The sequence below is a fragment of the Mustela putorius genome, unplaced genomic scaffold, assembly GCF_011764305.1.
Source record: "Mustela putorius furo isolate JIRA1106 unplaced genomic scaffold, ASM1176430v1.1 tig00537295_pilon_pilon_pilon, whole genome shotgun sequence".
NCBI lineage: Eukaryota > Metazoa > Chordata > Mammalia > Carnivora > Mustelidae > Mustela > Mustela putorius.
This window is the reverse complement of record NW_025422433.1, coordinates 3,178-139,860: the sequence shown is the minus strand read 5'-3', so window position 1 is coordinate 139,860 and position 136,683 is coordinate 3,178. Positions and strand designations below refer to the sequence as shown.

Below are 136,683 nucleotides of genomic sequence, written 5' to 3'. Positions count from 1 at the left end.
TTCACAAATGCACGTACCCATCAAGGCAGTACACACACACAATGGAACATTCCTCAGCCACGAAAAAGGAGACCTTGCCACTTGCCACAACAGGGAAGAACCTAGAGGTATCACGCTAACTGAAGTAAGTCAGACAGAGAAAGGATTTCACGTACATGTGGTAGAAAGAAACCAAACACACAAAGAAACAGAAACATACTCATAAATGCGGAGAACAAACCAGCATTTGGCATGAGGAGGGAGGTGCAGGGTGGGCACAACAGAGAAGGGGCTGGGGAGGCACAGACCTCCGGGGTTACAGTACGGATGTCCCCGGGACGGAAAGTCCAGCACAGGGAGCACCGTGAGGACTGATGTCACAACAGTGCGATGACAGACGGTAACCGTACTTGCGATGGCGAGCACGGCGCGATGGGTAGAATCCGGACAAAGGAAACGGTATTTACATGTGTGTGTGAGTCCATGAATGCCCTTCAGCCATCTGAGGGAAGGAAACCCTGCCATCTGCCGCAGCAAGGCTGGTCTTGAGGGCATGGCGCTGAGCCAGTTCCAGGTGAGGACAGACGTGGTGTGCTCCCTGTCTCTGTGGAGCTAACAACATGGCACTCACAGAGACGCAGGCAGTGGTCGACCGGCTGGGAGAAGTGGGGACCCGCTGGTCAGAAGGCACATGCTTCCCGTTAGAGCACGGATCTGTGCGCATGGGGACTACAGTTAACAACACCGACCCTATACTTGGAAGTGACTGCACGCATAGATGGCTGGTGTCCTTACCAAAACAACAGCAAAATGGTAATTACGTGGGGTGAAGGATGTGTTTACTGATCTCACCGTAGTAGACATCTCACAACACGTAGGCGCATCAAATCATCATGCTGTGCGCCATAAACCTTCGCGATGTTCCACGTCATTATCTCTCAGTAAAGCTGGGGGAGGAAAAGGTGCAGGCCTCCAGGGGCCGGGCAGACAAGAGGTAATAGGGAGCAGCGGGACGGTAGCCACGGTCTCCAAAGGCATTTACATTGCCATTATTTTTAAAATCACCAAGCCAGTCAAGAAAAACCTGTCTAAAAGGTGAATTCTGGGGGTGCCTGGGGGCTCAGTCGGTTACGGGCCCAACTCTCGACCAGTTCTGTTCCTTTTAGCGTTTGTTCTTCTCGGACAGGCAACACCTGGGGAGAGAACACTCCTGGACCCCTTGTCGCCTTGATACGCAGAAGCCGCAGGTTAAGGCACCCACCACGCCCCGGGCGGCAGGAACAGCTGTCTGCCGCTGTCGGCGAGGGGCGTGCGGAAGCCTTCCCGCCGCAGGCCTGCGGGAGGGGCATCTCTGCAGCGGGGGGGGGGGGGTGCTCCTGGGCACCCTGGGGCGTGAGGCCCCGGACAGGGCGCAAGGTGCGGCCCGACGGCGCAGGGTGCAGCCCGACGGCGCGCGGGGCCGGCAGCTCCGCCGGGTCCTGGGGCCTGTCTTCCGGGGAATGAGCTCCGCTTCCGCTTCTCGGTGGACCGGCCCAGGGGTGAACTGAGGCCGCGGAGGGCCTGGGGCGGGGGGAGGCAGCGACGGGCGGCACGGTCTGCGCGCGGTACTCAGACCCGCACAGACGCGGAGGGGCTGCGGCCTCGCGCCCGCCCCGCTGCTCTTCCCCCGCGCGCCGTTCCGCGCCCGCCCCCGGGCTGCGCCCCCACCCCGTTCAGTCTCGCCTCCACCCCTCCCGCTCCGTCCCGCGCTCAGCAGCGCTTTCTGGCGGGATTTCCGCGGCTTTGCTCCGGTCTCCTGCCCTGCCCCAAAGATGCAGAACGACTACTCCTGCGTCACCAAGCCCCGCCTCTCAGCTCCCCGGTGCCCTCCTACTGCGGGCCTCGCGGGCTGGGAAAACCACCCTCCAGCGTTGCCCCTAGGGACGGTTTCCCTAAACCCAGCAGCTCGGAGAGCGCAGGCCTGGCGGAGGGGGGACCCGCCGAGGAGAACAGCGCGTAGAGGGGCAGGGGGGCTGGTGGACGGGTGCGGCCCGTGGGGGGGGGGGCGGAGGGTGCGGCCGTGGGGGGGGCGGAGGGGTGCAGCGCGTCGGGGGCGCGGGGGCGGCGTGTGAACCAATGAGCGCGGCGTCGCGGGGCGGGGGCCGGGCGGGGGCCGTGAAGACTCGCAGAAGGGACGCGGGTGTGCCCGGGCACCGCCGGGAAGGAGGAGCGGGGGCGCCCAGCGCTCCGCCCCATACTCGGCTCCTGACTGGGCGGCGGTGCGCGCTCGCGGGTAAAGTGCGCCCTGAGAGCCGAGGCCTCCGTGTCCCACTCTCTCCTTTTTCGCTATTAGCCGAGGCAGCACTTTCGCCCGGCGAGGGGGCCCGAGAAGAGTAAACCCTGGCCTAGCCCATCCCTAACCCGACCAGGCGGCTTCCTCACACCCTCCTCCATCTCCCCCAGCCCCTCACCAGCCGCAGAGTGAGGGGTGTGCCATAACCGGGAGACAGCGAGGCCCCAGTCCTACGTGTCCAGCAGAGCCTGCAACCACCGCTGCCGTCGGGTCGGGGCACGGCCCCTCTAGTGGGGGCAGACTAAGACTCCAACCCAAATAACAGTCCACGCATCCCTGTCTTGGCGGGGCTCCGCTGGAAAACTACCCGCGTTCAGCAAGTCTGAGCCTCGACACCTCTTACGTCCGCCCCGAATCTTGCTTTACATGTGAGAATCAGGGACCCCAGGAGAGGGGAAGGAGGAGGGGACCCCTTCACCCGTGAGGCGCCCCCGCTCTGCACCCACACAGCAGCACGTGGTGAGATTAGGGCTCAATTACAAGGAGGCTACGACATCTCTGGGGACAAGGAGGGCGTGGCTGGAAAGAGAAAGCCTGGGTCCGGCAGCACCCGGCGTGGAGATGGGAGGTAGGGGGCTGGACAGCCTGACCCGGGGCTTCCCCTTCCTCCTCACCTTCCCGCAGCCCCCAGGACTCTGGAAGAGGCCTCGGCCCACCCGGACCTCGTCATTTTCCCGGGTCTGAAGACATTAGCTCTGGACGCCCCTCCTCCGGGCGGCTCGGACGCACCCACCGATCCAGCGCGTGCGCGGGGCGGTATGGTGCGCGGGGTGCCCTAAGCCTCTCCGCAGGCTCCACGCCTGGGAGGCGGAGCTCCGCGGGGCCTGGGGAGGGACCTGGCTGGCGGGCTTGGCCTCGAGCTGAGTGTGGGCGAGGAGCCCGGCGGGCCGCAGGGCTGGGCGCCCGCCAGGACCGCGCTCGGGGGTGTGCCCTGGTGCGTCGTCGAGGATCCCGAGTGCGGGATGTGGCCTTCCACGACCCCCACCAGCAACCGCCGCTACAGCGTCCACGCCTCCTGCCCTCTGCAGCTGCCTGTTTCACGTCGCTCGGACGGTCCTGACCTGGAACTGTTCCTTTGCCTTCCTCTCTGCCTCCGCCCCGTTGTCCCCTCAGTTTGGGTTGTGCTGACGCTGGCATCCTTGAAGCGAGGCGTCCAGGACCCCTTGAAAAATGTTACCTCTAAGTGCTACCTAGGCCAGGCGCGAAGTCTCTGACCCCGCCCTAAATGTCCCTTCTTGCCTCGGTCTCCTTCTCCCCACCACGCCTGTGTCCGCCAGGACGCGCGAAACACGGGAACAGACTCCGCACCCGGCTGTTCATTGCCGCACAATGTGCGATAGGACAGACCAGACCGGACACAGAGCCAGCAGGCTGTGATGGAAACACTGCATCGGGAAGGACCTAGCTGCGTCCTGTGGCCGCGCAGACACAGAGGAGGCACAGCAGCACGGGGCCACCCCACTCTCCTCCCTCCTCCGTCACCCCTTTTCCCCAGGCCCCCAGCGGGCACTGGATGTAGCCTTGGCCCATCTGGATCTCATCCTTCCTGAGGATCTGAAGAACCTCCCCTTGGACAGTAGTTCTCCAAGAGACTCAACCAGGTCTGCCCCTCGCCTCCATTTTGCAGATGAGGAGTATAGGAGGTCCTCCAGGATCTATTAACTTAACAAGGGGGGGGGGGCACAGCAAGGTGGGAACAGACACCTCAGAGAAATGTAAAATACATATTTGTCTACTTACTTACAGTTTTATAAGCGGAAGTGTAAACAAAAGGCTAACCAAAACAGTGACCTCTGGGGAGAGGAAAACCAGGGGGTAGAGACGGAATTGGTCTTTTCTGTGTGCGCCCTGTCTTGTAGCTTTGAGTTTGGAAACATGTAATGTTTTACATCATTACAAAGTAAAATGAAACAAGACAAATCGAACCTGTGTATGTAACTGGTAACTTAAACACCCAGAGAGGCATTACTTAAAAGTGCCTTTAAAATGCAGTAGGGGAGGGGCGCCTGGGTGGCGCAGTGGGTTAAGCAGCTGCCTTCGGCTCAGGTCATGATCTCAGGGTCCTGGGATCGAGCCCCCCCCATGGGGCTCTCCGGTCAGCGGGGAGCCTGCTTCCCTTCCTTTCTCTCTGCCTGCCTCTCCATCTACTTGTGGTTTCTCTCTGTCAAATAAATAAATAAAATCTCTAAAAAAAAATGCAGTAGGGGAAAAAAAATTAAAAAATAAAATGCAGTAGGGGTGCCTGGGCGGCTGGGAGGGTTAAGGGCCTGGCTTCAGTTCAAGTCTTGATATCAGGGTCCTGGGACTGAGCCCTCCTCAGCAGGAAGTCTGCTAGACCCTCCCCTCTGCCCTTCCCCAATCCCACCGCCCCTCCCCCTGCTCATGCTCTCTCAATCTCTCAAATGAATAAAATCTTCAAAAACAAATAATTAGAATTAGTGAGATATATTGAAAGAGAATTGCAAATAAAACATTTTTTTCATTTGTCATCCTGGTAATAAAAAACAACATTGGTGGGTCCCTGGGTGGCTTAACGACTTGGTTTAACGACTGCCTTCAGCTAAGGTCATGATCGTGGAGCCCTGGGACCGAGTCCGGCCCGGGGCTTGCTGCTCGCCGGGGAGCTTGCCTCTCCCTCGCATCCTCCCTCCTCTCGTGCTCCTTCTCTCTCAAATAAATAAATAAAATCTTAAAAATAAAAAAAAAAAAGTCTTGAGTCCATGATCACCGCTGAAGGGGGTATTGGAGAGTTCACCATAGAATTGTTTGTCATTTTGCTTAAGAAAACAGCTGACACGTTTAAAAAAGTGAAAACATTCTCCAAGTGTGGTCTCCCAAGTGTGGTCAATATTTGGAAGTGAACCCGACTCCAAACCCGGACATTCTCCCGCAGGAAGGATTCCGAGTCTCACCTGAGACTGGTTCCACCCGGAGTGGGGGTGCGTGTCGTTCCCCACTCACAAACAAACCCGCCTGCTCCTTCTACTTCCTCATACTCGGAAACCGAAATCAATCTCAGGTCCGGTTCCCCAGGAACCCTCACCGCCACCCACAGCAAAAATCTCCATTGATCGAGCCGCCCCGCGCCGCCCCGGGGAGGCGCCGGCCGGCCGCGCGCCTAGGTGGAGCCCCCCTGGGCAGCAGGTCCGCGGGGGCGGGGGTGCGGTGGCCCGCGGTTGGTAGGCCGCGGCCGTGGGGGGTCCTGCAGAGGTAGGTGGTGCTCCGCGGAGGTGGGGGGGGCGTCCCGCGACGGTCGGGGTTCCCGCGAAGGTGGGTGTCCTGCGGGGTTGGGGAGCCCCAAGGAGGTGGGGGACCGGGGGTAGGGGTGGGGCTCCCGCGGAGGTGGGGGGGGGGGGTCCCGGCGGCGGCGGGACCTGCGTGCAGAGCCGCCGGAGCGCGCGCAGACCCCGGAGCGGGTCGGCTGGGCAGGCTCCCCTCGCCGCGCGCCAGGCCTCGCCCATGACGTCAGCGCCCTCTCCTGCCCATAGGGACGTAGGTGAGGACTGGGAACACGCACCCCTGTGCACGCTCATTCAGAATCGTGCCCCTCTTGTTGACCTTGCTGTTTCACGACCCAGGCCATCCTGGACGGTCCCCCCCGTCCTAACCCCTGACACTCGGCGCAGACTCTAGAACGGGGTGGTTGACTCATTCACTAAACTGAAGCCAACCCCCAGAGTCTCTTTGCCGCAAAGGACTGATGTCTTGGAAATCTCACTCAAATTTTGTGGACCAGCTTCAGCCCACCTCCTCCAGGACGCCTCCCCCAGGCAGGCTTCCTGGGTGTTCCTGTCGGGAGGGTGCACACTCCCAAAGACGTTGCCCAAAGATGTTACGGGGCGTCCGCACTGACCACACTGTGCGCAGCCAGAGACAGAAGCAGGATTGACTGCCGCGGTTCACTTCCCACCGCCCTCCGGAGCTCCAGGCTGAGGGAGGGGGTTTCAGTCTGAGGGAGGGGAGGGTCTTCCACCGGGTGGGCCCAGAGCTCTGACCATTCCCTCAGACATCCCCGAGCACCCCCCCCCCCACTAGGTTGCTTTTCGGAAGCTGACGGAGCTGTAGAGGGTCCCAGCCAACCCGCAGAGGATGGCCAGGAGGTCAGCGGGTCAGGGGGACCAAGGCCTGGATGTCCCTCCTCGGTCCAGGGTAGTTCCTGCTAACAACCTGTGGACAGACCTCGGCCCTCTCCTACACAGTTTCCTCAATTCCACACCCCAGATAGGACACCAATGCCATCTTGAAGACAGAAGATCCCCCTACAATGCATGACAGAACGGCTGAAAGGGACAGTCCCTGCTTCCACCGCGCTGCATCCGCCTCGAACCCCAGCAGCCACTCTCGCGGAGAAATGCATGTCGCAAGCCCTGGAGCTCCTGCGCCCTCCGGAGGGCCTGGCAGCAGACCCTCCCTTGCGTCCTCTGCTTGCTGGTGCTTGCTGGTAGTTCGGGGGCTTCTCCCCACGCATGTGCCCCAGCGGTCTACACCTGCAGCTTCAGGGGGCCTGCTCCTGTGTCCGTGTGTCCAGGGTTGTCTCTTCTCCAGAGCCCAGCTGCACTGCACTCGTGTCCAGTCCCCCGGAGCCCTTGCTCGGGAAGGCCCTACTGCTAAACGGGGACACAGTCGGAGCCGCCGGAAGTCAGGACCTCCGCACAGCTTTCCAGCACACACAATTCGGTCTGTGACTCCTCCTGCCACCCTCTGGAGAGTGTCCTATGAACAGGAGGGAGATGATGGCCTTGGAAAGAGGGCCAAAGCCAAGATCTGGGATGACAAAGCATGGGGACAGGACAGAGGATGCCTTCCCCAAGAGGAGCCAGGGATGGAGGCCGGTATGAGGGGACTAGAGGGAGGGCAGGCAGGGTCTTCAAACACTGGAAGAGGAAGCAGCATCCTGGGGGTCCACCCAGCACCCCGGGGCTGAAGGGCCCTCTCCGGGGAGGGAGGGAGAGTGAGCAAGAGCTCCCCAGGCTTGGGGAAGCACCGAGAAAACTGGGGTAAGTGTGACGGAGGGACCAAGTCTGAGCCCCTTTCCCCATCATTCAGGGGTGAGGAGGGGGTGTGGCAAGGCATGTTCCTGATGATGGTTCAAGTTCATCTGGTCCTCTTGTGCCCCACCCCACCCCCAGATCTGGGCCATCGCACTGCCCTGTCTGGGTCTTGTCCTGGGGCTCCAAGCTGGGAGGGGGGTGCCTGCCGCGGGGCTCCACACTGCCCCCCCCAGACACCTGGCCCAGGCCACCATCCCACCATTGCCTGGAGCAGGCCCTCTGCCCTCATCTGTACCAGCCTCACCCCAGGCCCAATCCCTCCTCTGTGAGTCAAGCCAAGGTCACACCGTCCCCCACATCTTCTGACAGAGAGATCAAAGGGCTTTCTGGAGACCACACACAGACCCATCACCATTGGATTAGAACGGCCCTGTCAGCTGTTCCTGTTTTTCCATGTCTCCATCCATCAGTCCATCTTGTGATTTTACTCATTCTAAAGTGAGCCGCAGACAAACGTTGTTTTAAACCTCTTTTTTTAAAAAGATTTTATTTATTTATTTGACATAGAGAAATCACAAGTAGATAGAGAGGCAGGCAGAGAGAGTGGGGGAAGCAGGCTCCCCGCTGAGCAGAGAGCCCGATGCAGGGCTGGATCCCAGGACCCTGGGATCATGACATGAGCCAAAGGCAGAGGCTTAACCCACTGAGCCACCCAGGCGCCCCTCCAATGATCTTTTAAAAGATAATCTGCACCACATCAAAAACGAATGTACTATATGTTGGCTAACTAAACATTCTAAAAAATTTTTAAAAATAAAATGTTCAAGGGGCACCTGGGTGGCTCAGTGGGTTAAGCCTCTGCCTTTGGCTCAGGTCATGGATTGAGCCCCATGTCAAGCTCTCTGCTCAGCGGGGAGCCTGCTTCCCCCTCTCTCTGCCTGCCTCTCTGCCTACTTGTGATCTCTGTCAAATAAATAAATAAAATCTTAAAAAAAAAATAAAATGTTCAAGCTTTTTCCGATAAACAGCAAATGTTGTCAACGACAAGAAGAATAAAAAGAAGGTCATGGGCCAGGGTCTTTCGACAGATAGATGCTCCGGGCTCCTTTTTGCTGAAGTGTAAAGACTCGGAGAGCCTCTGCAGGTGCCCCAGCCCGGCCCCTCCCCCAGCCAGCTTCCTGTTTTTTCTCCCCGAAGATGCAAGGCTGTGAGTGGCCCCTCTCCCCATGCTGTGCGCTCTCCCCAGCCAGCTCTGGTCCCTTCTCATGGGACTGTCCCCACTCCAGACATCCTACTAGTGTTCCTGAGCATCCTCGTGAGCTGCCCCCAGGCCAGGCCTCAACCACCATGTACTTCCGTGACTCACAACCACCTGTTTCATGTGTCTTCCCACTCTGGTCCCCAACGGACAGCTTCCCCAAAAATCAGGGATCCCACTTCATTTGCCGATTGTCCTTGGCACCTGCGACAGGCTGGCGTGTGTGCGTGGCCAATAAATATTTGTTGGATGAATCCACAACTGGTTCCGGGCCTCCTGCCGGCTCCCCGGCCTTGGTGCCATCTGTGCCCACACAGCCTGGGTCCAGGGCCTCAGCGTGGGTCCAGCGGGTCTGAAGGAAGGCAAGAACAGTGCAGGCCCGGCAGCAGGAGCGAGTGGGCACCGCAGGGAACGGTGCAAGAGAGCCGCAAAAGATCAGTTCAGGGCTAGCCCCAAGACAGGGAGCTTTATTTTGAGTTAAAAGTAATCAAAATGCAGCAGATGCCAGAAAAACTGTCTTCCAGGTCCTCCCTGCCTAAGTTTCCGTTGGAAAGGAAAGGCTGTGCCTGGAAGAAAGCTGTTCACAGAGGCTCCCCTTGACCTAAGAAACGCACCTGCTTAATGGGCCACCTTTGTTTTCACCTTCCTGCCAGAGGCCCTCTTCCCCTTTGCAGCCTCAGACCCTCCCCTCTCCGTGGGGCTAGAAGCCCCCTGTGGTCTCATTGCCTTTGGGATTTCCAGGTCTGCACGGAGCCCCCATGCCTTAGCTGTTACCTTTGGTTTTCTCCTGTTAATCTGTCTCCTGTCGCTTCAGTTCTTAGTCCGGCCGGTGGGACCTTGACGGTGAGAGGAAGGTCCCTGGCGGGGTTACAGGGTTTGGGCGTGCCTAGGCTTTGTCAGACCAGCTTCTGGTCGGCAGAGGCTGCTCTTCCGTTCTGGGGGCGGGGGGAGCTGGGAAAAGGATGAATAAGGGGTTGAGGCGTGTGTCTGCGTAGATACCAGTTCCGTGTAAACACCTTCTCCAATAGAGCAACTCTCAGGTTAACCTTAACCTCCCGGTGCCCAACCCCCAGCGGCCATACAGTCCCGGGTCTCCCTGGGGCTTTCAGCCCTCGTGGTCACCACCCCCTCAGTCACGGCAGGGGCGGTGACCCTGGGCAGTGGGGAAGCTGCCTTGGGTGGCCTCGGCCGCAAGCCCTCCCTCTGGGCTTCTGGCCTGCGGTCCTGGCCGGGCTGTTTCTGTTTGTCACCCTCCCCGGTATCACAGCCTCCCAGGGACTCCAGAGCTACTCATTTGAGCCCCCGAGGAAAACCTATTAGATACGAATTCTTTGTTGGCTTTGTGACAGTGACCTCTGACTGGACAGGTTCAGCTCCCTGGACCCCAAGGGCCTTGTTGTCTCTGCTCCCTGCCTTTTGGGGTGATGACCTCACCCCTGCCATCAGTTTCTGGGATCCAGTGACTCACCGCAGATCCCCGGCACCTGAATTCCCCGGGGATGCTTTCTAAGGACATGGGGCCATGACCTTTCCTCCTCAGCCCAGAGCTTCTGTCCTCGAGTGCCCTCCTGCACCCACGGCCCCTGCCCCTGCCTCCAAATCCGTCTTCCCACCCCCGGACCGCACAGTCCCGCTGCCAGAGGCGGCTTCCCCCCCATCGCAGTTTCTCGCCTCAGCCCGTCTCCCTGTCTGCTTGTCTGGGTTCTGCCTGCTGGGCTCACCTGCAGACCTCAGACCAGTTACGAACGTCTCTGGGCTTCAGGCTGGGCATCTGTCAAGCGTGGGTGGTGGTCATTACCTCTCACTGTGGTCCCGCAGGGGAGCTCTCTGTTTTTGTTTGTTTGCTGCTGAGTAACTAGCACGTGCATCCGCTGGTGAGGAATGTAAAAGGGACAGGCAGAATGAACGTCCCGAGCCCTAATCTGACGGCCCCCCCCAGGACATCTGTGCGTGTTCACACAGCTCTTTATGCACACGCGCAACTACATGTGTGCAAATGGGTATGTGTACGTGTTTGCGAAACTGCTGTGACATGAGGGGGCTGGTGAAGGGGTCTGTGGCTACCAAACAAAGCTGACCAGCAGGCGGGCCTAAGGGTGCGAGTGCGCAGTAGTGGTAATGTTTGCGACGGAGGCCAACACCACCGGCAAGTCTTCGAAGAAGAGGCGGAGGCCGGGCTGGAGCTGCGCGTGCTTCTCCTCCACCTGCCTCACTGCCTGTCTACGAGCGCGTGTGTAGAACTGACGGCAATCCTGAAAAATAACCGCGGCTCTGAGTTCCCTCCTTCCCCACCAGCTGCCCACTCCCTCGGCAGACCAGGTGCCCACATGGACCCCTCCTCCTCTCCTTACCTAGGACGGGCCGTGGGCTCCCTCTGCCTCCTGCCCCTCTCACCCCTGCAGCCGGGACCACCTGTGGAACCAGTTCAGTCAGAGAGTGTCTCTTCCCACTTACAAGCTCTCTGAGCCTCGCTGCCCCCCGGAGCAGGGTTGGCTTGAAGTCCTAAGAACGGCCAGCCCCAGGGAGGACCCCCGGGTCCCCACCACACCTGGGATCCCCCAGCTCCAGCCCCAGGCAGGACCCTGCCGCCCCCAGCACAACCGGGATCCCCAGGCAGGGCTCCACCACCGTCCCCCGCCCCCCCGCACCTGGGACTCCCGACGGCTGAGTCCCCAGGCTGCCCAGCGGCCCGTCACTCTGCAGACACACCTTGCTCCGTTTTCCTCAGACGAAACCCTCACTGTGTGTGGGTTTCTTTAATGTGGATCAGAACTCACAGCACAAAATAATTCTGCAATTGCTTCTTCTTTTAAACATAGGTCTCAGATGGGGCGCCTGGGTGGCTCAGTGGGTTGGGCCTCTGCCTTAGGCTCGGGTCATGATCTTGGGGTCCTGGGATCGAGCCCTGCATGGGGCTCTCTGCTCAGCAGGGAGCCTGCCCCCCCCCCGCCCGCCTCTCTGCCTACTTGTGATCTCTGTCAAATAAATAAATAAATAATCTTTAAAAAAAAAATTGGGTCTCAGAGATTTTTCATGTCAACCCAAATAGATCTTCTTCGCTCTTTTTTTTTTTTCTTCGTTCTTTGAAACTGCTACGGGAACTAAACTCCATACTGTCTGTAAGAGCATTTGCCTGGCACCTGGCACCTGGGAACGCTCCACGTTTGCTTCACTTCAGTGCCTACCACTCCAACACAATGGGGAAACACGCGGGACACTTCTCAGCAGGTGACAGGTTCAGTGTCCCCCATCCCGGCATAGATGACACACTCAGGGTCCCTGTCCCCCAGCCAGTGGTAGAGGACATGCTTGGTGCCCCGTCCCCCATCCCACATGACATGCCTGCAGTCCTTGTCCCCTGTCCAGCGGTAGAGGACACACTGGTGTCCCTGTCCTCCATCCTACCATAGGTGACACACTTGGTGTCTCTGTCCCTGGCCAGCAGTAGAGGGCATGCTCGGTGTCCTTGTCCCCCGTCCCACATAGGTGACACATCTGGTGTCTTTGTCCCGTGTCCAGCAGTAGAGGACACTCCTGGTGTCCCTGTCCCCATCCCACATAGATGACATGCCCAGTGTCCTTGTCTGCCACCCAGCAGAACTCCCCCACGCTCCCCAAAGCCCTGCCATGCACAGGAGAAGTAGCTCCTTCCTTCAAGACCAGACGGGTCACTTCCCGAGTCAAAGCTGCCCTCCCCCAGAACTGAGCCCTCCGCCCTCTGGGTCCCCTCCCTGTGCCGTCCCTGTGCTCACGTCACCCCTGTCAGAGGCTCGGCTGGTCCTAACACGGTCAGTGCTCAGCACACCACGAGGAACAGCCAAACTGCCCCATGTACGTGTGTCGGACAAAACCTTAACTGCCCACAGACGGACCCTCTCTTCCACCTCCCATGTTACCAACAGAGGCAGCAGCAGGCGTGGTGTGAGCGCAGAACATCCAGGCTCTGGGTCACGTCCCGCCACCTCTCTGGGCCTCAGTTTCTTACTCCAAAATTCCTACTTCATAGGAATGAAAAATCAAAATGTACGAAGGTGCACAAAAAATGTAACGAGTATCGGGGCACCTGGGGGGCTCAGGTCATCATCTCAGGACCCTGGGATCTCTAGAGCCACGTGCCCTGCTCAGCGGGGAGTCTGCTTCTTCCTCTGCCCCTGCCCCCCCCCCCTCAAATCAATAAATAAAGTCTTCTTGAAGACTGTGGCAAGTATTCCTAGACCCCTAGACCGTCTGCAACCCGCCCGGACACCACCTTTTCCCAAGCCCTTGCTCCTGCGCGAGGCCTCACTGTACTCGCAGCCGCGCTCCTAGCTGCCCCCAGCCCCCACCCCGTCCAGAGGTCCGGAGGTGTCCCAGAGCCCCCCCCCCAGCGCGGTGGGCCCTGTCCTCCCCCGGTCCTCGACAGTGTCCACTTCTCTGCACCCCCATCTCTCAGGGCGGCACAGCCCCGGGTTCAAGCGCGCCCGCAGGTGCTCAGAGACCCCAGGGAGGAGGCGCGGGGGCCGGGGCTCACGGGGCGGGGCTGGGGTGGCAGGACCGCGTGCGGCCGTGGGGGCGCCGCCCAGGCTCGGGCGGAAGTCGCAGGGAGAGGCTCCCGGCTCATCGGCTCATCGTTGGGCCGGATGCCAGCAGCATGCCAGTGATGTTTGGGCGACAGGTCACCGGGGAAGAGGAAGGGCCGGAGACGCTTGCGGGCTCCTCTCAGCTCCCTCCAGCGCAGGAGGCTTTTCTAGGTCAATCTCTGCTGTGCCTTCACGGGCTGCCTGCTCTGCCCAGCTTCCTTTCATGTTCCTGTCTGGGTTTCTCTGACTCACAGTCCTTGCCCCCGACTGTCTTTGTGCCTCGGTGGCCCTGAGGGGAGTGGGGCGGGGTGGGGGGGGGCACAAAGCACTGGCATCCCCGCCCAACTCTGCCCCTGCAGCCTCTGACCCGGACAAGCAGGCCAGGCCCAGCCTCTCCCTGTCACCAGGCTGTGCACTGTTCACCAGGCTGTGCACTGTTCCGGACTGCTGAGTGAAAGGCAGAAGATCCACGAAGGGGCTCTGACGATGGCCGGTCGCTACACACACAGGAACACAAGATCAGTGCTCGCTGGGGGCCCGGGCTCCCCTGGGGCTGTACAGTTCCCGGAGCCGCAGGGTGAGGGACCGTCGCAGTGTCGGAGTGTCGGAGTGTGTGTGGGACAGGCCCTCCGTCCCCACCAACCCACCCCTCATCTTACCCTCCCTCCCTGGAGCCCCTGCTTTGCTCACATCCCAGGGCCAGCCCGGCGGGCAGCAGGCCTTCAGTTCCCCGTGGTCCGGCGTCCCACAGCCCCCTCTCCTTGCCGCCTGCGTCCCGCAGCAGGCCCCCCACCATGGACCAGAGCCTCCGGTGGAACCAGAGCCCTCCGGTCCCTGCAGACCCCGCCCCGCCCACTCCGCTGCCCCCTCCCAGGGCTCTTGACGCCGGCCCTCCTCCTCCGTCGGACCACTCAGGGGACAGGCGACGACAGCGGCCTTCCCCTGCTTCACGTCCCGGCTCAGGTGTCACCTGCTGACATGCTCGCACTGACCGACCTACCCCATGCTCCAGCTCCGGCATGTCCACGGACCCTGCCATCTGCTCCCATTTTACGTCTCTGTCCCCCCAGGACAATGTGATTCCCACGGGGGCGGATTCCTGTCTGCTTCCCCCTCCTCAGGGCCGCCAGCTCCCAGCAGAGTGTCCAGCACATAGCAGGGGCCTCGGCGTGTCTGCTGAGTAAATGCATATGAACATCTCCTCTGGCCACCCAACAAGTCTTTGACACAAGTATACATGTTCCCACTCTGTAGTCACAAAGCCAACAAGAGTTGAGTCAAACCTTGGAAACCCTGAGTAGGGTGTGCGTTCCTTCATTCTGGGCAGGTTCTTACCTGGTTTAGTCCCCTGGCACAAGGATGTACAATGAGGTTCCCGCTTGCTGCTCCCTCCTCCAGCCTCAGCCCTCCCTGGGACCAGGGGGGAGTGGTGGTTCCCCGGTCCTCTGGGAGACTGCAGACCAGCCACCATGCGAGTCCAGTCCGCACACCGCACCCCCACATGGCTGAGTTCCGACCGCAGGAAACGGGACAAGGACAGCGCCACGGGAGGGTAAGCCTGGCAGAGACGCAACCGAGGAGGCAGGGAGAGAAGGAGCCAGCAGGTGAGCGCCAGGGCAGGGGGTGGCCCACCAAGAGGCCGAGACTGCTGTCCTGCTGAGGGGGTGTCACATTGTCCTTACCTCCTCCCCTGTGGTCCCAGACCAACACCCAGTGTTCCTCAAGGGCTTTGCAGGAGCCCTGTCCATTCTGGGAGCTCGGACTCACCCTGGATGTCTGCCTCTGCCCAGGGACCCTGTGGGTGGCCTCCCATCTACAAAATGGACCTGGAGCCAGCCTGCTCCTCTCCAGCTCGACCGGCTGTCATCGCCTGTCCCCTGACCCATGGCAGCAGAGCCTGCCTGAGTCTGGGGGACGCCCCTGGGCCATGCTGCTTCTCACTGGAGACCCTGTGTGACCCGGTCTCTGCTGACTCCCCCGACCTCCTGCTCACCATGCCCCAGCTGCTGTACATCGGCCCAAACTCTTCCTTTCTTGTGAGTCAATGCTGTTCCCTCTGACTGGAATGCCCTTCCCTCCCTGCTGCGCCTGATAAATATTCATTAAACGTGGCCTCCCCAGAGAGCCCTTCCTCAAGGCCCCCGTCCATACTAGGGCCCAGCGCTGGACCCTTGTGGGGTGGCCAGCCTCAGCAAATAAAAACACAAGACAGCTCCTTAAATCTGAATCCCGGACAGAGAATGAACCGTCTTTTGCAAGGATATTCCCCATATGACATTTGGGGGATACTTATACTTACTGTTTATCTGAACCTCAGGTTTGACTGAGTGTCCTGTGTTTTATCTGAGGAGCCTACACTGTGGTCGGCTTCATTCCCTGCTCGCTGGAGAGGCTGGAGACAAGAGGAACCTCTCCTTCTCAGCTACGGTTCTACAGGGTAGAATTCATACGAGATCCGAGAGGCGAGGCCCTCTTCCCACCCCGGGAGGGGTCTGTGGGAGCGATGGCTCCGATGACGGCCCTTGAGGCAGAGGGTCGGGTTAGAAGCTCATGCGTTCTCACCGTCCAGGCCTCACAGTGATGCTTATATCACCATTCCCTGCAGGAAATCCTCACTGCCTGTGCCCTGAGGGCGGAGTCTGCCTCCCCCTTGGGGCCTGGGGCTTTGGTTCCCAGCAAACCCCCCCCCCCACCATCCACTGCCCTGGTTGGATAGGCCGGGGACCAGTCTGTGTCCTCGCTGCCGCGGGCTGTGGCCGAGGGTCTCAGCGCTGGCGTGCCTGGGCATCACCGTCTGCGGCTGCTGCTCCCGGTCAGACAGGGCCTCCGTCCGCTCACACACGAGGGCGCAGCGCGCCGGCCTTAACTGTGGCTGTGCAAGGGACTAGAAGCAGCCCGCGGCTGCTTGGGGACGAGGACCAGGAGGGTGGCCCCACGCCCAGGCGCGCTCCCAGGACCAGCTCGGTCCCCCGCGGACCTCAGTTTTCCATCTGTCATGTGAAGATTCCGGCTCCACCACATGGTGTGAATGTCCCTCTCACCTCTCACGTTCTGCAAAGCCGCGGTTCTCGAATGTGGTGGTGCGAGTGGGACCAGCACCCAGCGAGCTGCGTCCGGCGCGCTGCCCAGGGTAACAGAGGCTCGCTCTGGAAGGCTCGCTCTCCCTGACGGGCCGGTGCCCACGGACACGGGTGTTCTCCTGGTGCGTGCGCAGGCAGAGGAGGACCCGGCTTGCCGCAGAGAAGGGGGCGAGGGCTGCTGGGGCCGAGCGGGGGTCTGGCCGCCCTGACCGGGCCACGGAAGCCAGTGCCTGGCCCGCTTGGTACCCGGCCACCTCACAGGGGACGACGGTCCTCGTCCCTCTTCAGCAAGATCCGCTCCCCACGCTGGGGGGCTGGGGGAGGAAGCTCTGCTCAAACCTCCCCTCCTCTGAGAAGCGTTTGCTAACCCTGTAAAGGCGGTGCGCCCCTCCTCCGCTTCATTCCCTTCATATTAGCCACTTCACCGCTGCGGAGCACTTACGCATCTGTAATTACCTTGTCCAGGTCCCTGTTTACTTGCTTATGGTTAGTCTTTCCTGGCAGAGTCTAATTTGCTGGCTTGGTCACCACCAGCTCCTACCGCAGGGCTCAGCATGGGAGACACTCAGGGAGTGGGCACGGGGCGAACGGGGCTCCCGGAGGAGCTGGTGGGACAGGAGGGGAAGGACAGAGAGTGTGGGCACGGCGACCCGAGGGGGCGGTGGGGGGCGTGGACAGCACACAGGAGCTGAAGGAGGAGCGCCACCTGCGTGGCAGCGTACAGGGAGAGGGAGCACGGACGCTCCCAGCAGGACAGGACAGAGAAAGTCAGTCTCCAGAGAGAGGGAGCAGTGTTTCAGGGAAGGAGGCAGTGGGTCTGAAACCCAGCCCTGGTCCTGCCTCGGACCAGCAGTGGGAGCCAAGCACAGCCCTCACGCCGCGACTCCCGAAGCCGGGCCTTGGCTCTGGGCAGGTGGACGGTCTGGTGAATCTGGTCGCATCTCCGTCCTCCGGGGAAGCTGTGGACCCGAGCAGCAGGGGCTGCCCCAAGGAAGGCTGCCTGCACTGACAGGTCACCACTGTGTGAAAACACAGCACAGGCAGCAGTCTTATTTTGAAGAAAAATGAGTCTTTAGAGAAGCAGCCAAGGTTGAAGACCATCTTTGGGAAGGGGGCATGGGGAGTGGAAGCCGAGAAAGGAGCATGGTCTCTTTCACTCACGCCTCTTCTCCCCGGAGCTTCCTTTTCCCACGTCCAGGTCTCTCCCCAAAGATGCTTCACATTTTTTGTGCAGGCTCTTCCATCTCTTTCCCACTTCATTTACAAGTCACCTCCTCCAGGAAGCCTTCCCGAAATCATTTGCACTCTTTCTCCAATCTGTCAACATAATCCTCAACCCACTCTTCCCCACTCAACGAGCCTTTAAGACGCGGAAATGACAGACCTCGGGCGATGGTGGGCGCACCTGTGTGCATGACCACACTCCCTAATTCAGTCGTGGTGGATTCTGGACCTGCCTTGTCACACTCCCTAAGGGCAAAGACCATGCCTGCCCTGTCCCCCAGTCTCTCAAACATCTCTTTGTTCCTATCTCTCCCCCTCGAAGGCTCCTGAAGACTTGTGGACTCTGAAAGGACGGGGGGTCACTGAAGCGGCGGAGAGACAGACTGAAGGAGAAACACAAACAGAAGCAGGAGGAGGAGGAAAGAGCCCAGCCCTGGGCCGAGGCCGCACGCCCAGCACGCCCCCGTCTGTGCCGGGGTAGGCACTCCCCCAGCACCCAGCACCCCGGGGAGACCTCCTGAAGGGCTGGGGACAGGTGTACAGGAGAAACCTGCATCGGCCTGGCGCCAGTGGAGGCAGGATCCAGGCCCGGCCAGCCAAGCCCACACACAGGCAGTCACCTCCCCCCCACCCCGCTCTCTGGGACAGGAGGAGCCCCAAGTGGGGATGAGAAGGTCAGGGGCAGAGTTGTTAGGGCTTCTGGTGGGGGGGGGGGGTGAAGGCCTTGAGAAGGGGACATTTGCTGGCCGTGTCCACCCCTCCTGTTCCCCGCTGTACTCCGTGTCCTGCAGTAAGTGCCACAGAAAGGCTGCCGGAAGCTGTGACACGTGTTTGTAGCAGGGGGTGAGGGGGACGACCAGACCATGGGCCCAAGCCAGGCTGAAGGCTGTGTCCCACACAGGAGTGTCCCCTGCCCCACTCTGGCCTCTGCCAATGAGGAAGGACTGTGACTGGGGAGGGCAAGAAGCCTGGGCACATTTGAAAGTCTAAGCAGGGGCGCCTGGGTGGCTCAGTGGGTTAAGCCGCTGCCTTCGGCTCAGGTCATGATCTCAGGGTCCTGGGATCGAGTCCCGCATCGGGCTCTCTGCTCAGCAGGGAGCCTGCTTCCCTCTCTCTTTCTCTCTCTCTGCCTGCCTCTCCGTCTACTTGTGATTTCTCTCTGTCAAATAAATAAATAAAATCTTTAAAAAAAAAAAAGAAAGAAAGTCTAAGCAGAGTCTGTCAGAAGAGCCTCTCTCCCTGCCCAAGGGGTGGCGGGCAGTTCAGCGACCGGGCACGTGTTCACCGAGACCTGCCGTGTGCAAGGCACTGTTCTACGTTCAGGCCAGCAATGGGAAGCCAGGTTCCTGTTCCCACAAAACTACCTACTGGTAGATAGAAACAGCTCAAAACATAGAAACAGATCATTTCAGATGGTGAGAAAATCCACGAAGAGAGTAAATCCGGGTAAAGAGATAGTGAGTGTCTTTGAGAAAAACTACTGGAGATACAGTACTGAAAGACGTCCTCTGGTGGCTATGCCCCATCTGAGCTGAGCCCTGAAGGACGAGACGGACCCAGTTACGCCCAGCTCTGGAGCCAGAGGGGCTCCCCAGAAGCAGCCACAAGAGCAAAGGCCCGGCTGTGACATCAGCCTTCTATGCTCAAGCACCAAAAACAGAAGACGTCCCAGTGAGCCCAGTGAGATGGGGAGGGCAGGTTCACTTGCCCCGCGGGTGAACACTGGAACCTGGAAAGCTTTTAAAACTCCCGATGCTGGGGTACCTGCATCGGCGTGGCGCCAGCGGAGGCAGGATCCAGGCACGGCAAGCCAAGCCCACACAATGGCTCAATGGGTTGAAGCCTCTGCCTTTGGCTCAGGTCATGATCCCGGAGTCCTGGGATGGAGCCCCATGTCAAGCCCCATATCGGGCTCTCTGCTCAGCGGGGAGGCTGCTTCCCCAACCCCCCACCCTGCCTGCCTCTCTGTCTACTTGTGATCTGTCTGTCAAATAAATAAATAAAATCTTTAAAACAAAAACAAAACAACTCCCGATGCCTCACACATCCCGAGATTCTGTTTCTTTGATCTGAAGTGTGTCCTGGACACGGGGAGTTGAAAAGTTCCCCAGACCATGCTACTGCACGGCCCAGCACAGGTACCACAGCAAGGCCCGGGGACCCCCGACAATGTGGGTATCCGCAGATGCCTGGAGGCCTTCCCCCAATGCTCCAGGCCCGATCTATAAAGGACCCAACGTATAACAGGACTTGAGTTGGGGACGGAACCAAGAAAACGAAGCAATCCAAAGGAAGAGAAACAAAGAGAAGGGACCAGGGAAATACAGAAAACGTGATGAAGCAGACGGCCCCAAAGGATGAGAGATGGAGGGAAAAGGGAAAGCACTCGGATTCCTTTGCAGCTTGTGGCTACAGCATGATCACAGACTCGTGTCTGAACTCTGAAGTCTAAGATGGGTCCCACTGTGCTGAAGTCAAGATGTGGGCAGGCCTGGGCTCCTCCTGGAAAACCCTGCCTTCCTCCTCCGGCTTCTGGAGACCACCCACTCCCTGTGCTCATGGCCCCTCCCTCAGCCCTCCAAGCCCACGGGGGGACTGAGGACCTACCGCACTTCTCTCCCCTGCTGTCCTCCCCTTCAGGGGTGCTTGTGATCACGCTGGACCCACTTGGATAATCTCATGATTCCAGACTCAGCAGATCAGCAGCCCAAATGCCATGGGCAAGCTTTATTCCTCTCTGCCCTGAGAAGGAACGCAGTCACAGGTTCCAGGAATTAAGACGTGGACGTCTTTGGGGGACCGGGACTCTGGCTAGCACAACATGAAAGCCATTTAGCCCATAGGTTTGGGTCATGTTTGCTGTGTTTTGCTTGTGTAGCTGTGGGTTTTATGAGCGCTGGGCCGGGAGGTTCGTTCTGGGATAAGGATACACGGGTTTATTTGTGTTGGGTTATCAGGGTGTCCAATTTGAGTGTCTCCCCAGTAAGTATGGAGCGGAGGGAAGGACCAGGATGCCTGAGGGCCGCCTGATCTTTATTGTGTTTTATCTTTATGACGTTTATCTCCAAGCGGCTGCCCCATAAAGGCTTACTGCTGCCGGACTGTTGTTCTCATTGACAAGAAAGCTAATGACAGGCTGTCTCTTTGCGTGTTTTCTTTAAGTACGTCTCTCTGTCCCTGAGTAATACTGGCTGTCCGTCCCAGTGACATTCAGCGTGCACAGGAGTATCTGGGCATATCCGTGGCGCCGGCACAGTGTGAGTGCCTCTGTCCGTAAGCGTGGGCGCCGTGGGGAATGTGCACGGGCGCGTTTGCTCAGCGGCGCCTGCGATCACAGTCGTGGGCATCTGGATGTTTACTTCTTCACAAGGCCTCCAGGGGATCCTCACAGAGAGGCCTAGCGTGAGGCGGGCCTGGCCAGGAACTAGGGAGAGGGTCGAGATGGAGGTGAGGGCCGGGAAAACACCGAGAAAGCATCTGGAATGGAAGAGGCAGAGGGCGGAGTCACAGCAAGGGCACAGATCAGATCTGGTCTGGCTGCACTCCTGCTTACTCCCTTGCTGTGGGAGCTTGGCCACGCCAGCTCTCCCCACGGCTGTTTACCAAGAGATTTGAAATAGATAACCCCTGGGTACGTCCCAAAGACGGGGAGAGAGAGACCCGTGGAAATGGAAACATACACCAGGAAAAATGGGAAGAAAGAACTAGAGAGACATAGGAAGAGAGTCCTAAGAGCCGCGCTGGGAGCCAGCCAGAGGCAGGAGTGTGGGCGCCTGCTCCCCACCCTTTACCCCAAAGCTTCAGACTGTTCCTAAGCCCTTAATAGGGAAGGCAGGAAGACGGAGAGAGCCGCCTGGATGACAGCACACACCAACATGAGGCCTGCGGAGCCCCAGGAGCCAGGATCCCGGCGTCCGCCCCCGGCCCCCAGATGTAGGTGTGCCGGCCACCTGTTATGACTCACACCCTGGCGATGCGGGCACCCATGCCAACAGCGAGACTGGGCCCCTTGCCCACCCGCACAGCACAGGCCCGGGGGAAGGGGAGATTCAGGCCCCGGGAGGGATGACGAGGGGCTGCCCTCCCCACCGGGCGCCGCCTTGCCCCAGGAGCGCCCCCTCCCGACCACCCCCTGGCCTGGAGGGCCCACGAGTCCTTTCCTCCCGCCCTCCTCCCCCAAACCCTGCCCGGGAAGCCGGAGAACCAGATGAGCTGTTACGCAAGGCCTGTTTACCCGCCGCGGGGGCCTCCTCCTCCCTATAAAACCCGACGCGGCGGGGAGCGCGGCGGAGCTCGAGCCTGCTGGAAGGCAGCGAGGCTGTCCCTGGAGGGCGTCAGGGCAGCGTCCAAAAGTTCATGCGCCGGCCGGAGAGAGGGTCCCCCAATCCGCCAGCAGCAGGCGTGGTTCGCCGAGCGCGCGCTGGGAGGCGGCCGCGGGGGTCGCGGAAGGGTGGGCGCCCGGACGCGCGCTCCCCATGGAGGCGCCCGAGCTGGGCCCGGGGCTGGTGGAGCGTCTGGAGCAGCTGGCGACGTGCCCGCTGTGCGGGGGCCCCTTCGAGGACCCGGTGCTGCTGGCGTGCGAGCACAGCTTCTGCCGCGCGTGCCTGGCCCGCTGCTGGGGCGCCCCGCCGGCCGCAGGCGCCCCGGCGCCCCCCACCGCCTGCCCCTGCTGCGGCCAGCCGTGTCCCCGCCGCAGCCTGAGGTCCAACGTGCGGCTGGCGGTGGAGGTGCGCATCAGCCGGGGGCTGCGGGAGAAGCTGGCTGAGCCCGGGGCCCGCGCGGGGAGGCGCAGAGGGGGCCGCATCCCCACCATGGGCTGCCTGGATCCGCACGGAGAGGTAAGGCAGGGTCGCGCGTCGCGGATCCGCGGCGGCTGCTGGAAGTCCGAGACCGGGCTTTCCGGGGGCGGGGCCCTCATGGAAGTTTAGGCAAAGAATGGATCTGAGACAAGCAAAGAACGAGGGGTCGCGGGCCTGACCCCAAACCCCTGTAGTGCCGTGAGAGTTTCCAGGAAGGACAAGGGGAAGGAGCCTGACACTGTACCCAGAGGTCGGAGGGCTGGACGGCACGCAGGGCCTCCGGAGCCCTCGGCAGAGCGCGGGAGCTGCGGGGGACGCGGAGGGACGCCGCTGCGCGCGGGGGAGGTGGGGACCCGGAGAGAGTCCCGGAGGGCGCGGGGCCTGCGCGGGGCCTGCGCGCCCAGCGGGGTCAGAACCAGCGAGCGCAGAGCGAGAACCAGCCGGAGTGCAGGGCCAGGGAAGGAGGGTCTGTCAGGAGGGCGCGAGGGAGGGAAAGCAGATCCAAACACCCCGGGAGCGCAGAGGGGTCAGCCGCGGGCTCGGCCCGAGCCGCGCCGGGCGTCCTCCGCGCCTCCCAGGGCCCCTGGCGGGGGCGGCGACCGCTGGAGGCCTGGCGCACGCGCCGCGGGGACCTCTGGCTCCTGCCCCTCATCCCATCCCGCCCCCCGCCGCGCCCCTCTTCAACCAGCCCCATTCCCTTGCCCGGCCCCCCAGGCGTCCCGGATTCCTGAGCTGCTTCTTCCCAGCAGCCTAGCCGGTCTCGGGTGTTGCTTGCACACTTTGAAGTCTACACAGACCTAATTAGTCCAGGTGTAATTGGCATAATTAGGCAAATTGCCTTAACTCTCTTCCCTTCGGCACCACCCCGGTCTGCTCCAGTCATCCCCAAGGGACCCTGACACGGGCAGGTGGACGCTGGTATTTGGGGGGCGGAGCATGCGCTGCTCCTCCTGGTTCCCACGGTATCCTGCAGATCCGCAGGACGTCTGGGACACATCCAAGTCCAGCTGCCTCTTTGGCCAGTGTGACGGACACAACGCAAAGGGCCCAATAAACGCCCCCGGGCTTTTATGGCAACAGGGGAAGCAGCTTTGTTAGAAGGCTTTTATGTACCAACTCTTAGCCCCAGGCTCTGGGTGTTTGGTCTGTCTGATGGATTGATGGACAGGAGGACACCCTCTGGAAGGTAGACAGGGCAGGGGACCACGGAGAGAGACAGAATGAGGCTGAGGGAGGCATCAGCAAAGGTAATGACTCTGGGAGCTAAGTGGGGGCAGAAAAAAGGCCTGGGCCGGGCTGGGGAAGGGAAAGGGGGGCCTTGAGGAGGGGGAGGGAGCAGTAGATGACGATGGGCAGGAAGGATGGGCCGTGAGAGGGGACAGAGAGGCAGCGAGATCACTTTGAGAGGTGACAGGGAGCTCACCGACGGAGATCCAGCTGCCTGGGGGAGGGGAAGAGGGCCAGGGGTCCTGAGGACAAAGCCCAGGGCTCACATCGTGTTTTCTTCTGCCCATGCCAGGATATAAGGAAGACATGGAGAAGGTGAGTTCCGTCTTACCGCCCCTTCCTTTCCACTACGGGCCACCACGTCCATCACCTTTTCCATGGGCTCACAGCCCCACTCACGGACAGGTTTCTTGCTCCGGGGAGTGAGTGGGGTGAGGGGAGGGCAGCCGACGGCAGAGGGCGTCACCTGATTGCCTGACCTTTCTCCCTCATCTGTGCAGACTCGATGCCCCAAGACCCAAGTCATCTAACTCAGATGATGACCTCCCCGAAGATTACCCGGTGGTGAAAAACATGCTCCACAGACTGACGGGTGAGGAGGGCAAAGGGACCGCACCGAGGGACGGTGTGTCTCGGGCTTGCTTCCTTTTCTCTCTCAAACCTGCTCAGGTCTTCTCTGACGTCTGTATTAGTGTCCTAGGGCCGCTTAGCAGAGCACCACATACCGAGTGGCTTAGACATCAGAAACTTGCTGTCGTGGTTTTGGGAGGAGAAGTTGGCAGGACTGCTTCCTTCGAAGGCAGGAGGGTGAATCTGTTCCCTGCCTCCCTCCTAGCATCTGGGAGCCTCAGGGGTTCGGTGGCCCGAAGACGGCCTTCTTCCTGTGTCTTCTTTACATGGTTTCTCCCGGTACTCATTAGTCTCTGGGTCCAAATTCCCTCTTCTTATAAAGACTGCAGTCATATTGGACTATGGCCTCCCCTAATGCCCTCATTTTAACTTAATTTCCTCTGTAAAGACCCTATTTCCAACGAAATTCACATCGTGAAGTGCTGGGAGACTGCAGCACACCTTCCGGGGGGCACACGACTGGGCACATAACGGTGTCCTCAGTGCCCACAGCCCAGCGCCCTACTCTCCCAACAAACAAAGCACCAGCCACTTCTGCCCTGTCCCATTACTCCTCTCCAGGAGACTTCCCATCTCTCTGAAGCTCCTGGGGAGTGCCCTCTCTGCCCACTACCAGAGCTGCCCTCTGCCTTTTCTCAGCTGCCAGAGGGGCGCCTGACTGGCTCCATCTGTGGAGCCTGTGACTCTTGATCACAGGGCTGTGAGTTCAAGCCCCATGCTGGATGTCGGGATGATTTAAACATAAAATGTTAAAAGTCAACAAAAAAACCTGCCAAAGATACTCCACCATCTTGATCACCCACCGTCTCCCCCAACCCCGATTGCTTCTAGCACCCCCAATTCAGAAACCTTACCTCAAACGCAAACCCCACACACAGCCGCGAATACTCGGGTCCCTCTGGCTCTCACCGCTGTCCCTCTCTCTCTGTCCCATCTTCTGAAAGCAGCAAGCTGGTCCGTTCCCACCTGCCCTTGGGGTCCCAGTGTCTGTCTGTCCTTCCCTTGCCAGCCACCTTCCCCACCCGGCAGACCCAGCTCCAGGCCCACCCCGGACAGAGCAGAGGGAGGTACCAGTCCTTAGGCTTCCCTGCAAGCTGGACTGGCTCAGCTTCTCCCCACCCCACACACAAAGGAGAGGCAAGCTTTCCTTCCGCCTTTGCACCCTACCCACCCCCCACGCTCACCACAATCCTTGTCCAAACCCAGATCAACACAAGCAGAGCGTGGGTGCAGGCTGAGAGCTGCCCGCGCCCTCCCTTTTCTAGACCTTGCCCCACTTAGGCTTCTGTGGCCTCGGGCGCTGCCGCGAGGCCTCCGGGGTACCCTCTGCCGCACACCGCCTGATCCTCCCGCCTCGGAGTCGGAAAGCCCCTCAAGCCCTCCTTTCCTGCCTGTCCCCACACAGCCGACCTGACCCTGGACCCTGGCACCGCCCACCGCCGCCTGCTCATCTCGGCGGACCGCCGCAGCGTCCGACTGGCCCCCCCAGGGACACCCGCGCCCCCCGACGGCCCCGCGCGCTTCGATCAGCTCCCCGCGGTGCTGGGCGCACAGGGCTTTGGGGCCGGCCGGCACTGCTGGGAGGTGGAGACTGCCGAGGCGGCCTCTGGCCCGGACTCCTCCGGGGAGGATGAGGACGACAACGAGAGCCGCTACGCCGTGGGGGCGGCCGGAGAGTCCGTGCGTCGCAAGGGCCGCGTGGGGCTGTGCCCCGCGGGGGCGGTGTGGGCCGTGGAGGGCCGCGGCGGCCGCCTGTGGGCCCTCACGGCTCCCGAGCCCACTCCGCTGGGCGGCGCCGGGCCCCCGCCGCGCCGCATCCGCGTGGACTTGGACTGGGAACGTGGCCGCGTGGCCTTCTACGACGGCCGCTCGCTGGACCTGCTCTTCGCCTTCCAGGCGCCCGGGCCCCTGGGGGAGCGTGTCTTCCCGCTGCTCTGCACTCGCGATGCCCGCGCCCCGCTCCGCATCGTGCCGGCCGAAGGCTGAGACCCACCCACACCCGCCGCCAGCGGCCTCGTAGGCGCCAGCCAGGCCGTCCGCGCTCATCCACACAGCCTCAGTGTCCACATCCACACCCAGGGCCGAGTTCGGACGCGGTGGCACCGCCACCTCGGGCTCCTTCCTGCCTCACCTCTCCCGTCCGGCCTTATGCTCGTCCACACCCGGACGCTGCGGCAGGACGGACGCAAAGGGCCTTACTGCCTGCTCAGGCCTCTCCCCGTCTGGAGGAAACGCACAGTCCTTCTCCACAGCTCGAAGCCTCAGGCCTCCCTGACCTGTCCAATCTGAGCTCCCTCTTCAAGACTCTGGCCTGGGTCCCAGGGCCTCCTAGGATGCTTACTAAGCTTTCTGAGCAGGGGGCAGGCCGCCCTACTCCATGAGGCCTGCTTTCCATGCTCACAGCCTTTCCCCCTTTGGAACCTCCCCGAGACTCCCCCTGTAAGGAACCAGTGGTGCTATCGCTCTCTCCTCTACTGGGAATGGCCTGGACACCCAAGCTGCTCCTCATCTACGGCTTCACATCTTTCTCCGTATGTATAAATGGGCCCATATTTAACACGTTTTGTGATGCTGGGTTATTTATTTTGTGCATCTGTGGCAATAAATGAGATCTCAGTGGTGGTATGTTTTTGACTCATCTTTGCAACTGTGCATGGCAAGAAGCCGCGAAAATGATGCCAAGATCCCAGTAAGGAGTGGGGAGGGCTGAGAGCTGGACATCTGGGCTGGCAGGAACATCAAAGCCTAGGAAGGAAGGGGTAAGAGTGTAGTATAGGGGACATATCCCCATCTCTTTGCTCCCTCTCTTTTCCTTCCTCTCCTAGGGACCCAGGGCCCTAACACTATGCTGGGTCTGTCTCTGAAGCCAGAAGACAGAGGAGACAGTGGGCTCTAAGTGACCAGTCTTCAGGATGGCTTTGTTGGAAATCCTGTATCCTATGAGAAGGGTGAGGAGAGGCCACCACTGTTTCCTTTCCCATGTCCCATTAACAGGGAGAAAGCAAAGACCCCTTTCCCAACTCCTCCGGAGGGCAGGAGAAGGGAAGGGCTGGAGCTCCCTGAGAGCCCTGAGGTCTCCCACGAGGCCTCCCATCCCACAAGCAAGGACTAGAAGTTCCAATTATATAAGTCCATTCCTGGAAGCGCTCAGAGCCAGGGTTAACAGGCACAGCTGGGACAAGACTGCCCCCAATCTGACTGGGACCCCTGGCAGTGAAAGCTAGGGCTGCTGAAAACCCAAGTTAAGTGCTTGGGACTCAAGGGGAGAATGCAAGGGGCCAAGCTAACTGCATCCCAGGACAGACAGTTTGGCAGTGAGAACAAGGGCGACAGACCGGGACCTAGGCGCCTGGATCCCTGGAGAACAGAGGATGAGTACTGGGAGGAGAAATGAGTGCTGGGGGAACCCAGAAGTCTGGGTTCTGGAGCAGCAGCAAGTCAGAATTCCAGGATCTCTGCCTACCCTCCTCTCCCCCTTCCCTCCCTCAGGCAGAGGAGAGAGGAGGAGGGGCTGGAGGAGGGACCAAACCATGGGTTTAGTCCCCAGGTAGCCACATGAATACATTCAGGGCCAGACAGACACAGGAATGGTGGGGGACAGAGGAATTTAGTGCTGCATTGGCCCTGGAGGGGGCTGGGAGGGGTCAGGAGGCTGGGGAGGGGTGCTGGGGCTCGGTCCTGGGGTTGCACGACGCCGTCCTTTGCGGTGGCCCCGTACACAGTGTGTATGACCACAGCCCTCCTCTTCCTCCTCATCGCTCTCCGTGGAGCTCTCGCCAAAGGCCCGAGGCTTCTCGTAAATACAGCAGCCTGGATTTGGAAGGAGGAGCCCGGTAAAAAAGGAGCAGAAGTTAGGACGGATGCACAGTCGCTTCCACTCCCATGGATCTCAGTAAAAACTCCTACTCCCACCATTGGCTCCTTCTCCCTTCCAGGATCCCGCGTCCCCAGGCCCACCCCTGGGGCCGAGGCGCCCAAACCCCGGTCCTTTCTGCCAGGAACCCACCGCTCCACTTCTCCCGGCTCTGACACCTCCTGCCTTCAGGCCTCGGCCTATTCCCACCTCGCTCCCTCTACTTGAACCTCGTCTCCCTGAAGCCAGGAACAGGACCGCAGGCTGCGCCAGAGCACGGTGGCTGCTGGTGGCCGACGATCACTCACATTTTGATGAGCGGCGGCCCATGTGTTCGTTGTCCACAGTGTCACTCGTCCACTCTACCTTTTTCTCTGGCTTCCGTTTCCGAAGCTTGATGGTCAGGCTCCGGTTCTCCTGGAAGGTGAAGAGGGACGGGCATACCTATCTAGCTCCCCGAGGCTGATCTTCCCCACTCCCTCCCTGGGGGCTCCTCTCCTCCAGGCCCCAGGGCAAGCAGGGGCACAGACATGGCAGCAGAGGAGCTGCATGCTGGGAGGGGACAGAACACTACAGGCCTTTGCCCTCCAGGAATCCCTGGGGATTCGAACGTTCTCCATGACTGCTCGGATACAGAGAAGACACAATTTGGAACCTATGGAAGGTCCCAGCAACTCTTCAAAAGAAAACATAACCCTCCCTGTTTCTCTGTCTTCCTCCCCAAATCATCCCTGGTGGGACATTATTCACTCAGTCCCCCATACCCGCGCTTTGATCTCCTTTTTCCCAGACCTCTCTCAAGCCTGCGACCCCCTTCCTGCCCACCTACTCCCTAGCACCCTGGCATCTCTATCATTTAAACGCCCTTAACCCAGGGGCTCTGAAGCCCAAGACACCTCTGCCCTTTGAAAGCAACTTAACCTGTTTTTTGCAAAAATGCTACTCCTTTCTCTATTTTCATCTGTTCTGATTTCTCACAATACTATCTCCACCTCCTCCGTCTGGTTCGCTCATTTCTTCTGTTTCCCTTTAGAGTCACCCGTTCAACAAATACTTATTGACAAGTGTGCTTCTGGGCAAACTGCCCCCCAGCGGGCCTCCAGCCGTGCTTTCTCACAGAACCTTCATGGTCCCCAGGCACCTCCCTCGCTCCTCAGCCCCCTACGTCCTATCCTTGGGTCTCCCCACCACCCCGGGCAGCATCCCCCACCCCCGCAACCGCACTCGGACCCTGCTCCGTGTCCCCACCCTGGGCAGCATCACCCACATTCCACTCGGACCCTACTCTATGTCGTCTGCCCGGGCAGCATCGGCTGCATCCCCACTCGGACCCTGCTCCATGTCCCTTCTCTGACTCCCTATTCCCTGTCCCCACCCCGGGAGGCCTCCCCCGCACCCCCGTCGGACCCTGCTCCGTGTCCCCACCCCAGACGGCCTCCCCCGCACCCCCGGTCGGACCCTGCTCCGTGTCCCCACCGCGGGCGGCCTCCCCCGCACCCAGGTCGGACCCTGCTCCGTGTCCCCACCCCGGGCGGCCTCCCCCGCACCCCGGTCGGACCCTGCTCCGTGTGCCCACCGCGGGCAGCATCTCCCGCACCCCGGTCGGACCCTGCTCCGTGTCCCCACCCCGGACGGCCTCCCCCGCACCCCGGTCGGACCCTGCTCCGTGTCCCCACCCCGGGCGGCCTCCCCCGCACCCCGGTCGGACCCTGCTCCGTGTCCCCACCGCGGGCGGCCTCCCCCGCACCCCGGTCGGACCCTGCTCCGTGTCCCCACCGCGGGCGGCCTCCCCCGCACCCCGGTCGGACCCTGCTCCGTGTCCCCACCCCGGGCGGCCTCCCCCGTACCCCCGTCGGACCCTGCTCCGTGTCCCCACCGCGGGCGGCCTCCCCCGCACCCCCGTCGGACCCTGCTCCGTGTCCCCACCGCGGGCGGCCTCCCCCGTACCCCGGTCGGACCCTGCTCCGTGTCCCCACCGCGGGCGGCCTCCCCCGCACCCCCGTCGGACCCTGCTCCGTGTCCCCACCCGCGGGCGGCCTCCCCCGTACCCCCGTCGGACCCTGCTCCGTGTCCCCACCGCGGGCCTCCCTCCCCCGCACCCCCGTCGGACCCTGCTCCGTGTCCCCACCCGCGGGCGGCCTCCCCCGCACCCCCGTCGGACCCTGCTCCGTGTCCCCACCCCGGACGGCCTCCCCCGCACCCGCACTCCGACCCTGTTCCTCGCCGCCGGGCCGGCCTCCTGCACCATGCCGGCCACTGCGCAAGTCCCGCACACCGCGCACGTCTCCCGACCCCAGGGGTCAGCCCGCTCCGCCCCGAGCCCCGCCGCTCCCGCCCGGCCTCTCCCGAGGACCCCAGGAGCGCCGCCCCCCGCCTTTCTCACGGGCTCGGTTGTCACGGTAACCGTTGTCTCAGTGACGGTCTCACTCAGCCCGGCCCCTGCCTCGGCCATGGCTCAGGCTGAGGAGAGGGAGGAGGGGAGGAAGGGGGAGGAGACGCCCTTCCCTTTCTCTGGTCTCTGGGGTCTAAGACAATCGGGGTCGGGTTCGGAGTAGCAGCCAGGATCCTCCGCCTTCGTTTCGACCCCCTCCTCCCGGGCCTTCGCCTCCCCGCCCCAGGGGATAACCTGTCCAACCCCACTTCCGGCTCTCTGCTTCCGGGTGTGACGCACTCTGGAGGTCCCCTTTTCCCTTCCGGGCACTAAAGGCGCCTAAGCGCACGCGTCGCCAGAGTAGTTCCGCCGTCACGTGACGGTGCGCAGGCGCCGCAAGAGGCAGCCCCAGAGTTGACGGAAGCGGCCCTGAGCGCCGGCAACAGGCGCACGCGCAGCGGAGGCGCTGCGGGGGGGGCGGTCCGGAGGGGCTGTGGGCGGGGCGCGGCACGTGGGCGGGGCTGCAGGGCGTGGCGGGGCGCGCGGAGGGTGCACCGCGCCCCGCCGCTGAGGCCCACGCAGCGCCTGCCTGGGGTTCGCGGCCTCTCGTGGGAATGGGGCTCCGACCGCAGCGGCAGGTGCACGCGCCTGCTCCGGGGACGGCTCCGGTCCCGCGGGGGTCTGCGGGCGCCGGGGCGGTGCAGGTGGCGCCTTCTGCTCGGGCTGTCCGCAGAGCGCGCCCAGGAGCCCCGCCCGGTCGGCTGCGGCCTGGCGGGCGGGACGCGGCACGGCCCGCTCCGTCGGCGGGGGCGGGACGGGGATCCGGGACCGCCGGCACTGCCGTCCCGCAGGAGCACCTGCCAGTGTCCCAGAGGCAAGGAGGGTGGGTGCCGGGGGCCGGCAGAGCGCAGCGGCTGCGAGGCGGCTGGGCGGGGCCGCGTGCGGTGCGGTGCGGGGCCGGGGCCGGCTGGACGCGCGCTGGACACACGCGCCGCTGCGCCCCGGATTTCGGACCCCAAATCCAGCGGCCGCAGAGCCCCGCCGGCCCACGCGTCCCGGTGGCCGGGGCACACCCGCACGGTGAGTCCGAGCTCTGAGCGTGTCAGGGGCATCGCAGCGAAGCAAGGAACGCGACACCAGCTCCCGGCGGGCATCCGGGACGGTTATTGGGCCCCGACTCCCGAGTGTTTCCCTTCCAGGGTTTGGACAGACTGATAAAGATACACCTCGGCATGTACAGTAAAACCCATTAAAAAAACACGTATCTCTCTGAAGTGGGATTCCTTGTATTTTTTACTCGCCCCCCATCTTTCTACACATGAATCTATCACAACGAATATATATTACATTTATCTCAACAGCAATAAAAAATTTTTCCAAAATGTCCAACTGTAGTAAGCACATACTGGTATTCCTTAGTATCACATTTTTTGTTGTCTAAGCTCACATCAAACAGATCTGGTTAAATTACTTGTTTAATCTCCCACTATCCAGATTCCTACATTTTGTTTCTCTAAACTCAAGAACCAAATAGATTTAGTGGTGGAATACTTAAAATTACTTTTTCTATTAGTCTCATTCCTGCCTCCATTTTTTATACTTTTTTTCTTTTACCTTCTCATATACTAATTTATATATATTTTTTGTAGCTGATATACTTATTGAAAGAACAGATATATCTATAAATTCATTTAAATTCCTTTTGGAACAAGACAGATTATAAATAATATACATATGTCTGGCATATACAGAAAAATAGAACTTTGATAAGAAACTCAACTAGAGTAGGTGTACTCTAGGGACAATGGTAATCCCCACATGATAACTTCCTTCTATGGGAGCAAAACATTGCAACTAGGATGAACAAAGGATCTTAAGAACCCAATATCCGTCACCATCCGAGGGAGAATTGTTGCGTTGCCTGGAAAAAAATCAAGAGTCTTCCTTCTCCTGGAACCTACAGAAAAAGAAAGGACTCATTATATTTTAATAAGCATAGAGGTCCTAGCCGTGTAAGAGAAGACATTCATTTGAAGAATCAAGGAGGGAGTTTTATTTAAGACATTGTGGAAGACTAGCTCCCCTCAACAATCCTTCATATTCAGACAACTAAAAATGCCGTATTAAAAATGTATCTAATGAACCATAATGAAATACCACCTCACCCCAGTCAGAATGGCTAAAATCAACAAGTCAGGAAACGACAGATGTTGGCGAGGATGCAGAGAAAGGGGAACCCTCCTACACTGTTGGTGGGAATGCAAGCTGGTGCAGCCACTCTGGAAAACAGTATGGAGGTTGAAAAAAGTTGAAAATAGAGCTACCCTACGACCCAGCAATCGCACTTCTGGGTATCTACCCTAAAGATACAAATGTAGGGATCTGAAGGGACACATGTACCTGAATGTTTATAGCAGCAATGTCCACAATAGCCAAACTGCGGAAGGAGCTGAGATGTCCTTCAACAGAGGAATGGATAAAGACGATGTAGTTCATACATACAGTGGAATAGTACATTGCCATCAGAAAGGATGAACACCCACCGCATCAGACACGGATGGGACTGGAGGGGATTGTGCTGAGTGAAATAAGTCAAGCAGAGACACACAAATACCACATAATTTCATTCATATGTGAAATATAAGAAACAAAACATGAAGATATGGGAAGGGAAGGAAAAACAGAACGAGATGAAAACAAAGAGGCACACAAACCATAAGAGACTCTTAACTATGGAAACAAACTGAGGGCTGCTGGAGGGGGGGGTGGGGGGATGGGGGAACTGGGTGATGGACATTAAGGAGGGCATGTGAGGTAATCAGGACTGGTCAATGACTTGATGAATCACTGAGCTGTGTGAAACTAAAAATAGACTATACGTTCATTAATTGCATTTAAATAAAAAGTGAAAATATATATATGCATTCCAAAATATATCTAATGAAATATAAAGTATATGCAAATGATATCTTAGGACACAAAGAGCCACGTGCCATTAGACAAAGAATGAAAAAAGAAAAGGGATAAACTGGACCTCATAAAAATTAAAAACTTCTGTTCATTTAAAAAAAAAAAAAAAAAGGCTGGACACCTGGGTAGCCCAGCGGGTTAAGCTGCCTAATCTTGATTTCAGCTCAGGTCATGTTCTCGGGGTCGTGAGACGGTCAGGCTCCATGCTCAGCAGGGAGAGATCTCTCTCCCGTCTGCACCCTGCCCACCCCCACTCTCTCAAATAAATAAATCTTAAAAAAACAAACAAACAGAACTATTCAGTGTAGAGATTACACACAGACATACATAACTCAACCAATAATGACTAAGGAAGTAAATAAGTAAAAAGAAAAAAAGCACCATGAGTCAGTTACCAGGAACAACAAATAGCAGCATCAGACCCACAACTATGGGTATCAGAATTATTAGACACAGGGGCGCCTGGGTGGCTCAGTGGGTTGAAGCCTCTGCTTTCGGTTCGGGTCATGATCCCAGGGTCCTGGGATGGAGCCCCACATAGGGCTCTCTGCTCAGCGGGGAGCCTGCTTCCTCCTCTCTCTCTCTGCCTGCCTCTCTGCCTACTTGTGATCTGTCTGTCAAATAAATAAATAAAATCTTTAAAAAAAAAAAAAGAATTATTAGACACAGAATATAAATACTCTTATTTAATATACTTGAATGTAATACATATTTTAAGAATAAAAGGAAGAGGGTGCCTGAGTGGCTCGGTAGGTTAAGCATCTGACTCTTTTAAATATATATATTTTATTTGACAGACAGAGATCACAAGTAGGCAGAGAGGCAGGCAGAGAGAGAGGGAAGCAGGCTCCCCGCTGAGCAGAGAGCCCGATGTGGGGCCCGATCCCAGGACCCTGAGATCATGACCTGAGTCAAAGGCAGAGGCTTAACCCACTGAGCCACCCAGGTGCCCCTGCATCTGACTCTTGATCTCAGCTCAGGTCTCAGGGTCCTCAGTAGGTGCCATGTGGAGCCTACTTAAAAAATAAATAAATAAAAGGATAAATTTATTTATTTACTTTTAAGATTTTATTTATTTGAGAGAGAACGAGTGGGGAGAGGGACAGAGAAAAAGGACAAGGCTCCCTGCTGAGCAGGAGCCCGAGGAGGGGCTGGGTCCCAGGACCCCCGATCAGGACCTGCTGAAGGCAGACGCTTAACTGACTGAGCCCCCCAGGTGCCCCAAGACAAAGCGTTCTTGGACCCATCCAAGGACCGGAGCTGCCCGGTTCTTGGAGTGACATGTGATCACTGCTCAGGAGAGAAGGGCTACCGTGACCGGTGCTTCCGAACACCACCTGCTGACCCCGGGGCAGTACTGGCCCTCGGTAGGCTCTCATTTCCTCTGAAGCACGTTACAAGGCTATAAGCAGATGAAGAAGTGTTCATTTTACAGGCCCCAGAGCTCCCTGTTGGCTGGACTGTGGAGACGGATGGGGCCAACGGAAATACCCGTTTCTTGGTCAGTGGAGACGCTGCGGGAACTGCAGCTCACCGAGGGCGTGGGGCGGGGAGGGTGCGCACCTGCAGCGGGTACAGGTGTAGAAGACCGTCTGCCCCTCGTCCGCGGAGCGCATCTGCCGGGTGTGGTAGGCCATTCCCTCGTGGCCACATCGAGGGCAGCGCCGGTCAACCTGGCCGGGAACCGGCGCGAGGACGGGTGTCAGCGCGCACGCCCCGTCCCGTCCCGTCCCGTCCCGTCCCGTCCGCACGCGGCCGCCCGCGGGTCACACCCCACCCGCCGCTTCCCGCCGGCCGTCACCGCTGCAGGTCCCGCCGCCGTCCCGACCGGGTCATCCGCTCACCACGGGTCCCTGGAACTCAGGCCCTTCCTCCGCCGGCGCAGGCGCGGCCGTCCCCGGCTTGTTGAACACGACGCAGCTGCTCACCGCCCTGCCCTCGAAGTCTGCGCGGGCGGCAAGCAGGGCTGTGGGCACCGCGCCGCCCGCCCCGCCGCCCCCGCGACCCCGCCGCCCGCCCCCGCCGGGACCCCGCCGTCCCCGCCGCCCGCCACCCCCGCCGCGACCCCGCCGCGACCCCGCCGCCGCTCACCTCGCACCGGGACGCGGAAGGCGCAGCGAACACAGGTGACCGTGTCCTGCGCCCCGGGCAGCGGCAGGACGGAGCCGCAGTCCGGACAGAAGTCCAGGTCCGACTGGAACCTGGAGCCGGAGCGCGCGCCGTCCATGCCGTACCGGACGCGGCGGGACGGACAGCGGCCCCTCCGCCGGACCGAGCGAGCCGCCGCAGCGCGAGCCCCGCTGCCCGCACGCGCGGGGCTCCGAGTCCGGACCCGCAGGCCGCGTGCGGTCCTCCAGAGCAGACGAGCGCGCCGGCTCCGCGCGGGGCGGGCCAGAGCGTCCGCCGCGCCGGCTCGCCATTGGCCGTGACGTCACAGTCCGTCGCCGTGCGCCGCGGAGCCCGCCGGGCCGGCCGCGAGGACGGTAAGGGGCGCGCGGCCTCGGGGCGGCCCCTCCGGGAGGAGTCCTCTGCTGGACGTCAGTGCTCGCTCAGCCGCGGGGGCGCTGGCCCTGGGAATCCCGCGGCCCTTTCCGGCTGCCGCAGCGGGGCCTCCGAGGCCGGGCAGGGGCTCTCCGCCGCCTCTCGGGGCCCCCGGTGCTCCGGGGACCGGGTCCATCGGGGCCTCCTCCGGGGAGGAAGCGGGGCGGGCGGAGGTGGAGGACGGGCCGGGCCTGGGGCTCCACTCCCGGGTCGAGGACAGGGCGGGCCGGCCGGCGTCCGTCGGGGGCAGCCGCGGTGCATCTCCCGGGACCCGGCCGGCCTTCGGCCCGCGGCCCGCCGGGTCGCCCGGCTCTGGCGCAGCCGTCGGTGAACGCTGGTCGTTCGGCGTCGCGCGGACACGTGGGGTTTCCCTAAGCCCGAGGGCCGGCACGCTCAGAAAACCACGCTGTGGCGTTCGTCGGGGACCGACAACTGGGCAGACCCCGTCCCGGGTGTCCCGGTTCCGTGCCGGCCCCGCAGCGCCGCCGACCGGGCAGCTGCGCGGAGCCGTCCGTGCCCCTCCTCGAAGGCCAGCTGTGGCCTCTGCCGGGGGAGGCCCCGCCGGGACGGACCGGCCGGACGGGTGGGGCTGGAGCGGCCCGCGAGCTCCCGAGAAGCCCCGTGACTCCCCCCGCCGGGCGCCGCTGGGTCTGTGCGGCCCAGGGAGGTCGGCTCCTCGGCCCGAGGCGGGCAGGCTGCACCCTGTGAGTCCCCCGTGAGAACGGAAGCTGAGACGCGCTGGGCCGCGCTAACTTTCCGTCTTCGGTTGGACGGCGGCCGGGCCTGCCCGCCCTGGTTGAATACGGCCCTGATGGGCCGCGCGCCGCGAGGCTCAGCCGCCTCCCAGCGCAAACTCGGTCCGGCTGTCTTTATTAAGCTGGGGCTGGGGCTGAGAACTTGGGAAACGTTAGGGGACCCTAAGGAGACCAAATGGCGAGGATGCAGTGAGAGTACACGGCTGGACCCGTGCGGGAGCCCAGGGCAGGCCTGTGAAGAGAAACCTGTGCCTCGGGACTGAATGGCAAAGGTTGCAGCAAAAAGACGGATACAGGGACGCCCGGGTGGCTCCGCTGGTTGGACGACCGCCTTCCGCTCAGGTCCAGAGTCCCGGGATCGAGTCCCGCGTGGGGCTCCCAGAGTCCCGGGATCGAGTCCCGCGTGGGGCTCCCAGCTCCACGGGGAGTCTGCTTCTCCCTCTGACCCTCTCCTCGCTCATGCTCTCTCTCACTGTCTCTCTCTCAAGTAAATAAATAAAATCTTAAAAAAAAACAAAAGATGGGTACAGTGTTATGGGGAATGTAGCAGAGAGAGATGCTCAAATTTGTGATAAGGGTAATCAGCAAATCGGGAACTTTGGGAACTTGGGTCAGTACTCTCATGTTCAGTACTGTGCTAGGCTCTGCATACTGAGAAAAGTAAGATGGCTGCGCTTTTTAAATATGAAAATAGATTCACATAGAGAAATGAGAATGTGCCTAAGAAGTCTGTGAGGTCCAATATTTCGTATCAGATTCATTCTAATACATTTGTAGATGTAAAATTTTTTTTCTTAAAGATTTTGTTTATTTGACAGATCACAAGTAGGCAGAGAGGCAGGCAGAGACAGAGGCTCCCCACGGAGCAGAGAGCCCGATGTGGGGCTCAATCCCAGGACCCTGGGATCATGACCTGAGCCGAAGGCAGAGGCTTAACCCACTGAGCCACCCAGGCGCCCCTGTAGTTGTAAATTTTAAGTTACACCCTTTCAGACTCTACATTTCAGTGTCAACATTTTAAAGGTGATAGAGGAATACAGGTATACCAGTGTAAACCCTGATTATTTTCCAGTGAGTTTTTGAGGTAATGGTTAAAAAAAGTTTTCAGAAGAAGACAGAAATCGTTGTTACAGAGACTGTTTCAGAAAGACTTGATAGAGAGTCAGGAGCTTGACTTGTGGAGGGGAATTAGCTGCCATTTCCTGAGAACTTCCCACATGTCAAGCGTTGTGGCAGGTGCTTTCATCTAATGTGTGTTTGTTCTTTATTACCCTGGGCAGCAGACTTTTGTTTTCTGTGTCCATTTTATAGATGAGGGAGCTGACTGACACTGTTGTCTGCCCAGAGTCCACACCTCAGAGGCAGTTCGATTAGGATTCAGATGTAGCCCTGTCAGGCTTCAAAGCCCATGCTCTTTGCCATAAACAGTACAAAAGGCCCAGGGATGAAATGCCAGGCATCCCCAGTGGCTTCAACACGACCTCACAGTAAACTCAGATTAGACCAGGGATGACACATAAAAAGTTGGCAGGCTTCACTTGTGTTGCCATCAGCCTGGCCCATAAAAAAGGGGGCGTAGCCACAAATTCCCACCCTAAGGTGCTGAGCAGGGAACAGTTTCACAGTGGATTTACGATGAAGGATAAGTGGCAGTATAAGGCAGGGAAGCAGAGGGGCGGGTGATCACATAATCTCAGAACCAAACATTGGAAGGCAGAGATGCTGTATGTGCTGATAGAGGCGGAGAGGGCCAGGGCCAAGAAGCTGCAGAGAGAGGAGGGACCGAGAGCTCTGGACTCTGGAAGTCTCTCGGAAGACAGAGGAGGCCAGGAGACAGAGCAGTCCAGCCCAGCCGAGCTTGCCCAGCGCCACACCCAGGAGTCTGCGTCTTCCCTCTCCCAGGCCCAGATTCCCGATTCCGAATGGTTCCCCTTGAGTCCACGGGAGATGTGCGAGCCTACTTTCTGTGAAAGGATTAGATGCTGTTGTTAAATTCCCCGGAGGAGGAGATCCTCACAGCAGGATCTCTCTTCCCGAGGGGACATACCCCTGGCGTTGACCAAAACAGTTGCTTACCCTGGTTCAGTCGGTATGTGAGTAGATAGTTTCTGACACCTCCCGCACTCTGATCTACCTCTGTTTTCTCTGTCTTCCAGTCTGGCCTGGGCGAAAACCTCTACAGACCCTAGGATTGCTGTAGGTCAGCAGTCCCCACTGGAGAAAAAAATCTTGGTAAATAATCTTCACGTTGTACAGTTTGGAGTTACTAGGAGAAGGGGCCTTAGGCTTCAAATCCTGCTCAGGTGACCCCTCCCCAGAGGGTGTCTACCCTGGCACATGTGTTTAGCTATATCCATACTTGCAAAACAGAGTATTATGTTCAAAATGCCCAATACTCTCTTTTTTAAAAAGTAGTTACTGATGTCGGTGGTGGGTGATTCAACTCTGAGAGCTCAGAGTTTCGCCTGGGGTGATGGGAATAAAGATCACAATTGTTAAACACCAAAGTAAACAAGAGACTGCAAATCTTCTCAGTGTCACTGATGAGGTGCAGCTCCTGTTTAAATGTGTTTAAAAAGACGGTCACCTTATAAAATTCTGTGCCTCACTTTGACAGAATCTGGGTGGCGTGCATACAGCAGCGGCAAGACAGCTGATAACTCGGAAGTACCACGAGGAATATGAAACATTGTGCAGGGAGCAAGCTCTTTCTCTTGACCACTGGCTGGCCAAAGCGGAGTCTTATTATAATAAGAGAATAATGGACATGATGAAGGAGCAAGGGACAGGCCATGAAGCCAAGACGAGATTGGAGGGGAAGACGACCCACAGGCTCGAGAGACCAAAGCAGTATTACTTGGTTCCGGAGAGAGAGGTGAAACACATAGAAAGGCACATTCAGAGAGTGGGTCGGGTCAGAGAGTCTAAGAACAAACCAGGTAAACAATTACCACGGCCCCCTAGTGAGACAACGTTCCCCAAAATTGTGCCCGAAGAGCATGGTGTCCTGAGTGCCCAGAGAAGAAAGCAGGTAAGCGAGAGGGAACAGACGCAAATCGAAGGTCACCAGGAACGCATGCTTCGGGGGAGAGCGCTCACGGAGCAAAGGCGCAAGGAGAGAGTCTTGAGGAAAACCCAGAGCCAGCTGCCGACACGAGAGCGAGAGCGGCGCGGGAGGGCAGGGAGAGAGATGAAAGAGCTTGAAAGTGTGACTGCGTACCCCCTCTTCCAGCCTCGCGGTAGAAGCCGGATTAAAGTGAATATCCTCATGGAAAAGAATAGAGAAGAAGTGCCTGCCGTCATAAAACCACATCAAAGAAAATTCTTGACCATGCCACCCTTTCTGAGAAGCCAGATAGGAAAAATGAAAGACTAGTAGAGTTTCAGTGCTTTGAGAATAAAACCCCGTGTCTTAAGTGAACTCTTGTTTTTAGTACTAGTTCCCAACCGTCCCCGGAGTGTCTGCATCAGATACGGAAGTTTCGGATAGCTCTGGGCTAAAAACTCCGTTCTCTCGTGTTCCTGCACCTGGCGAATCCTTGACGTCGGGTGTCACCAGCCCGAATGCGGTTGAGCAATGACACTGAGGAAGGAACTGGGATCCGCCGCTGCGCAGGCCCTGCGCCCAGCCCACTGCGGCTGTCTTGAGGTTGCCGTAGGTCAGTCGGTGGTCTTTCAGTTCCTGTTTGTACGTTTCTCGGGGCTACTGACCGGGTCTTCCACGTCTGGCTTGTGCCCTACAGTTCGGTCTGTGTGAGGGGCTTTGAGAGCCTCCTGTGGGCCAGGTTTTGTGAGTGAATCAGAGGTCCCGGCCCTTGACTGGGCCACAAGTAATGGCATAGATAGCCCCAAACACTGCGTGTGCTCAGGGTTAGGATGGAGGCCTGTGCGGTGCTGTGCCAAGGAGGGGCCCCGAGCCCCGCCCGGCAGAGCCAGGAGGGCAGACACAGGACACACAGCCCATGTAAGCAGTGTCTTCCCAAGGTCTGGGTCCGCTCAGATGCAAACTGGACTCACCCTCCCAAGCATATGTCCCCCAACCCTCACTGATGACTCAGAAGACAAACGTGTGCACTGCGAGAATTTTCATCCCAAGCAGAATGAGATTTACGGATTTCCTTTCATTTCCAGTTCATTTTCTTACCATATAGCAAAACTTTGGGAAGGTAGGGGTGAGCGTTGGTGCACAGAGAATGAGTGAGGACTGCCCCAAGAGCATTCTCCGTCAGTTGTGGTCCCCACCCCCATCCCCATCCCCAGACCAGCAGTTCACTTGCTGGACATCGGCAGTGTGCCGCGGAGCGTTCCTGGGTGACGGGGCTCTTCTGTGCTCGCCCTCCACTCGCTGTGCTTCCTGCAGACTGTGTCTCTGGCCTTCCGTCTCCGTGTCCCGTGGGAGATCCTCTGCCCTGCACGGTTGTATCGCCCGAGCGCAAGGGGCAGGGGATGTGGAAACCCAAATCCGCGGGGCGAGGATAAGTCCCACATAACCGGGAGGCCCGTGACTCTTCCTCTCAGGGTCCTGAGTTCAAGTGCTGCACTGGGTGTGGATACAACTTAAGTGGTTGTTTACCACGAGGATTTTCAGTGCTGGACACATTAGTGAGGTCAGCTGCCCCCTCTTTCTCCTCCAAATCTAGTAGAAAAGCAACTGCTGATTGCAAGGCAGTTTCCCAGCTCATACAGCTATGGAGTAAAAGTCGGCTTTTGACTCAGTTCAGCTAACCTGACTCCATCATCTCTGCCTGACACACAGTTCACCCTTTATCTCCCGGACCCTGTATGAGCAGCACCGTAATTACCCCAAGCCAAGCACCCTTAAAGCCTGAGTCACACTTGACGCTTTTCTTTTGTCTTGTATTCTTTTAAGATTTTATTTACTTGAGAGAGAGCGAGCACAAGCAGGGGGAGCGGCGGAGGGAGAGGGAGAAACAGGCTCTCCGCCGGGCAGGGAGCCCGGTGTGGGACTCCCCCCGCAGGCCCCTGGGACCACGCACTGAGCCGAAGGTCAGGTGAGCCCGGAGCTTGTGCGGTTCTCACGGCGCTGTGGTGGCGCCCCGGCCTGTTGAAAGCACGAAGAATGTTTGCTGACTGCGGGGAGCAGAGCAGCGTCCAGGAGAGCCCGGCCCCAGAGTGCAAACTCAGCTGGTTCTAACCACTTCTTACCTCCCGGGTGCACAGTCAGCCTTTCTTGTATTTGAGTGGAGGCACTGATACATCTTTGTTTACTTGTTTTCTGATACCCCTCAGTAAAATTCATGACTTGATGCATCCCCTTTCTAGAACTTTCTCTGGTGCCTTCCTGTCAAGGCACCTGGCAGCAGCATAAACTAAAGTGTCATTCAGGTCTGAATAAAGGGTTCCCGGAGGAGGAGGTCAGGGAGCGAAGGTCTGCAGGGACGCTAGGTGAGGCGGCGGTGAGCTTTCTCTGTTACCTGCTGATGGAGAGTAGGTTGTCAGCCCTGAGCACGCTGGGACTTAGCCCCACAGAGTGTAGAGTTGTGGGGTTTGTTCAGGCCCGAGCATGGCCACATAGCAGCCGGTGTGGGTCTAGAACGGAGACAACAAAACTTTCCTCACCAGTTGTTCCAGTGGATAAATGAGAGGCTTTGTAGCATAGAAGGCTGTGATATCACGAAATGTCCTTCTACTGGTTTTCTTCCCCTACTGAGCTAAGAAGTGGAGTTTGTAGAAGGTGAAAATGGATCAGGAAATGCCACAAAGTATAAAGCCCCTGGTACCGAAGGTGTGAGACTGTAGCTCTCATCCAGCCAGAACCGTTCAAACAAGTCGCCAGAAAATGGGCTGGAGCCTAAAATAATCTTTAGGGCTATATTGGGAAAGGTCTCTGACGGTGACCAGCCCTGCCTGGTGGAGTGTGTGGCTGACCGCCAGCCCGTGCAGCCCCGTCCACAGCACCCCACGCCGCTGGCCTTGGGGGTGACCCCCACAGATTGATGATCACTCGACCCTGCTCTCACGCAGAGCACAGGCCTCCCTACCCGCGCTCTGAAGGAAGAGTGTTCCTGTGGAACCTAGCGTGAGCCCACGGACATCCGCCAAAGCCCGACCCATTTCCCAAACGCACCTGCCGCCCCATGCCGTTTCTGCGCCAGCTCACACAACTACCTGCTTTTCGTAACACAAGGACGTCTGCAGAGGGTTTTCGCTCTTACGAGAGAAGCCCCAGCCATGGTAACAGGTCTTCTGTACGCGTGCAGTGGGCTGACGCAAACTCTCCGAAAGCAGGGACATGAGGCCGCCGGGTGCAGTCAAATCGTGAGGCGGCAGCCTTGGGTAGCCGCACTGAACGGCTTAAGTTTGTAACTTAACTTCCAAGTTCGTAAGCAGTTGCCGAGAGAGGACAGTCGTGAATCTCGGTCTCCTTAAGTATTTGGGCAGGTTTAACGCAGGCAGCAAGCTGGGTGGCTGGCTTTCTCTTTGATCATGTTTTTACAGTGGTAAGTTCTGTCCCAAACGAGCCCTGCCTCAAACCATCACGCGGATTGATAAGGTGTAGCTCGAGAAGGTAAGAAAGCTGGGAAACCTGGGAGGAGCACGCCGGCTGGTAGTGTTTCCTCGGAGCGTTCCCACGTGAATGTAGCAGAAACTCCCAGGCACTAAGGTACAAGGGAGAATACACAGATACTGAGGGAAGGAGTTTCCTTCCTGTGGGTAGCAGGAGGCCAGGTCATCTGTTTAGAGGGAAGACAAGTCTTGAGGACTGGGTTCCAACTGGACCAGGGATCTGGAATTTCTTGTACAGACTCCAGGCAAGAGTCGGCCCCACAGGGATAATGTTGATCATAGGGATGAAAGCACAGGGAGGCCAGTCGAGGGTATCGGGATAGCACTGTGCGGGACAGCGCAGCTACCCCTGCGCTGAGCGCCGCGCCGCCTGCCGGGCGTGGGGTTGGTTGTCAGGTGACCGCTGTGCCCTGAGACTACTGGAATGTCACGGGGCAGCTACGCTCACGTTTAAAAAAATAATGTTGCCAAGTGTGATATGTTGAAATGTAGCAACGTCATGGTCACATGTCTTGTTTGCAGGCCTTAGAAACTTGCTTAGGTGAGTATCAAGAAAAAAAGAAAACCAGTAGAAAGTATCTGAAAACACTTTATGTAGTGGGCCTCACAGGGGCTCGGGACCAAGGCAGTAAGGACGCCCTCCACACTCTCGTCTCCTTGTCGGCTCGCTCCCGCTCCCTCTTTGCTCTCATAGTGGGGAGGGGCACCGCTCCTGTGCCAACTCTCCACCCAACGGCTTCAGCTGCAAGAGTTGGCTGCTGTTGAGCTGCAAGTGTCCTCCAGTTTCTCCCGGCTAACCACGCGACCGTGCTATTCCTTTGCACTCCTTCCAAGCCAGATCTCCTAGGAGGTCTGTAGAAGCTGCCTGCCTTCTGGCCCCAGTGCCCATCAGGCCCCCCAGGCCCCCTTCACCCGGTTGTCAGCTCCCCGCAGCTAAATCCAAAGGACTCTACGGGTAGAACGGAGCAAGGCAGAACCTGACAGGCACGTGGCGCATGGGCAGCATCAAAGAGACCTGGACAGCTGGAGGGTAGGAATCCGGTCCCTGGAAAACAGAAGAGCAAGGACATCAGTAGCCCTGACGGACAGGGAACCGAGGGAGCCCATTCAAGGAACTGCAGCAGGGCACCGAGGGTACAAAAGAAGCAAACAGAACACTCAGGATAAAAGACTGGGCCAGGAGTTTTGAAAGATGCACAAAACTGGCCTGCTGACTTGGGTTTCACTAGGGATGGGCAGCCACCAACCGAGAGTGAAGAAAAGCCCAAAATAGAAGCAGGAGACAGAGCAGACAATTACTATATCCCTCATGCTGAGTCAGGTATGTGAAACAGGACTTTGAACTCATTAAAGCATGTCTGATAGTATCTTTAACCATGAAAGTTGAAATGCTTGGAAATGGAGCCTCGGGATGTACAGTTTACAAGACTGGTGCGTGGTTTTATGTAGATCTAATTATACAGCCTTCCCCTGGATTAGCCTCACAAATTAGAGTAAGGATGAACGCCGTGGCAGCGTAGGCTTTCTAAAATTCACCTGCTACCTACTGTCAGTTCAAATAGTGAATCATCTGTACCTCATCTGTCATAAATCATATTTTTGTTCGTAAGCTCCTAGCAGAGGAGAAGGGTGGTTGTGTAGAGGGAGAAAATAAGACATATTAAGTGTCTGCCATGCATCAGATACAATTAACTTCTTCTTTGTGTCATCAGTACGTCTTGATTCCAGGGCAATCAGTATATCCTGACTCAGTAGAGAATGAACTGTCTAAAGCTTCCCATATAGACAGAACATTTTGTTGAGAGGAATAAGCAATTTAGCCAATAATTTCCTCAAACTTTCTGTGATGTGCATGTCACATACCCAGATATTCTTTTCTGTTTATATCTATCTTTTTTTTTTTTTTTTTTTTTAAAGATTTTATTTATTTACTTAACAGAGAGAGAGATCATAAGTAGGCAGAGAGGCAGGCAGAGAGAGAGGAAGGGAAGCAGGCTCCATGCTGAGCAGAGAGCCCGATGTGGGGCTTGATCCCAGGACCCTGAGATCATGACCTGAGCCGAAGGCAGAAGCTTTAACCCACTGAGCCACCCAGGCGCCCCTATATCTATCTTTTGTAGATGTAAAGTCGTGTTCTATAAATTGGGGGTCTAGCTCTTTTTCTTGCCCAAGGTCTCTTTCTGGCAAGCGAATGCCCACCCCCTCCCCTTAGAGAATTGGTAGCCTCCGAGTCACAGCCAACCACAGCACGCTCTCTTCTGGGCACAGTGATGGACATCAGTGTAGCTGGTGGTTGGCATGGGCGTGTCCCATGACACCAATCAGAATCCTTCCCGTTTCAACAGCAGGGACAAGAACCTTTTTACAAAATACACAGAAAGCCATTACATACCCGGCTTTGGGCTGCATGGGACGTGGGACTTAGTGGGCAGTGTCCTTAATCAGGTGGTCATTCCCCTTATAATCTAGGACCAAGTACATCTGGGAATCCAGGCAGCTGCGGCCGAATTAAGTTCGACTTTCTTACCACCGCCCCCCTCCCATTTTGGCTGGATGGCTCCCAACAGGAGGTACCAGTCAGGCCAGCCTGGGGGTATTATTAGCTTATTAGGGAAAAGAAAGAAACACTATGTCCAGGAATTTCCAAAATAGGTCCATATGACCTGCTATCCCGATCATTAGGAGGTAGCCAAGAGATGATCCTTCGGCGGGGGGCTGGGGGGGTAGCATCCAAGGGCGGCCAGGCTGTCTCACAAAGGTGTGTGGGCTGTTCAGTCTCTGAATGGTGGTAGGAAGCATGAAAGATCCAGTAATTACCTTGACTGTCAGCCCATTGTTGAGAGGCTTTGCAACGGAAGCCATGCCCCGTCGTCAGACCACAACGGTCTAGAAAGCCAGAAGCGCCGCACAGGTTAGTTTCCAGGGCCACTGTGCTATTGCAGGGGTTGGCTGATTGGACCAGGATAGCCGCACTGCGCCCTCAAAGTGTCAGCACTCACAGGTCCTAGAGAGGGTGGGAGGTCCCATGCATCGTCCACCCGAGCAGGGGTGCCCGGGGCCCCTTGCTATGGGGCTTCCCTCCCTGTACGACAAGCAGGTTGGGAGTCCAGATCAGAGACCGAGCCCTTCCTCGTGTGCCTGTCTGTGGTGGTGAACGTCCTGCCCAAAGCAGGCTCCCTCAGCAGACGGGCTCCCGTCTGGCTTGGCGGAGAGCAGGCTGCTCCGAGGCATCCACCCAAGGGACAGACGGCAGGTCAGCAGCTGGATTTATTTCCACAGTTCACAGCTCCAGAGAGAGGTGTCTGTGCAGCCTAGTTTTCCAAGTGGAGACCAAACAGCTGGGACAGCCCAGGAGGCCATAAAATGACAGGAAGGTTGATCAAGGGGAGGGCTGGGGAGAGCCCTGAAAACTGCCCTGGGCTCTGCCCAGCGAGGAGCATGGCAGCCTCCATTTTTGGTTCTGAACAGCGGCCTCTGGGACTCGTGTTGGCTTGGGCCTGAGACAGCACTCAGCCTGCTGGCCCACAGTGATCCAGGACCAGGGCCCGGGGAGCCTGGCTGAACCAGCCGCTCTGCTCCAGATGGCAAAGTGGGGGTTAACACCGTCCCCAAAGGGACAGCTGCCACTTCTTCCTGTGAACAGAGATGCCGGGGCCAGCTGCATCCTTAAGGTTGCCCTTTCCATGTCACAAAGTTGGCTCCCCCAACTTTGTGAGACGTGGAGTCCAAGCTGACCCGCCCTCCTCTGTGGCTGTGCGGCCAGAATGTCCAAAGGCTTCGTTGGGTCAGGAGCCCAGGAACAAGCTAAAGCTGCTTTCCAAAGACACCCCGCAACCGTTTCAGGAAGGTGCTGGGTCTAGAACCGAGGGTGCCAGCGAGCTCAGGCTGCCTCCCTCCGTCAGCGGCTCTCACCAGCAAAACCGGCCACTGCAGCCACTTGCAGCTGCTGCTTTGGAACTGCCGGAGATGCCCCAGGGGAAACCTCAAACCAGCCCATACGTGGAGGGCAAGGAGAGACTCAAGAGAAAGGCAGACCATTCCTGATGGGTACGTGGCAGTTTTAATAAGCAAGGAAGCTCACGTATTACCCTTGTTGTGGGTGCCCATGAGACAGGTGTCTGCTCCTGCCCACCACAATCCTAAAAGTTTATGGAGAGGCCTTGACTGGGTTGAGTTAGGTGTTCAATCCAGAGGGTCTCCACAACAGCTTACTCTCTCAAGACCGTGTCCTTGAAACACCTCTCACTGTGGAAATGGTGGGTGCAGTGTACACTCCAAGGACAGGGAGGGAGAGAGGAGGACCTCCAGGGGCCTGCTCTCGGGTCAGCGGGTGGTCACGTCCTCTAGATGAGCTCCTCCAACGGTAGCCCCCGTGACCGAGTGCTTGCCACAGCCCGGCACACTGGTACAATGGAGCAGGCGTCTTCCATTCTGTAGCCTCTGAACGAGAAAGACTTGGGGCAACGGTTCCGATTCACAAAATACTTTCATCGGAGCACCTGGGTGGCTCTGTTTGTTGGGTGTCTGCCTTTGGCTCAGGTCATGATCTCAGAGCGCTGGGATCGAGTCCTGCATCGGGCACTCCACTCATGGAGCCTGCTTCTCCCTCGGCCTGCTGCTCCCCCCGCTCGTGCTCTCTCCCTCTCTGCCAAATGGATAAATCAAGTCTTAATGAAAGACAAGGAAGGAAGGAAAGAGGAAGGGAGAGAGGAAGTACTCTGTAAACACGGCTCCCATTACATCCTCAGATGACTGCCAAAGTGGTGCCCTGGTTGTTGCTGAGTTCCAGACCTGGAGTGGGAAGGCTCCGCATCCCAGGGGCTGTTTCCTTCTTGCACAGACAGAATAACAAGTCTCCACATAAGGCATGTTTGCAAACCTATTTTGTAAATTGTAAAACCCCATGCCATTGTGGAACATAAAGGGTGATCATAACACAAAGTGGAATGTGGGGGCGTCCTGAGCTGCGAGCGAATGCCTGCCGGGCTCTGGAGCCAGTGGGCGGGAGAGAATTCTTGAGACGTCATCGTGCAAAAAAAGTGATTTCATTAAAGCCCGGGGACAGGACCCGTGGGCAGAAAGAGCTGCACTGGGACAGGGGCCCATCACATATTTTCAAGTTGGGAGGGGCCAGGGACAGCCACAGGCCTCCAAGGTGATTCTGAAGCAAGTTTTCCAGGACTCTGAGGGAGCTAGCTATTGTTGGGAAAGGGCGCTTATTCCTGTTTAGTGAAAACTCCATCCTGAGACCCTTTAGATGTATATCAGGGTCCACAGGCTTGGGGGATGAGGGCTGCCATACATTTTGGGGGCAGAGACAAAGGAACTTACCAAAGGAACTTCCGTATAAAGTAGACTCACAGGATCCTGGGGTCGGGCTAAGGCTGCCTTTTACCCTTAGCGAAATGTCCCAGCGGAAGTTCCCTTGACTGCTTCAAGGTCAGGTCACCGGGCCACCCGGCTGTAGGCAGTAAGGAAACTTAGCTTTTTTTTCTTTTGTTTCTCACATCAACTGCAAATTACATGGAAAACAATGAACGTGATACCCATTGGACTGATTAAAATCAATGTACGTGGCCGAGCCTGGGCGCCAGGGTGGCTCATTGGGGAAGCTGCTGCCTTCGGCTCAGTCGTGACCCAGGGTCCCAGGACGGAGCCCCACGTCGGGCTCCTGCTCAGGGAGGTCTGCGTCGGCCTCCGCCTGCTGCTCCGCCAGCGTGTGCGCTCTGCTCCCCACCCCGTGTCAAATAAATTAAAAAAAAAAAAAAAATCACTGAGCCAGGTTGAACTGAGTGAGGGTAAGGGGCCGGGCCCTCCCCGCGCTCCCTTACCTGCAGCATTTCGGTCAAGGGGTGGAATCTCCCCCCTGCCTTCGCTTTCTAAGATGCTGTGTGCCTCCACCTCCCCTCTGGGTCTTGTTTTGGCTCTAGATGCTGTGGTTGGAGGTGGTGAGTTTTAATCGGAGGTAATCCTCTTTTTTCAAGAACAAATCCAGATCCCGGCGCTAGGTGGGACCTGCGGTTGCTACGGGTAGGAGGGTGGGCTGCTGAGGGGCGGGGCTCTCTTCCTTTCTGACTGCTGGGACCGAACTCTCTTGACCTTGGTAGGTCTACAGCCGTGGCTGGGCCCCCGGGCAGGGAGCGCGACGGTGAAACCTCGACGGTGAAACCGGGCTGGGAGAGCGGGGCTGCTGCCGGCGCTGGGCCCGTGGGCACTGCCCTCCCACCCCACAGTCCCTGTCCTCAGTGCGCCGCGGGTGAGTGGGGCAGCGGGGTGTCGAGCTTGCAGGGACGGAGGCAAACGCAGGGTGTTGGTCCCGCACTCCCCAAGCCTGAAGCAGGCCGGCGGGCATTGAACTGGGGGAAAACCTGGGTGTCCGGGGTGTGGCCCGGGGCACCCACCTCTCTGGCTACCGTGGGGGGCCTCTGGCCGGTGTTGAGAAAGCGGGGATCCCAGAGGAGACGCTTCGGGGCCAAGGGGCTTCAGGCCTCCGCAGCCCCGGCCCGATGGATGGGAACCCCTCGGCCCCAGCCCGCGGGAGTGAACCGTCTCCGCGACGGTGCACAGTTCTGCTCCGGCCTGCCCGCGGGAGGCCTCACTGGCCCAGCCGGAGGGCCCCTGACGCCGGCAGTGGGAGCCCGGGCTGCTGGCTGCTCCGCAAAGCCTGGCAGGGGCGTTGGGGCTCTTGGTCCCAGGACTGCTGTGCGGAGCTGCGGACAGTGGATTTGGGTCCCAGACACGAGGACGGGAAGATGGCGACAGGCTCCCTCGGGGCATTCGCATTTGGGAAGGGCGGGTCCCCGGGGCCACCACCTTCCCCGCTGAGGGGTGTGGGTGTGCCGAGTGCGCTGGGAGGTTCCAGGAGCCTGCGGCAGTAGCACTTCCGTCCCCAGACCAGACGGTGACTTAACAATCTGGACCGGGGCATTTCCTGAGCACCCCAGCAATGCTGTGTGGGGGACCGGCAGGCCGCAGGGTAGGGGATGGTCCCCACCCGACATCTCGCACAGCGGCTGGGTTGTGCCTCCTCTTCAGCAATCCAGCTAACGCCATTGTCTAGTGCCCCTCTCTGTTTCACCACCAGTCCAGGGAGAGTGAAAAAAAAAGGCCAGTGGGTTTTCTGAGCTGTTCAAGGGACTGCACCTTGAGAAGGAGACGTGAGGTGAGAGCTGTCCCCCAAGGAGATGGGGTTCGGCCGGAGCTCCCCGAGTGGCCCCAGTGCGGGGCTCACCGGAGCCTCGGTGTTCTCTGTGGGCTGCTTATCCTGTCAGTCTTCCCGAGGACCTTTCTGATTCCTTCACAGAAGCGCGTGTGAAAGTCCGTAGAATCCCATGATGTTCGGCACTAGATGGGGTCTAGAGATTTGTCCTTTCCCGTTGTCTTGTAAGACGCGGTCAAAATGATGCAGCTTGCACGAGGCGGTTTGCACTGTCTGCAGAATTCCGCACGGCTGCCCGAGGGAGTGCCGGGGACACGGCCGTCCTGTCCTCAGGGGGAGAGCCTAGGCTTTGACACTGACTCTGCTGTGGACGAGCTTCTCGGCGTCTCCGCACTTGAAGTGCCACGAAGTGGGGTCAGTTACTCCGACCTCCCGGGCCGTGCCGGCACACAGCAGGGCCTCCGCTGTTCTTGGTGTCCCTGACCCGCTGAGGGAGCCCTGCCGCTCTCTCTTCCTGCTGGTGACGCATTTTGTTTCTCTCTGACCTCAGGTTGGGAGCGGTGGGCACCGGCCAGAGGCTGAGGCAGGGCGGGCAGAAGGCACCTGTCTTCATAGCCCCACACCAGCTGCGGAGCCCCGGTGACGAGTCCCTGAACCCTGTAGCCTGCCCTTTGAGGGACCAGAGGGTGACCGCAGAACCCAACCAGGAAGAGCAGGTATATCCATCCCGGGAAGCCATGCCAAACTTCCCCGAGGCCTCTGCATGGCCTCTCCATCTGCACAGTGACCAGGACCCAGAGAGCCCCAGGAGGGGGTCCCCTCAGCCCTGGGGGCCAGGCGGGCCGTGGACAACGCTGGAAGCAGACAGCGCGGAGGAGAAGCTGCCCCTGCGGGTGGCGGAGCAGGCGGAGCGGGCAGCCGCAGCCAGAGCGTGCTGGTGGGAGCCGTGGCTGCAGGTGAGCAGAGCCGGCCAGAGCGAGTGCGGACCGGCTGCCAGCCTCCGGAGCTCCGGAGCTCCGTCCTCTGACCTCGGTCTGGCCCGTGGTCACACGGGGTTTCAGCCGTTTCCAGGCTGAACAGCCCCCTGCGAGCAGAGGTGGCCTAGGCTTTTCTCGGCCCCCGCCTCCACCCCACCCTGCAGCCCTCCGTGGAGTGGCCCCCTTACTCGTGCACACACCCCCTCACTTGTCTTCCTTCCTCTCCTTTTGGAGATCACATCCCTGGCTTTGTGCCTGTCCTTTCCTGTTCCTTCCTTCCTTCCGCCGTTTATTGTTCAGTCGGTTCTGTAAACCCTGTGCTTGGATAACTCGAGTCCCCCCTGCTCTCCCAGGAGCCGGTCACCTTTGACGATGTGGCTGTGAACTTCACGCAGGAAGAGTGGGTGTGTCTAGACACCAGTCAGAGGCTCCTGTACCAGAACGTCATGGCCGAGACCTTCAGAAACCTGCTGTCCGTGGGTAAGAGGCTGGGGTTCCCTCAGCATGCCCCCTGCCCAGGACACCCCCCAGGACCCTGGGACGGCCAGCTTCCCTGAGCAGGTAGATTGGCTCACAGCTTGCTTTCCTGACCCTGGACCTCCTCTGCCTTCCAGCTGTGAAGGACCTAGGTCACTAAGCTCAGGGTAAGAAGAAAAGAGATGTAAGCCCGCACAAAGGCAAAGATGATACTCGGCACGTGAGGGTACATTGAAATTGTAGCTCTTCACGCAGCAGTGCTCACTGCACTGCTCGCGGCCGGGAGCCAGGGACTCCGTTAGGAGGGTGCCTCCTTGCTCCCAAGTGTCCCACGTTAAGTCCTTAAAACAAGGCTGTGGGAGAAGTTAGCCAAGCCTGGGATCTCACTCTCTGTCCCCTTCCCGCTCCCGTCAGAATCTTTCTGTCTACCCCAGATCTGGTCATCAAGCTTGAGCAAGAAGAAAAGCAGTGGAGAGCCGAGCTCCCGCTCCGTCCCCCAAGTGGAGAAGGCCTCCCTTCCGGTAAGCATGGCCAAGGAGGAGGGCAGGTGAGGGTCCAGGCCAGGCCCTGGGCGGGTAGAAGGCTGCCTCGGAGCCCCGGGGCCGAGCACGTCCTCGCCCAACCTGCATCCTTCACACCGGGCCCCACTCGGAGCCACAGGAGGGCTTGAGACCCTGTGCTCGCGTCCCTTGGCCCTGTGGGCATGTGTAACTGTTCAGGACAAGCCGATGTCTGCAACCGCAGGGATCGGGGTGCCTCTAGGTTGCCTGTGTCCCCTTCAGGAGAACAGAGGAGGAAGGGACATGAGCTTATGCTGAGCCCCAGTTGAGACCTGTTCCTGAGCTGGGACAGGAGGAGAGAGGTTTCTGGTAGGGCTGACCACGGGCACCACTTCCCGTTCTAGCTGCGTGATTTAAGGCACTGCCCTTCCCTTGGGTGTCCCCATTTGTACGACGTAGGAGGGCCCCTGTGGGTGTCATGGGAGCGGGAGATACTGCAAGTGAGAGGAAATGGATTTCAAGAAATGGGGTTATAGGCCAAAGTTGTCATCTCCGCTCCCGCTGAAAGACTTTCACATTAAATGTTGATTCACTTTTAACTGGGAAACACGGAGGTCTGTCCTGCCTGCCGCCGGTGAGGTGCTCTAGGGAGAGCCAGCGTGTTGGGGGCGGTGCAGGAGGGCGCTGGGGGGATGGGGCTGATGGGGCCAGTCCCTGTCCCTCCTCCACCGCAGGCAGTGGGAAGAAGGCACTCGAGGAAGAGACGCAGAGGCCGCCGGACGACAAGGAGGCCCTGGCCTGTGGAGGGACAGGCCCAGCCTCTGTGGCCCCGGCGCCCACACTTAGGACCCCTGCGCTGCCCGCGCCCCAGGCCGGGCCGCCCTTCCTGTGCCCGCCGTGTGGCCGGAGTTTCAGCAAGCGCGCCAGCCTGCTCAGCCACCCGTGCGTGCACAGTCCCCACGCGACCAGCAGGTGCGGCCAGTGTGGGAAGGGCTTCCAAAACCCAAGGGAGCTCGGCTACCACAGGCGCACACACCTCGGGGACAGGCCCTTCTGCTGCCCACTCTGCGACAAGACCTACTGCGACGCGTCAGGGCTGAGTCGCCACCGCCGCGTCCACCTGGGCTACCGGCCCCACTCCTGCCCCTGCTGTGGGAAGTGCTTCCGGGATCGGTCCGAGCTCAGACGCCACCAGAAGACACACCAGAACCAGGATCGGGTGGCCGGAGACCAGAAGCCCATCGGGACCGTCCCAGGCGCCGGAGCTCAGGAGCGCACCGACGGGAGCCAGGGGTCCAGCCAGAAGCTTGTGGCCGTGACTCAAGCCCTGGCGGCCAGGGCCCGAGAAGCCACCACTGGAACCCAGGGTCCTGTGGCCAGGACGCAGCCAGGGACTGATGGGAAGCCTGTGACCACTGTGAGACTGTGGGCAGCAGCCCCAGGACCTGGGACCAGGATGCACACGCCCAGCCCGAGAGCCCCCTGCCTGGACCCCAGGCCCCACGGCCCCCCAGCGAAGCCCTCAAGACTCAAGGTGTTCTCTTGCCTCCATTGTCCTTTGACTTTCGGCAAGAAAGCGTGTCTCTCCAGCCACCAGCAGGCCCATGTCTCAGGGCAGCCCCGCAGCTGCTTCCGCTGTGGCAAGTCCTTTAGCTCATCGTTGGCGCTGGTCAGACACCAGCAGACACACTGGAGGCAGAAGACCTACCGCTGCCCAGTGTGTGATGTCTGCTTTGGGGACAGGGACAGCCTCCTGGGTCACTGGGGGGACTCCAAAAGCCAGGACCTGTGTCTGGGCAACCTTCAGGTGTGCTGGGCCATCCTGGGCCAGTGGCTTAGCTTCTTTCATGATGCCCCCCCTTTGTCAGGGAAGGAGATGGACCTGCCCCGGGACTCAGGCTCCCGGGAGAGGGTGAGAAGGGCGGGGGGGGGGACGCCGGAGAGGGGAGAGCAGGTGAGCCCAGGCCTCGCTAACCGAGGTCCCCTTCGTGCTTGCTTCTGCTGATGCGCTGGCAGGGTCAGGGGCCCCCGCAGGAGGAGGGGGGAGGGGTGACCAGGGAAATGCTGAAAAGACGACATGAGAAGTGGAAACTCCTGTACGTTAATTAGCACCTGCCATTTTCTTTGTGTCTGATCGACCGTCAAGTGGTAATTGTTGAGAAGACAGTGGCGGCTGTGGTAGGGCTAAGAGGGGAGCGGAAGGAGGTGGGGGGGTCGGGGGTCCCATCCCTGCAACTGGGGAGTCCAGCCGGTGTTCGGATGCGGCCCTTGCTGCTGCCCGCGGGGCGGGGAGGGGGCAGGGGAGGGGGCTCCAGGGTTCTCGCTCCCCCTGCTCCTCCCCGGCAGCCTCCACACCCCTCAGCTCTGCCCCTCAGGATGGACGCTGGGGAAGAAACAACCCCCATGGGCGATGTTGGCGGACAGGAATCGGCGGCAGGGAGGCGGCTGGTCTCAGTCCTGCCTGCGTTCCTGAGCAGCACAGGTGTCGTCGGTCCGAGAGAGGAATGCCTGCTTGGCCGCAGCAGATGGCGAGTGGCCGGGGTGGGCAGCCCGACGGGGGCGGGGGGGGGGGGGGGGAGGTAGACGGGAGAAGAGGACGCAGCCTTCCTGGAAATGCAGACTGGATGTCCCTGTGGCGGGGAGGCCAGTGAGAGTGCGGCGGGTGGAGGCCACACCCTGGGAGCCCGTGCCAGGGCCACCAGGCTGCCCTCCAGGCTGGCCAGGATGCAGCATCGCTCAGAAGGGGTTTCCTGGAAGGAGGAGGAAACACCGTGACGAATCTGTGTTTACCAAGCCTTGATCCGCCGAGAGGAACGGCCCCCAGGAATCCCCTGGCCTCGAGGCCCTCCGCAACCCCTCTGGCTGGCCGGAGGGAAGGCCCTGCAGGCGGCAGCCGTGAGGGATGGCCACCCCGACCCACACCTCTCCTCCCTGCCTGCCTGGGGTTCCCTTCTCAGCTTATAAAGGGAGAAGAAAACTTACTTAGCTCCTCAAGAAACTGCCCTGGAAAAAAAGAAAAATCCATGACTGGTGGAAGATGACCCGCCCCTCCCCACACAGCACCCCCCCCCCCGCCCCTGCTCTGTAGCGGCCCCACACCACTGAGAGCCCGCCCCCCCCACCACACCTGCAAGTCTCCGGTGCAGCCAGTTGTAGCAGATGACCAAGGCCAGCAGGGGTCCGAGCACTGGCACCAGCACAAACAGGGTTATCTTCCAGCAGGGCACCCTCAGGAAGTGGGGGTCTGAGCATGACCACAGAACAAACTGGGTTAGAGGTTGTCCCCTGCCCCCTCCCCCCAGTCCGCGTATTGTTGGGCTTCTTAACTGGCTGAATGGGCCCAGGAACACACAGCTCTGTCTGTGCAGAGTTCAGGCATCTGGGGAACTCCAGTGACAACGGTGCGGGATCCCGGTTCTCACCAGCCCTTAATTGAATTGAGCATTTCTTCCATTAAAAATGGAGGCCACAAACCAGTCATCAACAGTACCTATGACCCTGTTACCAAGAGAAACCACAGATAAACTCTAATTCCCGCTGGAGAGTTGCTGAAATCTGGAAATATCTATCAATATTTGGACAAAATTATTGGACCTGCTGCTACATTGTTTAGTGTGTTTTTGTTGTTTGAAGAAGCATTTGTCACTATATGACAGATGGGTTTATGTTTTGATGCCTGTACTTCAGTGGTTTTCTCAGCAACTGTACTTGTTATCTGTGACCCTTTTAAAAACATTATTCTGGAGAAGGGTCCGTAGGTTTCACCAGAATGTCCAGGAGATTCATGGTACCGAAAGGTAGTACCTTTGCTTTGAATCCACCAAAGATCACTTTCCTCCCTTTGCGGGGTGTGTGGTCTGCACGCTGATGGGAGTCCTAAGTGCTAGGGGGGGTGCCCCCTGTTCAGGAAGGCTGCTCAGGGCAGCGACCGACCCTCTGTGCTCTGCATTAAGGCATCTTAGCATTTCTGCAACATCCGTGCAGCGGGGATGTGGGTGCCCCTCTGTTGCAGGCACGCTCCTTCAGCACTGGGGACATGGCAGTGAACAAAAAGGACAGGGATTGTAGTCTTGAAGGGCCAACATTGTAAAGGGGCTTGGTGTGTCTTCCTCCAGGAAGCCTTCCCTGATCAGTCCCGTAGAGTCACTTGTTCTGTGCTCCTAAGGACACTTCTATCATGTGGGTTTCATCAACGATGCATAAGTCGTCGGTCCTCCATGATGTTGGTGTCCTGTCCCCAACTGGGTGGCCAGCATGCCTGGGAGGGCCCGGGTACCTCCCCCCCATAATTTCTGCACACAGACGCCTTGGTCTCCCTGCTGCAGGGGTCGGCGGGCCAGGCTCAGGGTACAGTGCGTGGCCCGGAGAGGCGTCACAGGAGCGCTTGCTAGCAACATCTCAGCGTGACTTCCTCAAAAAGGCAGCGGGAAGGGCAGAGGCAGGAGGCCAACTGGGAGCGAGGGTTCTTATTTCCCCGGCCGACTGGGGCTCACCCACACCGCGCTGACCGGGCCCTGGCACTTACCAAACGTCCGGTGCAGGTTCTCTGAAAGGGAACAGAGGGAGGGACTCAGTGGGGCACTCAGAGGAGACCCCTTCCCCTCGGAGCCTCTGCAATCCGGTCACTTAAAACTCAGGAGTGAGGAACGCCCCTGGAGGAAGGGGAGCTGATGGACTCTGCCCCGGCTGCGGCAGAGGAAGGAGTCTGGTCACAGCTCCTGGCTGGCCGCGGGGTCCGAAATACTAGCGGAGTTCGTCGGAAGGAAGCCTGGGGCGTGGGGACGGTCCTGACCGAGGACCGTGGACCGTGTCGGAGATGCCGAAGGGGAGACAGGGAACGCGGAGGGCGGGCGACGAAAACTCACCGATCTCCGCGCGGAGCTTTCCTATGGTAGAGAAAGGCAGTGCTGTTAGTCCAGCCCTGGCCGGACATGGGGCCCGTCCCACCGCCGGCGCCCCGGGCCTTGCGCAGGCAGCGGGTGGACGGCAGAGCCCGGGCCTTGCGCAGGCAGCGGGTGGACGGCAGAGCCCGGGCCTTGCGCAGGCAGCGGGTGGACGGCAGAGCCCGGGCCTTGCGCAGGCAGCGGGTGGACGGCAGAGCCCGGGCCTTGCGCAGGCAGCGGGTGGACGGCAGAGCCCGGGCCTTGCGCAGGCAGCGGGTGGACGGCAGAGCCCGGGCCTTGCTCAGGCAGCGGGTGGACGGCAGAGCCCGGGCCTTGCTCAGGCAGCGGGTGGACTGCAGAGCAGAGGCTCCGAGCTGCGGGTGGCAGGAAGCACAGGAATGCAGAACGCAGGGAGCCGGGGTGGGGGGCGGGCAGCAGTGCCCCGACCTGCTTCAGGTGCCCTCACCTGAACTGCGGCTGCTCTGCGCCTCCGCCTCAGGGTCTCGGTGCCCTTGGCTCCCCCCACCCCCACTGGGCTGCACTTAGTACCTGTAAAGCCGCGAGCGTGGGGATCGGGAGGAGACGGTGCTGCCGAGACTCGGGACGTAACAACACCCCCTCCCCGACGGCGGGGAGCGAGCTGCCCCCGCGAGCCCGGGGTTCCACCCGTCCCGCGCCCCCTCCGCTCAGCCAGGGGGACTGACCGCCTCTCTACCGCGGGCGGAGTAGGGCGCCGGGACCCGGGGCCGGTTCAAGGCGGGGAGGACCCCGACGCCCGCTCGCACACCCCGGCCCTCCCCTGTGGTTTCTGCTCTCAGGACCGGCGGGGGAGAGAAGACCCCCAGGGCCCGGGAGCCGTGGCTCGGAACAGCTGGGAGAGAAGGGGCAGGACGACGCCCTGCGCTCACTCTGGCGCGGCGTGAAGCGCCCAGGTGCGGTCCCGAGGCCGCGGGGACAGCCCCGCGCCCCGCCCCTGGCAGGTGTGTCCGCTCGCGGGACTGCTGACCCTCGCGCGCCTGGCGGGGAGGCCCGCGGTGATACGGGCTGTTGCAGGTCGGCCCCGCCGCGCAGGGAACGCGGGGACCCGTTGCAGAAGTGCAAGCGCGCGGTAAGGCGTAGACTCGGCTTCCGCAGCTTGGACCCGATGCCCCTCGGAACTCGGCACCAGGCCGCCCAGCTCCGAGCGCGTTCCCGGGGGTGGGGGGCGGCCCGCCCTCCAGCCCTTACCTCTCAGTCTGTGCTGCAGGCACAGGTAGACGAGGCCCGCGGCGATCTGCAGCAGCAGCACCGGGAGCACGGCGAGGAGGACCAGCACGCCGGGGTTGATCCAGTAGAAGGGGTCTGGAAGGCAGAAGGAGCGCTGCAGCCCCGGCCCCGCACTGATCCTGAGGCCCTGGCACAGCCCCAGGGGGAAGCGGGTCTGCTTCCGGGAAGGCTCCCCGCGGGCGAGGCCCGTCTTACAGAGTTTAGGAACCAGCTAAGAGACTTAGGTCAGGTCCTCACAGCGCACCGGGCTGGGGTGGGGGGGTTGGGGGGGTGCCAGGGGGTGACCGCACTGACCCACGACCACCCCTCTGGAGGAGGGGGCCACAGTCCCACGAGACTAGAGCACAGCTTGACCCTGAGCCGGGCCGGGGGTGGGGGTTAGGGAGTCAGGATCCCTGCAGTTAGAGGGGAAAACCAAATGGAGTTATTTTTAGTCATCTTTGAACTGAAATTTAGCATTTCTTCCCATTAGCAGGTCTGTAGGCAACGTGCCACAATAGTATGAAGAGAATCTGACTTTGTCATCAAGAAAACCCACAAATATATTCATACCATGTTAGAGTGGTTTGCAGAAACCTCAAAATATATCACTTTGGTTCATCACTACTTTAACAAGTGAGCCACCCAGGTGCCCCTATCATCACTACTTTGAAATTACAGTAGTTCTCAGGGCCACTTCATATCTTGTAACATTTTGATAGCCGTGTTTCAGTACAAATATGTTTTATTTCATGCATTTGAAAGATCCCTCTGGGAAGGGTAAAAACAGAAGGGCCGAGGCCAGGGAGGTTCCTGGCTGGCTCCTCAGTAGGGAACAGGAGTCTCCATCTTAGGATTGTGAGTTCAAGCCCCACATTGGGAACAGAGTTTACCTAAAAAAAGAGAGAGCACAGGGGTCCGTTGACGTCCCCGGTGCAGTTATGAACCCCTCCTAGGGTGGTTTGATGACTGAGGGGATGTGGTGTGGGACCACGGATGGGGGTGGTCTCCGGCTCTGGCTCTGCCCCCACCTGGAACTTGCCATTCCAGAATCTCCTTCATCCACGCCCAAGAGCTCTGCCTGTCTAAGCTCAGTGTGTCCAGCTGGCTCAGCCCACCTCATCTTGTTCTCTGCTATCCTGGGACAGATAAAGACAGGGCCATCAAGGGCACGGACCAAGAGACAGCAAGGGACAGCACGCAACTGGACCGAGAGGGTTTCTTAGGTAGGAACCAAATCCTTCGAGCTGCAGGTTAAGGCTCTTATCTGTGATGTGCCCCAGAAGAAAATGTAGCCAATTCTGCTCTCCAAGTTCTTACCCCAAGTTCCCTGCAGGTACAGACTTGCACACTTGTATACCTTCACAAAGTGCTAGAATCACAAAACGGGAGAGAAGGAGCCATTAGGGGCCTGCTGATGGAAAGTAACAGGAGAGAGCATCACCTACGAATGCTTGGAAAAGTAAGTTACACCTGGTTGTACTTCTCTTTCAGTTTACAAGAAACACAAAGATGGGGCACTGTGTAGAACAGAATGGGGATGGACCAGCAAAGCTAGAGCGTGGGAAACTCCACAGGGCAAACAGCAGCCTGTGGATCTCGGTTAGACCTGACTCAAACTGAACAGCTCTAGAAATATATTTGGGTAGCCGGCAAGGGAATTTGAACAGAGAGTGGCATTGAGGATATTAGGGAATTTTTGTTAATTTTAAAAGACAGGTTGACAATATTGTGTTTATGGTTTTTTATTTTTTTATTTTTATTTATTTTTTAAAAGATTTTATTTATTTATTTGACAGAGAGAGATCACAAGTAGACAGAGAGGCAGGCAGAGAGAGAGAGAGGGAAGCAGGCTCCCTGCTGAGCAGAGAGCCCGATGTGGGGCTTGATCCCAGGACCCTGAGATCATGACCTGAGCTGAAGGCAGAGGCTTTAACCCACTGAGCCACCCAGGCGCCCGTGTTTATGGTTTTTTAAAAGAGTTCTTCCCTTTTAAAAGAAGTGGTACTTTCTTTTTGTTTGTTTTCCAAGTAAACTCACCCCCCCATTGTGACCTTGAGATCAAGAGTCACTGAGATCACCCCAGATGACCTTGAGATGGTGAGTCACGTGCTCCATGGATGGAGTCAGCCCGGTGCCCTTGAGTGACCCATTCTTGCACATTTAGTGATTTAATGATAATAATGCCTAGGATTTGCCCTGGTAATTCAGTGGGGGAGGGTGGAGATGAGCGGGTCAGGGGAACTGGCAGTCTGTCTGTCCACGTGGGTGACTGCCGCAGAAAGGGGGTGGGACCCTCGAGGCTCCCTGTGATCGTCTCTCTGCTTCTGGGATGCTTTTAAGTTTCATAATGAAGCGTAGGAGGAAAGGCTTAGAGAAAATAGGTAGTAAAATCACAAAAATGCAAGAAAAAACGTCGGAAAGAAAGAGAAAGACTCTGGAGAGAAGGCGGGGAGGTGATTCTCTGCTCTAACAGTCACTGCAGTTCAGTCCTCGAGCTGCTGGGATTCCTGCTCCCCGGCGAGGGGGCGGTCCCTTGTTTACGGGTAAAACACTTTCCTTAGACTCAGGCTCGCAGACTCTGAGCTGGGAGGACCCGGGCTGGGACGTGGAACCTCAACCCAGGGAACACCGTGCCCGGAGGCGGTTTCGTTTCTCTCGCTCTCTCTTCCCTTCCTCCCCTCTTCCTTCCCCTCGCCTGGCCGAGTCCCCTGCCTGCTCTCTTCTCTCTCTCCCTCCCTTCCTTCCTCTCTCCCTCCCTTGCTCCCTCTTCCTTCTGTCCTTGGGGACGGGGTTGTGCTGGGGGAGGCAGACCCGGACGGGAAGGCAGGAACGCCGCCCCTGACCGTCCTCGCGAGGACACGGCCGCGCGCCCAGGCCCCGAGCCGGGCCAGCCGTGCGCCCGGCCTCGCAGGGCGCACAAAGCCGTTTTCCCAGCCCGGACGCCCTCCTGCAGGCTGGGGCGTTGTTACCGCGCACACCAGGCCATCTTCTGGCCGCGACACACAGAAGCGACGGGTTGTCTCCCGAGCGCGTGCGGAGCCGCGGAAGGACCCTGAGACGCTGTTCTTCAGCCAAGGGCAGTGGCAGTCAGGGCTCCCTCCCCGCACCCCACCTGAGGGGACCGAACAGCAAATGCCCAAACCCCCCTCATCCGAACACTCCCGAGAGCGAACTCGGAGGGGAGCGTCTCTCTTTCACACGTTTGCTCGTTTGTGTCGTTACTTGGAGCACGTTTTCCGGGCACGTTCCTCGTCCAATAAAACACCCACACCCACCGGGGGGGCCTCTGTGCTGGGCTTGGGTAGTTGGGCTCCTTCGGAATCCTGCCTCCCTTTAGAACCAACAAACAGGGAGACATTCCAGAGCCAGACGTGGAAGGAAGAAAGTCCGCTTGGCCCTGGAAGTCACTCTCGGGTTATTAGCCTCCCCTCTAGCGGCAAAACAACGACAACAAAACCAACCAGGAATGGACGATTCTGGGTGGCGCTGCCTCTGTTTCTCGGCTTCTTTATTTTTTAAAATGTTTGTCTCTGTGTGTGCTCGCCCTCCCGTAACTGCCCTATGGGACCGTCTCATAGTCGTCTCTCCGTATCCGCTACCCCTGCGGCCGGGACCGTGACGTCTGTGCTGGGTGCCCACCTCCAGCAGCCCGTCCCCCACAGCCCCCAGCTCGGTGCCCACCTCCAGCAGCCGGTCCCCCACAGCCCCCAGCTCGGTGCCCACCTCCAGCAGCCCGTCCCCCACAGCCCCCAGCTCGGTGCCCACCTCCAGCAGCCCGTCCCCCCACAGCCCCCAGGTGCCCACCTCCAGCAGCCCGTCCCCCACAGCCCCCAGCTCGGTGCCCACCTCCAGCAGCCCGTCCCCCACAGCCCCCAGCTCGGTGCCCACCTCCAGCAGCCCGTCCCCCACAGCCCCCAGCTCGGTGCCCACCTCCAGCAGCCCGTCCCCCACAGCCCCCAGCTCGGTGCCCACCTCCAGCAGCCCGTCCCCCACAGCCCCCAGCGGGGGGCACGGCCCTCATGCAGTTCCCGGGTCCAGGCCATTTGCTGCCTCCTCGCCCTGCCTCAGGCCCGGCTTCCCCAGCTGGCCGGCTGTGAGTGTACGCACCCCCCTGTCCCACAGCGGGGGCTGTGAGCCGCAGGGTGGCGTCTCCGTTGAGAGAGGGTCCAGTCTCAGGGAGGTCGCGCCCCCTCAAACACTCACCTTCCACTCTCAGTTCCATGGCCGCCTCCTCCTGGTAGGAATGATCTCGGAAGAAGCAGGTGAACCCTCCTTCGTCGGAGAACCTCACGTTGTGGATCCTGAGGGTCACCTTCCCCTCGCCCATGGCTTCTTTCAGCAGTTCGGTCCGTCCCCGATATTCGGGCGCCTGCTCTGCATCCTGGTCCTTGCCGTTTCGGTAGAGATGGACCACCCTGGAGAAGGGGGGCCGGTACCAGCCCACCTCCATGCCTGTGGCGTTCTTCCCAGGGTAGATGCGACACGGCAGCTCGGCCTCATCGCCCACCAGCGCCCGGATGGGGTGGCCCGGTCCTATGACCCTGAACTGACCTGTCCAAGACACCAAAGAAAAAAAACTGAGTCACGGGACCTCAACACAGAAACACGTCCTGGGAAGGGCTGTGTGCTAGAGCCAAGGAAGAAGACACTGATTTGTAGACGGAGTTCTTGAACCAGGAAGGGGAAATCCCTGGTTACAGAGGTGCGAGCGCCCTGGATGGGAGGAAGGTTCTAGTATGTGGCCACCCTGCAGAGCTGCTCCTGCTGGCTGTCTCCATCGCTGACTCTCTAGCCCAGCTGTTAGGTCCCATCACGGGATGTGGTCCTGGCATCTTGCAGTTTAATTTTTGGGACGGGGGATGGGGTGGGCCCTGTCTGAACCTATCCAAGCCGCTCCCTACTTTCCCCTGGTGGGTTTGCTTTGGTCCTTGTTCACACGCTGTTCCCTAGATGTCCCCCACTGGGGCGGCTCTACTTCCCTCCTCTCCTCTGTGCCTTCAGCCCAGGCTCCCAAACTTTTTGCCACGTGGAGTGTGTCTGTCAGCCAGACTCAGAGCTCCTAGAAGGGAAGACTGGTTTCCCATGACACCTGCTAGGATTTCTCAAGGGGTAAGTGGGGCTGGGCCTCCCCTATTGGGAGGGGAGAATCTCCCTGAGGCTGAGAGCCTGTCTTCTGGATGTTTTTCCTTTATGGGCCCCAGCACCCGACAGCACATGGCAGCAGGGCTCCTCTGAAAACTCGAGCGCCCGATCCCGTGGGAGAGAGCTCTCCGACACGAAGGGACGCGGCCAGTCAGCATAGATCGCGACTTATCAGGGGACGGGCACCGCCTCCTCCCGGTCCACCCTGACGGCCGCTCCAGTCCGCAGTCATCAGTCGGAGGAGGCAACGCGGGAAAGGTCGGTCTGGATAAGCTCAAGGAGACCTGGGCTGGGGCTGCCTTATGGCTGCGTTATGGAGCTCGGGCCCGATGCTGAAGCGCGCAGGGAGCCTGTCAGCACACCCAGGGTTTGGACAGATAATGTGCGATGCACCTTGAGGATGAATTGAAGGTGAACCCAGGGTCGCCTCAAGGCAGAAATAAAGATCAGTCTTACCTGCGGAGCTGCAGGACAGCTGGAGGAGGAGGACCAGGGAGGGGAGGCAGCCGGGCAAGCAGGACCTCCACGAACTAGCCATCTCCGCGAGGACTGGGGACAGAGCGTCCCTGCAGCAGGGTCAGGCCAAGCAGAGGCCCTCGGGGTGCATGTCCCCTGCCTCTGACGAAGCCTGAGGGAGGATCCAGGAGGCCGGCCTCCTCCAGGCTGTGCCACAGCTGTGCTCCCACGAACGGCCGAGTCAGCCCCACCAGGCACTTACACAAAAGGACTACTGACCCAGGGGGTGACCAGGGCCTGGAGCAGAGGCCGCCTGGTACTGGCTCCCCCCAGCCCCTCCTGCAGCCCAGCATTCCTGGGGCTTCTGGGGGTGACCACTCGCTGGGCCTCAGGAAGGGCTGTCCTATGGTCTGTGAGGTTCCTTCAAGCCCTCTCTTCCTGCTGTCTGCCAAGGGGGAAGAATTGTTGTGGGTTTTAGGAAGGGGAAGCCCGGCAATCTCCCTGACCTCTAACTGCCCTCTCTCCGACACACGGCCGGGCTGCCTTCCTTCCGTTCTGATGTGTGCGGGATCGCTTGGGCCCGTTCCCCGAGAACACATTTGGGAAGGGCGTGAGCTGAGCGTTGCCTGTGCTCCGAGAGGCCAGCGTGGAGGAGGGAGTCCCCGGCAGGGCCCATCTCCCGGCCTTGGCATCATGCTTTGACTTCCTCACTGTCACAGGGAGAAGTGAGACCTTCTTCCTGCCCGTAGACTCAGTAGCTCCATGAAGAGTAGGACCAGCGGCATCGCTGACGGGGAGAACGAGAGCAAAGGAAAAAAAAGTTAAACTTCCTTACAGCCCACAGTCCACTGACAAGTCCTTGGAACGGGCAGTGACCTTCCCCTGGGAGCTCAGCTGCCTCGACGTTAATACCCTGCTAAGAGCAGAGGGCGACCTTCGCTTAACATTATCCTGACCCTCAGGATCCTGTAAGTCTACTTTAGCATATAAAAATTCCTTCAGAAATTTCCTTTATCTCCAAACCTCCAGGATTTGATCTGGCAACCAGCCCCCCAGCATATGGCCCACCGATACACATCTGAAGGGTCTCATGACTCAGGTTCTATTGGACGGTAATAAATGACCCTTCCCAACAATAGCGAGTCTCCTCAAGGTCCTGGAAACCTTGCTTCCAAATTCCTTAGTGACTTACGCTCTCTTGGACCCCTCACAACTTGGAAGTCTATAAAGGGTACCCCTCCTGACCCCGGTGCGGCTCTCTCTGCCCACAGATCCTGCCCCCCTGCTTCAATAAACCACCCTCTTGCACCAAAAATGTCTCAAGAATTCTTTCTTGGCTGTTTGCTCTTGAGCCCTAACATTTTCACATCAGTCACCAAATTTGAAAAGCGCATTTGCCAATCTTAAAGTAAGGCTGTAAAAAAGAGTCAGGATGGACAGTTTAAAACTGTGTCGTCCAACACAACCATCACTAGCCACAGTGCTCGTTCAGATTAAAATTAAATAAAATTTGAAGTTCAGTTCCCTGATCACCAGCTGTGTTTCAAATGCCCAGCAGCACACGCAGCTAGTGGTTAACACGCGGGACAGCACACACAGGGGCCATTGTCGTCAACGCAAGAACTTACACTGGGCGGCACTGTTCAAGGGCCAGGAACCCCACTGGGGTGTACGTTTTCTGCTTTTGTCTGAGGTGAGCCTGAATTGCTAGGAGAACAGACTGGTCAGCTGAGCCCGGAATGGCTTGTCACTTCTTCCCGCAAGGCGGCTGGAGCTGGGCACACGCAGGCTGGCCACTCTGGAGCCGTGAGGGTGACCGCCAAGGTCGGGAGGGGTCAATCAGGTGGGAGGGCAGGCTCTGCGCTGGCCTGAGTGTCTCCCCAGGGGCAAGATACTTCCCTGGGCAGGGCTGGAAGTCGTCCAGTTGTCCTCCGGTGGTCAAAGCTGGATGGGAGACAGGTGGGGTGCAGGGCTGGGAGAGCAGAGGGCCAAGAGCTGGCCGACTGGGGGCACCTGGGGCGCTCAGTCAGTTAAACCTCTGCCTTTGTTTCAGGTCATGATCTCAGGGTCCTGGGATGGAGCTCTGCTTCGGGCTCCCTGCTCAGTGAGGAGCCTGCTTCCCCCTCTGCTTCTGCCTGCTGCTCCCCCAGCTTACATGTTCTCTCTCCCTCTGTTGAGTAAATTAATAAAATATTTAAAAAAAGAAGTTAGCCAATCAAAGCCACTTTGGAGAACTCACAGTGTTTCTGAAAACAAACACCAAAGAAACACCTTACTGGGCGCTTCCCTGTGGTGCCATCCTAACCGATTTGCTTGTATTGATTCATTTAATCCTACAACAGCGAAACCAATGTTAAACTATTTCCATTCTTATGTTACAGATGAGGAAACAGAAGCACGCGAATGAAGTCACGTGCCACAGGTCACACCACCACAGAGCGGCAGGGATGGAATTTGAGCAGGTTTTCCCTCCGCAGTCTGGCACCTGTGGGCACCTGTGGGGACCACACCAGTCCCGAGCCACACTCACCTTCGGGTCCTCCCCCGTCTCAGGTCTCTGGAAGGCGGGTGGCCCCTGGAGCCGGAGGAGCTGTCCCAGGGATGACGTGGTCTCCGCGCAAAGGCGAGGTGAACAAGAGGAGGGGGCCACCGGGTAAAAGAAGCCAGTGGCATCACCATTTACAGAATTCCGGGTGCTGGAGCGTCGGTTTTTGCAGGTGTGGAGAGGAGGGGGTGAGCGGATGGGGTGAAGCCGCCCTGTGTTGTTCAGAGCTGGGCATTTCCCTCAGTGCTCAAGTGTGGCTTTACCTGACCTTGTGCGGCCGGGGACGTGACCGCACAGGCCTTCCTGGGCTGTTCTTGTGTGCTCTTCTCTCCTCGGCCGCTTCGGTTTTCTCTGCACCTCTCCCCCACCACGTCGGATGGCAGCCCAGGCCCCCAGTCATGCCGGGGGACCGGGATGCTGTACCCAGCGACCGTGGGCTCCTGACCGGCTGTCCTTGTGCTGGTAGGAAGCACGTCGGGAGAGACAGCCCCTCGGGGGCTTACCCGTCAGAGCGCCGTGTGAGCCCTCCGGACTCGGCGTCCGGCTCTCATCTCCCACCAAGGAGACACACACCCTGTTCCGCTTCTTGTGGCCACTTAACAAGGTGTCTTTCCACAGTAACACATGATGTAGCTCCCTTGCACTTGCAAAAAATTAATTTTTGTGGTTATTCATATGCTTTGTTTCAAAATCCAAAAGGCATAAAATAATGTCCCTTGAAAACCTCCCTCCAGCCGTCCAGCGCCTTCTTTCTCTGAATCTTTCCACGTATTGGCCACTAGAGGAGGCTCCAGGAGAAATCATTCCCCTCACCTTGCAGTTTTTAAAACACAAATGGTAATAATTTTTCTTTTTAAAGTAAGCCCCACACCCAACATGTGGCTTGAACTCACAACCCCAGATCAACAGCACCTGCTTGACCCACTGAGGCAGCCAGGTGCCCCATAAATGGCAATAATTCCTCTTAGAGACCATTCCGTATTAGTACCTAATGAACATACTCATTAATTATTTTATACAGCGACACAGTATTTTATTACATGAATGTATTAAACTTAACTGGTTTCCAAGAACATTTAGGTTGTTTCCATTTTTTAAGTGTCTGTTTTACCAGCTTAAATGAAAATGTGTTTAATTAATTTAAATAAATACATATTTCAAAGAAATCCTATGTGTTAAGCTTTGTATTAGGCTTTGATAATTAAAGTTTCAGGAACACAGGTTCTTGCCTTCATGTAAATTATATTCCAATTACATTGCAGCTATATACTTTAAAAAAAAAAAGATTTTATCTATTTGAGAGGGAGAAAGAGCAGAAGTGGTGTGGGGGCAGGAGTGGAGGGAGAGAGAGAAGCAGACACCACCCCCCCCATCCTGCTGAGCAGGGAGTGGGTGGGAGGCCCTCCTACCTGATGGGGGGCTTGATACCAGCACCCTGAGATCATGACCTGAGCCGGAAGAGAGAGATTCTAGTTATGTGTCGCCTAAGGGCAGAAGTCACAGAGTGTCAGACCACCATTTTCAACCTTTTGCTCTTCCATATAATTTGCTAATGAGTATTGGTCTGCTCGGGTCAGTTATACACTGTGAGGCACCTGGTACTAGGTAAAACTCTTGAGGCCCCTTGTCCAAACAGCATGAAAGAAGCCTTTCCTTTCTTGTGTGGGTTCACTCGTGCTCTGTCTTGGTGTCACGTTCTCGTTTTTGCTATTTAATGTCACATTCCTTCAGGACACTGATACTTGCCCCGGGCTTGTCTAGACAGGGGTGCATGCCTGACCCTTCCTTTCCCTCTGCCCTGACCCCTCCTGGGAAAACACAGTGCGGAGTGGGGCGGCCTCTCCTGGGGACAGTGGGAGGCAGCTGAAAACCAGTCCCGCAGATGGGGGAAGCGTGACCAGGGAAACCAAGCTTGAGACTGGGCTCCAAGGCCCTGGGGCAGTCTCTCCAGACCTCACTTACAAAGCACACACTGGAAGGTGAGGTGGCTGAGAATTTCAAGGTGAGGACACAGCATGAGAAGCCCGACACCCCAGCACCACAGTGCCTGGCTCCTCCTCGTGTAAGCAGAGGGCGGTGTCTGTCCTGGCCAAGTGCCCAGGAGGTTCACTGCCTTCCACGTGAGGGGAGTAGCTAGTCCCAGGAGCGTGTGCATTTGTCATGTTACTAAGTCCCGATGAATCGCGGTGCACCAAGGTGTACCCTTTGTTGCAGTGCCGAGAACCAGGGGCATGGCTCCCCGTGAGCTGTGATCCCGCACAGCGAACACTCCGGGCTATGTTCACGGCCCCCCCACCCTGACTCTTCGTCTGGGACAGCCTCTCGCGGCGTAACTATCAAGAGGAATTTGACTTTTCCACTTTCCACTTTCGTGGCTCTATTTCTGTAGCATGTGTGTTCAAGTTGGTCTGGACAGTCCCGGAGGCCCCGTGACTGGGGGCTGTGCAGGGTCTGATTTCCGTCCATTTGACCAGGTGTTCCATAGGTGGGCCGGCCCGAATCAACCCGTCGCAGGTGACCAGCTGGGAGCATGCGTGTCGCGGTGGTCAGGGGCCTCTGTGCACACTGCTGGGTTTACCGAAGGGACACCCACAGGGCAGAAGAGGGGCAACAGTGTTCCGCCGAAGGTTTACATCGTACCTATCAGCATTTCTCCCAGTTTCGGGTCTTCCCCGGTCCTATTCCGAAATTCAACTGTATTTTCCTCTTTTACAAAGAAAAGCATCCACCTCGTCCTAAGGTGAGTCAGGCACGTCGGCGCAAGGGGTTGCTCCGCGGGAGCGGCAGCGAGCGGTTCTGTGGGCCCTGGTGGGGGAGAGCGGTCGGGTGCAGGCCCTGGGAGGCCGTGCAGACCCCCGCACCCCGGGCCTCCCGTCCCTCCGGTTGCGGGACCGTCAGGCCGAGCCCCTCAGGACGCTAGGCCAGGTAACCCTATTCCCAGCTGTACGAGCCTGCAGGAATAGAATTCGTCTCCCCGTCTTTCTCCCCCGGGCCAGTTCGCCTCCTTTTCGCCTTCGCTGCTCGCGCACTAGCCGGCAGGATCCACAGGTGGAGGCCCCAGCGCGCCCCGGTTCGCCCGGCAACAGTGACGTCATCACCCCGCCCCCGAGAATTGGCTGCGGGAGCCTCCGGGGGCGGAGAAGAGGCGGCAGCATCCGCACCCACTGTTTGCCCGGCAACAGTGACGTCATGACTGCGCCGCCGGGAATTGGCTGTCCGAGCCTCCGGGGGCGGAGAAGAGGCGGCAGCATCCGCACCCACTGTTTGCCCGGCAACAGTGACGTCATGACTGCGCCGCCGAGAATTGGCTGCCCGAGCCTCCGGGGGCGGAGAAGAGGCGGCAGCATCCGCACCCACTGTTTGCCCGGCAACAGTGACGTCATGACTGCGCCGCCGAGAATTGGCTGCCGGAGCCTCCGGGGGCGGAGAAGAGGCGGCAGCATCCGTACCCACTGTTTGCCCGGCAACAGTGATGTCATGACTGCGCCTCCTAGAATTGGCTGCCCGAGCCTCCGGGGGCGGAGAAGAGGCGGTAGCATCCGCACCCACTGTTTGCCCGGCAACAGTGATGTCATGACTGCGCCTCCTAGAATTGGCTGCCCGAGCCTCCGGGGGCGGAGAAGAGGCGGTAGCATCCGCGCCACTGTTTGCCCGGCAACAGTGACGTCATGACTGCGCCGCCGGGAATTGGCTGCGGGAGCCTCCGGGGGCGGAGAAGAAGCGGCAGCATCCGCAGGCGGAGGCCCGAGCGCGCCCGGGGTTTGCCAGGCAACAGTAACATCACGTCCCCCAGCTGAGAACCGGCTGCCGAGCCTCCTCGGGCGGAGGAGAAGCGGCGCATCCGCAGGTGAGAGCCGCGCTGGTCCGGTCCGGGTCGGCACCCCCTCCCGGGCTCCCCGCCGCGGCTCGGCCAGGACGCCGCGCACCCACTGGGCAGCACCCCTACCCCGGCCCGCCGGTGTCCACGGGACTGCCCGACGCGGCGGAACGTTTTGGATCCGGGCAGCGGTCCTCCTGCCTGTCCTGTCCTGTCGCCGCCTGGCAGTTACAGCCTTTCCCGGCAGACAACACTGCGTGGGGGTCCGTCGTCCTCTTGCCGCTCTGGCCGGGAGTCCCGGTCCGGCACCTGGACGACCCTGCGTCCACACCCGGACGGGGCACAGAAGCTTGCACCTGAGTGTCCGATGCAAATTCCAGCCTCGGTTTCTCTAACTGTGGCCTGGGGTCTGTCTCCCCACCCCCACCCCGAGGGCTTGACGTGCGCAGTAACGGAGACCCGGGGCACGTGGTGCTCGCCGTGCCCGTCCTGCCTCTGCACCCTTTGGGACCATCCCAGCGGCCGCTGTGCACAAAAAGTGGGGCCTGGGGGCAGGACTTTGTCTCCCAGGCGGGTAGTAATAGAGGAAGTGTGCTGGAGAAGCGAGGGGCGGAGGGCACCCCAGCTTCCGTGCTCTCCCTGTCGGGCTGTGGGCAGCTTCCTGCAGTCTAGCCCCAGAGGTCAGTACTTCCACCTGAACTTGATCTAGATCACGCCAATCTGCTGACTCGGACATCAGTGGTTCTGAACTCTGGATCAAGGGTCTGTGTGCTGATGAGGCCCTTCAGGGTCCAGGCTGGCCTGGGGTGGGGGGTGGCTGTCTTGAATGGACAGGGAGTGGCTTTGCTGCTTTTCAGGACCAGACACAAAGGTAGATCACTGGGGCCCTGTCCCCTCCCTCCCCTCGCTGCTCCCTTCTCTCCCTGTTACTAGCTGGACTCATAGGTCCAGGAAAAGTGTTCATCCTGTGCACCATCCACCCTCCTGCTCCCCTAAGGAGACAGGTCTCTGCCTCTAGGCCAAGGTGTACATGGGGACAGTGAACAAGCCTGGGGACCACTTGATGAAGTCCCAGAACCTAAGTCAGGTTCGGTGGGGTGAGGAGGTTCGGAGCCGACGACTAAAGAAAGAATTCTTAAGACACTCAGGGATCCTTTGAGTGCAAATTAGGAAGCTGAAGTCCACATTTTAAAACCTGAACCAAGCCAGGGGCACCTCTGACTCTTCCATTTCGGTTCAGGTCCTGGTCTCAGGGTCCTGAAGTCAGCCCCGTGTTGGGCTCTGCCCTGAGTGGGGCTTTGTCCCCAGATTCTCTCTCTCCCTTTCTCCGTCTGCTCCTCCCCACCCCTTCTCTCTCAAATAAATGAGTCCATCTTTAAAAAAGGTGAGGACAAAGGGTTGTAAATATAAAGAAGACTGTCAAAAAAAAAAGGCCACTTAAAATTAAAACTTGAGCCAAACATCATCAATTTGTTAGAACTAAAAGAAATTTGAGTCCTTTCGTTGAACCTTCTTTTGAACATAGTAATAACTTTATTTTCAAAGAAATGTGGAATGTTTAGTTTCTAAACCTGAAAAATGTTTATTTTTGTGTATTTGTTTTCCTTCTTCCCTATTAAAAATGTAAATTCAGTTAATACCTTTTGACAGCCATTCTGACCGACCAGGGGCTTGGTTCCCATTTGCGGTTGATTCTCAGCAGCAGGGGAAATGGTCTTACTAAGTTACCCCATGAAGAAGGCAAACGTACTTACGGTTTTACCCCAGAAAAACTACTGTGGGTGTCTGTGTGTTGGGGGGGGCAACTATGTTAATATGTTTGTAAGATTTTTTTTTTTAAAGATTTATTTATTTATTTATTTGACAGACAGAGATCACAAGTAGGCAGAGAGGCAGGCAGAGGGAGAGGGGGAAGCAGGCTCCCCGCTCAGCAGGGAGCAGATGTGGGGCTCGATCCCAGGACCCTGGGACCATGACCTGAGCCGAAAGCAGAGGCTTTAACCCACTGAGCCACCCAGGTGGGTGTAAGATTTTTAATGTGCTTCTTGAAGCTGTTGATTCAGTTACTGACTTGCTGGCACCCCACAAGCCTAAGCAGCTCAGTTAGCCCGCTGCTGTCATGCCTTCTGATGAGGGAGCAGGAGGCTGGCTGAGGACAGAGCAAAAGCTGGCACCTTGCACCCCCTCTTCACCCGCTCCCCTCAGTAATAAGTGTTACAGTCCTCAGGCACCCCTGACCGCCGTAAATGAGAAACAAAGAGTTAACTTGCAGAGATCACAATCCTGCCAGACGGGAGTCTCCAACTATCTTGATGTTAATAGCTTGCTAAAAGACAATGGTGGGCTCCCGGCACCTTGGAGGCCCTCTTCAGCATATGAAAGCTCGGTTGAAACCTCCCATCCCTCCCCTTCCCCCAACCGCAGGGTACGGAACCTGCCATCCCTCACAACCGGGGGCGGCAGCTCTTCCTGCCCACGGGTCCTGTCCACGTGCTTTAGTAAACCACCATTTTGCACCAAAGAGGTCTCAAGAATTCTTTCTTGGTCATCGGCTCCGGACCTCAGCCCACCGAACCCCACCTGGGTTCTAGAACTTCATCACCTCCACCGGGATCCGGCTTCTTAAGAAGCCAGGAAGAGCTGACGGGGACTGGTGAGTGTGGAATTGAATGCGGACGTGTGTGTCTGGGGGGTGGGTAGGGGTGAGGTGGACGCAATAGCTTTGGGTTGCTATGGTTCTACTTTTTAAAAAATGGTCTTTTTTTTTTTTTTAAGTTAGGAAACAAACCAGCAGGACCGGCTTCTGGGGGGAAATGCTCGATTTTGGACGGGACCGCAGGCTTGCCTGGTCACCGGCGCCATCTACTGGTCACACTGACGTACTGCTCCGACGATGGACCGTGGCCGGCGCTGGGTCCCCCGACCTGCCTGAAGATCAGCCGTAGGGGCGCAGGTGAGAGCGCGCAGAGGCCGTCCGTGAGGTTTGCCCACGGCTTACACTTACTGGCCTGTTGACCCACCGATGAAGTCTTGTTCGAGGACCCTCTGCTGTGTAGCATCTGAATCAAGTGCCAGTCGGGGGAGGAAATACTGTTTTGCCCTCATGTGGTTTTTAACGTCCTCAAAACAGCTTTCCATGGTTGTCCCTGTCCCTTACAGTAATGTGCCATCAATAAGTGGATCCCATACTAGTACTAGGAGGAGGATACTGAGGCCAGCGGAGCTGAGAGGAGCCCAAGGTGGGCCAGACCCAGCCGCCCAGGCTGCAGGTGCAGACGCGCCCTCTGCCAGGCATGCGAGCTGGGCGGGGCAGAGGGGCGCAGGCTTGCTTTATTCCTGGTGTTTCGTCGGGAACCATGACCTAGTGGTTCCCTGGCCTTCCTCTAGCATTTCTATACCTTTTGTTGTGGTTTCTATACCTTCTTATTTCTTGCCCCAGCTTGAACTCTGTTTGGAGATGTGATTTTTAGCAACAAAGCTAAATTTATGCACAATTCATTTCTGTTATTGATTGAACATATATTTTTTCAAATTTTTATAAAGATTTTATTTATTTATTTGACAGACAGAGAGGCAGGCAGAGAGAGAAGAGGAAGCAGGCTCCCCGCCGAGCAGAGAGCCCAATGCGGGGCTCGATCTCAGGACCCTGGGATCATGACCTGAACCGAAGGCAGAGGCTTAACCCACTGAGCCACCCAGGTACCCCAATTGAACATATTTTAAAGATTTTATTTATTTGAGAGAGAGACTGCGCGAGCACATGAATGAGCACAAGCAGTGCGGAGGGGCAGAGGGAGAAGCAGACTCCACACATGGGAAATGAGGTATGTATAAGGTTATTCAAACAGATTAAAAAAAAAAATTATTATTTATTTATTTATTTGACAGAGAGAGAGAGAGAGAGAAGCACAAGTAGGCAGAGAGGCAGGCAGAGGTGTGTGGGGGGGGAAGCAGGCTTCCTGCTGAGCAGAGAGCCTGATGCAGGGCTCGATCCCAGGACCCTGAGATCATGACCTGAGCCGAAGGAAGAGGCTTTACCCACTGAGCCACCCAGGCGCTCCTCAAACAGATTTTTTTAAAAAATTATTTATTCATTTGTCAGAGAGAGAAAGCACAAGCAGGGAGAGCCGGCGAGCAAGAAGCAGACTCCCCGCTGAGCCGGGAGCCTGAGGTAGGACTCATCCCAGACCCTGAGATCATGATCTGAGCTGAAGGCATACACTCAACCAACTGAGCTGCCCAGGTGCCCCTGAAATGATTCAATGCAGTGTGTTTGTAACTGCAGATTACAAACGTCTTAGGGTCTATTGAACGAGGACTGATTAGGTAAACTATGAGACCCCCCACGCAGTGGAGACTGTATTTAAGTCATCCCTGTCCCCCACATGGGGCTCGAATTCATGACCCTGAGACCAAGGGTCACTAGTTCCTCCAACCGAGCCAGCGAGGGGCCCCTGGGCCATCTCTTCTGGGTCCACTGTGAAGTGTCTGAGCTGAGACGTGCCCAGGGTGAAGTTAGGGGCCTGCCGGCAGCTGCCTGTTTCTGAGAACCTCCGTGGGCCAGCGACTCTCACATGCTGACTGGTCGGTCAGTCCCTATGACCCCAGCAGGAGGGACACAGTATCGTCCCCACTCTAAGAATGAGGAAGGCGAGGGTTACAGAAGGGCCAAGCAGTGTTGTGCGAATCTCGGAGAGGTGGCTTCTGGGGAACTTGCTGGCCAGTTTGGACCTGGGTGCAGGAGCCGTGCCCAGACAGAAAAGATCTGAGAGTCCGGGCGTAGCACTCGGAGAGGAGGCTCACGGCCTCCATGAGCTTCTGCTTCCCACACTGGGGCGTTCCAAGTGGCACCCGGCAGAGGATGGGGCGAAGTGTGCATCCTGGGCTGGGAAATTGGGAAAACCCCAGGATACTCTTTGTAAGTCGACCACACATTTAGTGAGTGCCTGCTCCCTTCGTCCCCTGACACAAAGACCCTTCCTGTCTCGGAGGCCGGGATCATCGTTTGTCTTCCGTCTACTTCTCTCCCAGAATAAAATTTTAAGCACTAGCAGTTGTCAGTGTCTCAGGCTCACCGAGCACTCTAGCTTGTCTGAGCCTCATACCCACGTCCCGGAGCGAGTGAGCGACAGGGCATCTCGGGAAGGCCTAGGGGATGGCACACACACAGCAGACCAGCAAGGGGTCCTCAGGCTTGGAAACTGTTGAGATGACCCGCACTGTGCAGTGAAAACTGATTCTTTTTTTTTTTTTTAATTTTTTTTAAAGATTTTATTTATTTGTCAGAGAGAGAGAGGGAGAGAGAGTGAGCACAGGCAGACAGAATGGCAGGCAGCGGCAGAGGGAGAAGCAGGCTCCCTGCTGAGCAAGGAGCCCGAGGTGGGACTCGATCCCAGGACGCTGGGATCATAACCTGAGCCGAAGGCAGCTGCTTAACCAACTGAGCCACCCAGGCGTCCCTGAAAACGGATTCTTTTTTTTTTTTTTTTAAAGATTTTATTTATTTATTTATTTGACAGACAGAGACCCAAGTAGGCAGAGGCAGGCAGAGAGAGAGGAGGAAGCAGGCTCCCTGCTGAGCAGAGAGCCCGATGCGGGGCTCGATCCCAGGACCCTGGGATCATGACCCGAGCCAAAAGTAGAGGCTTTAACCCACTGAGCCACCCAGGCGTCCCTGAAAACTGATTCTTGAGTCAGAAGATGTTTTCGTTGCTTGGTCTCTCACGACGCTTCCGACCAGGTGGCAGGCCCTGTGCGGTGGCTCTGGGGAGGACACGAGAACCCCGCTCAGGGTCCCTGCTCCCACGGAGCTTAAGGCCCAGTCAGGAGGGCAGGTATTACATACATGGTTCTAGAATTGAAAGGCAATGACCGCGGAGGTGAGAGCTTTGGAGGGTGAAGGCTGTGCTGGGAGAGCCCGGGGCTGGGGTGGGGTGGGGTCTGTCGGGAGGGGAGAGGGGAGAAGAGGCAGGGGCGTTCCGGGCTGCCCGCTCCCACAGTGTGTGGGCAAGGCGCAGGGACGCCGTCTGCCGGGGTGGCTGGAGCACCAGGAGCAGGAGAGAGGAGCAGAGGCCAGGGCTGCAGGCACCGGCCACCGGCGGTGTGACCTTGGGGGTGTCCTTCCGCCTTTCTGAGCTGCAGCTTCCTCTTCCGAAAACGCGTCACAGTGCTAGCAGACCCGGGGAGGCTGGGAAGGTTAAGACGGATGATGTGAGTGGCTCATAACTCACGCACTGGGAAGGTGTCTTGGGCCCGACGGAGGGTTACAGAGGCCGAAAGCATCCGGAGGTGTGTATGCGTCATGCTGGCTTCCCGAGTTTCAGAGGGACGGGGAAGGAGGAGTTAAAACCTGCAGGTGTTGGTTTGCTCTAGATCGCTAGATCGAGACCTGCTCGCGCCTGTCCCAGGCTTTCCTCTCTGCTCAGATTAGGATTGTCCATTTGGGTCCCTGGACAGGCCCTGTCCAGGGACCCACCCACGGCAATAGGGTCACAGGTTTCCATACAGGCCATCACGAGGGATCCTGGCTGGTGTTTTTATGGCTTTTCCATGAGTAGAATCTCTAGTCTGTTGCCTCAGATTTGTTCACTTGACTCCCAAAACCTCCTTTGTAAATCTTTGCTCGTGTTTGTACACTCAGTTCCACATACCCTATTCTGTAATTCCAAAACCCACAGTGCTCTGAAAATCAAAAACGTTGTTTCGGACTCGTGTGGTGGCAAGACCAGATGTGAAGGTATTCATGGTCTTTGCTAACTGCAAATATTGATAATGTCAATAATCATGTATTTCAGGGCGCCTGGGCGACAGTCAGGTGAGTGACTGACTCTTGGTTTTGGCTCCTGTCTCAAGCTCAGGGTCCTGAGGTTGAGCCCCATGAGGGGCTCCAGACTCAGGGAAGGATCTGCTTGAGGTTGTCTCCCCCCCTCTCCCCCTCTCTCTGCCCCCTTCCACTCATGCTCTCTCTCAAATGAATGAATAAGCTTTAAAAAAAAAATCCTGTATTTTATCGCAGAAATGTGACTCTGTCCTTACAGATGTCATACCTGTACACACACGTCAGAGTGGAGTTCTCAGCATTCTGTGGTTTCTATTAGAAAAATGTGGTGATGTGTCTTTTTTCTCTGAGGATTTGGCGAGCACGCTGGTGTGGTCTGAATAAGTGAAAAATCATGATCAGTTTTTTCTTTTTTTTTAAAGAAAGATTGTTTTTATTTGGCAGAGAGAGAGAACGCACGTGCACAAAAGCCAGGAGTGGGGCAGAGGGACAGGGGGAAGCAGGCTTCTCGCCGAGCAGGGAGCCCGATGCAGGACTCGATCCCAGGACCCTGGGATCACGACCTGAGCCGAAGGTCAGCGCCTTACTGACTGAGGCCCCAGGTGCCCTCACTGTCACTCCTTGAACTGGACATAGGGAGAGAGAAATCTGTTGCAGCCAAATGCACAAGCACAGACCTTGCGAACACGACCTCCAAGTGCACACATGCCTGATGGCCCGTAGGGTCTGTGGACTGGCACCACTGTTCATACCTGCTCGAGACTTCGTTATGGGTATTTAACTAAACATAAGATGCGTTGGTTTTGAAATCTTAAAAATCCGATCCTCCTGTAGTTCCAGGAATAGAAACATTCACTACATTTGTCTGTGAGAACTGACCCCTTTCTCACTCTGTTGCCCTGGCTTCCCTGCTCTTCAGGAGGGACGGACAAGCTCTTTTCCTTTCTGTTGTGTCGGTCAGCCTAGCATTTCGGGACAGTGTTTGCTTCCTTACCACAGACGACCTCCCTTATAGAGAAGTCAGTCACAGAAGCGCCGACTCTGAAATCTGGCGATGGAGACGGTGCTGACCCTGACCCCCAGCATCGGGTGGGAGGGCCGGAACTGCCCCAAGGCTCCTGCATCTCCCTGAGGTTTCTGATCGCACGGTGGGTTTCCCTGTGCGTGCCAGGGAAGGTACGCTAGGGGTGACAGTCACTCTGCCGGCTCCTCTTCCCAGCACAAAGCCAAGCCCCAAGGCGGGCCCAGTTGAGAGCGCACAACAGGACTAGAGCTGGGCACGGGGAGCAGTTGTGAGCATTTGCTGAAGAACGGTTTCCCTTACCCCCGGACCCCTCCTGGCAGTGCGGCAGCAAGGGTTCCAGCCCTCCGGAGGCCAAGTTGAGACGTGGCTTGTGATGAACTCCATGTCTGAAGTTGAAGCGTTTGTCCCGTAGAGTTTTCTCCACTGCACGAGCTGTGTAGGACAGAAGACAGTCCTTGAAGATGCGACTCTCACCTGAATACGCCCCCCACCACAGACCACTCCCCACTAATTTGGATGGGAAGCCCCGGGATGCTCCTTGAGCTCTGACAATGCCTCAGGGTTGGGTCAGGGAAGGTCCTTCAGATTCAATCTCGGAATACAGGGGAAGAATTTGGAAACGGACTAAGAGGCTTGAGTTCAAATATTGGCTCAGTCAGTTTCATAGCTGGGTGACCTCTAATTTATACTTAGTTTCCCCAGATCACAGCTCACCGGTCTCCAAACTAAGGACCTCCTATCTACTTTGCTTGGCTGGGTAAGAATGATGTGAGCTGCCCTTTGAAAGCACCCAGCACCCAGCACCCAGCACAGCATCCTTAGTTCAGCTACCTTGGTTCATGTTACCAGGGCACGTGGGGAGTTAAAGTTCTGGGCTCTCCTCTCTACATGTTCGGCAGAAGACAGGAAAGGCAGAAGAAGGTTGGGAGATAAAAGGAACAGGAAGACGGGTCCTGTTCTCAGGGAACCCGAGCAGGAATGCTACCATCTCTGAAACGGATCCCAAACTGTAAAAGGTTGTGTCACCAAAGGCACAAGGACTAGGGGGTGGCATGGAGCGGGGCCTTCCCAGAGGAGAGCGTTTGCTGCTCGGTGTGGAAGGCGAAGGAGTGGACTGGCCCTGGGAGTGCGGGGTTGGGGTACTGATGAGGAAGACATCAGCGAGTCCCGAGGGACGAGGGCCCGGGTCTGGGAACGGACACTGGAGGAGGGAACCGTGTCAGAGGAGGAAATGGCAGCTGTCGAGCAGCTTCAGACTGCTTAGGACAGTTAAAAAGAAAAGGTAAATGATTAGAAAGCTAACACTTGTAAAACATCTGAGCAAACGCCGACTACCACCACCACCAGGAAGGAGGCCGGTAATTCACGGCCTGCGGGGCGATTACTGTTACTGTGACGCGTTGTCTCCCAGCTTTAAAACCTATATATACCACAGTTGTACGCATTTTGTATTCTGCTTTTCCCTCCGCCAACTGTCGTATTTTCCCCTGGTCATGTCATTAGCTCCTCTCTTAACGCGTGTTTTCGTATCTCTTCCTTTGAGTGGATACGTTCCAATGTATGAAACCAATACTCTGTGATTTGGACAGGACGGTGGTTTCCTTTTCTGCTTTAGCACTGCAGCACGGCCAGAAATACCACCAGAATGATACTCCATTTCACAGAACCACAGAGTCCTCTGCTGGGGGCATTGGATCCTTCCACCCCTCACTTCAGCATGGCCAAGCAGCCAGGACTTGGGGGAGGCCAGAGACGAGTGGCCAGAATGAAGATGAGACGGGACCTCGAGAACTCATTTGCAGGCTCATGAGAGGGCGTCTGTACGGAGCCTCCATACAGAAAGGCCATGCTGGGTCTGGGAAGGGCGTCCTCTGGGCCAGCAGCCAGGACCACACAGTAGCCCAGAGAGATGGTGTTCTCCAGGCCAGACAGATGAACGAGCCCCAGACTGGGCGCAGGCAGGAAACAGCTTCTTTTCAGAGCAGTCTGGGAAATCTCTCACCCTGGTGCTGAGAACTTTATTTTCCTTGGCACACACATCTTTTGGTCCTGCCTAGAGGACAGCCGGCCACTCCGAGGAGGGTGGCTGTTGCTTTGAGTGGTTAGAAATCCTGCCCTAGTCTCTTCTGCCCATTTTCTAGCTCAGTGGGTCTCAACCACTCCCTCGGGAATGTTTTTAAAAAGCTGTGAGCTCTTGTGTAATTACAGAGATGAGGGGAGCCAGTGTTGCCATTGAGGAGAAGAAATTCTTCTGAGCATAGCCTGCACAGTGAATCGTCCCCCATCCAGAATCTCAAGTGTCCCCTAGGGCCTTCATGTAGGTGAAAACCTGTGTTTAATTATCTGAGCCTAGAAATTAATACTGTTTGAAAGATGGTATTAATATACAATGAACTTTCTAGGAATGCAATTACAGTTCGGTGTAAATTTAGGGAAGAATGACTTGGCTACCAAGAGTTGTTCAACATTTTGTGACATCACCTAGCGGACGGCAGCGCGCCGCAGGTGCTGGGCACAGGTGCCCAGCACCTGCAGAGTTGCACACCTGTGAGTCTGCCTCCTTCCTGATTACGATCTCCAGCGTAGTCAGGGCTCAACACCCACAGGGTAGAATGAGGCTCAGGTTATTGTAGTACAAATTTTTGCTTTCCATTGCCCCCTTATGGCACAGGTAGGGAATCCTGTTGACCTTTAGTAGTTCCGTGCGTAGCTAGGTTGTATCATTTATGAATTTCAATTCAGCCTACAAAGGATTCACTGGGAAGGCTGAAGGCCGAGACCCTCACTCCCATCAGCCTCACGCTATCCGCCCTTCCCCACATCTTTGGCGACCAGCCCGAGGTGAGCTCCCCCCGCCCCCAAGGAGTCCCCTGTCGCCCTGGCAGCCCAGACGCACTCCATGAACACACACACACACACACACACACACACACACGCCCTTCCCTCCCATGAACACACACGCCCGCACGGCCTCGCCACCGCACAAAGGCCAGGAGCCCGCGGGAGCTGTCCAGAGGCCTGCACGTCCCGCAGGCTCCGGGCTCCGGCCCCCCACTACCCAGAAACCCTGACAGGCCCGGCCGGAGTGGAGAAAGACCCGGTCGGCTGCAGCCCGCCGCAGGCTCCTTTGTCTCCCTGCGCCCTTCTACTACGTCCATTTCTCTGCCCACGCTCCCCTCCGCGGCTCCCGCCCGCGGTCCTCCCCCGAGCTGCCGGCCCAGGGCAGCTAGGCAGAGCGGCTGGGCCGCGGGAGGCGCTCGAGGCGCCCGGCCTTCACCCGCCTCCTCCGCCCTTCGCGGTCTGACCTCAGCTTCTCTCCCTCCCACCTGCCTCGCTCCCCTCGTGGCCCCGGCCCCCGCCTCCCTGCTCTCACCCCGGTCCGCAGCGGCCTCCCCGTGCAGCCGTCCTTCTCCACCTGCAGCCCCGCGTCCCGGCCCCGCGCCCGCTCCTCCGCCTTCGGCTCGGGCCCCTCGCCCCCACCCGGCTCCGGTGCGCGCCCCAGCCTGCCCCCCTGCCCGCCGCCGCCAACCCCCACCCCCCCGCCGCCGTGGGCGGTCCAGGGCGGGGCCGGGATCGGGGCGGCTCCCGGGGCTCGGCTTGTGGGAGGCGCCCTCGCCTCGGTCCCCCCTCCCCCCGCCCCGTCTTCTCCGCACCCTCCTCCCTCCGCCGGGAGCCTCCCCCGGTCCCCGGCGCCGCCTCCTTCGCTCCCGGCTCCGCTCCCGCGGCCGCCGCCGCCCCGGGAAGGAGAGACCGGGGTGGGGTTTGGGGGAGCGCGAGGGGGGCGAGACCCCGGCCGGGCAGGAACCCGGATTCGCGGGGAGGAGGGCTGGGAGGAGGGGAAGGCTGAGGAGAAAGGCGGGGGAGCGGGAGCGGGAGGAGCGGCCGGGCCTGGGGCCTAGAGGCCGGGGAGCCGGGGAGCCGGGCCGGCGCGCCGAGGTAAGAGCCGGGCCGGGAGCCGGGCTCGCAGAGGGGCGCGCGGGGGAGGGCCGCGCCGGGGCGCGCGGGGCAGCGGCCGGGGCGCGCGGGGACGCGGGGCTCGGAGAGCCGCGGGGGCCGGGGGAGAGGAGGTGGTTAGAGGTGGAGTCCCGGGAGGGTGGGGGGCCGAGGGAGGCCGGAGGAGGGTGGGGACAGGCGCTCTCTCCTCCCCCCCTCCCCGCGCCGGGCTCCGCCCCCGCCTCCTCCGCGGGGCGCGCGTCTGGTCCGCAGGCGGAGCCGGGTCGGAGCCGGGTCGGAGCCGGGTCGGAGCCGGGTCGGAGCCGGGTCGGAGCCCGCGAGGCCGGGCGAGCGAGGCCGGGCGAGCGAGGCCGGGCGGCAGCACCCCACCCCCACCCCCGCGCGCCGGGCTGGGCCGCACCGGCGGAGCTCGGTCCGGTCCTCACGGCCGCCTGTCACTCAGATGCTGCTGCTGCTGCTGCTGCTGCCGCCGCTCTTCCTCCGGCCCCCGGGCGCGAGCGGGGCGCAGACCCCCAACGCCACCTCAGAAGGTGCGCCTTCTCCGGCGACCTCGGGCACCCCCACCGCTCCGCTGTCCTTGCACCCCTTTTCTGGTCCTCGTTACCATCCCGTCAGCCCTACAGAGATAGCATCGCGGCCTGGCCGTCCCGTCCGCCCGGCCCCACGTCAGCACCCTGACCCCCTTCCCCTCACCCCGCCTCCGACCCAGCACCCCTTCTTCTCTGCCCCACGTCACTGCATCCGCCGCCTCTCGGTGACCCTGCGTTGTCTTCTCGACCCCAGCCCTCCTTCCTGCCCACACTGCTGCCGGGGTGGAGGAGAAGCCTCCCTTTACTCTCCTCCTAATTTTCTCAGAAACCCTCCTATAGCCTGTTTGACCAGCTCACCGGCACACTGGACCCTTTCACGAATTCCCAATCTTCCCACTACCCCCAGACAGCGCGCTTCCCTCCTCACCTGTGAGCTCTCATTGGCCTTAGCCCTTGCTCAGGGCTCCCCGTTTAGCCCAGGGTTCTGCACCCATCCCCCGCATCCCCCTGGGGCTCTGGTCTGCCACCTGCCCACCGACCACGCCCTAGGCTCCTGTGCTTCCCGAACCTGACTCTGCCCGCCTCCCACCCCTCTCTGACTCCTGGGACTCACCCCTCAGGTTGCCAGATCATACACCCGCCTTGGGAAGGGGGCATCAGGTACAGGGGCCTGACCCGGGACCAGGTGAAGGCTATCAACTTCCTGCCCGTGGACTATGAGATAGAGTATGTGTGCCGGGGCGAGCGCGAGGTGGTGGGGCCCAAGGTCCGGAAGTGCCTGGCCAACGGCTCCTGGACGGACATGGACACGCCCAGCAGATGCGGTGAGTAGCCTGGGAAAGCCCCTCTTCTCTTCAAGACCCCTCGAACTTAGCATGATTGCTTACAAGTCAGCACTTTAAATCCACTGCAACAAAATCCAGATTTGCTCATGGAGCGGACACGGTGTGAGAAGGACTTTACTATGCGCACTTGGAGGGAGTCAAGTTAGCAGCGCACACCTTTCATTTCATCTCATTCTCCCTGCGTTAGGCCACGGGCCCTCTGATAAAATGCTCATCTTGTGAGTTCTTTTCTTTGAGGAGGATTAGTGGCAGATTGTGCAAAACCACTCAGAATGATTTCGTGGCATTTTTGAATACCTCTGTCTCCAACGCAGAGATCACATACACACAAAGCAAAACCCTGTTTGACATTAGTGTAAGTCACCTATAACAAGGAGGGTATATCTGTGCATCTTAAGTTACATCCATCCGCCAGGGACCCGCCCCCTGCCGGGGACCCGCCCCCTGCCGGGGACCCGCCCCCTGCCGCTGACTTTGGAGAGACCCCTTCTATGTGCTTATAGCTCCATCTCGGGTTCCTACCTCGGAAAGGCTTTTTCCTTTTCCTGTGGGTAATGTGTGGATGCTTCCAGGCTTCAGGCGGGAGTGGAAGCTAGAGAGGCAAGTCCTTTGCACCCCTGATTTCCTGCAGAGGACGACGCTTGAGGCCCCAAGGCCTCATCGGAGGTCCCTCCCTGCTCTTTAAGGGGAAGGAGCCTTCCCCAACGTGCCTCTCTTTCTCATTTTTCGTATCTCTCCACAGTCCGAATCTGCTCCAAGTCCTATTTGGCCCTGGAGAACGGGAAGGTTTTCCTCACGGGTGGGGACCTCCCCGCTCTGGACGGAGCCCGGGTGGATTTCCGATGTGACCCTGACTTCCATCTTGTGGGCAGCTCCAGGAGCGTCTGTAGTCAGGGCCAGTGGAGCACTCCCAAGCCGCAGTGCCAGGGTGAGGGACTGGCCGCCTGCTTGCCGCCGAGGGCGCTTGCGGAGGACGGGAGCAGGGCGGGAAGGGCGGACGGGAAAGGATGGGGAGCTGTGCGAGATGGGGGGCTGTGGGGGACTGGAGGTGAGAACCCAACTCTGCTTCCCCTCCCCTCTGCGGCCCCCTTCTGCAGCCCCAGTGCCCACTTTACCTACACTGGGGCTTCTTTCCTCCATCTCCCTCTTTTCATATCCCCTCCCTGCTCCCAAATCTTCGCATGGTCTCTTCCTTTTTGAGTCTCGCCCTCTATTAACTTTCTTAAGGCTTGAATACTCCAGTTTGCCCTAGCCTCAGCCCCTTTCTCTAAACTTAGAACTTTCTATGCATAACTCTCCTCTACAACGGATTCCTCTCCGCTTGTTATATAACTGGATTATTGTAAAGACTCAGAAATAAATCATATGTCATACTTAGAAAAAATGTTAAGATTGGAAAGAATATCTGGGGTGGAAAATTATCAGGGTAAAAATTAAAAAGACTTAAAATTGGGGGCAGAACGGTCAGAGCACTAAGGACCACCCAGGGATGGGGGAGGGGCAAGGGACAGGCCTTTTCTGGAATTCTCAGACAACCCCCACCATTCCCAAGGGACTCAGTCTTGTGTCCAACCCCTTTTTTGGGCATTTCGTTCTGCAGGATCCCCCCTTTCCTGGGCACCCGGATTCTCCCTGTGTAGTCTTCTCTGAGGGATACAGGCATACCTCATGCTTCCCCCACTCTTGTAGGCTCTTCCAAGGTTCTGAACCTGGCTTTCCTCCCTTAATGTAATTATTCTGCGTGTAGTTTACCGTTCCGTTCCGGAAATTCAGAGCCCCAGCCGGGGGTGGGTTTACCATGAAGCTACTGCGGTTTCAGCGTCAGGGACCCTCATTCACACAGGGTTCTTCTTGTGCTGTAATATAATGTGTTCGCATGGTCATAGCTTTCGTAAGAAATGCAAAAGTAAGATTTTAAAGGCAATGGTTTAAAATCAATTGTATTTGTATTTTTTTCTCTTAAAGAGAGACCCCTGCATTTAATAATATTTAGGCTCCACAAAACCAGGATCTGCCCGTGTCTTAGCTGTTGGCACTCCTGTCTCAAATTCTGTTGTCCTATGAAAAATAAAAGAAGAAAACCGGCAGGTCCTGACCCACAGCCCCACCTTGCTCTTATCCCCAGGCACCCTCCCCTCAGAAACGCAGGCTTCTGCTCTACCCGGTCCTCTCCGGCCTGGACAGGTGTGGGAGGGGGCTGGGGATCTGGCCGGGGAAGCCGGGCGCCAGTGGTAACTCTTCTCTGATCCCCGTCTTTCCTGCTGCCAGTGAATCGAACGCCGCACTCAGGTGAGATCATAAACCCTCATCTCGCGCACTGCAACCCCCTTGCCCCCCACTCTTCACCCTCCATCCCCAGGGGTGCTGCCCCGAGGCTGTGGGGTCTCGTCCTTCTGCCCGCGACCCGCCCCCGTCCCAGTTCGCGGCCGGCCCCTTCTTTCCCTACCTGTTTTCTGCCTCCAGTGCCGGTTTTCTGCGAGGCCGCGGTCCCTCCCAACTCCCCGCTTGGCTGCCCTGCCCCGGGCTCCGCCTCCTCCCAGACTCCGCTCGGGCCAAAGGGCAGAGCCGGGCCGGCGGCGGGGGGCGCGGGCAGACCCCGGCCGCCCCGCGCTACGGTCTCCCCCCGGCCGGGCCCGGCGCTCCCCGCTTCGGCTCCTCCGCACGCCGTCCGCCTTCCCCTTCTCGCAGCGCCCACCCCTTCCCGAGCTCCGTCTCCCCAGCCCCGGGTTCCCGGCCTGCGCCCCATCACTCCCCTTCACGCCACCCCCATCCCACCCAACCGCCTCTCTCCTAAGCCGCTGCCATCGCCCTGTGCCCCGCACCCCCGGCCCGGCGCCCCAGCCGTCCGCACCCCCGACTGAGACGCGCGCCCCGCCGCCGACCTCCGCGTCTCCATCCCGGCGCCCCCGCGCTCCGGCCCTCCCCGCCCTCCCGGCACGCCCCTTCCCCTCTCGGCTCCTCCCCGGCCGCCCCTTAGGTGGGGCCCCCCTTCCCCGTCCGGGCCTCTTCCGCGGGGGGTCGCGTCCTCCGCCCCGCCCCGCCCCGCCCCTCCGCCTGTCGTTCCCACGGCGGCGCGCGCCTCCCTCCCGCCCCTCCCCCCCGCAGCTGCCGCGCGCCGCGCGTGACGTCAGGGCCCCCTCCCCGCCCGCCGTCTCCTCCTCCTCCTCCTCCTCCTCCCCTCGGTCGGTCGGTCAGTCCGCGAGGAGAGTCCGCGGTGGCGGTGGCGGTGGCCGCGGCGGGAGCGGGAGCCGCGGGGGCCCTAGGAAGCCGACCTTCCCCGCTTCCCTGGGGCCCTCGCCCCCTCCTCCCTGCACGAGCCGGGATGGAGGCGCCTCCTCGACACCCCCTCAGCAGCCCTCCCCAGGAAAAGTGTCCCCCCTGAGCTCCTCCCCCTCCCCAGACAGCCCCTCTCCCTCCCGGCCATGGGTCCGGGGGTCCCCGCTCCCCGGGTGCGGTGGCCGCTGCCGCTGCTGGTGGTGATGGCGACGGGGGTGACTCCGGTGTGGGCCTCCCACTCCCCTCATCTCCCGCGGCCTCACCCGCGGGTCCCCCCGCACCCCTCTTCAGAACGGCGCGCAGTGTACATCGGGGCGCTGTTCCCCATGAGCGGGGGCTGGCCCGGGGGCCAGGCCTGCCAGCCCGCGGTGGAGATGGCGCTGGAGGACGTGAACAGCCGCAGGGACATCCTGCCGGACTATGAGCTCAAGCTCATCCACCACGACAGCAAGGTAGCCCCGGACGTGGGAGTGGGCGGGCGGCGGGGGTCTGGGGGGCAGGAGCCGGCCGCGCGCGCGCCTCTGTCCGAGGGACTCGGGATTGCGAAGCGGACCCCTCCCACGTGTGACTAGCGGGAGAGGGGCTGGGGGTGCGCAAGCCTGGGGACAGTCACAGGGGCTTCAGGTTCAAGATGAGGGTCTAGGGGCTTAGGAGGGTGAATCAGGATGTGGGGCAGACCCTTCTGCTCCCCAGGACGCAGGGAAGTGGGGGGAGGGCTGGGGAGACTGGTGGTGGATTTAGGGTACAAGCTGATCTCGGTCGCGGCGAGTCCACTAACCCTGGGATGGGTTCCGGGGATGGAGGAGGTGTCAGGGGTGAGCTGGAGCACGGCTTCCGATTTACCATGGTAACAAGGTAATCTTGGCAGCAGGTTGGGACCGAATAAGGAAAAATTTGAGGGACTCGAGCGCTCTGGTTTATTTGTCACAACAAGCGGTGGGGTAGCTGTGAGCCCTGTCCTGCCGCGGATCCCCAGACTGTGGGATATGTGGCATACCATGTTCTGGAAAAGCGAATGGTCCGGGGCTGGGCAGAGGCACTGGGAGAATGAGCGGATTAGAGGTGCGCGCAGGAGCCCTCCCAGTCGGGTGGGGAAAGGGGGGCGTCTGGACAGAGGCAGGAGAGGGAGCAGGAAAGAATGGCAGTAGGGCAGGGGGCCGATGAGGAGGTGTGGGGCAGAGCTCAGTTCTTGGGCGTTCTGTGGAACTTGGGTCTTAAGTTGAAATCTTCCTTACAGCCTTGTGGCCTCCAAGATGTGAGGAGGAAAGTAGGCTGTAGGGGGAGGGCGGGGGGGGGGGAGGGAAGGGGAGAACATCTGGGTGGGGGGGCACGGCGTGGCCCCATAAGACTCCTTCCCCACCCTGTCCCCTGTGAGGGACTTGGAGTGTGGGGACGGATGTGGCACAGGGGAGGAAGGAGACTTGGGACCTCAAGTTTACCTTCTCTGACGTGCAGCCCCAGCCCTTCACGGGGCGGGAGGTGAGGTTGTGGTCATTTCTCCTGGGTGCACCCAGCATGTGTCCTCATTCTTTCGAGCAGCTGTCTGCATCGAGAAATGGGTTTGTGAGGGAGGAGCGGGCGGAGTGGGGTCGAAGGTGGGGTGCCTGGAGAAAAGAGAGCACACGGACTGTTGGCAGCTTGGAGAGAGGACCTCAACCCCCTCCCGACACTTTGGCAGGGATTTCCAAACTTCCGTGTACACAAGGTTCACCAGAGGCCTGGGTTTAAAACAGATTTGATGAACTCCATGGTCAGGAACGAATCCCAAGAATCTGCATTATTACCATTATTCGTCCTGTCCTGGTATGCCTAAGTAGCTGTCCCCAGGGTCCTTGTCGGCGAGCAGCAGCACCCAGGGAAAAAAATTAGGTGTTGTCGGAGAGGCAGGGAGAGGAGCAGAGGGTCGGGTCTGCTGGAGGTGGGAGCCTGCAGAGAGAAACTAGGAGGGATGGGTGCCAGGGTCAGGAGAGGGGGTCCCAGGGATCCTGGGAGCCCCATAGCCCCGTGTGTGAGCTCTGTGACAGGTGAGTCCCCGGAGGTGCTGGGGAGCAGATGGGGGGCCTGGGAGAAGGGAGATGGAAGAAGCAGGGAGGGAGAGCGGAAAGCAGGCAAACTGGAACGTGTGGTTTCCTGCCCGCAAATCCGGAGGCTTCGCAGAAGACAGAGCGGAGGAGAGGCGGAGAGGAAGTCTCCTGGGGAGGGGGTGAGAATCAGGGAATCTGCAGGGAGGGCCTGAGTGTGGAAGAGAGAGAGTCGGGGAGGAAGGAGCAGAGCCCTGGGTCAGCCTGCGTCCTCGCCCTGTGTGTGTGTTGTGTGTGCTCTTACGTGTCCCTGTTCCCGCCACCCTTTCCCAGGCTGCAGGGGTACTGGGCTAGGATCTGGGGTAACGTGCTAGGGCAGTGTGGGACGGTGGGGTCCAAGAATGGCCGAGATGCTCCGAGAAGCCAGGGGGGAGGGCAGAATCTTCACAAACACCCCTTCGCTGGGGGCCGCAGAGGTTCCTTCCTGCTCTGCCAGCGCCCCTTCTCCAGCTGCCCACGGTGTCTCAAATGTCAGGCCCCAGTGGGAAGTGAGCAGGCTCTAGGGGCCTTCCTTATTCCTGCGTGGCCGTCCCCAGCCCCCTGTGCCGCCTGCCCTGGCTCCCCACGGCCTTCCGTTTCTCCTCGACTTCCTCTGGGGCTCCAGCAGCTTCTGAAATGTCATCCTCCAGCAGGAGGGGAACAGGCAGGGGGACACCACCGGCTCTTCCTCCCCATGTCCCTTCCCTCCTGGCTCTCTGCATTGTTTACTTTCCCCATCTCCCTGCCCCTCCCTCAGGCACCCCTAAAAGCATCTGGTTTGTTGAGAACCTCACGCTGTGTGTTCTCCCCAGGTCTTCCTCCCCTGTTTCTCCCCCACGGCTACCCCCTCCAAAGCGCCTCTTTTTGTAATGGACCCGTCAAATGTCAGGGCCCAGCAGGAGGGGAGGGATAGCCAAGCACGACTCCCTAGTGACCTTGGTCCCTGTTGTCCTCGAGTTTATTTATCACTAGCCTGGAAAAGAGAGGAGCAGGGGACCAACAGGGGCCCACGGAGAGGGGGTTTGCAGAGGCAGACGGAGGGATTTCCATAGCTGGGCTCTGAGGAGGCTGTCTGCGGACTTGGGGGGTTCATTCCTGCAGACTCTTTCCTAAAACTCGCAGACCTTGGGAGCTTAGAAACGTGGGGAAGGGGACACGGTGACCGAGGAAGGGAGGAAAGGTGCTCTTTGCGGTGACCGTGGTGGAGGTGTGCGCAGGAGAGGACGGGCTGAGGGCGCAGGGGAAGACGAGGGGCGGGCTTGGGACGTGAGGGGAGCCCAGAGACTGGACAGGGAGGATAAGAACGTGGTGCTGATGACGGGGGCGGGGGGTACTTGAGAAGGGACTGGATTGCTGGGGACCCCCGACGCTTACCCCCACCCCTTCAGTGTGACCCAGGCCAAGCCACCAAGTACCTGTATGAGCTGCTCTACAATGACCCCATCAAGATCATCCTTATGCCCGGCTGCAGCTCCGTGTCCACGCTCGTGGCCGAGGCTGCCAGGATGTGGAACCTCATTGTGGTAGGCCGGGCTTGGAGGGCTGAGAATGGGGGTTGCCGGTGGGGGGCACTCCCGGGACTCCCAGGCCGTGGCGGCCTCGTCCAGCGGTGGCCCGATGGCCGCAGCTCCCCGCTCTTCCTCAGCAGGACCTGAGCTGCGGGCCTGTGGGCCGTGGGAGCCGCTGCACACAGGGCCGAGGTGGGCGGGAGGCTTGGGGCAGCCAGCAGGGTCACAGAGGAGCTGTGGGCGAGCCTGTCCCGCACCATGTCCCTGTCCTTCAGCTGTCCTACGGCTCCAGCTCCCCGGCCCTGTCCAACCGGCAGCGCTTTCCCACATTCTTTCGAACTCATCCGTCCGCCACGCTGCACAACCCCACGCGCGTGAAGCTCTTTGAGAAGTGGGGCTGGAGGAGGATCGCCACCATCCAGCAGACCACGGAGGTCTTCACCTCGGTGAGCAGGCCTGCGTCGCTAGCCCCGCGCTCGGAGGGGTGGCCAGGGCTCCTCCCGGGCACAAGAGCCTGCTTCTTTCTTCTCGTCTCTTTTCTAATATTTTTCTTTATTTCTTTCACAGAGAGAGAGGGAGAGTGTGTGTGTGCACACGAGCAGGGGGAGGGGCACTGGGAGAGGGAGAGGCAGGCTCGCAGCCGAGCAGGGACCCCGATGCCAGGCTGGATCCTGGGATCGAAACCCGAGCCGAAGCCAGACCCTTAACCGACTGAGCCACCCTGGTGCCCAAAGAACCTGTTTCTTTATCAAAAGCAAACACATTCTGAGTGGTTAAGTGCATGTTCTCTCTGGAGCCAGAGGAATAAACAGAGCTAGGTTTTCAGGATCCTTTCCAAGTTTTTGGTTTTAGGACACGTTTTTCCCTTTGATGCTCCCTTTCCCAGACAGGTAGACCCCAAATGACCCACTTCCATTAAAGTAGGTTCACTCCAAAGTTGATGTAAGAGAGGGAATATAAGATACGAACAAATTCCAGACCCTCGGTGTGTGTGTGAGAGAAAGAGAGAGAGAGAGAGAAGGAACAGTGAGAACAGAAGGGAACAGAGAAGGAGGCAGAGAACGGAAAAGGGAAGGGGGCGGAGAGACAGGAGGCGCGGGAGCGGGAGAGGAAATGCAGGGCTGGGCGCCGGAGAAGACAGTCCGGTCCTCTCACGTCTCCCCGTCTTCGGACACCCCACCCTCCTTACATTCAGTGTGAGGGAGCTGCAGCTGCACCCCCTGGAAGCCTCCCCAGTCCCTCTGCGATTCAGGGCGTCCTTCTCTGACGCCTCTGTCCGCGCTTCTGGCCCTTGAGCGGAGACCGTGCTGTGCGCACCAGACCGGTCGCGCTCACCCTGCGTCTTCTCTCCTTTCCCTGCCCTCGCTGCCTGGTGGGCGTGGGGTGAGTGGCGCCACTTCCCGGGACACAGACCCACAGGAGGGGCTCCCGCGCCTTCCTGGGTTGAGTCTGGGTCCCGAGGCCGCAGACCCTGCCCTGGCCGCCCTCCCCGGCCCGGGGACAGGCGTGCCGGGAGCACGGTTCAGAGCTGCCCCTCCTCCTGCTCGTGCAGTCCCCACCATGCTCTCTGCTCTTGACCCCACTGCACGCCCCACATCTTCTGCATTTCCTGCTCATTCCCACCCAAGACTCTGGACGACCTCGAGGAGCGAGTGAAGGAAGCTGGAATCGAGATCACTTTCCGCCAGAGCTTCTTTTCCGACCCGGCTGTGCCCGTCAAGAACCTGAAGGTGTGCTGCTTGGGAGCGGGGGGCTCTGCCCGTGGAGGGGCCAGGTGGGGGGCATGGAGGGGGATCGGAGAGGAGAACCAGGCAGGGGCACGTGGGTTTCGTTTGTTTTTTGTTTTTCTGTGTCCTGCTATAATTAGAATATAACATCGTATAAGCTTGAGGTGTGCGAAGCGTTGGTGGGTGAGTTTTCATGTACACACATGCACAGAGTGCGGCCGTGCGTCCTGGGAGGAGTCGCACTGTGCCTTGTGTGCAGTCACACATCGCACACGGGGGACGGACGGCGCCGCGTAAGCCGACCGTTGGCGGGACGCATGGGTGTGCGGCAGTGCGGTTGTGGGACTGCCACCCTTGCGTGCGCCGGCAGTTCCGGTTCTGGCACATTTCTACTCTTCGTCCACTTGGCACTTGCCCAGCACCCCGTGAGCAGACCCTGCACTGAGCTCTCCGGGGCAGGGAATCCAAGGGGTGGAAGTGCTTGGGAGTTTCCGGGCGGCTCTTCGGAGCTGTTTCTCTCTCTCTGTAGCGCCAGGATGCCCGAATCATCGTGGGACTTTTCTATGAGACCGAAGCCCGGAAAGTGTTTTGTGAGGTAGAGTTGGCCTCCGGAGCGGGAGGGGCCTGGGTGGGCTCTGCCCCGGGCTGTCTGATGGGGTCTCTCTGCTCGGGTCGGTAGCCGGCGGTCGGAGGCAATGGTCAGTATGACGTCCCTGTCTCTCGGCTCCGACTCCGTCTCTTGGCTTCTCGCACCCAGCAGGTTCTCCGGATCTCCGTTTCCTCCCCCTTAGTGTTCCCCAGGATCCCCCGGACCCCATCTTTCCTGACTGGCTGGGGAGGAGCTTAGAAGGAGGAGTCCCCGAGCGGCTCCTACGCCCGCCAGGACTTGTAGAGTCCTCTCTGCAGTTCCCTGCTTTCTGATTCCCGAGAGGCTGGATCGCGTCAAGGGGATTAGGCCAGAAGGAGCCCCAGAGCCCCAGCCCTGCTCGTTCTCTGCACCCAGGTGTACAAGGAGCGGCTCTTCGGGAAGAAGTACGTCTGGTTCCTCATCGGGTGGTACGCTGACAACTGGTTCAAGATCTACGATCCGTCCATCAACTGCACAGTGGATGAGATGACCCAGGCCGTGGAAGGCCACATCACCACCGAGATCGTCATGCTGAACCCTGCCAACACTCGCAGCATCTCCAACATGGTGAGCGTGGGGGCGGGGCGCCTCGTGGGGGCGGGGCGGGAGTGGACCGCACAGGCCCAGGAGGGCACGCGGGCTTGTCTGCACCGCGCTTCCTGCGGCTTCCACCTCGGCTCTGACTTCCTTGAGCAGGAATGACAGAGAGAGGGTCGGGAGTGGTGTGTGTGCGAGGCCCCTGATGAGAGGAAGGGCTGTTACCGTGGCAACGAGGAGCGGTTGGAGAGAAGTCAAAGGAGGGAGAGGCGTTGGCGACAACACAGACGCGTGTGCACGCACACCTTGACACGAGGGCTGTTCCCGAGCAGGGGTGCAGACGCTTGTGTGCACGCGCACCTTGACACGAGGGCTGTTCCCGAGCAGGAATGCGGTTTGTTTTCTCAGGGACTTCCGCGTCCTTTGCAGTTGCTTAATCCTCACTCCTGACTGATACTCAATTAGCTTGGCTCCCGATGTTTTTTTTAATGATCCTTTTTTAGAATTTTAAATGTACAAGGGACTTTTGAAATCCGTTTGTTCCCGGGAGCTGATTGGTGACAGGTCTGGGGCTAGCAGCCACGTCGTCTGATCCGGGAAGGCCGGGCAGCTGGCAGGCGAGGGGCACGAGTGAGCGCGGCACGCAGCTGAGGCTCTGTTCTGCTCAGGGTTCTGGCTGGCGGAAGACGGGGATCTTGGGCAAGCTGAGGAGGCAGCCTCCGTGTCTGCATATTTTCGCCAGGGGTACCCCAGGCCTGTAAGACCTGTTTTGGGAAGCACACTAGGGGCGAGTTCATGGTTGTAAAGCCCCAAATAGACCATGTTGAAAACAGAGGTGTCGTCATAATTGCTTTTGCGCAGTAACCCAGGAATCAGGGACCTGGTTTTTGTGACCTCCTGGCCAAGCTGGCTGGGGGTTTCTCGTGTCCATTCTACGGACCAGGAAACTGATGCAGAGAGGTTGAGGGACTTGGCACAGGCTCCGAAACTGCTGAGTGGGGAAGCCAGAACTGACCCCGTTTGAGTCTAACTCCAAACCCCTCTGCCATGTTGCTGCCATGGGGCATCCGGAAGCCCGACAGAAGAGCCTGTGCCTTTGCCGGCGACACTGTCTGGCAGGCGGCAGCTCCTGAGCCAGGGAAGAAGACACTCAGGCCGTCTGTCCTCATGGTGGGCTGTGTCCGCAGACTCTGATTGTGGACACTGTCCTGGGGAGTTCTGAGGGACTTCATGTTTCAGGTGTCGTGGTTGAAACATAGCCTGGAAGATTCTGGAGGGTCACTTCCCTGTAGAGCACCTGAGAAGTGAGTCATCTGGGAGACCTTCAGAAGTAAAGGAGCTGGCCCCAAAGCCGAGAGGCTTATCGGCACCCCGAGCCCGGGATCTGCCCCACAGCAGGGAGCTAAAGGAGCCCCTGGCAGGGAGCAGGGACCGGGGGAGGGGTGTGGATGGACGTCTGGGCTCTGGAGCTGACTGCGCTGGAGGGTCGTCTTTCTGGCTCTGGGTCTATAGAGAAACGTGGTGCCTTTGGGGCCTTTGGGGCCCTAGAGCTTCTAGGGACAGCAGGTCTGTGTGGTCGCTGGAAGTGCCTCCTGGGAGAGCGAGGATTTTCCAGGGGGCAGAGCAGTCGTAAGGACTGAGCAGGAAAGAGATGGTGGATGCATCACGCAGGCCCAGGAGAGGGAGATGAGAAGCTAGGGCTGGACCTGGGACCCAGAGCGACGCAGACTGGGTCTGGAAGAGAAGCAGAGCTGCTGTCGCTTTATTTGGGCCCTCGTGCTCCGACATTACTGGCCTGGAGGGTGGGTGAGGACAGATTACTGGGCTCTTCCTTCACAAGTCCTGATGCGGGGGGTCTGGGCCTTTCCAGCAGGTTCCCTAGGGCTGTTGATGCTGCTGATCTGAGACCACATTTTGAGAACTGTTGGCTGGAGCAATGTCCAGAGACAGTTTGGTCGTCACAACCGGCGTCTAGCGGGTGAAGGGGCATGCTTCCCGGCAGCCTGTAATGCAGAGGTCCGTGCCCCACAGCAAGGCGTTCTCCTGATCCGAATGTCAGTCGTGCAGGGGTGGAGAAACCCTGGCTTAGAAAGGAGCCCGGCGTGGGAGATTGGGTTGCAGTGGTTTTGGGGACCCATGATGGCTCTGGGCTAGAGGGGCAGCTAGGAGGTGGCCTTACCTGGAGATGACATTCTCTTCCAGTTCTCACAGGTTGGGGCAGAGGTCCCGTCAGATCTTGGTACAGTCTGAAATCAGAAGCTGCCTCAGGATGTATACTCGAGGTCAAGGTCAGGCACCCGTCACAGACACAGCCGGCAGGGGCGACAGAAAATGAGGGTCATAATGCTGCCCTTGATTACTTACTGATTTCTGTGGGTTGTGGAAGTTTCGCTGTTTACTTTTTCTGGAGCTGCTTTGCCATGTTTCCACCTGGAAATTTGCAGTGGTGTCTTTGCTGGCCCGAGGGGGAACGATTTTGGGGGTAAGCATGTTTGTCAGGCAGCCTGGAGCCGGGGAAGAGTCGAAGGTCTGGGTGGGGAGAGCACTGTGCAGGCTGCGTGAGTCCCTTTCCATCGGAGGTTCTCGTGGCCCGGCGTGGACGTCGACCTGGAGATGGGACAGACTCGTGACCACTCGGAAGGCGGCCGCGGCCAGCGGCCAAGCAGGCGCTCTTGGGCAGGGAGGCAGTCAGCGTGCCGCGGCGACGCGAGGGTCCTGGGAAGATTGAAGGCACAGAGGCCGGGCTGCATGGGCTTGAGTTCCAGCCCTGCCACGCACGGGCACTCCCGGCAAGCTAAACTCTATGTGCCTGTTTCTATCTACGAATACCTTGAAACATGGAAAAATGCCTGGAACATTGTAAGGAAATATAAATGTTAGGTCTTCTTCTTATTTTTATTTTTTTGAAAAAGATTTTATTTATTTATTTGACAGAGACACAGGGAGAGAGAGACCACAAGCAGCGGGAGTGGGAGAGGGAGAAGCAGGCTTCCCACTGAGCAGGGAGCCCGAGGTGGGGCTCCATCCCAGGACCCCAGGATCATGACCTGAGCCAAAGGCAGATGCCTAACGACTGAGCCACCCAGGTGCCCCCTATTATTATTATTATTATAATTAAGACTGCTCTGTGTAGGCAATGATGGTCTTAATGAAACATTTCAAGAGGGGCACCTGGGGGGCTCAGTCAGTTAAGCATCTGCCTTTGGCTCAGGCTGTGATCCCAGGGGTTGGGCTTCCTGCTCCGTGAGAAGCTGCTGCTTCCTCTCCTCTTCCCCTGCCTGGGTTTCCTCTCTCCCTGTGTCTGTCTCTGTCGTCAAAGAAATAAGTAAAATCTTTATTTATTTTAATTTTAATTTTTTAAAAGATTTTTATTTCTTTATCTGACATAGACAGAGATCACAAGTAGTCGGAGAGGCAGGCAGAGAGAGAGGAGGAAGCAGGCTCCCCGCTGAGCAGAGAGCCCGATGCGGGACTCGATCCCAGGACCCTGAGATCATGACCTGAGCCGAAGGCAGAGGCTTAACCCACTGAGCCACCCAGGTGCCCCAATAAATAAAATCTTAAAAAAACCCAAAGAAACGTTTCAGTGGAAGAATTAAGAGGACTTGCTGAGTCCAAGCCTTCAGTCTCCTGTACTGGGAAGTGTTGGGGAGTGAGGTAAAGTGGACCTCGTCTTAGACATTTTAAATTTTGGATTATTGATCTTAGAGCTCCAGTTGGATGAGATGCCGAGCTGGACTGTAGGTCTGAGCACATGACGGACATGAGGCTGAGGGCAGGGAGACTTGCAAAGACAAACCGCGACTTGACTTTATACCCAGCGTTTTCTCTATGTTGTGGTTTTCCGTAGCAGCTCTTCGAGGTGCAGTGTCGTCCCCATTCTAAAGCTGAATGACCACCCAGTGCAGGTTCCTAACTCGTTTGAGGTCCCTCAGCAGGCGGGTGGATGGGTTGGACCTGAGATCCATCCGTGCATCTGTTTATCTGCCCCATGGACATTTTTAAAACTTTTTCAGAGCGGTCAGAGTCTGCAGCAGAACTGAGCAGAGGGCGCTCCGGGACCGCACACTTGGACGGCATCCGCCGTCGGCAGCACTGCCCTCAGAGTGCTCCCACCCGGAGTGCGTGGTCTGGGCGGTGCCTTCCGTGCGGGAGACAGGTGCGCGGTCCCACGGACCACCGCACACGCCACACACAGTAGCTCCCTGCCGCGATGCCGCAGGCGTGATGCAGTGGGTGTGGTCGGTCTGGGGCCAGGCACGGTGCCGGGAGCAGAGGTGTGCAGGAGCAGAGGTGTGCAGGAGCACGGGCCGTGGTCCTGGCCTCCCGCTTGTGGAGCTGCGGATGTGGTCGGTCCTGGGCTGGTTTTCCAAGGCTGTTTCCGCACGGTCTGTGCCTTGCCCTCCCCTGTGCCGTGTCTTCAGAAAGTTCAGTAGAGAGACAAGTGGGCAGGGCATGGGGAACAGATTTTTTTGTATTCTTCATGTGCTCCCCCCTTCCTTAGAGGGTGAGGCTGTTGGTATATCCCAGATCTCGCCCTGTCTGTTACGGCTGCCTTGCCGAGAGGGGGCCGCCGAGCCTTTCCTTGTGTGGCTTCTGGGAGGTCAGAAAGGCCCGGTGTGTTTTTCTCCATTGCACAGTGAACATTTCCAAACCCTTGAGCAATTTACCTGTGGTTTTTAGCCAAACGAGGTCATTGCCACGTATAGAAATTCAGGTCTCTTGACCCATTTCATGGGAGAGTTACAGGAGCTGTCCTTGTCTTCAGCTTTCTTGGAGAACAAAGATAGGGGGTGGGGAGGGTGGGCAGGGCCTGAACACCAGCTTTCAATCATGTGAAGAGTGCCTCTGGGGCCCCATCTCCTGAGAACCCTCCAGGGCCTGGGAGCTGAAAGCAGGGGAGAGCACTCAGGGAGGTAGTGCGCTGCTTGGGTCCGGCGAGGGAGGCTCTGCGGGGGCCCCTCTAGGCTGCTGTAGAATCGCAGGGGCTGTGAGGTGCTGGGTCCGGCCCACGGAGAACGTCTGAGCCCCGGGGGGACGTCGCCATGCAGGCCCACCTCTCCTCTCTTCTGCCGTCTGTTGTGCAGTGTCCACTCCTTACAACTTTGGCTCCAGCTCTGGACCAGCGGCTGTGTGCCGAGGCTCCTGGGCCACCTCACCCCAGCTCCAGTCCAGGCCCTCCAGGTCCAGCTTTCAAAGTTCCGTGTGCTCCCTCCGATGGCACAACTCCAACCGTCTGTTGGATTACAGGGCTGCAGCCGGGTGGGGAGTGTGCCCCGCGCCCCCGCCAACCGTGCGCCCCATCCTTCCCTCCGCAGACGTCCCAGGAGTTTGTGGAGAAACTGACCAAGAGGCTCAAGAGACACCCCGAGGAGACGGGTGGCTTCCAGGAGGCGCCGCTGGCCTACGACGCCATCTGGGCCTTGGCGCTGGCCCTGAACAAGACGTCCGGTGGGGGCGGCCGCTCCGGCGTGCGCCTGGAAGACTTCAACTACAACAACCAGACCATTACCGACCAGATCTACCGGGCGATGAACTCCTCGTCCTTCGAGGGCGTCTCTGTGAGTGGCGGCGGTCTCCCCGACGCTCCCCTGCGCTCCCCCGAGAGGGCGCACACTCTCCTTTCCTGTGCTCGCGTTAACCTGCGGGATCGGTCTCAGACCCCCAGGCCAGAAAAACCCGCAGGAGTCAAGAGGGGAAGATGCTGTATTCCATTTCTTTCAGCTTCTCCCTCATGGATTTTCAGTCCAGATATTCATGAGTCAGATGGGAATCACAGGATTTTAAAGGAGACAGTCTGAGCGGTCACCTGTCCCTCTCCAAGCGGGGAGAACAGCGGGGTGCCACACCTGGGTCCCACAGCCAGAGGCCGGGGCTCCTGGGGCTCTGTCCGGGGACGCTTCCCACTCAAATCCCATGGGGGAAGCTTCTTTTCCAAAGAAAGAGTGTTTCTAAAATCTAGGGTATGGGCATCTGGGGTATGTCCTATATGCAGGCAAATTCCATAAATAGAATTCATTCAGAGGCTCAGTGACATCAAACACATAAGGATCCAGAGAGGCCCTGAGCTCTCTCCTGGCTCCCGCTTTTATCACCTTTGCCGCCTCCGCATGTTCCCGCACGCAGGGTCACGTGGTGTTTGATGCCAGCGGCTCCCGGATGGCCTGGACCCTCATCGAGCAGCTGCAGGGTGAGTTCAGGAGTGTGGGGGCCCATGGGGTCCGGCGGTGCAGGGTGAGCGCAGGGGTGCGTGGGGCCCGCAGGGTTGGGCGGTGCAGGGTGAGCGCAGCGGGGCGGGCTGAGGTCTGGTGGCCCCGCCCGAGGACGGAGATCGGGAGGGTGGCTTGTGCGTGCCCATCTGCCCTTCTCTTTGAACGGGTTCGTCAAGTGTTTACCTAATAAGAAGAGTGAAAAGCTCAGTGGGGGTGGGGGGTGCCCAGGACTGGGAAGGGGCAGACACACTGCCTTCCTCCAGGGGCTTCCCTTGTCATTTCGGAAATTTCCCTTTGGGGGCCTGGCTCTGAGGGGCTAACCCCTGTCAGGTGCAGCCTGCGGACTCCAGGCGAGCGGCGTCTGGCAGAGCTGCTATTTTTAGAGGAAACCTACTGCATTTCCTTGCTGTCTAAGCAAGCTTTTCTGATTCTCGGGTCTCCTGTGTAGTCTGGCTTTTCTCACTTGTATCTCCTTAAACGTCAGCACACACGTGCCTGCCGAGCCTCTGCCGGTCGGACTGTCCCCACGCCTCCCGGAGCGTGCCCTCTCCTTCTCCCCGCTCCCAGCGGTCCGCAGAGCCTCCTTGTGGCCCAAACCCCAGGGCTGTGGGTTGGCTTCTGAGGGAAAAGTTCTGGAACAGGAATTCTTAGGGATGGCTGAACTACCCCCCACCTCATGGCTCTAAGAGGCAGATGCAACTTTCCAAGGAATTAGAACTCAAGCCAACAGAAGAGAAATTTCTAAAATTAAAATGAAAGCCATGGGGAAAATAGATCCTGTGATTCTGTCTGTCATGAGAGGGAGAATCAGCAGAGATGTCGCAGGCTTCCGAAGCCAGAATCGAAGTGCGAGACGATCGGCGGGAGAGGCGTGAGGCTGAGCAGTGGCGTCTCCCCAGAGGCCTCGAACCCCCGAGGTGCTGTCACACACCCATGAGCCTTGGCAGACACCTTGCATTGCCCGTCAGCCAGGTGGCTGACTCGAGAGCCCTCCTGTCCTCCCAGGGACCCCTCGGGGGCTCAGACGCAAGCAGGGAGAGTGACTTGAGGGGAGTGAGAAGCTCGGGCCTGGGCTGGGCTCTTCAGCTTTCCGTTGTCTCCCGCCCAGGGGGCAGCTACAAGAAGATCGGCTACTATGACAGCACCAAGGACGATCTTTCCTGGTCCAAAACGGACAAGTGGATCGGTAAGCGGGTCCTGTCAGTATTCTCCTTCGGTGCCTCTGAGCAAGACCAGGTGTTGTGCACGTGAACGAAGCTGGGGTGGCAGGTGCCATGCGCTGGAAACGTGCCAAGGAGATGGGCTGGGGTTCGGGTTAAGACGTTGGTGGGGTATGTTTTTGAAGAGGGAGCGATGCACTAGCAAAAGTAATGTGCCGCTCAGGTACTAGGATCAGAGATGCGGGCGCATAGTGGGTGGCTGGGAAACCCCGTTTGGGTCTCCCACATGTTCTGGTACCTTGATCTATCTGGACCAGCTACTGGAGCTTGGAGTCGCCTCTTCATCCTTCTCAGGAAACTAGTTGCTTAAATTACAGGAGAGGTTGCAAAACCTCCTGGAGTGTCTTCCCCTCGAATGTGCTTTTTAAAGAGGCAAAGTAAAAGCAAGTGTTGCTCATGAGCTTCGCGGGCCAAACGACCGGCAGCGGGAAGGACACTCCTGTGGACAGGAGGAAGGACCTGCCGCTGAATCGGGCCGGGCGCGTCAGGGACGGAGCCAGCTGCCGGCTGCCCTACCCGACTGGAAGCTGGTAGCTGCTGGCACTGCTGGAGTTCGGACATATTTTTTTATAATTTGAATTTAGGACAGTATTCTCTACTGCTATAAATGCTGCATGGCCTAAATTATGCTTCTCTTTTTAAAGCTAAGCAAATTGAAATGAGGTTTTTTTTTTTTTTTTGCTGTGAACTCGTTGACAAATCTGAGTTTCCTCTTGAGAATCACTAGAAGACACTGTTGGGAACATCACCCTGCCGGGGTTGAAGCTCCCAGGTCGGGTTGTCTTCCTGGGGTCCGGAGGCCAGGCAGGGTACTTCGAAGTCTTAGCTTTATGATTGCACAACCGTCGTCTGCAGCTTTGGGGATCTGAGTGCGAGAGATTCACGGGTGTCACCTCTCGGCCGTTCCCTTCTTTCTCTCCCAGTTCCTTTGGGTCGAAAAGACACAAATCACAGAACAGACACTATCAGAAACACCCCAGCTTTGGTGACACATCTTGGCCCCCAGCTCCATTCCCACCTCTCCCTTCCGACTGCTTCCTGAGACCCCGCCACCCCGGGCTGGGCAGCATTGCTCCGCAGCACCCCCACTCAGCATTAAGGGCAGCGAGGGCCCCACGTCCTCAGGGCTAGAGACAGGTGTCCCTTGCCCCTTCCTCTGCCTCATCTTCATGTCCTTGTCCCCTCCCCTTACTTCCTAGTGTCATGCAGGAGAGACCCCCCAGCTGACCAGACCCCTCCCCAGGGCCACGCAGGAGGGGCCCCCAGCTGACCAGACCCCTCCCCAGGGCCACGCAGGAGGGGCCCCCAGCTGACCAGACCCCTCCCCCAGGGCCACACAGGAGGGGTCCCCAGCTGACTAGACCCCCTCTTATCCGTAATGCCATGCAGGAGGGGCCCCCCCGGCTGACCAGACCCTTGTCATCAAGACATTCCGCTTCATGTCCCAGAAACTCTTCATCTCGGTCTCTGTGCTGTCCAGCCTGGGCATCGTCCTGGCTGTGGTGTGTCTGTCGTTTAATATCTACAACTCTCACGTCCGGTAAGTTTACTTTCGGACGCTGTCCTCCTGCTCTCTGCCCTCGGAGACTGTGAGCATGCCCCCGTGTGACTGCCACGTCGTGGGGGGGCGAGGCGTCCACTCTGGCCTGTGCCTTTCCAGTGACCGTGACCACCAAAGGGGGAAACCAGACACATCCCAGCTCCAGAGCAGCTCACCCACAACTACCAAGTTCTTGGGGGACACCACGGGGGCTCTGCTCCATGTGTGCAGGTGCGGGTGCTGGGAGACTCCAGCCTGCCCCCGCTGGGCCCTGGCCCAGGCTGCACCGGCTGGGGCAGGCCCCATGGCTCTGGAGAGCAGGGCCTCCCAGAAGAAGAGGTTAATTCTGCTCCTCGCCCTCCTCCTCTCCCGCCTCTGCCCTAGTTACATCCAGAACTCCCAGCCCAACTTGAACAATCTGACTGCTGTGGGCTGCTCCCTGGCGCTGGCGGCTGTCTTCCCCCTCGGGCTGGATGGTTACCACATCGGGAGAAGCCAGTTCCCCTTCGTCTGCCAGGTGAGGAGGAGGCGGGCAGACTCGCCGTGGACCCTGGCTTTCCCCGCTTGGGAGCCGCTCCTGGAGGCGCCGGGCGCGGCCTTTCCCAGACTGTCCCTGCTCCCCCAGTCTCTGTGGGCTGTCTCCCTTCTTCCCACCCTCCAGACCTTGCTGCTGGGTGGCTCTAGCCAGTTCCAAGGTTGCCATGGCCTGCCTCATGGAGGGGGGCGCTCGGGCGCGGGAAGGGTCTGCACAAAGAACCCTTCAATACTGGCATCTTGGCTGCGGGCTGAGGACGGAGCCCAGGAACTGTGCACTCCTGGGGGAAGGGCAGAGGCAGGGACTGGACCTGACAGCGGGGGCGGGAATGAGGTGCATGCTTGGTTTTGGGGTGTGGGAGGTCCAGGGGCTCTGGGAAAGGCTGGCTTCTGTGGCCACACGTGTGCAGCTCTCTTATGCTGGTGGGACACAGCCCCTGTCCCTGCCCGTCTGTACTCCTCCATCCTGGGCCCTCTCCTGACCGTTCAGCTGGGCACGTGGTGTTGGCACACACAAGCGCACTTCCCCAGAGGCTGTCGCCCCCAGGGAAATGAGTGGGCAGCGGGAGTGGGCACACTGACCTCCGGGGTGTGTGAGAGGTCTGTGCAGCAGAGGCGGGCCGCTGGGGACCGGCTCCGGAGTAGCTGGGCCGGCACTGGAGTGTCAAGGATGTGCGGGCCTTCCTCAGCGGGAGGCACGGGGGGTCACTCAGGTGGCCTGCGGGGGTCGAACGCCAGTAGATGAGGTGAGCCGTCGGCGAGGCCACAGCCTGGTGGGAGGAAAGGGCGAGGAGCCGGCCGGCAGGGGCTGTGTGGTGGAGGGTGTGCCGCCACACCGCCGCCCCGGGCCAGGGGGATTCCGCAGGAGCTGTCGCAGGCAGGCCCTGCCGGCAGAGGAGGGGGTGGGTGGAAGGAAGCTGCTGGAGGCAGACCCACTCGCCGGCCCCGCGTGCACCCCCGTGGCGCCTGACTGCACCGCTTTGCGCACGGTTGTGCCCTGCTCCCTCTCCTGTCCTAGGCGCGCCTCTGGCTCCTGGGTCTGGGCTTTAGTCTGGGCTACGGCTCCATGTTCACCAAGATCTGGTGGGTCCACACGGTCTTCACGAAGAAGGAGGAGAAGAAGGAGTGGAGGAAGGTGAGCTGCTGCTGCTCCTCGGCCCGCAGGCCCCTGGCTCTCGGGGCTCAGAGGGTTCCCGACCTGCCGGTGCTCTGTGTCCACCCAGACCCTGGAGCCCTGGAAGCTGTACGCCACCGTGGGCCTGCTGGTGGGCATGGACGTCCTCACTCTCGCCATCTGGCAGATCGTGGACCCCCTGCACCGGACCATCGAGGTACCCGTTGAGAGGAGGCCCTGGGGGCCGGGGCCTCTGCACGCTGGGGACCCAGGAGGAGAGCCGCCTCCCCGTGCCCTGAGGAGGCCCAGTGCGGGTGGGGAGGCAGGGGGTGGGGATCCCGGAAGGATGCGCAGACGTCCCAGGCCTCATGGAAAGCCAGGAACACGCCCTTCCCAGGTTCTCGTGAAAGCCCTCCCGGGCCTAGAGTGGGGCCTGGCTCCTGTGCTGAGGGCCGCCTGGGAAAGAGGAGGCCGAGCTGGGCATCAGGACTGAGCAGAGGTGGGGCAGGGAGCGTGACCGGGGTCTCCCCGGGGTCCCGTTTCTCCCTTAGACTTTCGCCAAGGAGGAGCCGAAGGAAGACATCGACGTGTCCATCCTGCCGCAGCTGGAGCACTGCAGCTCCAGGAAGATGAACACGTGGCTCGGTGCGCGGCCGGGGGAGGGCCGGCGCCGGAGGGCCCGCGGGAGGAGGGCGGCCTTGCCCCGATCCTTTCTGGAAGGGAGGGAGAGCCGGTCTTCTTCCGTGAGGAGCTGGGGGGCGTAAAGCAGGCTTGGGGCAGAGCTGGGGGCAGAGTGGCCCGTGGGGACTGCCTGACCCCATCCGTCTGGCCGGCTCCCTAGAGTGCGAGCAGGACGGGGAGGCCCGGGGAGGCCTGCACACCGGTGCGGGGTCGGAAAGGGCATGGCCGCCCTCAGCCGGGAGGGGGAGGGCCGGGGCGTGGCACGGCCGTCGCCAGCTCTCCGCAGCTGTCTTCCTCCGTCCCATGAGGAAGCCGGGACCACGGGACAAGTTGCGGGGACAGACGGAGACAGGTGTGCTAGGTCAGGGGGCCGATTGGAAAGGAGCCCCTTCACCCGTGGAGCTCGAAGCTGGAGCAGCAGTGGGTGGCGGGCCTGGAGGGCCCGGGGCTGAGTGGACGCCTGGAGGTCTTGTCGCCAAGCGGCCGTCGCCTCCGCCCCAGGCATCTTCTACGGCTCCAAGGGGCTGCTGCTGCTGCTCGGCATTTTCCTTGCGTACGAGACCAAGAGCGTGTCTACGGAGAAGATCAACGACCACCGGGCTGTGGGCATGGCCATCTACAACGTGGCGGTGAGCCTGGAGCCCTGGTGCTGACCCCAGGGCCACTGGGGAGGAGTCGAGGCTGGGACCCGTGGGCGGGAGTCTGAAGAAGCCTCTTAGTGCCGCGGGTCTGTAAAGCTCTGCCTGGTGGGTAAAGCCCTGCACAGACACTTAACAGCTCTGCCCGGGGCACACGAAGCAGACATTACCGCCCCCGCACAGGTGAGGAAGCAGAGTGGGGAGGTGAGATGCCGTGTCCCCGGCTCCCAGGCTGGAATCCGAGTCCGCTTCCGGCCAGAGTGCCCGGACGCTCAGCGCTCAGGGACTCCGCTTGGGCCGGTGCGAGGATCCCAGCACAGGGGCTGACCTGGAGCGGGACGTGGTCTGGGATTCTTCCCGCTCTGGAGTTGAGGGTGGCCTGGGGTCTGGAGCCTTTAGTGATGGGAAGTTCCCCCAGGACCTGTCCTCATGGGCTCCCTCCTGGGGGAGGAAAGCCTGGAGGCCCCCAACACAGTGCACCCGCAGGTCCTGTGCCTCATCACTGCCCCGGTCACCATGATCCTGTCCAGCCAGCAGGACGCAGCCTTCGCCTTCGCGTCCCTTGCCATAGTGTTCTCCTCCTACATCACTCTGGTCGTGCTCTTCGTGCCCAAGGTGAGGCGGTGCCCGCTTCCGTCCCCGCAGCCCAGCCCTGCTTCCTGGGAGCCTCTCCTGCTCCTGCCCTCGGGAGGGGCCCCACGGGCCTCGCCACCGGCTGGTCCCGCTCCCCCATCTCATGTGCAGTCCTCGGCCCCCAGATGCGCAGGCTGATCACCCGGGGCGAGTGGCAGTCGGAGGCGCAGGACACCATGAAGACAGGCTCCTCCACCAACAACAACGAGGAGGAAAAGTCCCGGCTGTTGGAGAAGGAGAACCGGGAGCTGGAGAAGATCATTGCTGAGGTGTGGGGGCGCTGGGGGCGCTGGGGGGTGTGGGGCGCCGGCACAAATCTGTGGGCATGGGCCTCTCCCCCCTCCCCTGCCTCCCACTCCTCATTGCCCTGGTCCCTCCTCACCTGATGCCTCTCTTTGCTGCATCGTTCCTGGTGCCTCATGTTGACGTCTGCTGTCCGTGCTGGCGGCCCTCCCCCGTCCCCGCTCACACCCCACATTCTTCTCTGCGAGCCCTTCCTCACTTCCCCTTCATCCAACCTCTCCCGATCTCTCTTCCTGCAGAAAGAGGAGCGAGTCTCCGAGCTGCGCCATCAGCTTCGGTCTCGGCAGCAGCTGCGCCCCCGGCGCCACCCCTCGACGCCCCCAGACCCCTCGGGGGGCCTGCCCAGGGGGCCCCATGAGCCCCCGGACAGGCTCAGCTGTGACGGGAGCCGGGTTCATTTGCTGTACAAGTGAGGGCCCCGGGGACCGGGGAGGGGCTGGGAGGAAGGCCTCCTCTGTGGGTCTGGGATCGGCTGGGTCCCCAGGACTGCAGACCCGGCGCGTTTGCTCTCCGCGCTTGCAGTTTTCCGACCGCCGCGCTGGCCGGTTTGTGCCTGGCTGCAGCTTCCTGCCCCGCCGCACCGCGCCCCTTCCCCTCCTGCCCGTGCCCGCCGCAGCCTGGTCTCCTGCCTCCCGCCCACCCTTCCCGCTCTGCCAGCTTCGTCCCCCTGGAGGTGCCCGCCTCCGCCCCGTGCGTGCTCACACTTCCCGACACACACGCGCGTGTGCATGCGTGCTCACACGTGCCTCTCCCTCTGGCGCGCACGTGTGTGCCCTGTCCTCGCCTCCCTCCTGCGCTCCGGGCCCCTGCGCCCGTTGTGTGCCGAGCGGAGGCCTTCCCCACCAGCGCACATCCGTGTTTCCCCCTGCGTTCCCCCGTGTGTGCTCATGGAACCCAGGTACCCTGCCTTTGCACCTTAAGACCATTGTGTCCTCCTAGCAGAGCCCGAGGCGCGCACGCTCCACGTCCTTACGCACTCTCCGCAGCTCACACCCTCCCGTGCTTTCTGCTTGAACCCCCACCCCACCGTCGTGCTCATGTCCACGCTATGTCCACGCTCTGCGTCCTTCCCAGGGCTGCTCCCTTTGGTTTTGTGTTTTTCTGGGGGTACTTGAGGGAGAAGGAATGGGGGCAAGCTTGGGGAGCTGCTTCCAGCAGACAGTTGGTGAGAATCCCAACCACAGGAAGGCTCCCCAACCCCGATGGCTGGCAGGGACAGACGGAGCCACCGGGCAGGAGGGGGCATCCCTTCCATGCCAAGGCGTCTCTTGGGGAGGGATCTCCCCCAGTCTCAATAAACCAGTGAACCGTGTGACTCAGCGGCTCGTCCCTTACTGTGAGCAGACTGGGCTTCTGTCCAAGGAGGGAGGCTCGGGGGTCTCTATGTTAGGGAAAAGGCCCTGGGGTACAGGGGTTCAAAGAGGCATTGCGTTGGTCCACTGAGGGCCTCGCAGGGCCACGCAGGACAGGGTTAGGCTGAAACAAGTGAGGGACAGCATTAGAGCTTCCAAGTGTGGGGTCCGCTGGCCCGGGTCAGTCACCACCGCGTGGGAGTAAGTTCTGGATCTCTGATCTCCGTGGCCTCATTTGTGAAGATAACAGTGGACATCCGCTCATCACAGCCACGCCAGGTGCGAGGACTGGTGCTCCGACTGTCCTTGACCCGGGAGTATGTTCGGCCGTGCTGGCCCCGTCACTACTCCTGCTGAATGAGCCCTCTGACGGGGCAGGGGGGGGCACTTCCTGGGGGACCTGAGCATGTGGCTGCTCAGACGTGAGGACCCTCCCTCCTAAGAACCAAGAACAACAGGAAAATGGCTGCTGCTGGGGACAGTGGAGAGATGGCCCTTGGGACAGCCCCAAGCGCTCCCGGCCTGCAAAGTCTTTGGGAGAGCTGAGCAGCTGGGAAGGAAGTTACTGTCCTAGGCGAGAATATTCTGAGTGGTCCGCGAAGGAAGGAAGCGTGCTGAGGCTCTTAGAGAGCTTGTGTCCTCGCAGAGAAGGGTGCTCGGCTCCTGGACTTCCCTCTTTCTCTTCGGCACTGTGTTTTGTTTTGTTTTGTTTTGTTTTCCCTTAAGCTATTCTCCCATTTTTGCAAAGAGCTGAAGGGTTGGGTGGGTCCTGCCATTTCGTCAGCCTGTTCAGGAGGCAGTTTCTGAAGTTCCGCAGACCTCGTGCAGAGGAGGCACCAGACCTGAGCTGGAAAACCAGTGGGCCGGGACTCTCTGGCTGAGGCTGACCGGACGTAGTATGAGTTCCCCTCTTCCCGTGTGTCTGTTCTCAAGAGGCCTGTGGAGTAGGTAAGCCTGCCGACTGGAAAGTGAACCATGGGCTTCAGAACTGCCCCATGGTGGATGCGAGAAGACCAGAACTATAGCCTCCGGCTCTCTTTGTACTTCGTTGGGTGTACATTGCATGGGATCAGAAGTCCTGCTGTGACCCGGGGAGCCGGACTCCTCTGCAAGCAGGAGTCGGGAACCACTGGCAGAGGCCCCAGGGGGCGGGCGGTGGTGAGAGCAGCACCCGGCCACCCTCCCTCCCTACCTCTGTTCCGAGGGGACTCAGCCGCCGGCAGGCTTCAGCCAGTTTTCTGACTGCTGAGCCCACCGGAGTGCGTGTGTGGGGGGCGGGGGCCACCCGGAGCCTGTCTGCCTACTCGGTCACTAACAGCATTTCGGAGCACTCTGTGCTGCCTTGGTTTTGTTGTCTTCTCAATAAGCGAGTTTTGACTGGGGATGCTGCTAGGGCAGCTGCTCCTCTGGGCTTCATGGGACGCCGTTTCTCCATGTGGGAAGACAGGAAGTGTGCAAGCAGGTCAAGTTCAGAAACAAAGTAGGTGCATGAAAAAGTGCTCCACATCACTCAGCATCAGGGAAATACAACTCAAAACCACAATGAGATACTACTTCACCCCAGTCAGAATGGCTAAAATCAACAAGTCAGGAAACGACAGATGCTGGCGAGGATGCGGAGAAAGGGGAACCCTCCTACACTGTTGGTGGGAATGCAAGCTGGTGCAGCCACTCTGGAAAACAGCATGGAGGTTCCTCAAAAAGTTGAAAATAGAGCTACCCTATGACCCAGCAATCGCACTACTGGGTATTTACACTAAAGATACAAACGTGGTGATCCGAAGGGGCACATGCACCCGAATGTTTATAGCAGCAATGTCTACAATAGCCAAACTATGGAAAGAACCTAGATGTCCATCAACAGATGAATGGATCAAGAAGATGTGGTATATATACACAATGGAATACTATGCAGCCAGCAAAAGAAATGAAATCTTGCCATTTGCGACAACATGGATGGAACTAGAGCGTATCATGCTTAGCGAAATAAGTCAAGCAGAGAAAGACAACTATCATATGATCTCCCTGATATGAGGAAGTGGTGATGCAACATGGGGGCTTAAGTGGGTAGAAGAAGAATCAATGAAACAAGATGGGATTGGGAGGGAGACAAACCATAAGTGACTCTTAATCTCACAAAACAAACTGAGGGTTGCCGGGGGGAGGGGGTTTGGGAGAACGGGGTGGGATTATGGACATTGGGGAGGGTATGGGCTTTGGTGAGTGCTGTGAAGTGTGTAAACCTGGCGATTCACAGACCTGTATCCCTGGGGATAAAAATATATTATATGTTTATAAAAAATAAAAAAAATTTAAAAAATCATTAAAAAAAAAAGAAACAAGGTTGGTGGGAGAGCGACCTGGGGTGCTGGGCTCGGCCGTCATCAGCTCCCAGGCCCCGGGCAGCCCTGTCAGGCAGGTGCTGCGTGCTCGGGCACAGGGACCGGGAGCCCCTTATCCAGGCTTTGACTTATTTCACTCAGCATGATCTCCTCCAGTCCCATCCATGTCAATAAAAAAAGTTGGGTATTCATCCTTTCTGATGACCGAGGACTATTCCATTGTGTATAGGAACCAGTTGCTTTCCTGTACACTAAGAATGTAACTGTAGAAAGAGAAATTAGAGAATCAATTCCATCTACAATAGCTAAGATACCTGGGAATAAACCTAACCAAAGAGGTAAAGGATCTGTCTCGTGAAAGACATGGAAGAGCATCCCATCAGAAAGGATGAATACCCCTTTTTTTATCGACATGGATGTTTTATAAACATATATTTTTATCTCCAGGGGTACAGGTCTGTGAATCACCAGGCTTACACACTTCACAGCACTCACCAAAGCACATACCCTCCCCAATGTCCATAACCCCACCCCCTTCTCCCAAACCCCCTCCCCCCAGCAACCCTCAGTTTGTTTTGTGAGATTAAGAGTCACTTATGGTTTGTCTCCCTCCCAATCCCATCTTGTTTCATTGATTCTTCTCCTACCCACTTAAGCCCCCATGTTGCATCTCCACTTCCTCATATCAGGGAGATCCGTCCATCCTGCTGGAATAGTAGAGGGGCGTCCTCAGAGAGCTCCCCTCCCTGTCTTCCTCTCAGGTCTGCTGGTCACCAGGAGAGGGAATCAGAAGAATACATACTGTGAAAATGTCCGTGCTCCCCAGAGCAATGTGCACTTTCAATGCCATCCTGATCAAAATATCAACAGCATTTTTCATAGAGCTGGAACAAGCAACCCTAACTTGTAAGGAACCAGAAAGACCTTGAATTGCTAAGGAAATGTCGAAAAAGAAACCAAAGCTGGGGGCATCACGTTGCCTGACTTCCAGCTCTATTACAAAGCTGTGATCACCAAGACAGCATGGTACTGGCACAAAAAACAGACACATAGACCATTGGAACAGAGTAGAGAGCCCAGATATGGACCCTCAATGCTATGGTCAAATACATCTTGAACCCTGCATCTCTCTCTCTCACACACACACACACACACACACACACAAGGGGCCCCCAGTGATGAGGGACCCTAGCGGCCAGTTACTGGTGGGGCTTAACCACTTTAGGCCAAACAAAGGGAAAGGGTGGTTGAGGACAGCTAAGGAAGGAAGTCAGGGAAGTAGTTGTGAAGAGGGCTGCATAGTTAGGTTTGTTACCCAGATTTAAGTTGATGACTTCCCCATTGACAGAAGGTGTGAAGATTCCTCCAGGAGTTCAGGGAGGAAGGCCCTTTTAGAAATGTGATTTTGCTTTGCAAAAGGGAGACTTTGCCTGTTATTGAATCCTCAACAGGCCTTAGCTCAAAATAATCCACATGCCAAAGAGGCCTCTCTTGGAGGTGACCTCTGGTATTCTCCAGCATGATTAACTCTGCATAGAATAGGAGCCTGGCTCCACAGTGGCCAGGGGGTGCAGTGTGAACTGGGCTCTGTGCACCCGTGTCTACTCATGATTCAGTGAGGCCGTCAGAAGGAGCTGCTGTCCCTACTTGAGTAGGCAGCTAAAACCGAGTTCTTGAAGGCCATCCCTCAAAGGCTTCCAACTCAAGTGCTGTACTTGAGTTGGGCAGGTACGTGCCTGTCCTCATGGGACCTAAATCTTACAGGCTTCAAGCATTGAGGAGGGACCAATTCACAATCCAGTTCACAATCCCTACCTTCCTCCTCAATCATTGGGTTCCTGTTGTGACCCTTCTCCCACAGCGTCCCAGCCTCATGATGGGATTTCGGAATATAGGTGGGGTTCACTGGGGTGAGGTCTGGAGCCAAGAATGAACTCTTGAGACATCTTTGGTGCAAAATGGTGGGTCTACATGTCTGTTTTTGTGCCGGTACCAAGCACAGGGACAGGACCTGTGGGCAGAAAGAGCAGCTGCCCTGGGGTTTCCAGGGCTGGTGATTATATACTATGGGGCTGGGGAGGTAAGGAAAAGAGAGGTTTCAAAAGGATTTTCATGTGTTAAAGAAGACTTGCAGGACGCTGGGAGGCCTTGCCATTGTCAAGTTAAGGTTGTTTCCCCCTCTAGCAAGGCATTAACAAGACAGTAGGAAGCTTCCTGGAGAAACACTGCACTCTGCCTGCCTCAAGAATCTGTCATGGGCTGCAGGTTCCAAGGACATTTAACTGTATCCACATTTCCTTCTGGAAGCTAAGCCATTGACAGAAATTTGTAAACTGAAGGAGACTCGTCTTGCAGGACTGTGATCTACAAGCTAACTATTAGTTCTTCCTTTAGGGCCACTGGAGTGCCTGAATGTCACACATACCCACAGCAGGGGGATGGTGGGGCGCCAGCGCCCGCTTTGTCCTCAGCTTGCCTGCCACTCCGGGGTCACTCATGCGCAAGACCGTTTAGCTCTTTACACGTGAGGCATTGGCAAATATTTCGTATTAATTTTGTTCCCTCTGCAGAGGTTCAGACCTCTAGGAAGAACCCTCTGCTTCCCACACACCTAGGCACTCACGCACTTTGTTCTTTTGTTCTGGGCTTCTTGTGAGGGGTGATGGGACAGCTCACCCCCACTGGGCTGGGAGGCCAACAGTGTGAGCTGTCAGCCCTGCCTCTCCTGGTGACCAGCAGACCTGACAGGAAGACAGGGAGGGGAGCTCTCTGTGGACGCCCCTCTACTATTCCAGCAGGATGGATGGAGCCTTCTCAGCCCCGCCCCTAGAGCCGCTCAGGCAGTGAAAAGCAACCACGCTTTGAATCCCCAGCTTACCGCAAGGGACTGGTAGTTCCTAACAGCATTCTCCACTCAGTCCTTTAATCCTTAAGAAGAAAAAAGTGTAACTCTCCTGTGTTTCCTGGACTTGCGTTCCGTTTTGCTGAATCTCGTTTGTCCTGGATTATAATTCTTTTTTTTTTAAAGACTTTATTTATTTATTGGACAGACAGAGATCACAAGTAGGCAGAGACAGGGGGACGTAGGATCCCTGCTGAGACCCTGGGATCATGACCTGAGCCGAAGGCAGAGGCTTAACCCACTGAGCCACCCAGGCGCCCCTGCATTTTTTTTTTTTTTTAATCCCTGAGTAAACCCATCTCGTGCTGGTGAGATAACTGATGGGTTTGACTCGTAAGGCTAACAGCCTCACACTCAGTTACATAAGCTGGAAATCTGTCTCCGACCACCTCTGTCTTCCCTGCACACTTCGAGGGTTATTGTTAAGTTTAGCATAGATTTCCTCCTGACGTTTTGAGTAGATAACGTCACACGGAGAATTAATTCAGACTGAAATGCTAGTTCTAAAGCCTGTGTTAAGCCCTTTATTCAAACACGTCAGGTTTCATTAAAACAGTTCCTTTCAGACTGCTTCATGTCAGGCTCTGTTGTGTCCCCCACAGGCTTCTGTACGACCAGAGCTGAAGAGCGGGTGCAGGCGAGAAAAGGTGGTGGGGTCAGGAGAAAAAGAAATGCCATGATCTGAAAAGTGAGATCAGGGTCAGTAGTACTTGCAGGGATGAGATGAGGCTATTACTACCAGCTGGGGGATCTACATTAAGAGCGGGACGTGGTCTGAGAGGAGCATGAGGGACATAAGGGTACTGCCCGTGGCTTGCTGGGAGGCTCAGGATGAACACGGAGTTAAGTCTGCTGTGGTGTGCTGCTGCTGCAGGGAGAAAATGTTCCGCCAAAGCCATTTTGTGCTGGGGTTAGAATAAAAGTAGGATTTTCCCATTTTCTTATTTCATCAGCATGCGCCAAAGAGAATTTGGTGTTGTCATTGCCACGGAAAAGCTGAGAGACAGCATGTGTGCGATTAGGATCTCCAGAAAGCCATATGCATTCTTTGGAGAGATTCATTCGTTCATTCATAGAATTAATTGGGTGCCAATTTTCCACAACATTTTGGCCCTTGCCTTCTGGGAGTCTGAAGCCTTCTGGGGCATCTAAGCCAGGAATGCATACCATGAGCCGTAACAAAACTTCCAACCACTTACTGCGGCGTCTTGATCACATGGGATGCTTTGAGGCCTTCAATAATTTCTTATTCCCAGGAAGGAAACTTCCCTTGGATGCAAAATTGGTTTAGATTTGTTTCTAGATTGGGATGAGTTCCTCAAAGTTTACTGAGAAGCTGAGACTTCTTACCTGGGCAGTAGAAGCACTGTTTCTACCAAAAGACAGGGTTAAGGACGTAGAGACTTGAGTCAGCCTCCTGGGGAAAGATTGCTGACCTGAAGCTGCTGCTTAGCTCTGTGTCTTATGAAAAAGACTCTGTGCATCTGAAAAAGCTAGGATCCACCTCATGGTGTGACAGGGATTAAATGCATTGATACGCGTAAATCACGTACATGGTACAATGCATTGATACGCGTAAATCAAGTACATGGTACAATGCATTGATACGAGTAAATCACGTACATGGTACCTGGAGTGCCCTAATCAGTGCACACTCAGTGATGACAATGGTCTGAGCAGAATGCAGGGCTGATGATGACCTCCAGGAGAATCCCTGTGGGTCCACCTGGTGGACACGTTCCTGCTCAGTGCCCACGGTGGGGGCGCTCCTGGCTCTGAGATTTTCCTCTGCCCAGAGGATAACACCCGCACCTAGGTGACCCGTGCATGTGGGGGGAAGGAATGTCCATGCCAAAGTGACTCATGGGTGCTGGGGAAGGAGTGGAGAAATCTAGGTGACCCATGGATGCTGGAGGAAGGAACGCCTGCACTGAGATGACCCGTGGACACTGGGGGAAAGGCATGGAGAAGCCAAGGAGACCTGTGGATGCTGATGGAAGGAATGGAGGGACCGAGGTGACCCTTGGACACCAAGGGAAGGAATGTCCACACTTAGGGGACCTGTGGACACCAGGGGAGTGAATGTCCACACTGAGGTGACCCATGGATGCCAGGGGAAGGAATGTCTACACCAAAGTGGCCTGTGGACACTGAGAGAAGGAATGTCCACACCGAGGTGACCTGTGGATGCTGGAGGAAAGAATGTCCACACCAAGGTGTCCTGTGGACACCAGGGAAAGCAATGCTGGTGCCGAGGTGACCTCTAGGGTGGGGATGGGGGGGGTAAAATGCAGGTGCTGATGTGACCCATGGTGTGTGTGTGTGTGTGCGTGTGTGTGTGTGTGTGTGTGTGTGTGTGTGTGTGTGTGTGTGTGAAATGCAGGCATCAAGTGACTCCCCTCTCTGTCCAGAGGCTGCTCTGTTCCCAGGCTGAAGGTGCGAGGACATCTGAGTACCCTAAGAGAGGTTGCGTGGCTTAGATCTTAGATCTAAAGTCTGTGCTCCTGGGCTGGTTTCAGAGCTTGCCTGACCTCAGCTCCCCCTCCTGCTGTCATTTGGGAGGATGAAATGAATGAACAATGCAAAACACACAGAAGGAAGTGTGGGAAAAACTGAAGGGAGAAGCAAAATGGTGTGGCAGGGATCAGAAATGGGTGTGAAACCATTAGGACAGATGGTGTAGACACATCGTGGTGAAGGCAAAGACCATTAAAGACAAAATAGATCAAAGAGGAGATCATCTGAAATCTCTCCTGTTTCACGTATCGGTGCCTTCCCCACCTCAGCCCACTTCCTGTCCCTGCCTTACAGATAGGGCACATGCAAGCACACCTGCGTGCACACACGTGGCCATCATCCACTGGCGTGGCACCGTGGGGGAGGGCACAGGTGCGGGGAACACAGGCTTCCTGCCAGCGGCACGAGGACCTCTTCTGGACTGGGCAGCACATGGACCCGCACTCAGCTCCGCTTGTGTCCCTGTCCTTCCCCAGCAGTCTCCTGAAGGCTCTCTTGACTTCCTTGTTCCTCAGGTGAGAGGGTAAGTGCTGGGGTGCCCACGGCATAGAAGAGACCAAAGAACTTGCCCCATTTGTGAGCATAGGAACTCTGGGGCTGGAGGGAGACGACAATGCCTGAGCTGTACCAGAGGGTGACCGCTGTGAGATGGGAGGGGAAGGTCCCAAACATCTTCCTCCACTCTTGCGCCAAGTTAATCCTCAGCACTGCTCGGGCGATGGCACAGTAAGAGACAAGGATGAGGCCGAGGGGCACGACCAGAATGAGGACGCTGGCCACAGCCCTCCGGGTCTCATTGTAGGTGGTCGTCCCACAGGACAATGTGATTAGAGCTGGGACCTCACACACGAAGCCATCCATCTGCCGATGGGGACAGAGGGGCAGGCGGAGAGGGGGTGGCGTCTGGACTACTGACTCCAGCAGCCCGATGACCCTGGCCACGGATGCCAGCTGCTGGCACCGGCAGGGCTAGATGATGGTGGTGTAGTGGGGGCGCTGGCGGGTGGCCGCATAGCAGTCGGAGGCCATCACTGCCAGGAGGGTGCACTCAGTGGTCCCCGGGAACAGAAAGATGAAGAGCTGAACAGAGCAGCCAAGGAAGCTGATGGGTTTTGGGCCCCAGGGGTTGACCAGCATCTGGAGGATGGAACTCATCCAAGAAGGTCCAAGAAGGACAGGTCAGAGAGGAAAAAGGTCAGACAGCAGAATGGTGAGGGTGTTGCCCACCTGAGTCAGAAGGTAGGACAACCGCGAAGAGGATTCTTTCAAGTCCTGGGCGTTCAGAGAAACCCCGAAGGAGGAAGCCGCCAGGGGAGCTCTGGGTGGCCATGACCTCTTCCTGCCCCGGTCTGGAGGGACGTCTATCGTCTGAGACCCCAGCTGGCACTGGTCAGGCCACAGCAGGTGCACCTTTCTCTTCCCATCGTCCCACCAGTGTCCTCTCCTGGACACCACCCTCAGCGGCTCGTCCCTTCTCATCCCTCCTGGTCAGTGTGGGCTAGCTGGCGTGGGGGCAGCAGGACGTGCTGGCAGCCGGACAGAGCTGGCTGCTGGGGCCCGGGGCTGCTGGCTGAGCGTAAAGGAGGCTGGTGGAAAGCAAGCAGGTGTGAGCTGACGGAGCACTTCAGCACCGCCTGTACGGAGCGCCTCTGCGTCCTGTTCTAAGTGTTAAGTGTTTCGTTGTCCTTATGTTTGTTGGAAGAGCCAGCAAAGTCATGTATTTTCAAGTGGATTTTCAGGTTATAAGCTATCTACATAGAGTTCATCATTTCTCTGTCAGGTGACTGTTGTGGAGCTCTTTATACCACATTATATTCTGTGCATCTTTTTTGCAGGGGAGCCTTAGAGACAGAGTGTTGTATCTGGGAGAGAGGTTTTCCCTTTGTGTGTAAGGACACCATTCCCAGAGCCGTTTGGTTGCTCAAGTAGCTGAGCTGGCTGTCTGGCTGGGGGGACTGGCCCACATGTTCAGTCACTGCCCTGAGACGCTTACAGGTGGGAGGCAGGCATGACCCCGAGCATATTAAAACCACTGAGCAGTTCACAGAGACAATATCAAAGACCCCAAGCCTTCAAGGTCGGGACACCAGCATCCCGAGTGAGGGAGTAGGGTCTATAAGGTGGCAAGGGACCAGTTTGGTTGGCTATATCAGGGAAAACATCCTGGAGGAGGTGGCTGTATATTTTATATAAAAAAAGAGGAACATTGGGCATAGAAAGCCAAGTCAGAGCTGGGGCAGGAGGCTGAGGCCATTGGCAGCTCCCCAGCTAAGCTTAGCCGACCTCCAGCCTCAGGGAGGGCTTGGGGTGGGGCCGGCTGGCAGAAGTGCCTGGGCAGCCTACAGGGTGGCCTGAGCATCTCCTGACGCAGGTTCCCATCCCGCTGCATCTCTTCTCCTAGATATTTCTGCTCCGGTATCTTCCTCGGTTTGTTCTTTTTCTCCCATGCTTTTCTCCCTTATAGGACGCATTTTAACTTTTTGTCATATTTTTATACAATCAAAAAAAAGCATAAGTAAAGCATATCTCTACAGTTTAATGAGTAAGAAAATCAACCCCTGGCATGACCATGAAGAACCGAGCACATGTTTCGAGTATCTTCAGTGCTCCCGCGCGCACACACCCCAGATGGGACCAGCACGCTGCATTTCCCCTTATTCCTTTTACTGTCTGGAGATAGAGTTTACATAGACCCAATTAAAAATGTATAATTTAGTGGTTTTAGTATATTCGCTATTGTGCAAGCAATACTGTCAGCCTCCAGAACATCTCATCACCCCCAAACAAAACCTCATGCCAAGAAGCAGTCTCCCTTCCTTTGCTTGCTCTGTAATAGGCAGTTACTATCACTGAAACAGCAGCCCGTGGTTCTTGTGATTCCTCAGCTCTCACCCTAATCGCTTTGTTTGCATTTCTGAATTTCTCATTCTCCTGGTGCTCCCCTACCTCCTTCCCGAGTCTCTGTAGAACGGCCTCTCCTTAGTGACCCCTCACCTTTTCTCCCTGTCTTTGTCTTCTCCACGCTCTCACTTACCATTTTGCTCCTGGCTCTTGCCCGTGACACAGTCATTCAGTGGTTTCTGCATTTGAGCCTTCCCTGGGCTCCACGAGCACCCGCCAGCCGTGTACTGGGAGCCAGGGCACCAGGGGCGGGTGGGGACCAACACAAAGGAGTTTGTGATAATCCAGAGCTATCAGTAACCAGGAGGTGTGGAATGCTCCCTACGTGCCTCACAGCTGCCCAGTCACCTGGATCTCTCAGCAGCCCTGCAAACAAGACGCTCTTACTCTATCTGTATCAGGAAGTAAACAGTTTCAGAGGTTAAGACATGGCTGAGGGGACCCAGCCAGTGGGTGCCAGGGCCAGGAGTGTAGACCGTGGTTAACTTCCACTCTGGTGCTCCACTGCTGGGGGCTGGTAGGAGCTGAGGTCTCCTAAAAAAAGAACAAATTCTCTACTCACCGTCAGTCAGATTAAAATCCCCTCTGCCAGTGTGATGGGTCACATTAACAAAAGAAGAAATAAGAACCTTATGATCCTCTCAATTAAAGCAGAAAAGGCATTTGACCAAATACAGCATCCTTTCCTGATTAAAAACTCTTCAAAATATTGGGATAGAGGGCACATAGCTCAATAACATAAAAGCTATCTATGAAAAGCCCACAGCAAGTATGGTCCTCAACAGGGAAAAGCTGAGAGCTTTTCAGAGGAAGAGCAAGACGGCGGAGGAGTAGGAGACCTAAATTTCATCTGGTCCGAGGGATCCAGCTGGATAGTTATCCAACCACTCTGAACACCTACAAACTCAACAAGAGAGTGAAGAGAAGATCAACAACTCTTGAAACAGAAAAGTGACCCCTTTTTGGTAGGTAGGATGTGTGAAGTGAAGCCAAAGTGACATACAGGAAGATAGACCTGGGGAGGGGGAGGGGCCAGCTCCCAGCAAGTGGTAGAGCAGCGGAGCACAAAATCTGAACTTTTAGAAGTCTGCTCCACTGAGAGACGCGGCCCCAGAGGCTAAGCGGGGGCGGAGCCCTCGTGGGGACTGTGTGGTCTCAGGACCCGTGGGGTCACAGAAAGACCAGGGGTGTCTGAGTGTGACAGAGACCCCAGGCATCAGAGTAGGGAAGCCGGCTGCAGAGACAGAGCCAAGGCGGGGGCTTTCAGCTCAGGATTACCTTAAACTGTGATACAAGGCACATTTGACCCCTGCTCTTGGAGCAGGGACCCCACAAGTGGCAGATCTGGGGACACCCCCTCCTTTTCCAGGAGGAGTGGTGCGGGAGGGCGTGGCAGGAATCTGCTGGGTTTGGAGACTCCAAACAGGGCCGTGCGCCTGAGACAGAAATGCTCGGCTACATGCCGGGGGAGCTCAGAGCGTGGCCAGAAACCAGGGAGATGGGAGGGATTGAACGCTTTTCTCTGAGCGTGCACTGAGGACTGGGGCCCTGAGCTCTTGGCTCCTCCAGGTGGGAGACTGGGAGGCCATCATTTTCATTCCTGTCCGCGGGAACTCTACAGAAAGCGCTCAGGGAACAAAAGCTCCAAGACCATAACCACACAGATTGCTTAGCCTGGCCCCTGGCAAGGGCGGTGCAGTTCTGCAAAGACATTTGAGAGTCACGGTGACAGGCCCCCAGAAGATCAGCAAGAACATCCAGCCAAGACCAAGTTCACAGATCAATGAAAATGGTGGAACTCCAGAGATACAGGAATGCAGCACACAGAATTCATGGATTTTCCCCCCATGATCCTTTAGTCTTTCAAAGTTAAATTTTTAAAAATTTTACTTTTCTCTCTATTTTTTTGAATTTTTCCTCTTTTCTATTTTAACTAGTTTATCTTATCAATAACTTTTTATTTTTTATTTTTTAAAACGTTTTATTTATTTACTTGAGAGAGTGAGAGAGAGAGCATGAGAGGGGAGAGGGTCAAAGGCAGAAGCAGACCCCTTCTGAGCAGAGAGCCTGATACGGGACTTGATCCCAGGACTCCAGGATCATGACCCTAGCTGTACGCAGTTGCTTAACCAACTGAGCCATCCAGGCATCCCTTATCGATACCTTTTATAATGTTCATTTTTATAGTCATAGTCTATCCCTTCATTGTACTTAACCTTATTTTTTGTATTTGTATAAGTTTTTCTTTCTTTAAATTTTGGGATACAGTTTCTTCCAACAGACCATAATATACCTTAAATCTAATGTATGGCTTTGGTCTAGTCTCTAGCCTGGTCACATTCTCTACTTTTTTTTTTTTTTTCCAGCCAACTTATTTTCCAGTTCTTTTTATAAAATCTTTTTTTAAAAAAGATTTTATGTATTTATTTTACAGACAGAGATCACAAGTGGGCAGAGAGGCAGGCAGAGAGAGAGGAAGAAGCAGGCTCCCTGCTGAGCAGAAAGCCTAATGCAGGACTCCATCCCAGGACCCTGGGATCATGCCCTGAGTCAAAGGTGGAGGCTTTAACACACTGAGCCACCCAGGCGCCCCTGTGACATCTTTTTAATTTTCATCTTTATAGTCATAATTTATCCCTTCATCATGTTTACCCTTATTTTTGTATATATTTAAGTTTTTCTTTCTTTAAAATTTTGGGAGGCAAATTCTTCTAACAGACCATACTACATTCAAAATCAAGCCTGTGGCTCTGTTCTATTCACCAGCCTAAATATTTTTTTTCTTCCCCTTTCTTCTGCCCCCAGTTTTGAGTCTCTTCTGATTTGGTTAGTGTATATTTTTCTGGGCTAGTTGTTACCATTTTAGCATTTTTTTCTCCCATTCATCTATTCTTCTCTGGACAAAATGACAAGGTGGAAAACTTACCTTAAAAAAAAAAAAAAAAAAGAACAATTGGGACACCTGGGTGGCTCAGTTGGTTAAGCATCTGCCTTCAGCTCAGGTCATGATCCCAGGGCTGTGGGATTGAGTCCCACATTGGGCTCCTCCACATCAAGTCCCACAAGAGCAGGGATCCTGCTTATAATCTTGAGCTCTCTCTGGAATGTAAATTAATAAAATCTTAAAAAAAAAACAAACAAACAAGATGGAGTACTGACTGCTAGGGACCTAATCAATATGGACATTAGTAAGATGTCAGAAGTAGACTTAAGAATGACGATTATAGGGCGCCTGGGTGGCTCAGTGGGTTAAGCCGCTGCCTTCGGCTCAGGTCATGATTTCAGGGTCCTGGGATCGAGTCCCGCATCGGGCTCTCTGCTCAGTGGGGAGCCTGCTTGCTCCTCTCTCTGTCTGCCTCTCTGCCTACTTGTGATCTCTCTCTGTCAAATAAATAAATAAAATCTTAAAAAAAAAAGAATGATGATTATAAAGATGCTAGCTTGGGAGCACCTCGGTGGCTCAGTGGGTTAAAGCCTCTGTCTTCAGCTCAGGTCATGATCCCAGGGTCCTGGGATCAAGTCCAGCATCAGGCTCTCTGCTCAGCAGGGAGCCTGCTTCTGCTTCTTCTCTCTCTGCTTGCTTGTGATCTCTGTCAAATAAATAAATAAATAAATAAATCTTTAAAAAAAAAAAGGGGATACTAGCTGGGCTTGAAAAAAGCATAGAATATACTAGATAATCCCTTTCTGAAGAAATAAAATCCCTTACTGGAGAAATAAAAGAACTAAAATCTAACCAAATTGAAATTTAAAAAGCTATTAAGAAGGTGTAATAAAAAATGGAGGCTCTTACTGCTAGGATAAATGAGGCAGAAGAGAGAACTAATGATATAGGAAACCAAATGAAGGAGAATAAAGAAGCTGAGAAAAAGAGAGATAAACAACTACTGGATCATGAGGGGAGAATTCAAAAGAAAAGTGATGCCATAAGATGAAACAATATTAGAATAATTGGGATCTCAGAAGAAGAAGAAAGAGAGAGAGGGGCAGAAGGTATATTGGAGAAAATTATAGCAGATAACTGCCCTAATTTGGCGAATGAAACAAGCATCAAAACCCACGAGGCACAGAGAACGCCCCTCAAAATCAATAAAAATGTCAATACCCCATCATCTAACGGTAAAACTTACAAGTCTCAGTGACAAAGAGAAAATCCTGAAAGCAGCCCAGGAAAAGAAGTCTGTAACATACAATGGTACAAATATTAGATTGGAACCAGACCTGTCCATAGAGACCTGGCAGGCCAGAAAGGACTGGCATGATATATTCAGAGCATTAAATGCGAAAAACATGCAGCCAAGAATAATATATCCAGCTAGGCTGTCATTGAATATCAGAGGAGAAATAAAAAGCTTCTAGGCCAATCAAAAATGAAAATAATTTGCAAATGCCAAAAGGAAATATTGAAAGTGATCCTCTTAGCAAAGAGAGAGCCCAAGAACAGAAAGGAACTGAGACAATATACAGTAACAGTCACTTTACAGGCAATATAGTGGTACTAAATTGATAAATTTTTTTAGTTACCCTGAATGTAAATGGGCTAAATTCTCCAATCAAAAGACATGAGGTATCAGAATGGATTAAAAAAACAAGACCCAGGGGCACCTGGGTGGCTCATTTGATTAAGTGACTGCCTTTAGTTCATGATCCCAGGGTCCTGATCCCAGGGTAATGATCCCAGGGTCCTGGAATTGAGCCCTGCATTGGGATCCCTGCTCAGTGGGTAGCCTGCTTTTCCCTCTCCCTCTGCTGCTCTGCTTGCTTGTGTCTCTTGCTCTCTCTGTCAAATAAATATACAAAATTAAATTAAAAAACAAGGCCAACCAATATGCTGTTGGCAAGAAACCCATTTCAGATCCAAAGACACCTCCAGATTTAAAGTAAGGGGGTGAAAAACCATGAAAAACCATTTACCATGCTAATGAACATCAAAAGAATGCTGGGGTGGCAATCCTTATATCAGATAAATTAGATTTTAAGCCAAAGACTATAATAAGAGATGAGGAAGGACAGTATATCATGCTTAAAGGGTCTATCCAACAAGAATACATCAATAATTTTTTAAATGTCTATGACCCTAATATGGGAGGAGCCAATTATACAAACCAATTAATAACAAAATCAAAGAAACACATCAACAATAATACAATAATAGTAGGAGACTTTAACACTCCCCTCACTGAAATGGACAGATCATCTAATTAAAAGATCAACAAGGAGGGGGGCCTGGGTGACTCAGTGGGTTAAGCCCCTGTCTTCAGCTCAGGTCATGGTCTTGGGGTCCTGGGATCAAGCCCCATGTTGGGCTCTCTGTTCAGCAAGGAGCCTGCTTCCCCCACCCCCATCTGCCTCTCTGCCTAGTTGTGATCTCACTCTCAAAGAAATAAATAAAATCTTTTTAAAGAAGATCAACAAGGAAATAAAGGCTTCAAATGACACATTGGATCAGATGGACATTACAGATATATTCAGAGCATTCCATCCCAAAGCAACAAAATACACAGTGTACTCTAGTGTACATGGAACATTCTCCAGAATAGATCACATCCTGGGTTACAAATCAGGACTCAACTGGTACCAAATATTGGGATCATTCTCTGTGTATTTTCAGACCACAATGCTTTGAAACTAGAACTCAACCACAAGAGCAAAATTGGAAAGAACTCAAATACATGAAGATTAAAGAACATCCTACTAAAGAAAAAAATGAGTCAACCAGGAAATTAAAGAAGAATTAAAAAAATCATCAAAGCAAATTTAAAAAAAAAATAATGGAAACAAATGAAAATAAAACCACAGCTGTTCAAAACCTTTGGGATGCAGCAAAGACTGTCCTGAGGAGAAAGTATATATCAATACAAGCCTTTCTCAAGAAACAAGAAAGCTCTCAAGTACACAGCCTGACCCTACACCTAGAGGAGCTAGAGAAAGAACAGCAAAGAAAGCTGAAGTCCAGGAGGAGAAGAGAAATCATAAAGATCAGAGCAGAAATCAATGAAATAGAAACTGAAAGAATAGAACAGATCAACAAAACTAGGAGCTAGTTCTTTGAAAGAATAAGATTGATAACCCCCTGGCCAGACTTATCAAAAAGAAAAGAGAAAGGATCCAAATAAATAAAATCATGAATGAAAGAGGAGAGTTCACAACCAACACCAAAGGAATACAACTATGAAAACATATTATGAGCAACATACACCAGCAAATTTGACCATCTGGAAGAAATGGATGCCTTCTTAGAGACATATAAACTATGAAAACTAAATCAGGAAGAAATAGAAAACCTGAACAGACCCATAGCCAGTAAGGAGATGGAAGCAGTCATCAAAAATCTCCCAAGAAACAAGAGCCTAGGGCCAGACAGTTTCCCAGGGGAATTCTACCAAACATTTAAAGAAGAATGAATACCTGTTCTCCTGAAACTGTTCCAAAAAATAGACATGGAAGGAAAACCTCCAAACTCATTTTATGAGGTCAGCATTACCTTGATCCCCAAACCAGACAAAGACTGCATCAAAAAGGAGAATTACAGACCAGTATCCTTGATGAACATGGATGAAAAAATTCCCACCAAAATACTAGCCAATAGGATCCCACAGTACAGTAAAAGGATTATTCACCATGACCAAGTGGGATTTATTCCTGGGCTGCAAAGTTGGTTCAACATCTGCAAATCAATCAATGTGATTCAATACATTTAGTAAAAGAAAGAACAAGAACCATATGATACTCTCTATAGATGCTGAAAAAACATTTGACAAAGTGCAGCATCCTTTCTTGATCAAAACTCTTCACAGTGTATGGTAGGGGGTACATACCTCAATATCATGAAAGCTATCTATGGCAAACCCACAGTGAATATCATCTTCAATGGGGAAAAACTGAGAGCTTTTCCCTAAGGTCAGGAACATGGCAGGGCTGTCCACTGTCATCACTGCTGGTCAACATAGTACTAGAAGCCCTAGCCTCAGCAATCAGACAACAAAAAGAAATAAAATGCATCTGAATCAGCAAAGAAGAAGTCAAGAAGTCTCACCCTTCCCAGATGACATGATACTCTATGTAGAATACCCTAAAGACTCCACCCCTAAATTACTAGAACTCATACAGCAATTCAGCAATGTGGCAGGATACAAAAGCAATGCACAGAAATCAGTTGCATTTCTGTACACCACCAACAAGACAGAAGAAAGAGAAATTAATGAATCCATCCCATTTACAATAGCATAAAATCCCATAAGATAACTAGGAATAAATCTAACCAAAGAGGTAAACATACTTTACTCTAGAAACTACAGAACACTTATGAAAGAAATTGATGAAGACACAAAGGGAATGAAAAATATTCTGTGTTCATGGGTTGGAAGAATAAACACTGTGAAAATGTCTATGCTACCCAGAGCAAACTACACATTCAATGCCATTTCTATCAAAATGCCATTGACATTTTTCACAGAGCTCGAGCCAAAAATCCTAAAACTTGTATGGAACCAGAAAAGACTCTGAATTGCCAGGGAATGCTGAAAAAGAAAACCAAAGCTAAGGGCATAGCAATGCCTGACTTCAAGCTTTGTTACAAAGCTGTGGTCACCAAACAGAATGGTATTGGCACAAAACAGATACATAAATCAATGGAACAGGATAGAGAGCCCAGAAATGGATGCTCAACTCTATGGTCAACTAATCTTTGACAAAGCAGGAAAGAATATCCAATGGAAAAAAGACAGTCTCTTCAATAAATGGTGCTGAGAAAATAGGACAGCCACATGAAGAAGAATGAAACTGGATCATTCTCGGACTCCATACACAAAGATAAACTCAAAATGGATGAGAGACCTCCCTGTAAGACAGGCATCCATAAAAATCCTAGAGGAGAACACAGGCTGCAATCTCTTCCACCTTGGCCACAGCAACTTCTTGCAAGACACATCTTCAAAGGCAAGGGAAACAAAAAGATAAAAAGCTTCTGCACAGGGGCGCCTGGGTGGCTCAGTGGGTTAAATCCTCTGCCTTCAGCTCAGGTCGCAATCCCAGGGTCCTGGGATCAAGCCCCGCATCAGTCTCTCTGCTCAGTGGGGAGCCTGCTTCCCTCTCCTCTCTCTGCCTGTCTCTTTGCCTACTTATGATCTCTGTCTGTCAAATAAAGAAATAAAATCTTTAAAAAAAAGCTTCTGCACAGAAAGGAAACAATCAACAAAACAAAGAAACAATGTACGGAGTGAGAGAACATATTTGCAAATGATATTTCAGATAAAGGGCTGGTATCCAAGATCTATAAAGAACTTCTCAAACTCAACACCCCAAAACCAGATAATCCACTCAAGAAAGAGGCAGAAGACATGAACAGACACTTCTCCAAAGAAGACATACAAATGGCCAACAGACACATGACAAAATCGTCCATATCACTAGCTGTCAGGGAAAGACAAATCAAAACCTCTCATTGAGATATCATCTTACACCAGTTGAAATGGCAAAATTTAACAAGACAGGAAACAACAAATGTTGGTGAGGATGTGGAGAAGGGGAATCCTCTTACACTGTTGGTGGCAATGTGAGCTGGTACAGCAACTCTGGAAAACAGTATGGAGGTTCCTCAGGATGTTAAAAATAGGCTACCCTATGACCCAGGATTGCACTACTAGGTATTTACCCTAAAGATACAAATGTACTGATTTGAAAGGGCACCTGCACCGCAATGTTCATAGCAGCCATGTCCACAATAGCCAAATTGTGGAAGGTGCTGAGATGCCCTTCAACAGATGAGTGGGTAAAGAAGATGTGATCCATATATACAATGGCTATTCCTCGGCCATCAGACAGGATGAATACTTGTCATTTACTCTGACGTGGATGGAACTGGAAGGTTATTATGCTGAGTTGAATAAGTCAGGCAGAGAAAGACAACTGTATGGTTTCACTCATATGTGGAACAGAAAGAACAGAGTGGAGGAGCGCGGGGGAAGGGAGGGAAAACGGAATGGGAAGCCGTCAGAGCGGGAGAAAAGCCACGAGAGACTCTTAACCCCCGGGAAACAAAGAGTTGTTGGAGGGGAGCTGGGTGGAGGGGTGAGGTAGCCGGGTGATGGGCAATAGGAGGGCACGTGTGCGACGAGCACTGGGTGTTACATGCAGCTAGTGAAACATTGAACACTACCTCGAAAACTAATCATGTACTGTACGTTAGCTAACTGAACATAATAATAATAATAAGAAGAAAATGAAATAAGATTTAGCTGGGAATAAAAATGAATATGTTTTATTAAACTTTTTTGTTTAATATTTACCCTGAGTATGTTTTAAAAACGTATTGCCTTTGGAAGGCTGCGAGATTTGTCATAAATTCTGTGGTTTAGTCCTGCTTATTAGTATCTGTATACCCCAAATAATACTTATCCATAGCACCAGTATATAGTAATTTACAAGTTCATTGCTAGGCCATTGAGCATAGTCTGGTTGTCTGTGAGTATGGATAGGCTACGGGTAACAAAATAAGAAATAAGCAAGGGCATGATGTGTCTTTTGGAATTTCCAGCATTTCCTGCTAAGGGTCCTGAACCTTTTCACCCATCCTGAAGATGGATTACCACCTCTTTCACTTCTTCCTTCATTAAAGATAGTAGAAGGGGGGGCGCCTGGGTGGCTCAGTGGGTTAAGCCGCTGCCTTCGGCTCAGGTCATGATCTCAGGGTCCTGGGATCGAGTCCCGCATCGGGCTCTCTGCTCAGCAGGAGCCTGCTTCCTCCTCTCTCTCTCTCTGCCTGCCTCTCTGCCTACTTGTGATCTCTCTTATTTATTTGACAAATAAATAAATAAATAATCTTAAAAAAAAAAAGATAGTAGAAGGGAAGTAGGGTCCTGATGATGATGTTTGGTTGATTTGCGGTCCTTACTTCTACCTACTGAGTCCAGAACGTTTGCCTCCAGACAATGCTGTTATTTTCATTAACTAACATGTTTGATTGATGTGAATCCCTTAGAAGTTTTCGTATTCATCTGTTGCAGAATCAGAATTTGTCTGCCCATCAACTTCATTTTCTATTTCATATGTAAAGTATCACCATGTTGCCTTTTACTTTAACATTGTTTCTCTTTTGATTTGCTTTGGCTTGGTTTTTCATTTCACAATTCCAGGCTATTATGTAAATACCAATATTGATGAAGAAAAATGAAATACCTTTGTAATATAAAAGTGTAAGCCCTATATCTCTTCTTTTGAGTGGTTTATTGTTATTAAAAATGTTAAGAGGGTGAAAAGAAGTCCCCTCTGCTGCCTGTGATGGCAAAACTCTCCACTGGTGCCTCCTTGTGGACATCAAGAGGGAGACGTACCAGACAGGAGTGGGTAGCCTGGAATGGGCCCTTGGGTCCCTGGTCGTATGGAGGGCTGCTAATGCTTGCCAGCAGGCACTTCTCTAGGCACACGGACAGGAGATGTGTTGGAACTGCTCGTAACAGCTCTTGACTGTTAAATTTTGGGGACTTTTGTGAGAGAGTTAAACCATTGGTAGCTTGGCTTAGCCATTGTGGGAACATTTATGCCACAGAAATTGGCCAGCCCTTCAATGGGGGGCTGTATCTGCCCCAGCTAAGCTGGTTGCCAAACATCAGCACGCCCCTCATCACCCACACAGCGACTCTGGGCACCCTCTCCCTCTGACGTAGAGTCTGAAGCAGAGACAGATGAGATCCCTTGCCTCAGTCTGATCAGTGAGCTCAAGAGCTGACATCTGAACCTCAGTGGGCTGGCTGCAGGGGCTGCGTGCCAACCTCAGCCCACTGCGTCCCTCCAGGGAAGGGGAGGCCCCAGGGGTCCGAGGCCCCTGCTTGTGAGCAGCCTTTTCCCTTGGCTGGGGAGAAGGTAGGCTGTTTCATGGGTGTAGGAGGAAAAAGTGTTGATCTGGTGCCGGAGGGAGAGATTGCATGACCCCCATCCCATGGGGGAAAGAGCTCATTAATGTTATTAAGACCCTAGGGTCCCATAGTCAAAAGACAATTAGCCCCTGATTATTGTAGAGAGGCAGGGGACTATCTAGAGGAACCGTGCCAGCATTTATCCCCATGGAGGGTAAAGAGGTCCCCCACTGCTTCTTTCTGTCAGGAAGAACGAGGAGGTCTCCACCCTCCCACTCCAGAGACTCCCCCGGGCTTCTAGATGTTCCTCAAAGACTCTGATCCAACTATGTAGGATCCTACTTTTTAAAGTGCTCAACTTCCTCCTGTCCCATTGACTTCTTTCTGAGTCGGACTGATTGCAGCAGCACAGAACTACAAAACCCTAGGGCTGGAGCAGTCTAAAGGTCATACAGCGTAGCTGAGTCATGAACATGCCTGTCCTTCATTGCAGTAGGGAATCATGGGAGCGGCTGATCAGTGGCACCCTGGCCCAAATCACAGTGGCTCTGTGAAGTCTGTGGACCTACCTAGTAGTCATTCTTTTTTTTTTTTTTAACATTTTCTTTATTTGAGAGAGAGAGCATGAGAGGGGAGAAGGTCAGAGGGAGAATTGGACGCCCCATGGAGCTGGGAGCCCGATACGGGACTCAATCCCAGGACTCCAGGGTCATGACCCGAGCTGAAGGCAGTCGCTTAACCCACTGAGCCACCCAGGCGCCCCTTAGTAGTCATTCTTACAGTCCCTGAATGTCTAGTTGGAACACCCGGTATTTGGCAGAATCGCCACACTTGTTCTTGGACCAGGGGAGTAAGTGATATGGTAGGAGGAGGCTGAGTGGGAGCCCCAAATCTGTACCTGCTTCTCCACAAAGACACTAAGTCTAGAGCAATATCACAGTCCAAAGGAAATGGTGGAGGTTGATGCCGCCTAAATGGATGCAGGAGGTGGTTGTTCCTGTCCTGTCTCCTTCATTGACCCTCTGGTCCCTACAAATACCAGACCAGATCCTGGAAGGTGACAGTAGGCCATGAGGAACTTAACCAGCTGGTTGTCCTAATGGTAGCTGTCATGCCTAATTAACAGAGTTTGGGGCTCTGACATGTGGCTCTTGGCTACTGATGAATGTGTTTTTAAATAGTGTCAGGATGGAGGATGAGGAGCAGTTCGCCTCTGCATGACATGTGTACAACTACACATTTATGTTACTGTATCAACTCTGGCATCGTAATGTGGCCCAAAGGGACGTGGACAGCATGTGCTGGTACTATAGGCAGAAAAGCATCATTTGTCCTGTTTGGTGGTGATTTCTGTACTGTGACTGTTTCTTTTTTTTTTAATTTTTAAAAAAGATTTTTATTTATTTATTTGACAGAGAGGGAGAGATCACAAGTAGGCAGAGAGGTTTGCAGAGAGAGAGAGGGAAGCAGGCTCCATACTGAGCAAAGAGTCTGATGTGGGTCTCCATCCTAGAACCCTGGGATCGTGACCTGAGCTGAAGACAAAGGCTTAACCCACTGAGCCACCCAGGTGCCCTTGTAGTGTGACTGTTTCTACCACATCTGATTTTAAGCTGCCAGTAAAAGTGTGACTTTGCTGAAAATGCAGATTTGGAGAGCTGTACACAGTAACACACCCCCATCCAGTGTATTCTTGTATTTTTTTTAATCATACAGACACAATAGATGTCAATAAGTATAGTTTAGCATAAAATATAGCTCGTCCCATAAGCAGTCTGAGGTTATCTCTGAAAATAGTTCACTATTCACTTGACCCAGAAAAAACCCTACAAAATGATGCAAATCAAGAAGCTCGAATCTTGGGACGCCTGGGTGGCTCAGTTTGGTTAAGCAGCTGCCTTTGGCTCAGGTCGTGATCCCAGCGTCCTGGGATCGAGTCCCACATCGGGCTCCTTGCTCTGCAGGGAGCCTGCCTCTCCCTCTGACTCTGCCTGCCACTCTGTCTGCCTGTGCTCGCTCTCTCTCTCTGACAAATAAATAAATAAATTCTTAAAAAAAAAAAAAAAAAAAAAAGAAGCTCGAATCTTTGTGTTTACTTTAAGATCACACCCGAAACTGCCCAGATCATCAGAAATATGCGTATCAGGAAAGCCACCAAGTATCTGAAGGACGTCACTGCAGAAGCAGCGTGCACGGCTCCCTGGGTACAATGGTGGTGTTGGGAGGTGTCGCCAGGCCAAACAGTGGGGTGGACACAGGGCCAGTGGCCCAAAAAGAGTGCCAGATTTTACTGCACACGCTTAAAACTGCAGAGAGTAATGCTGAGCTTAAGAGTTTAGTAGATTCTCTGGCCCCCTGAGCACATCCAGGTGAACAAAGCCCCAAGATGTGGCACAGAAGTTACTGGGTTCATGGTCAGATTCAACCACACGTGAGCTCTCCCTGCCACACTGAGATGATCCTTACTGAGAAAGAGCAGATTGCTCCTGAAGCAGAAGAGGAGGCTGCCCAGAAGAAAAAGCTGTCCCAGAAGAACTGAAGAAGCAACAGTGTATGGCCTGGGAGTAAATTCTGCATAAAATAAATACAAATAAAAGAAAAAAAAATCACAAAATATAGTAAAATAACTAGGAAATGATGACTTTAAAATATTATCTCTGCTTTTAATATAATTTACAAGTTTATAATGACTTGTTTTTAATAGTGGCTGTTTTAACAAGTGGTTTGCAAAATGCCTGAAAATCTAACTGCTCTCATGAGAAAATATGAGGCCACTCGGGTGGCCTCCGGGTATGGGCCTTCTGGACATGCCACAGAACCTCACTTGGTTCCACCAGATTGATGATATATAATTACACAAGCAGGATGAGCCAGGATTGGTGAATATGTTGGTGGTGTTGGTAAGGCAGTGGGCTCCTGAGATTGGGAGAGAAACCCTGTTATGTTTCAAGGCCCTCCACATCCCTGAAGTTTCTAGAAGGCCAGTGGTCTGGAGCATGCCAGGTCATTGCTCTAAGGTAAATAACAGATTATTCCTTGTCATATTTAACACAGTTGATGGTAACACCACTAATGCCTGGACACCCTCCATGTTTGCGTTCACGAGACCATTTCCAGGGACTGACTGGAGCCCAGAACAGAACGGGGCTCTGGAGGAGCTCCACCACCGCCAAGAGACGCCCAGGCTGTAGAGGTCGCCGAGGTGGGACAAGAGGCAGTGTGGTGTTCCTGCTGGTAAGGCCCCAACAGAGAGGCACGACACACACCCCAGGTTCCTGATCAAGCCGTGCTGTCTACTGCGAAGGGGTATGTCCTATGAGGGGAGAGCTCCTGGCCCACTACTGGGCTTTAGCAGAGGCAGGGCTCCTGACACGGGACAGCGAGTACCCATGGGGGCGTTGGGAACCGCCCATGATGAGCTGGGTTCTAGCAGACCAATCAAGGGATACGCTCAGGAGTTCCAGCTTGAATCACCGCTGGATAGAAATTCCATGTCCCAGATCAAAAACGAGCAGCCGAGAGCTGCACAAGGCCTGTGAGCAGGTGGGTCAGATCTCCTCGCCCTCCACATTCTTGCTTCTACCCCTCGCTTTACTCACACCGGTGGCTGCCCTGGGGGTGTTCCAAGTTGCCTACTGCTGCGTAACCAACTGCTCCCAAAACTGGTGACTTAGGCCAACAACTATTTAACGGTATCTCATAATGTGAGCCAGACGCGGGGAATGTTTGGCTGGTGTTTCTTTTGTAGCATCATCTGGGATCACTTGGAGGGGTTCGGCCAGGAAATGGACTGCTCCAGAGCCAAAGACAGCTTTACTCCTATGATTAGTACCTTGGTGTGTTCAACCGTAAGTCTTGGTTCTTCTGGATTCCATTCCACCCACCTGTTCTCGTAGGACCTCTCCACATAATCCCTCAGACATGGTAGTCAAACTTCTTTTTTTAAAACGTTTTTAAAATTCAAATTCAATTAATTAACATAAAATGTATTATACGTTTCAGAGGTACATGCTTGTAACTCATCAGTCTTTTTTTTTTTTTAAATATTTTATTTATTTATTTATTTGTTTGACAGAGAAAGACACATCGAGAGAGGGAACATAAGCAGGGGGAGCGGGAGAGGGAGAAGCGGGTTTCCTGCTGACCAGGACCCTGGGATCATGACCTGGGCTGAAGGCAGACACTTAACGACTGAGCCACCCAGGCGCCCCGCATCAGTCTTAGGTAATATACGTATAATACATTTTATGTTAATTAATTGAATTTGGGGCGCCTGGGTGGCTCAGTGGGTTAAGCCACTGCCTTCCGCTCAGGTCATGATCTCAGGGTCCTGGGATCGAGTCCCGCATCGGGCTCTCTGCTCGGCAGGGAGCCTGCTTCCCTCTCTCTCTCTCTCTGCCTGCCTCTCCATCTACTTGTGATTTCTCTGTCAAATAAATAAATAAAATCTTAAAAAAAAAAGAAACAAAATAATTAATTGAATTTAATTAATTTCATTGTACCAGACGCCTCCTTCATGCCCATCACCCAGTGACTCCACCCTCCCCTCCCCGCCTTCCAGCAGCCCTCAGATTGTTTCCTACGATTAAGAGTCTCTTACGGTTTGTCTCTCACTAGTTTCATCTTGTTTTATTTTTCCTTCTCTTCCCTCTGATCTTCTGTTGTGTTTCTTAACTTCCAAATATCACTGAGATCATATGATAATGTCTTTCTTTTTTTTTTCATTTTTTTTAAAAAAGAATTTATTTATTTATTTGACAGACAGAGATCACAAGTAGGCAGAGAGGCAGGCAGAGAGAGAGAGAGAGGAGGAAGCAGGTTCCCTGCTGAGCAGAGAGCCCGATGCGGGACTCGATCCCAGGACCCTGAGATCATGACCTGAGCCGAAGGCAGAGGTGTTAACCCACTGAGCCACCCAGGCGCCCCAATAATGTTTTTCTCTGATTGACTTACTTTACTTGGCATCATACCCTCTAGTTCTGTCCATATCATTGCAAATGGCAAGATTTCACTTTTTGGATGACTGAATAGTCTTCCATAGCATGTATGTACCACATCTTCTTTATCCAATCATCTGTTGGTAGACATCTGGAATCTTTCCATAGTTTGGCAATTGTGGACATTGCTGCTGTGAACATTGGGGTGCAGGTGCTCCTTTGGATCCTACATTTATATCTTTGGGGTAAATACCCAGTAGTGCAATTCCTGGGTCATAGAATAGCTCTATTTTCAACTTCTTGAGGAAACTCCATACCATTTTCCAGAGCGGCTGCACCAGCTTGCTTTCCCGCCAACAGTGTAGGAGGGTTCCCCTTTCTCCGCATCCTCGCCAGCATCTGTCATTTCCTGACTTCTTCATGTTAGCCATTCTGACTGGGGTGAAGTGGGATTGCATTGTGGTTTTGATTTGTTTTCCCTGATGCTGGATGAAGTTGATGATTTTTCATGTGTCTGTTTGTCACTCTCGCCAGCAAGAACGATCAGGAGCCACGGAGTGACAAGCTTGCGAATCTTTATTGTTCTCTCTCTACCCCGATGTTTACCCCTATTTATATCCCCTCTCCTCCAATCAGCAGACTGTACACGTGAAAGGAAGCATGATCAACACTTAGCATGATAGAAAGCACGCAGTGTCCACGGGCTTCCTGTTCTGGGCATAGCCAATCATCTTTCAGGTGGTGCGCAGGTCCTCTGCCTGGCCGCAGGCGCAAGCGCCATGTTGCGTATTATGTACGTAGCTGCCCCCGACAGCTCCCCCTTTTCTTTTATATATATGGCAGGGACCGTGCCTGTCTTAGGTTGCCGATCCTCACCTTCCATGCTTACCCGTCATCAGGTACTCCCCCTGGTCGAGGAGCCCCTGTCTTAGGTTGCTATGGATGTGGGACCAGTCTTACCCGTCTTTGACTACTGGTCCAGCATGCTGAGCCATATTTGGGGGGAGGTCCCAGCTTCGAAGGCCATCATAGCTTGTACAATCATATCTCGTTGTTGTCGTTGTTGGCGGCCTAGACGGCAGAGGTATCTTAGCATAAATATAGACGCTCCCACCATAAGAGCACAAAATACTCCTATGCCTGCCCATTCCTTCAGGAAGGTCAATGAGCTTTGAATCAATTTAACCCAGTCTCCTACGGAAGCCAGGGACACTTTGGTGGCATTTAGGCTTACAATTTGGGATCTAAGCAGTCGTGTAAGGTTATGAAATTTGGCGGACCAAGTCCCATTGAGCATTTTTCCTAACTCTTTGGAGATATTGGCAGCTCAGGTGAAATTATGATACTCTACTGGCATAACACAGATTCCCTTCATATTGCTTATACATCCCACCGCCAGAAGTCCCTCTAGAATCTCCATTTGTTCTTGTAGCAAGTCCACTCTCTGATTTACAATTAGGATCCATGCATGTAAGTGTCCATTGATCTGTTCCTGGGTAGCCAATGCCTCTGTTAGTTGTCACATTGTTGAGTGCTGCGGCAGTCTGTACAGATGTAGTCAGGGCTATAGCTGCCGTGGCTGCAGCTGCCGAAGCTGCTATTGCAGCCACGATTGTGGCTGTAATTCCAAAGTCCCTTCTAGGTCGCAGCAACACAGGCCGTTCGTCTGTGTTAACCAACACCGGCATAGGAATGTATGTTGGTATTCTTGTTATCAAAGCAGAGTCCCCTGTCGAGCTGTTCCAACATTCAGACAACCAGCACCTGTCACCCAAGGCACGCCGGTAGTAGCATTGGTTGTGAAGATAGGAGGGAGGATCTCCGGCTCATTTGTCAGTGGCATTGGGACAGGCCAGGCCTTCACCAGCGCCCACATCTGTCATTGGCTCGCCTCTATCGTGCTGTCCTGGCTCAGGATCATCACCATCGTCATCCACAGGCTCCATTGCCACCATCCTCATGAGCCTCTCAGGAACCCACACAGGAGTCGCGGCATCCTGTGGAAAAACACAGAGACATCCTCGGTGCCACCGGAGCACCAGGTCCGGGCCTTTCCATATCCCAGTAAGGATATCTTTCCATTTAACCATCATCTGTGACTGCTTGTGCTGGCCCCAGTGCCTTTCTGCGGCGGACAGGCCATCCGTATCTAGCGTCAGAAAATTTAAAATAAATGTTACTAAATTGGTGAGATCTCTGGGGGTGGTGTATTCTTCCCCTGCTCCCCCTCTTTTTATTTTTTGTAATGTGGTCTTGAAGGTTAAGTGGGATCTCTCCACTATTCCTTGGCCTTGTGGATTATAAGGGATTCCTGTGCTATGTTGAATACCGTAGCAGGTTAAAGAGCTCTTGAATGTTTTAGACATATAAACAGGCCCATTATCTGTTTTCAAACTTTTGGGTCACCCCAGCATGCAAAGCTTCGTAAACAATGGGTTATTACATTTTTAACATTTTCTCCTCTTAGTGGTGTGGCCGTTACTATTCCCGAGCAAGTATCTATGGACAGATGCAGCTATCTCTGAAGTCCAAAGGATGGAACATGTGTCACATCCATCTGCCACAAATGATTGGGGAGCAGGCCTTTAGGGTTAACACCCCATGAGGGCATTGGAAGATGTACAGAACAATTACCACAACTTCGCACAATCTCCCGCGCGTTTGCTCTGGATATGTTAAATCGCATTTTCAAAGGTATCAGGGTTCACGTGCCATTTTTTGATGATAGTGCTTTGCTTCTTCTATAGTACAGCAGAGATCAAACTTAGCATTTGCATCTGCCAAGTTGTTACCTTCTGTCAAAGGTCCAGGCATCCCCGAGTGAGCTCTCATATGG

At 56.5% G+C, this 136,683-nt stretch overlaps 6 protein-coding genes, 3 long non-coding RNA genes and 1 pseudogene across 12 annotated transcripts; 5 read left to right on the top strand and 5 right to left on the bottom strand.

Annotated features, from left to right (window-relative positions):
- The first annotated feature begins 1,695 nt into the window (after positions 1 to 1,695).
- On the top strand, positions 1,696 to 4,236 carry LOC101688878. The gene is made up of 2 exons (XR_006604892.1): positions 1,696 to 2,002; positions 2,422 to 4,236. It is a non-coding gene; the product is annotated as an uncharacterized LOC101688878 (long non-coding RNA).
- A 17,355-nt stretch (positions 4,237 to 21,591) lies between these two features.
- RNF39 (ring finger protein 39) lies at positions 21,592 to 26,704 on the top strand. Its single transcript, XM_045073951.1, has 4 exons — positions 21,592 to 22,261; positions 23,742 to 23,764; positions 23,950 to 24,041; positions 25,485 to 26,704. The coding sequence occupies exons 1-4, from the start codon at positions 21,899 to 21,901 to the stop codon at positions 26,063 to 26,065; spliced, it is 1,059 nt and encodes a 352-aa protein (XP_044929886.1). The 5' UTR covers positions 21,592 to 21,898; the 3' UTR covers positions 26,066 to 26,704.
- On the bottom strand, positions 26,641 to 30,577 carry PPP1R11 (protein phosphatase 1 regulatory inhibitor subunit 11). The gene is made up of 3 exons (XM_004781862.3): positions 30,316 to 30,577; positions 28,241 to 28,349; positions 26,641 to 27,889 (listed from the first exon to the last, which is right to left on the bottom strand). Exons 1-3 carry the CDS (start codon positions 30,382 to 30,384, stop codon positions 27,687 to 27,689), a joined length of 381 nt encoding a protein of 126 aa, XP_004781919.1. The 5' UTR covers positions 30,385 to 30,577; the 3' UTR covers positions 26,641 to 27,686.
- Positions 26,641 to 35,502, bottom strand: POLR1H (RNA polymerase I subunit H). 2 transcript variants are annotated; one of them, XM_004781854.3, is made up of 7 exons: positions 35,365 to 35,502; positions 35,118 to 35,218; positions 34,837 to 34,946; positions 30,559 to 32,260; positions 28,241 to 28,349; positions 27,798 to 27,889; positions 26,641 to 26,824 (listed from the first exon to the last, which is right to left on the bottom strand). In XM_004781854.3, the coding sequence occupies exons 1-4, from the start codon at positions 35,498 to 35,500 to the stop codon at positions 32,236 to 32,238; spliced, it is 372 nt and encodes a 123-aa protein (XP_004781911.1). In that variant the 5' UTR covers positions 35,501 to 35,502; the 3' UTR covers positions 26,641 to 26,824; positions 27,798 to 27,889; positions 28,241 to 28,349; positions 30,559 to 32,235. The 2 variants fall into 2 exon arrangements, with proteins under 2 accessions (XP_004781911.1, XP_044929887.1); XM_045073952.1 differs by lacking the exons at positions 26,641 to 26,824; positions 27,798 to 27,889; positions 28,241 to 28,349; positions 34,837 to 34,946 and having other exon boundaries at positions 30,633 to 32,260; positions 35,365 to 35,388.
- A 9,669-nt stretch (positions 35,503 to 45,171) lies between these two features.
- On the top strand, positions 45,172 to 54,240 carry ZFP57 (ZFP57 zinc finger protein). The gene is made up of 4 exons (XM_045073935.1): positions 45,172 to 51,212; positions 51,587 to 51,713; positions 52,145 to 52,231; positions 52,945 to 54,240. The coding sequence occupies exons 1-4, from the start codon at positions 50,994 to 50,996 to the stop codon at positions 54,213 to 54,215; spliced, it is 1,704 nt and encodes a 567-aa protein (XP_044929870.1). The 5' UTR covers positions 45,172 to 50,993; the 3' UTR covers positions 54,216 to 54,240.
- A 67-nt stretch (positions 54,241 to 54,307) lies between these two features.
- Positions 54,308 to 64,354, bottom strand: MOG (myelin oligodendrocyte glycoprotein). Of its 2 annotated transcripts, none has more exons than XM_013050663.2 (8): positions 63,940 to 64,354; positions 62,545 to 62,892; positions 58,321 to 58,434; positions 57,076 to 57,096; positions 56,736 to 56,756; positions 55,338 to 55,454; positions 55,193 to 55,208; positions 54,308 to 54,960 (listed from the first exon to the last, which is right to left on the bottom strand). In XM_013050663.2, the coding sequence occupies exons 1-7, from the start codon at positions 64,019 to 64,021 to the stop codon at positions 55,201 to 55,203; spliced, it is 711 nt and encodes a 236-aa protein (XP_012906117.1). In that variant the 5' UTR covers positions 64,022 to 64,354; the 3' UTR covers positions 54,308 to 54,960; positions 55,193 to 55,200. The 2 variants fall into 2 exon arrangements, with proteins under 2 accessions (XP_012906117.1, XP_004781916.1); XM_004781859.3 differs by having other exon boundaries at positions 55,193 to 55,213; positions 63,940 to 64,351.
- A 5,844-nt stretch (positions 64,355 to 70,198) lies between these two features.
- On the top strand, positions 70,199 to 73,923 carry LOC101686300. Its single transcript, XR_201428.3, has 3 exons — positions 70,199 to 70,331; positions 73,077 to 73,254; positions 73,867 to 73,923. It is a non-coding gene; the product is annotated as an uncharacterized LOC101686300 (long non-coding RNA).
- Positions 73,924 to 81,980: 8,057 nt separating this feature from the next.
- On the top strand, positions 81,981 to 107,358 carry GABBR1 (gamma-aminobutyric acid type B receptor subunit 1). 2 transcript variants are annotated; one of them, XM_045073932.1, is made up of 23 exons: positions 81,981 to 82,039; positions 82,500 to 82,587; positions 83,208 to 83,411; positions 84,175 to 84,360; positions 85,701 to 85,721; positions 87,000 to 87,160; positions 90,157 to 90,291; positions 90,552 to 90,722; positions 91,905 to 92,006; positions 92,533 to 92,598; positions 93,007 to 93,198; positions 98,487 to 98,729; positions 99,295 to 99,358; positions 100,489 to 100,566; positions 101,990 to 102,140; positions 102,525 to 102,657; positions 103,693 to 103,809; positions 103,898 to 104,005; positions 104,340 to 104,433; positions 104,971 to 105,098; positions 105,594 to 105,722; positions 105,866 to 106,009; positions 106,283 to 107,358. In XM_045073932.1, exons 2-23 carry the CDS (start codon positions 82,500 to 82,502, stop codon positions 106,454 to 106,456), a joined length of 2,889 nt encoding a protein of 962 aa, XP_044929867.1. In that variant the 5' UTR covers positions 81,981 to 82,039; the 3' UTR covers positions 106,457 to 107,358. The 2 variants fall into 2 exon arrangements, with proteins under 2 accessions (XP_044929867.1, XP_044929868.1); XM_045073933.1 differs by lacking the exon at positions 84,175 to 84,360.
- LOC123390243 lies at positions 85,357 to 86,475 on the bottom strand. Its single transcript, XR_006604891.1, has 2 exons — positions 85,594 to 86,475; positions 85,357 to 85,490 (listed from the first exon to the last, which is right to left on the bottom strand). It is a non-coding gene; the product is annotated as an uncharacterized LOC123390243 (long non-coding RNA).
- A 5,981-nt stretch (positions 107,359 to 113,339) lies between the features above and the next one.
- On the bottom strand, positions 113,340 to 116,343 carry LOC123390251 (annotated as a pseudogene).
- Positions 116,344 to 136,683: the final 20,340 nt, after the last annotated feature.

Excerpts from the sequence above, each read along its gene's own strand:
- PPP1R11 (XM_004781862.3), bottom strand. The coding sequence starts at position 30,384 with ATGGCCGAGGCAGGGGCCGGGCTGAGTGAGACCGTCACTGAGACAACG. Across the intron at positions 28,350-30,315 it reads TTACCGTGACAACCGAGCCC|GAGAACCGGAGCCTGACCAT; the intron begins GTGAGAAAGGCG and ends TTCACCTTCCAG. Across the intron at positions 27,890-28,240 it reads GGGCCGCCGCTCATCAAAAT|GCTGCTGTATTTACGAGAAG; the intron begins GTGAGTGATCGT and ends TTCCAAATCCAG.
- RNF39 (XM_045073951.1), top strand. The coding sequence starts at position 21,899 with ATGGAGGCGCCCGAGCTGGGCCCGGGGCTGGTGGAGCGTCTGGAGCAG. Across the intron at positions 23,765-23,949 it reads ATAAGGAAGACATGGAGAAG|ACTCGATGCCCCAAGACCCA; the intron begins GTGAGTTCCGTC and ends TCATCTGTGCAG. Across the intron at positions 24,042-25,484 it reads CATGCTCCACAGACTGACGG|CCGACCTGACCCTGGACCCT; the intron begins GTGAGGAGGGCA and ends GTCCCCACACAG.
- POLR1H (XM_045073952.1), bottom strand. The coding sequence starts at position 31,457 with ATGCCCGCCGGGAGCTGGTGTCGCGTTCCTTGCTTCGCTGCGATGCCC.
- GABBR1 (XM_045073932.1), top strand. The coding sequence starts at position 82,500 with ATGCTGCTGCTGCTGCTGCTGCTGCCGCCGCTCTTCCTCCGGCCCCCG. Across the intron at positions 104,434-104,970 it reads GAAGATGAACACGTGGCTCG|GCATCTTCTACGGCTCCAAG; the intron begins GTGCGCGGCCGG and ends CCTCCGCCCCAG. Across the intron at positions 105,099-105,593 it reads TGGCCATCTACAACGTGGCG|GTCCTGTGCCTCATCACTGC; the intron begins GTGAGCCTGGAG and ends GTGCACCCGCAG.
- ZFP57 (XM_045073935.1), top strand. The coding sequence starts at position 50,994 with ATGCCAAACTTCCCCGAGGCCTCTGCATGGCCTCTCCATCTGCACAGT. Across the intron at positions 51,213-51,586 it reads GGTGGGAGCCGTGGCTGCAG|GAGCCGGTCACCTTTGACGA; the intron begins GTGAGCAGAGCC and ends CTGCTCTCCCAG. Across the intron at positions 51,714-52,144 it reads CAGAAACCTGCTGTCCGTGG|ATCTGGTCATCAAGCTTGAG; the intron begins GTAAGAGGCTGG and ends TGTCTACCCCAG.
- MOG (XM_004781859.3), bottom strand. The coding sequence starts at position 64,021 with ATGGCTAGTTCGTGGAGGTCCTGCTTGCCCGGCTGCCTCCCCTCCCTG. Across the intron at positions 62,893-63,939 it reads GCTGTCCTGCAGCTCCGCAG|GTCAGTTCAGGGTCATAGGA; the intron begins GTAAGACTGATC and ends TGTCTTGGACAG. Across the intron at positions 55,214-55,337 it reads GCTGCACCGGAGACTTGCAG|GGCAGTTTCTTGAGGAGCTA; the intron begins GTGTGGTGGGGG and ends CTTTTTTTCCAG.